Here is a 144,179-nt window from a genome sequence, read left to right on the forward strand (position 1 = left end):
CCCTTCCTACCCATCTCATTGTGGTTCTTTCTTTGTGTCTTTAGCCCTCTTTACTGTAGGGCTCATCAGAACCATTCAAAATCTAATGTGCACTATGATCCTTGCGGGTTTTGTGTTGGAAATAAGGATAACTATTGACCTAGAAATACTTTGTTCTGCTTTTCTATGTTAACAGCTCCCTCAACTGAGTTCCATGGAAAATTCTTTGGAAATGGTATTCTCTGACTTGGCTGTTCTTTCTTGTTCAAATACAAAATTTTGTGCATAATTTTTTCATCCCTTTTTTAAAGATCTTTTATTTGAAAAAAAATGTTTTTCACTGGTTCTACTTAAATAAGTCTTTAAGATATGCACAATTTGTTAATTCACCTATAAGTGCTCTTTCATATTGATGCATGTGTATTAATAATGATCTAGGGCATGGATAAACATGATAAAGTTATGTTATTTAACATAACCAGAACAAGCTAGGTGGAGGATGTGATATATATAATATATTAAGAGTATTGAATCTGACCAGTGTATCATACTGAAGCTTGTTTTTAAAACACTTTTAGGTGTTCATAATATTATACTTTTATGCATATAAGTAGTACATAAATTAAATTGGCATTTAATGTCTTATACCCTTGAAGGAAGGATATAATGCTTAGTTTGAACAGTTCTTTAAAATGCAGTAAGATACCCTTTTTGTATATCGAAAAGATCTACAATAACTACATAATTATTTTTTACCAATGAAAGACACATTAATGGTTAATCTTGCCACTTTTAGAATGTACTTAATTAATTTTACTGACTCTATTCTCATCCATATAGTGTATGATTTGACCTAAACGTTTTCTAAGTTCTCTTCTACTTCTAAATTCCTATGAATTTCTTCTAAATTAAATTTTAAAAATAATTTGCCTGCCACCATGTACCAAATTAAAGTGTATGATAATGTAAAAATTTGTTTCAAAGCAGATAGGGTCTGTTCTTTAAACTGTGTGTGATTTAAGAAGTTTGGCACTAACTTTATTTGGATAATGCATATAGTGAAATCATCTCTGATTCTGTGACTATTTTTGGCTCTTTATCTTATAGAAAAAGAAAAGAAAAATGACTTTTCCTCACTAAATATCACATTTTATATCTAACCACATAGGGTATTTGGTCCTGTTGCTGTGGAAGCATCTGGCATCTGCTTTGCTTGGATGATCTTGGGAACTGAAATTTTCAGCAGCCAAATGAGTTACCAAGAACTTCTAGGGCCTTGGTGGATAGGATTTTTAATGAAGATCAGTTTTCATTTTTATACATGGAATTTCATTTAAAAAATACTGAAGTTCTTTAAAACACCAATGTCTTAGGTTTTGTGGCAAACGTTACATGATGCCAAATCAGTCATTTAAAATAATAAAAATTATTATCACCATTAGTTTTAATTTTTATCACAGCCAGTAAGATTAGTTAAATGCATTTCATTATTTAGATGTATTCTGAGTGATTGGTTTTCAATAAATACTAAGCATTCAATTTTTACTTTGGCTTTTTCTTTTCTGCTTCATGTTATGGTGTACCATCAGTAGAGAAATGTTTTTGAAATGGATTTTCCTTAGTAATAATTTCGAGGTTTTTCTGTTCCCATCTTTTCATTTTTCCAAAATATTAATGTTTAGAAGATCCTAAAAAATCTTTTAGTAGATCAGTGAATAGCATATACTGACCTATACAGCATTATCTTTTAGATAACTAAATATATGTATTCTGTGGATAGTCATTCAGAAGTTATAAGTAATTGACTATTGTAATCATATTTTTGCTATTATTCTTGATACTCAAGTTCATATTTTATTGCTAGAGAATAATTTAGTCGAAAATATTTTTAAATATTGAACTCACATACCTGATTTACAATAAATTTATCATACAGTCACTGACTGATATAATGATTTTGACAATCTTACATGTAGTGAATTAAACTTCTCTTACTTTTCACTTGCTAATAATGTATTCCTTGAAATCTTTCTATTACATAGTTACATAAAATAAACATTTTATATCATTTTTCCTGTGAAGACTTTATTAATAGATGCAGACTGGGATTTCCCTAGTGGCCCAGGTGGGATAGGGAGGGTGGGAGGGAGACACAAGAGGGAGGAGATATGGGCATATATGTATACATATAGCTGATTCACTTTGTTATACAGCAGAAACTAACACAACATTGTAAAGCAATTATACTCCAATAAAAATGTTAAAAAAAAAAGATGTTTATAGATTAAAAAAAAAGAATCCGCCTGCCATTGCAGGAGACACAGGTTTGAGCCCTGGTCTGGGAAGATCCTACATGCCACGGAGCAACTAAGCCTGTGTGCCACAACTACTGAGCCTGTGCTCTAGAGCCCGTGAGCCACAACTACTGAAGCCCACGTGCCTAGAGCCTGTACTCTGCAACAAGAGAAGCTACCACAGTGAGAAGCCCGTGCAACAAGAGAAAGCCCGCATGCAACAACGAAGACTCAATGTAGCCAAAAATAAATAAACTTATACATAAAAAAAGATACAGACTATTGAATTGATACTAGCATGTTTATTTATTTGTTCTATACCTTTGGATTATGGATATTTACTTGAATTATAATTTCTAGATTTATTAAACTTTTGCCTATTTACAAGAATGTAAATTACTGAATTAATCTAAACTAAATTAAATCAACAGCTCTTCTAATACTATCTGAGAATTACACATAACAACCAAATTGTAAATGCTGGTTATCTTCTATGTCTTTACTTACACCTATACCTATACCTAAGTCTATCCAAATTATTGATATTTATATAGAACAGTAAAGTTACAAAAATGTGGTTAGAAATATTAATTTCAATTAAGAAACTAATTTATAATATTTTAATATCATAAATACCACGATAACACTAAATGAGATCACACTAGTGAAATAACTAAATGAATACTAATGATAAATGATACTAATGATAACTTTAATAAAGCATTGGAGTAACTCTATTATTTTCTCCCTCCCAAATATATTGGAAAAATATTACTTGATTTTTATGATTTATTTTTAGGACTTTTTGAATGCATAATTTCTATATTTAATGACATATTCACTGATTTTCTAAATGATGTTATTTTATTTCTATTCTTGAAATTTAAGTCCTCAGAACTTTCCCAAAATCAATCATGTTCTACCTGGTATGAGTATTGACATAGCTGTAGAAAAGCTAATATCATTCCACCTAGTGTTTATATTAATGCATGAAACATGAGTACACATATATATTACATATATAATAGAAATCATGTATATGTGTACATATACACTTAAACATAATGTGCATATATACACTTAAACATATATGTGTATATATACATGTATATATACATATATACACTTAAACATATATGTGTATATATACATGTATATATATATACATGTATAAATGTATACATGTATACATATGTATATATATATATATGATTTCTATTTGAGTCACTTGGCCACAGATCTTGTGAGTGTTTAAAAATTGATAGTTAAAAAAACATAAAATTAATTGTATTTTACTTATGTTTTCCTTTATATTAGATACTTTTGGATTTATGGGTCTTTATTGTTTTTTACTGTATAGACCAAATTAAAATTAATTTGTATGTCAAAAGACTGTAAATTACTATTATGTTATATATTTTCCATTGCATTTCAAATATTAAATAGGCATTTATATTTCCACTAATATATATATAGATAAACATGTACTCTCTCTATATATATATTTTAGTGGTAGACACTGGTATGTCTTGGGTTTCAATATTTTATTACAGTAATTATCTGATTTAAATATATAGTTATAATTTTAAATGTATTTCTATTTTTAAATGTTTTAATTTAAAAATGTATTAATTATAACTGTAGTTTAATATGTGATAGTGTAACATGATAGTGTTACTACCTCTTATTCAATATTTCCTCCCTCCTTCTCTCTCTTCTTTTTTTCTTCTACCTCCTTCCTTTCTTCCCCTACTTTCTCCTCTTACCTTATCTGTAGTTTCTTTGCTATTCTTCCAAATAAACATTACAATAACGTTGCCAAATGAGAAAAATTGATAAACCCATTAGAATATTGATATGGCAATTGTGCCACATTTATAAATTCATTTTGGGAAAATTCATGTCTTTACAGTATTGAGTCTTCTTGTCCAAAATAGTGACATGTCTCGAACACTTTTCAGTTATTTTCTTAAGTATGTTTATTCCCATAGAAGTATTAAGGCTTCAATAGGTAGGCTATTTTATTATAGCTTATATACTGGCTTTGTACTAAGAAGCAAAAGAAAAGAAAACATAGGTCAAGCAGTTTGATTGTGGCATTGGAGAAGAAGTAAAATGATAATTGCACATTGTACTACATAATGCCTTGTTTTTCATAGTCAGAAAAACAAGTAGGAGAGTGAAGGTATTAAAATTGTAGATGTCCATTTGGTTTATGGCTTTATCACACACCAGCACACATTGTGGAACCAATTTTTTAGGAACACTGGCCAAATCTTTAGCCTTTCATGTTCTTGTTATTATTATTATTAGCAATGCATTATTTATTACTTGTCATTAGTGTACACTTTACATTATATAATTTTTTCAGTATCTCTTCTAGGTTTTATATTTTTGCATTCTTAACCAAGATTAAAAAGTGGGAGGTAGAACTCAACCATAAGAAAAAGAATAAAATGTTGTCATTTGCAGTAACATGGATGGACTTGGAGGACATGTGCTAAGTGAAATAAGACAAACAAAGACAGATACTGTATTTGTCTTTATATCTCTATTTATATCCATATTTGCCAAGTTTTCTCTCATTGTTCCATTTCTCTATTTCTTTCCTTTTTATTTTACTTTTTTAACTTTTTGTTTTATTTTGGATTATAGTTGATTAACAATATTGTGATAGTTTCAGGTGTACAACAAAGTGATTCAGTTATGCATATACACATGTCCATTCTTTTTCAAATTCTTTTCCCATTTAGGTTGTTATATAAAATTGATCAGAGTTCTATTTCTTTCTGCAGCCTTGTTTTATTGCTTCCATTTAGACTTGGCAGTGTCTTTCAACAACTCACCCAAATATATTATTCCCATTTTACTCTGAGCATTTTATTTTGCCTTTTCCCCATCTTTTACTATTGCACAATCAGATTTGTAAAATTTTTATTATTTTATTTTATTATTCTATTGTAAATTTTATTATAAATGGTTTTGTACATGTCTTCAAGTTTAATAGTGGTTAATCTCAAAAGTAAGATTTTGTTTTCTTACTCAGTGCTTTGGTTTGATTGGTTTTTCATTGTAGTTAGAGACATCAACATATGCAAAGTATGAAAACACACACAAAGATACACTCTCCATGGTTCTTCTTACTACATGCTTAGTTTTTTGTTAGAATAGTTCTCTCATATTTGAAGTTGGAGCACGGACTAATACTCATAGTTAACTCCTACACAGTGATTTAGCTTATTCAAGAACTGGAATGAGGGTGGCTTTTCTGTGCGAAATCCCATTATCCCTTCATACATACTCATGAGTCTCTTTTGAGTAAACAAATTATGAATTATCACTCTATTTTTCATTAAGGCAACATCAGTCTAGGTGTCATGATTACTAAGAGGAATTTTAGTCCTCACTTTCCCCTCTGCTGTGATTATGAGTATAGTGTACAAACTTCCTAGCTGTATTCAACTGATCTGCTTGCACTCTTGCTGCATGGTTACCTTAATATATGATATTTGCTCCTGGATAAACTGAAGCAGTCAGTAGTTCATCCTTTATCAGTGATAGTGAATGGCTACCTTACTTCTCAACAGCACTGATCCCAAAGCTCTCCCTAATGTTTACTTCAAAGTGTGTATATACATATACATGTATTACATATATATATTACATGTATACGTGTATAAAATGTATAGACTTAGAAGAATATGTATATAATATATAGTGAATATATATAAAATATATAACATATATAAACCTTACTAGTATATATACAAAGTATATATTTTTGTGTGTCTATAAAGTATAGTTATATATTTTGTATGTATATTATATATTGTATGTATATATGGAATATATATGAAATTCCAAAAGAAGTAAAGTTTTATATATGTATAGTTTTTATATCATTTAAAAGAAAGATAAATGAAGCAATCTCATAGACTACTACATAAACTCATTCTTTAGATTTTTTTTCCCCCTCAACATTCACTTTTGTTTCCATTCTTCTCTTATTCATTTAGTATCACAATGTGGTTTCACATGTATTCCAAATTTATTGGAAGACATTGCATGAAATTCAACATTTCAGAAGGTGATTAAACCAGCAAATACAACATCAAACTTTAGACTGAAAAATCACAGTCATATGGGACAAGGAAAAAAGAATCTTTGTTTCTTTAATTTTTCATAATGTCTTAAGAAGTTATTTAGGATGAATTTCCACTTTTTCATCTGATATGCTAATCTGAGTGTTCATTACAAGATATTCTTTACGTACTTTGAAAACTACTTGGGAAGCATTATATAACAGTTGTCTCCTTAATACCCTTACAGAAATTAGTTGTTCTATTTTGGGAAACTATCCCAGTGATCCCAATACAACTCCATAAATAAATATGTAAATCTATTTCAAAATTATTCACACGCTGTATATTATAGATGTCTGTAATTCAAAGTACTTGCTTGGTAAAATATATAACTATACACAATGATAATATGCAAATGTTTTAACTTGATATAATAAAAGCAGTTAAAACTAATGATGCAATAAAAATAAAAGACAGGTAGATAGACATACATGCAAAACTTATTCACAGTAATAACCATTCTGCAATTAAATTTTCCTCAATAAAGTTAACACTTTCCGTTAAAGAACTCCCTGCAATTCACTAATTTTAATATTTATGTTATAAAATAAACGTCTGCTTGTAATAAAGTTCATTTTTACATTTTAACACTAGTTGACCAAGAAAATTCATTCCTGCAATGAGTGAAATCAAAATAGGGACAAAAATTAGGAATGCCAGAATTACCATCTTGAATAATTGTTGAGAAAGTTGTTATGTGTAAAATAATCAGTTGTATAAAGTATTACAATAAAGGCATGAATGCTCTGTGTAAATATAATTTTAAATTATTAAATAATATGATTTAACTTGTAAAACACTATTTGAAAATTTTCATTAATTGACCATTCTTATTAGATGGAGAAAGAAATAACCTCTAGATCTGTGCTTTTATGGTTTTCTGTTGCAATTATTAAGTATACAGAGCTCTAACACTCTGTAGAACAAATATTGTGTATATTAATAGATTCATATGTTGCTGTGAAGTGACTATATCAGTTTATACACATAAACAAATAACAGTGAAACTTTTGCCTCCTGGTTAAGGTACTTTGATGTGAAATCCAACATTCTGCAAAACTTATGAATACCATTTAAAAGTCAACATTAATATTGCTGTGTTTTCCCTTTAGTGAATTAAATTTTCCCGTAGTAGCAAAAATAATGCTGTTTAAATGAAATTATTCAAAACTCAATGTTGTGGTCCATTTTTCATTTTTTCTTATAATACAGTTTAGTGACATGAGTGTTTTAAAACAACATTTGGGGCGTTTAGGTGTAATTAATGTATAATAATTGTTAGGATATTAAGTCAATACAAACTGTCAGTCTTTTTAAGTGAATACACAATCTTATTATCAGTTATATTCAATAAACAAAATCCATAAGTGAAAAATGTGTTTATTTGAGAGAAAGAATGATTTAGAATTATATGTAATCATGACTTATGATAGCTTAATTCAGTTGTAAATACTATGTTAAATTGTCAATAATGAATTTCTACCAAAGTATTTTAGAAGTACAGGTGGTATAGTAGCACAAATATTCTCTGAAGCATTGTTTAAACTTTCAGGTAAAAAAAACTCAGCAGATTTTTAGTGTTATGTTAGAAAATAACTTTCCTATATCAATACTAGAAAGAAACAGTCCCCAAATTGTATATATACAAGGTATTAAATCATTTAGAAACTGGAGAGAGGATTTTGATGCATTTAAAGTAAATTGCAGGGTCAAATCAATCTTTGCAAATATAATTATTTCATTGGTCTTTAAAACCATTAAAGAACAAATAGAAGCCTTTGTGTTCATTCAAATATGCTATTGTAAAAATAAGAAGTATATTGTAATATAATTTATATTTTATTTAGTAAGGTCAATTGTCATATCAGTTAAATAGAAATTTATCCAAACTTCCACCAGAATTGGCCAATACAATTCAGAAAAAAAAGAGGAGAATTTTGTAATAAACACCCTAGATTATTATACACACATTTTACCTTTACCTTACATCTATTTCCATAGGAAGATGAAATAGTTCACATAAAATGTGTCCTAATGTATTCCTTATGGATGCTTTAATTAATTTGCATGATATATTTTTTTTCAAATTTGCAAAGTTTATATTCTAATGGGAGGAGGAAATATATAGTACATCATAAAATTATCATATACATACATTTTTGTACCCTGTTTATTGGTTAAGCTTTCTAATATCAATATAAGTTTCTTTAAGATGCTAACATTTTGTCAGATACCAATGTAGATAGTTTATTATTTTAGAAATTTTTCTCATTAACAATGTACTATATACATTTATTGAAGAGAATATCGAAAGCAGAGGAGTATGAATAAAATACTAGTAATAATAGCTCCACAAAATAACCACTGTAAATTTTCTTCTGTGTTTCCTTTCATGTTTTATTTTCACTGTTTTTATTCCATTCATTTTTATTAAAAATGGAATCTTAGTGTAACTTGCTCCTTTAAAAAATAAAGTGATATATTCCATTATTATCAAATATTTTATATTAACTTCTTAATGATTTCGTTATTAAGTGCTAGCCCTTTATTTCAAGATCTATTTGGTTTCTTTATTTCAAGGTTTGTTTTTTCAAGAACTTAGTCTTTATACTATGTAATTTGACACAAAATATTTTAGTAAGAGTAAAGAGTAAGAGTAAAAATCTTTTTGAGTCTTTCAAAGCTATACACTTTTTTATATAACTTCTTGCTAGATTACATACACAAAAATTCCTTTTTTATATTTGTTAAATAGAAAAAGATATACAGTATGAAACACATTTTATAAACTCTGATCTACTCCATTATTTCTTCGGCAAAGGGAATGCACAATACCTTAACGTAGAAAGTAAAGGAAAGGAAATCTCTTAATATCCACTATAGAGGTGTAATTAATTCAATGTCCTTCCTTGATCAGGTAGAATTTCCATAAAATACCATTTATATGTCATCTTGCATTTGCTATTTCCAAGAAAAACTTGTATTTTAGTCACAGAATCACAACCGCCTTTATCTTAGGCCTATTCAAAATTTAGGGAAACTGCTTAGATATCGCTATATTTCCTATGTTTGATAAGTTTTGGAATTTTGAATGGAACCTCAGATCATTTCATATTAAGTTTCAAGTTCTAGATAATTACATAAGGCAATTTGGGTAATCCACATTATAATAAGAATCTGACTTTTTTTTCCAGTAAAATGGTACGAATACTTCAGAGTTAAAATGCTAAAATGGTTTGCATTTATTCTGAATTAGGTGGCTTTTTTCTTCTGTCACTGTAAATGTAACTATAGAAAGCACTTACAACATCTTCATCTGCCAAACATAATTTATATGTACTAGATCAACACTTTCAAATTGTAATTTACGTATAAATCACCTAGAGATCTTGTTCAAATGCAGACTTTATAGGCCTAGGGTAGGGTCCAATATTCCACATTTCTAATAAGCTCCCAGGTAGTGTTGATGCTGGCTGGACACAGAAAACTTTGACTATCAATATACTCAGGAAATAATTCTTCAACTGCTAGTCCTGATAAGTTTATATATTTCATAAGAGATGCATCTGTAGCCATTCTATTTATTTCCTTAAAGGAACTTTAAAATTAGAATCCAAAGGCAATTTAAGTATTTGCATCCATCAATATTGTCATTTTGCTGTCTGTAGATAGTATGGTATCTTCCAGTTGGCTGTTACTCATTTCAACAGGTTGACAAATGCTATCTTCACTACAGAATCTGCCATTTCATTCATTCTACTACTATGTCCTTCAGCTAAATGTAAATAAAAATTGAGAGGAAGAAGATTTTAATATTCAAATGTCATTGTTTCCACATTTCACCTTTATGTTCGAATAAATATGTGAGTCCGTAATTGAATATTTTGTTCCCTTCCTCTGCTACATTAAGTACCTTTTCTAGATTTATTGCAATTAACATTTTCAGTTTCTTTTCATTGTATCTCTTCATTTATACATTTCAGATTTATTCAGTGAAGAATTTGTCAACATTATATTTACCCCAAATAAGTATTACTTCAGAAAGAGTATTTCATTTTAGGATATTTTATAGAATACACTATCTGGGAGAGTTGCTTATACATTTCTTTATTTATCTCAATTTACTGAGTTAGTTTAGCTCTCCTCTGTCTATATGCTTCATATCTCTACCACCTCTGATTCCTTTAAAAAGTGCCACTTCACTTTTTTAAATGAGGTAATAACACCTGCTTCCATAAATTTTGCCTCACTTCCAATCAGAGCCACATATATTTGAAGGCAAAGTCTATAATAGTACAACTAATGCAATATTTTTTTACGTGTCATTTTTTTGCACACGTGTATTTCATACCTACCTAAAATAGACATTATATATGTTTACCTTATATTCACATTTCCTTATCCTTAACTTAGAGCAGATATAATCAGAAAATATTTGAAAGGACATTATTTCATAGTAATATGAAACATATTATGGGGACAAAATCTTATTTTATGAGAGGCACATGAACAGACCTAAGTTAAATTGATAAATAAAGAAAATTTATTCCCAGGGTGGTCACATTTTCTCCATCTGCTGCACTATATTGTAAACCTGCTTAATTTGGTTTTCAAATGTTAGCTAACAGCTTGTCCAAAGGTTTTCATATTTTCTTTTCATGATCCAAAATTTGTATGTTGCCTCTTAAAATCCATTCTCTGTTTGAAATAATAAAAATAAAGCCATTCAGTGCTCATCTATATTATGAATTATATACTTTTGTAAATAGGTATTACATTTTATGGTTTTCCTAGACTAATATTATAAAAAGTAAACATTGTATTTTCATGCAAACTCTAAATAAAACCAGACCACAAAAACATACACAATTGCCATATCATGCATAATATTTTTTTAAAAAATTGCCACCATCAAAGTTAGCATTAATAATATTTCAAACTTTATAAAGAGTTTGCAAAGGCATTATTGTGTGAATTTGAAAACCGTTTCTAGGATTTTTTTCTTTAACGGTCAGACGTGAAAGAAAATAATTCAATGTTTTTGACTTTTTTAACCTCTGATCTTAAACACGAAGATTAAAAGTACTTTTGAGATTATATGTTTTCCATATTTATCATGCTTTATAGACATTTGTTAGTAATATCTTCCTTAGATTTTCTCACACATATAAAACAAATAATAATTTTTAAAATGTACTAGTTATTTGCAAATTGAGCAGATATTATCCTCCTAGGACCTTTCAAGGCTACATCAGTAGAGCACACAGCAATTCAATGCACCCAATATTAATAATTGTTATAAGAAAGTTATATAATATACTCATAATGTTTATAGCATTTATCACATTTCCTTGAAAATAGTAAGTTTGAATAAGCATTTGTAAATACAAGAGTGAACAATATAAATTTAACTTCTTGAAGTTCTAAAAGTGTGTGTGGTCTTGGAACCCAAAGTTGATGGAGACTTGATTTTGCATAATTCACTGTTAGAATCCCTAGCCTAGGAAATGAACCTTGGGTCCATACCATGTAAGGTAGTAGGCTGCTGCCCCAGCACTGAAGACATATTCATCTGGATTTTAGAGGGTTAAGGTGGAATATAGAAACTTTTTCCCTTTAGGACATGCTTAGATAAGTTTAAGCACAGTTTCTCTTTTTAGTTCTCATACAATATGGGTGTCTCTTTTTCATCCGACAGTTTCCAATGCCCTATATTATTCCTGACTCACAAGCTGAGTTGGGGTCATCCCTCTCTTTTAGCCTGCCACTATTACTAACTGAAGAATTTTCTATTTTTCAAAGCTATTACTTTACGTAGATGCCACAATTGAAATAAAATTGTTTTTCCACAATGCTTTCCATTTAATGACTTCTACCATTTACTTATCAATTCAAGAATAGATTTTCCCTATCCCGCCCTAGGGTACAATTTTAACCTGCACTGGGCATTTTAATCAAATGTTTCTCTGTGCTTAATATTTTCATTCTCCAGTTCTGGCATTTCAGAGAAGAAATTTAGCCTCAGTCAATATGCTTTAATAGTAGATATCCATAGGTTTTAAACTGACATAGGATTTTAACTCAACTGTCGTAGGATTCCTTTTTACTCAGTTGCTATGGTAGATAAAAGAAACAGCATTGGAAGACATGCTAAGAAACTGGGACCTGTGCAGAGCTGCTGTAAAAGTATTTAGGGCATGTAGATTATCGGTGTATCTGGATTTCAAGGAAGACACGATAGAGCTAGTGGCATACCTGGGGAAAGGAAAAAATAAAAATGTAGTAAGATTGGGCACTTAATAGGGAAAAGTGGTCATTTCTCACAGTCAAGGTAAAAGTTTAGAGTATTAAAAAATGAGATTTTAACTCTCCAAAGACACTGATTGATTTGCACTTGGACTTAGGTGAAGTTAATTATATCTACTCCAAATTTTACTTTCCTATTTAGGTAGATTATGGTCTCAACCTGAGTTTATAGGTGGGAGAAAGATGCCACAGATAATTTCCACAAGTGATATAAGATTCTGCAAAATTCTCATGTTTTCAAACAAACTTCCCTTATCCCAACAGATTGGGTTATGTTTGTTTATTATTTACTTGTGTAGCACACTGTTTATATTATTATTATTTTCTATTGCCTGGCATATTATATAGTCCATAGAGATCTTAATAAATATTTATTGAATAAATGCATGAATGAAGATACTTGTATCATTAACATAAAAAATGGGTAAGAGTGTGGTACGTTGCAAAAAAAAATCTCATTATTCGTCAAGTAGGAGGCTTTAGCTAATCTTAGTAAAATAATTTTAATGAAGTAAGGAAGACACAACCTAAATTTCAATGGGTTGAAAGTGAAGAAGAGGTGATAAGCTGGAGAAACGAGCACAGACTATTCTTTCCAGAATTTTAAATAGGAAGGGAAAAGAAAGGTAATAATAAGAGCAGGATACTAGATGGATCAAAGAAAAAAAGTCAGAGAAAGAGAAATACTATTGCAATAAGCATAATAGGAGATAAATTAATTTCTTATAGAATGAAGAGGGGATACGATACCAAATGCAGGTAGTGATTTAAATAGCTTTTGTCTTAGGTGAGATTCCCTAGAAGTAGAACATATGATACATATTTATGTGCAAGTGATTTATTAGGGAAACATATAAGGGAGGAAAAGAAGCAAGAGGGGAGAAGTCAAAGTTGTGATTTCAAGTGCAGTCCCAGCGCTATCCTAATTCTGCAGGAACTTCTAGAATAAAAAGGACAATAAGAATTTCTTCTTACTCCAGGAAGGAGAACTGGGCTTTTCATTCTCTTGTATCAATAAGTCATTGGCTAAGCATACCCTAAGGCTATATAAACTTGTGGGGAAAGCATTTCTCGTAGTCCAAGGGCTTTCAGAAGCCCTTGTTAGGAGCAAAGTGTGTGGAGGCTGGGACAAGAAAACATAAAGGTAAAGGGCTTCTGAAGGACCTTCTGTGTGGAAGACTGACGGTGACAGCTACACATTTGGATAGGAATTTGATATTTTTTCCTTTGATACAGGAGACAAAGGTAGAGTTTAGCATACATAAGTTTCCTGGTGGCGCAAGAGTTTAATGCAGTACGTTTCTGATGGCTTCTGTTTTTTCAAGGAAGTAGGGTATGATTTTAACCACGGGAGCAAGCGTAGCCAAGTGTTTTAAGAAGATCGTATGAAAGACTCAAACATTAGTGAAAAATAAAGGACGTACAGCTCTTTACATAAATCTAGTGATATTCTTTAGTAAAATCACAAAAATTCCAGGGCTGATGTCTTACAGTAGAAAATTCAAAAATAAGACTTTATCAATGTGATAAGGCAGGATTCTCTTCATAGTGATATCACACTGAATGGAATTAGGAGATTGATTCATAAAGGTACAGAATTCTAATCTGTTAATTTGCCATAAAAAATATGGGTTACATGAATAAGACATCTTTTTTTGTCAACATGTCTTTTGTTGCATTTTCTCTTTGCTTCCGTATATTTGAAGTCATCAAGTCATAATTAGAAGGGCTTAAAGTAGTCAGATGGCCTTACAGATGAGTTAGAATACTTACAGTTCTTGGTTGGATATTGCTAATGATTATTCTTGATAATCTCCTTTTACTCTTCCCCAGGGTTAACCAACCCTTTCTAAACTTCTGGTTTTCACCCCTTACTGATATTTATCAATACAATCAATTAGATTTCACTCAAATCCAACCCAGCAGGTGACATTCTGTCTCTTGGAGATTACTTTGAATCATTGCGTTATTACTTACTAATGTAGATTTGGAAGTTTAATTCTGACCACAATAATTAAAAGGAGAGACAGAATTAAAAGAAAGGAAAGCATTAGCAAAGTGAGAAAGGGTTGATATAAGTTTCTAGAGGTGACAATTGGAGAGAGAACACAAGATTGGATTGCTAATATTCTATTTACATTTGCAGGGTATTTCACAGGAATTTGACAGACATATGATGAACATCATTTTCACTGAGAAAATTGGAGGCAATGTCGTAGCAGAAATCAATGAAAGCTTGGAATTGTTTCTCTGAGGAATGTAAACAACTGGCACAAAAATGTGCAAGGATTATAAACTGAGTCAAGTTAAGGACTTTACTCAGGGATGTGCCTAGAGGCAGTAGGGAGCAGGCTTTGGATGCTGAGCAGGGCAGGAAAAACGAATGTGCCTGGAAAAAGTCATCTGAAGTGCGGAAAGCTAGTTGAATAGGCAAATTCATGACCCTAGGAGAATGAAAATTGCCATTGAACAAAATAAATTTTGTGAGACTAGAATTTGAAATACAAGTGAAGTTTCTATAAGAGAACAGTTGGGATAAAGTTAATGAATAGGGGAAAATGATGAGACAGAAGCACATTAAAACAAGATTTCAGAGTTGGTAAAAGTATGAAAAAGGCTGTGTATTAACAATGGTTGCTTGATTTGATTACAGAGGAAAATAATTGTTTTTTAAAAGTAGATGTCATAAAGACCATGGAATATTACTCAGCAATAAAAAGGAAAAGACTAGGGCTTCCCTGATGGCGCAGTGGTTGAGAGTCCACCTGCCGATGCGGGGGACGCGGGTTCGTGTCCCCGTCCGGGAGGATCCCGTGTGCCGCGGAGCGGCAGGGCCCATGAGCCGTGGCCACTGGGCCTGCGTGTCCGGAGCCTGTGCTCCGCGACGGGAGAGGCCACAGCAGTGAGAGGCCCGTGTACCGCAAAAAAAAAAAAAAAGGAAAAGACTACTGATATATACGACAAGCTGTATGAATCTTGTCATACAGCTACATTTTGTCATACTACAAAAATATACTAAGTGAAAACAGTCAACACTGTAAGGTTACATACATATTCCATTGAATTGACACAATTATAGAAACAGAGAATAAAATCCTTGTTGCCAGGGATTAAAGACAGGGGTAAAAGGTGAGGAAGCTTGGAAGAAAGTGGATCTGGCTAAAATAGGGAAACATGAAGGATCCCTGTAGTGGTGGAAATGTTCAGTATCCAGAATTTTTCAATGTTAATATCCAGTTTGTGATATTGGACTATAATTTTGCAAAATATTACTACTGGGGGGAAATTAGCAAGGGGTATATTGTGATTGTTGTCTATTATTCTTGCAACTGCATATTAACCTACAAATATCTCAAAAATAATAAAAAGGTTAATGTTAGACTTTTTAATTTTTCATCCACGTGAATAATAAATTAGTTAGTGAAAAGAATGTGAGTGTTAGGTAAGTAATTCTTTAATTAAACACAGGCTAGTGATCCAGATTTGGTAGACTAGTGTAATCAAGCAAATAGAGCATCATTACTTGAAGATATTTGAATATAGATGAAAAACAATCAGTTTTCAATGCCCATGGATAAGCTAGAAGCATACCAACCATTTTCTTGGTCTTATTACCTGGTATGAAAAATCACAGAAAAAGGAATATTGTTTACTCCTGAATACTTCAAGAAAATTTATATTATGCTAAGAGAGCTAGCAGTCAGTAAGGAAATCATTGGAGGCAATGCTCACAAACAAAATGAAGGAATAGCTTTATTGAAAGGATGTCCAAATGACAGAGCAGGAGAGTTTGAGAAATAAACCAATAATGGAAGTTTTGTTTCAGAGAACGAAGGTAAGACATAGTAAAAAGAGAAGGGATTGTATGAGGCTGACTGTAAAGAAAAGTATATGGGAATTTCATCAAAAACGTCTGATTACATCAATCCTAAACCCTACAGAAATTTTCAGCTTCTGCCAAACTTGCAATGATGAAGAAAACTGACTGATTGAGATAAGCCAGAATTATAGTAACAACAGTATTATAATCAGAGATTAGTAAAGTGTTTCTTATGATGTAAAACGAGTCATCAAAATGCAAGGGAATTAGAGGATTGGTATGTAGATTATAGGGCCATCTGCTGAAAAGTATAGATTTATTTTCTTTGTCATAGATGCATATGCTGCTTGAAATTTGCCATGGCAATACATCTGAAATTTTTATCTAACTGCATGAGCGTGGGCGCGCACACACACACACACATTTCCAGATAATGAAAATGCCTTTGCACTTAAAATGAAGTATCTTCCCCCTTAAAAATTAATGATTCATCAATTTGGTCCTCTGTCTCTATAATTTGAAACAGTTTCTGTAATTAAGATGACCAAGATGGAAAAGTTGATAAAAATAATTGTATAACATTAAAAGAACAAACATTTTAATAATGGGTATATTAAGCTGTAATTCACAATATAAAGATTACTGTGCATATTTGTATAGGCTAATATGCATTTTACACACACATTCAGTTTTCAAATTTGATCTATACACATGGGCATACAAGTTGTTATTTTTCACTTTTGGTCTTTGAAGCAGCCATTATCATGCCAAAATGAAAACAAAAGTTTTACCATTCAAGAAAATCAGGAAAATCAACTTTTCTGTCACAGATTTTTGTAACTCCTCTCACCATATGTACAATATTTACACAAAATGGTTTTCTGATTCAAAAAGACGGGTTCGGGCTTCCCTGGTGGCGCAGTGGTTGAGAGTCCACCTGCCAACGTAGGGGACGTGCGTTCGTGCCCCGGTCCGGGAAGATCCCACATGCCGCGGAGCAACTGGGCCCGTGAGCCATGGCCGCTGAGCCTGCGCGTCCGGAGCCTGTGCTCCGCAGTGGGAGAGGCCGCAACAGTGAGAGGCCCGCGTACCGCAAATACAAAACAAAACAAACAAACAAAAAGACGGGTTCTGTTTGCTTCCTTCTTGTTGCTGGAGTGGGGATTCAAGCATGGTGCCTTGAGGCTCGGCAACTCCTCTATTGCTAAAGAAAGTGATCATACAATATCATATACTGTTGCCTCAGGCAATCCCGGAAGTCTATGTAGATAGAGTGACCCAGAGAGTTTGAAGTTTTCCCCTGCTTCTGCCACTTCTGGTGTTTGAAACTTCTATTATTGCTCAATGCAGACACCTGCTCTGATGACAACTCTGGAACAAGTGATCCCTTGGCAAAATTCGTGTTTGAGGTTACAGCATTTTTGGTTCACATATATGACTTCCGGATATTTAAGTAAATTTTTATCAAGAAAGACAGTGAATTTTAAAAGGAGTGAATGAAAATCCATTTTCTATATTTAGAAGTGGTAAACTCTATTTTCTGCCAATGTGTTCCTTTGTGGTTAAACAAGTTTTTCTCAGAAGTGGTTAATGGTGTAAACCTGTTTATCCCATGACAGATACGCACCTGGTTATCTTGCTCAAAGGAGATAAACATCTGCTATACCCCAAAGTCATAAATATGTTGGAAAGTACCACAGTAATTGGGACTATATTAGTAAGGATCAATATCTAAACAACTGATATTGCTGTATTTAATAGAATATTTGTAATGATTGTGTAAATCTGTAAGTCAACAAGGTTTAATTGTTGTTGTTACTTATTTTTTCCTTAAAAATTATATCTAGTAGTTTTATACAATATATAATGTTGACCTAAGGTATGAAAAATTATAAGAACAGCAATTTGAAAATTGCAAGGAAAGCAACTTTTGAAATATATCATTTTGATGGAGTATATTTGTTTGTAGAAAGCAAAGCAGAAATGCAGATGTGTCTTTTCATGCCTGTCATTTCCATCCCATCTTACACTTCACCTATATTTTGCTATCCCTTTTACATTCAATCTCTAGAGAAGTATATTTAGTAAACAATAACTATTATTTTTATTCTTCCTTCATGTGTCCAACTTTGCCTGACCCTTTAAATTTTTTCAGCCTAATGTCTTAAGTTCTTTATAGATTATTCACAAATATTGTTCAATGAATATTTTGGATGAGGGTAATGTCCAAGGTGACCTTCAATTTCAAATGTAAAATTCAATTAGTAATTTTTTATAGAAAAGCTAAACATTTAGTTTAGATTCCATACTTGTTTTAAGAACCACCTATATTCAATTTACTGAAATTTCTTCAACTCTAAATCTTAACTTTTACATGGTAAAACTAAATTAAGAAATCTAAATCAATATTATATGATGCTTATACCTATTCAACCATGACATGATATCATTTACAACTGTAAGTCAAAAGTAAAATTTTCATTCTGAATTCTAGTACTATGTCTTAGAATATTAAGAGTGATCATTAAAGACTTGAACTCTGCATCCACAATAGCTAATAATAATCTCATGCTAATATGATGTTTTAGCATATTATTATATCACAGATTGTTTTTATTTCTTAAATTACTATGTACAATTTTTGTTCTGTTGCACAATATGCTCCTAAATGAGATAAAAATTCCATCTATAAGGACACTTCAAAATGTTTAAAAAGAACAGTAAGATGTATATAAAAGATATCCAATAATTATTAGTTGTCATTTTCTTGTATTTTTATTTATCCAATTGTCCACTCACCTTTCAGCCATGTAAATAAGATTTTAATCTCTACTTGCTGCATACCACTTAATTTAAGATAAATTGGGTACAAATGAAAAATCCATGAGCATCAATGCTGACCTAAAATTGTTTTTAGTGATATAATAAGAAATCCATAAAATTTAAAATAGTTTTTATTAATGTCCTTTAAATGGATGTGTTTCTAATCCTGAATCTGTGACAAATCAGCAGTAGGGTTTAGAGAAGTTACACAGTCTGCCTCAGATTATTGCCTCATTTGTAAAATAAGTATGGAGCACTATTGTAAAGACTTTTGCATAATTTATGTGAAAACCTTAGTAGAGTTCCTAGTATTTTTAAAAAATAATAAATGATATATATATATTTATAACTAACAAAATTATTTTATACATCATACATAAAATAAGAAACATTGTTAAACCATATTTTAAAATATTTAAATGTTGATGTTGATAGATATTTTATTGTAATTGAATATGTATATGAAATACTCATATTTAGAGGTCATATCAAATTGCCCAATGGTTAAGAGCATGGACCTGAAAAAAGACTGAATATTTTCAAAATTATGACCCTGGACAATTTACTTAACCTCTCTGCCTTAGTTTCTTGACTCATAAAAATGGGAATAGTAATTCTGCCTATGGTATTTGTTTCTGAGGGTTACCTTGAAGTAATCAATATATATAATTAATATTTTAGATATAGATATTTGGAATATGATTTTTATCCTCTATGTTATTTCTCAAGATTGGACTACTCTTCATCAATCAAAAGGATCTTTCTTAGAGAAATGGAAAGTGAAAATATGAGTTATTGCCTTTTTTAAACCTGAAGTAACTATCCTTGATCAATATCTAAGTCTTGAGAATAGACACCGAAATAGCAAATGGATATACTGCTGTTTTCACTACAAATGAATCATAGAAAAGAGTTTGCAGAAAGATCCTAGCAGATGAGATCCTAGCTAGTATATATAAATTCCCTTCAGCATTTCTGTTGTCAGTGTGAAGTCTGCTTAAGTGCACAATTTCATGGTTGACTAGTTGTTGTCCTTGGTTGAATTTATTTTCAGTGACGGTAAAACGATCATTGGTTTTCCAGTTCCTGCTCAGCAATCATAAATCTATATGGAAAATACTTATTCCAGTGAGGTCTTAAACTGTAGATTACATATGTATCTTTATGTCAAGAATTCAACAATCCTAAGTGCATCAATATTGCACAATTGAACTTGAAAATTATCTTCTCAATCAGTAACAAATCCACTGTTCAAATAATAGCTTTTTAAATAAACATTTGAAGCTGCACACCACAAATATAAGCATATGAAATGAAAAGTAACTTATTCACAATAAAGATATAAAATTTATCAGGCTAAGTTTGTTTTAAATGAAAGGTCTTAAATAATCTATAATTCTTTTTATTGCTTTCAGAGCTAACCTTTTGACAAAAGACAATAATATTCTCAGAGTGTTGTTACACATCTTGATTCTGATAAGGTACCAAGAGTGCAAAAACTTTCAAGGAATATTAATATTAGAGTAAATCAAACAAAGAAACCAAAATGCCCAGATCAATTATCTCTATGTCAGAGAAATCATATTTTTGATGCATAAATTGAGAACTGAGTTATCCATACCCTTTTGTGAACTGTATTTCCTCTTAAAATTTATGTGTGGTTAACTCCACTAAGAAAAGTTTACTTTTTATATATTTATACAAATAACTACTTTTTTTATTGTTTACCTCTGAAAAGTGTTTCAGACATTTATTTGATTAGAATTTTATCTTTCAGGTTTTTTTCTTTGTCAACAAATGAATCAGTCAGTAAGAGTTATGCATATTTCTCAACATGCAAGACAAATGATAAAGCATACATTACTTTAAAATATGCAAATAAATTGAAAAAATGTTCTTCAGATAATAGTCTTTTCCAGGACACAGGATAAAGCAGCTTGTTAATTGCTATTCCATTGGTGTTTGGAAAATCCAATTGAGACTCATGTCTGAGTTGGTATATTAATTATCTATTGTTGCATAACAAATTACGCTAAAACTTAGTGGCTGTAAACGACATATATTTATTATCTCATCGTTTCAGTGGGTCAGGAACTTGCAAGTGGCTTAGATGCATGGTTCTGGCTTAAGGTATTTTATAGGGATGTAGTTAAGATGTTGGCAGGAGCTACAGTTATATGAACATCAAAAGGTGACTCACTCACATGGCTCTTGGCAGGAGGCCACAGTTCCCTCCTGACTGCTGGCCATTGGCCTCCTCAAATCTTTGCTATGTAAGCTTCTCCGTAGCAACTTAAGTGTACTCATGACATGGTAGCTGTCTTCCTCCAGAGCAAATAATCTGAAGTAGAGAGCAAATAGAAAGCCACAGTGGTTTATACATCTTAGTCTGCTAAGTTACAGACCATCATTTCTGCTCTATACTATTCATTAGAAGCAAGTAACCACATAATTGCAGACTCAAGCAGAGGAGGATTAAGCTTTACCTCTTAATAACTGGAGTATCAAAGTATTGCTAGACATGTGAAACCAAGCAGTCTACCCTCTAGCCACAGATTATTTCTATTTCTCCCACATGCAAAATATATGCACCCCCCTCACAAAGCCTCTACCAGTGTTATCCTACTATACAATAATAATAATAATTATTATCCTATTACAGAATCAACTAGAACTAGAACCAGCTAGAATTAACTAGAACTTCAGAATCTTGCCAACAGCGGCAGATTGAGCTCATCACGTGTGGTTCCTTAAGTATCTCCTTGATTGCAGTTCCGCTTGATCCAAAGATCAATGAACTATGAGAGGATCATCATCCCCTCATAGCCCCAACATGCAATGGTGGGACAGACATAGCATAACTGGCACAGATAACTCTATTCACAAAGGGAAAAACAGGAGGCACACAGCAGTCACACCATATTGTGTGTGTTTGCATGTGTGAACACATACCTAAATGTTAAACCTAAAGGCATAAAACTTCTAGAAGAAAGCATGTATGAAAGTATTTGAAGTCTTGGTTAGATAAAATTTTCTTAGCCATGATGCCAAGAGCATGATCTATAAAGGAAAAAAAAGTTGATAAATGAACTTTATCAGTATTAACTTTTGTAAGCCCTTGATCAGGAGAAAATATTTGCAAACCACGCATCTGATAAAACACTTGTTTCCATAATGTACAAAGCCCTAATAATTAAGTAGGAAAACAAGCAACCTTATAGAAAAATGTGTGAAGATTTGAAGAGACATTTTACTGAAAGAAGTCATATGGATGGAAAGTAAAGCTGATGAAAAGCTCTTTGATATCATTATATATAATCATCTATTCAATTCACGATCAAAAGCAAAATGATATATTGTCACACCCCTATTAGAGTGGCTAAAATTCTTTTTAAGGTGTGGCAGCACTAAGTGCTTCTAGGATGTAGGGCAACTGAATCTTTCATTCATAACTGGTAAGAATGTAAAATGGTAGAGCCACAGGAAAAAAAAATGTAACACTTTATTTTAAAGTTAACATGCGCTATCACAAGATCGAGAAATCTGAACTAGATAGAATTTCTATAAGGGAAATAAAAAACTTTGGATCACACAAAAACCTGTGTTATGAATGTTTATATTGGGTTTACCCATAATTGCCCCAGGAAAGGACTCAATGTCTATTAACTGGTGAATGAATGAATACCTGTGATATGTCCATACAATGGAATACTGTTCAGCAATAGAAATGAACTAACTGGTATATACAAGATCAGGAGTCAAGCTCAAATGCATTATACTAAGTGAAAGAAACCAGACCCAAAATACCATATAGCTGTGATCAAATATATAAAACATTCCAGAAAAGGCAAACTCGGTAGGGACAAAAACATAAATCAGTGGTTGTAAAGGGCTGGAGTTAGGGAAGTTTTCTATAAAGTCACCCAAAGGGATTTTTTTGGAGTGATGGAAATTTTCTATATCTTGATTTTGGTTTTGCTTACATTAATTTATATTTTTGTCAAAACCCATAGAAATGTCTGTTACAATGAGTCCGTTTTATTATACATATTCATCAATAATTTAAAAAAAGAAATAATGAAAAAGGAAAAATTCCTGAATAAAAATGTTTTGTTTCGAAATTAGGTCACAATAAATAGGAGACTTCAGTTTATCTCCAGTTAATTAAAGAACTGCAAATGTGAAAGCTGCACTCCTCTGAGAAAGGGCCAATGAGATTTTATTTGAAATGTTAATAAGGATTACAATATTGCAGTTTTATCATCAATTTATCTTTATATAGAATTCCTAATTGTGCTTGTCCATAAGTCTGAATAGAGCTAAACTACTTTTGCAGTGGACAAATATGCATGCTTTTCTGGTCATCTATACTCTATGGTATTCTCATCCTTCTATTATTCTGGGCCAACCTTCCACTAACATTCCATCAACTATTCTTCTACCTCTTTCCATCTTCAGGGTGTCCCTTGAAAGTCCTATCCCATTTGAAATAAAACACCTCCTGTGTAAATTATACTTAGCTTTATCCTGAAGACATCTCAAAGTGGATAATTCTCTAATTTCACACCCCTCCTAAGAGTGAACAGCAGAAAGTTTGTCTTCTAACTCCTCATCTGTGGCTTCAGATATCCTCTTGTATGAAGCATTCATTTCAAAACCATACTGCTCCCCTGCTTTTCTGATGTTCATGTTCATGTGCTTATTTTGAAGCTACTATGAAGCTTTCTTGAAATAAAAGAGATATTGTCAAGAAGTTGAAGTCTGACATTAAGAATAAAAAGAAAAATATATTTTAAAAATAATAATTTCTCTACTCTTCTTTGGTCATAGACAAGTAACCACAGAAGAGATTTCATGTTCAACAATCACTTATAGTTTGGCTGTGACTCTAACTTTTGAAATTTAGTCAAATCAGTATTTGTTCTGCTCCAGTACTCACGCTGAATGTCAGCCAGTCCTTTAATTTTATCTTAAAAATCTGCCAAAAACCTCAATCTTTCTGAGTTCTGAAAGTCATTCAATTCCTTAACTCCTTAGTTTCAAGGGAGATTGTTTTCTATAGGTACTCTTCACTTAAGTAATACATTCGGATTTGTTTCATGCATGTAAATAACGATCTCTTCTTTCAGAATCAACTCACAGTGTTTGAAGATAATCTTCAGCAAATAACTAGCTCAAACTACAAAGTGAGTAGCTGAGGAATTACTACAAATCAACTAACCACTTGTAGCTCTAAGTTGAAACCATGGCATAGATGATGAATTTAGTACATCAAAGGAGAAAATAAGTAAAATGATTAAGTAGTGAGACCAGCCTGAAGAAGAAACTGTACAATAACTAAGTGGTCGAGGGGAACGTGTTTGGCCAGAAGACTATTATGGTCATTTAAGGGTGTTTTAATCATCTATATTTGAGTATTCTAATCCCCAGGCCAGGTCTGGGACCTCGTAAATCTTTTATGCACTTCAGTTGGTGGAAAGTATGAGTCAGGGCTTGATAACTCCAGGCAGAGACCAAAGCAAGTGTTCAGAGTCCATTAACACAATAAGGGTACCATCTGGTCATGTCCTGCGTGGCTCCTGGGCATATTCTCAAAATTATACTTGTACAATTTTGAGTTAAAAATTACCTTGCGTCATCTGGTTACACAGCACAAAACCCTGCTTTGTCACTGACCCATGTGCCACTGTCAGTCATTAACTCATTGAAGATGTTGACATCTTTTATAATTTTCTTCATGTTAATGAAACATTTTTTTCCCAATTTAAATGTTATTCAATCCTCAGATATTCTTTGTCTATTCCTATTTGTTCTTTTCCTTTTATGCATCTGGTAAAACTTCTTCAGTTGCCTTTATGGATTCCTCTTCACCTGTTTTACTAATACAGTATTTAATGCTTGAGGAGCATTTGCAGAAGGTATAGATTCCTTAATGCTTGAAATGGCTTCTTACGATATGACTTATATTTTCCCCAATTGTTAATTGTATGTGATTTATAAATCATTGTTTTCATAAACAATGAAAATCAATAAAGCAAAGCTTGTGAATTAAAAATATATCAGTCACTGCAAAATCATTCTATAATCCCCTTTAAACAGTAATAAAAATTACAAGTCTAATATCTGGGAGTTGGAAAACATGCTTTAAACACTCTACAGCAGGATGGCCCAACCCCCAGGCCACGGACCAGTATCGGTATCAGTCGGTGGCCAGTTAGGAACCTGTCGCACAGCAGGAGGTGAGCGGCAGGCGAGTGAGTGAAGCTTAATCTCTATGTACAACCGCTCCCCATCGCTCGCATTACCACCTGAGCTCCGCCTCCTGTCAGATCAGTGGCGGCATTAGATTCTCATAGGAGTGCAAACCCTACTGTGAACTGGGCATGCGAGGGATCTAGGTCGCATGCTCCTTATGAGACACTAATGCCTGATGATCTGAGGTGCAGGTGAGGTGGTGATGACAGTGCTGGGGAGCGGCTGCAAATACAGATTATCATTAGCAGAGAGGTTTGACTGCACAGAGACCATAATAAATCAATCACTTGCAGACTCATATCAAAACCCTATCAGTGGGCTTCCCTGGTGGCACAGTGGTTGGGAGTTTGCCTGCCGGTTCGGGAGATGCGGGTTCGTGCCCCGGTCCGGGAGGATCCCACGTGCCGCAGAGCGGCTGAGCCCGTGGGCCGTGGCTGCTGGGCCTGCGCGTCTGGAGCCTGTGCTCCGCGGCGGGAGAGGCCACAGCGGTGGGAGGCCCAAGTACCGCCCCAAAAAACAAAAACAAAAACAAACAAAAAAATCCTATCAGTGAGTGGCAAGTGAAAACAAGCTCAGGGCTCCCACTGATTCTTCATTATGGTGAATTGTATAATTATTTCATTATATATTACAATGTATTAATAATAGAAATAAAGCACACAATAAATGTAATGTGCTTGAATCATCCGAAACCATCGCTGCTGCCCGCCTGCCACTCCGATCCATGGAAAAATTGTCTTCCACGAAACTGGTCCCTGGTGCCAAAAAGGTTGGGGACCGCTACTCTATCGTATATATAAATATGCTATTATAAAAAGATATTTGGTCTTTGTCTCCAGTTCTTGGCACAGAGCTCTTTTAGAATTTCCTGAGTGATAAGGGTGATAGGAACTTCTTTTGTTCTAATGAAGCAACTCTTGGAAGGCCCCTAGATAGATAACGTTAGGATGGAGACTGTTGTCAGGAAGCTCAAGCTTTGATTAGAAGCTTGGACCTTTTAGCCCCCTCCCTCAAGCTCCGGGGAGGGGAGAGGGGCTAGAGATTGAGTTAATAATTGATTGAACATGGGTATGCAATGAAGTCTCTATAAATACCCTTAAAAAATGGGGATGCAGGGAGTTTCCAAGTTGGTGAGTGCATCCACATGCCAGGAGGGTGGCTAGTCCCAACTCCATGTGATAGAGCACAATTGTTTGGAGAATCAGAAAATTGGTTGGCGGTGTTGGAACACACCACAGAATAAAGTACACATAAACTGTCAAAATGATTACAGAGGTGGAATTACTGTTATAACTATTTTAAACGTGAAAATGCCAAGTGTTTAATTGTATTCCTTACTCTCTATTCCAATTTTGTTTTTAAACGTCAAAGAGTTTTCTATTCCTTACCTTTTTAAGGTTGCTATTGTCTTAACATGCCCTAGGCTAAAATGAGAAATAAAAAAAAAAAAAAGATTGTCAAGGGTTTCTATAGATTTAAGGTGTTGAACAATTGATTCTTGCTGAGCATGGGGACTAGTTTCACAGTCCGATGTATATAAATTTGATGCATTTCATTAAGAATATTTTATTATTAAATTTATCATGTGTTATGTCTTATAATTCTTGTTCCTGATTATTACGTAGATTGCAGTTTTTTGACGTTCAATATATTTTGCAGAACTGACCTGTTGATTTTTTTTATAGCTGACATTGCCTCACCAATATGTCATTTTGCACATTGACTTGGTACATAAGTATTATATGAAAGCTGATAAGCAGAAATGTACACAATATAAGAACTAAAATATGTATATATATATATATACATACACATATATCACATTTATTTTAAAATTTTCTTTATACACATCTTTAATTTTTACTACAGTTCCCTTTCTTTATATATCATATTATTTTCCCTTGGAAATTTCCAAGGGAAAAAAATCTCATTAATAAATGCCTTCTGGGCTTCCCTGGTGGTGCAGTGGTTGAGAGTCCGCCTGCCGATGCAGGGGACACGGGTTCATGCCCCGGTCCAGGAAGATCCCACATGCCACGGAGTGGCTGGGCCCCTGAGCCATGGCCGCTGAGCCTGCGCGTCCGGAGCCTGTGCTCCGCAACGGAAGAGGCCACAACAGTGAGAGGCCCGCGTACCGCAAAAAAAAAAAATAAATAAATAATAAATAAATAAATGCCTTCTTTTGGAAATATCAACAGTCTCAACTTGTTCCAATTAAAGATTATTATTAATATGGTTTAACTTTATGCTCTCCTGTGCCTAGCTGTTGTAGTTTCTCATCTTAAGAATTTTTTCAGAAATTTTATTGGGAAAAATCACAACGTCAAAAGATACATATTTTATTTAAATGGTTTTGCAGATTTGTAAGAACCATTTTAATTCAATGTAAACACGTATTTTTTTAATCTAGTTCTTTCTCACAGCTCCTTTTCTTTCTTTGTTTTTTAATTCACCAGAATTATTGTTTTTGTGTTGTTAACGTTTTGTTTTGTTTTTTTTTTTTTTGGTTGTGCCACTTGGCTTGTGGGATCTTAGTACCCCAACCAGAGATTGAACCTGGGCCCTCGTCAGTGAAAGCGAAGAGTCCTAACCACTGGACCTCTGGGGAATTCCCTGTTAACATATTTCTTCTATCATTTGAACAAGATCTAAAGAGGAAAAGTCTGAAAACATTGTGTATTTGGCTTAATACTTGGCACCAGCAAGTACAAAATCATTGTTTAAAAAAAAAGATAATGCATGCCTAGGCCTCCAAACAATTTTGGGGAAACTGTTCTGGAACTATGAAACATTTTAAAAATATGGGCTGTATAATTCATATACGTGTGATAAAAACCTTTGTACACATAATTTCTGGGGACATTTGTGTTACACATGATTTACCATTAAACAATTGATGGTGCCCTAAAATTGAATCTAATACTATCATAAAAGTTACCTTTTTCTGCAGGAATATTACTTTGTCTCTCTATACCTCCATTTCATATTTTGTAAATTGGAGATGATGTTGACATACTCTAAACTTAAGGAGAAATTCTGAGCATAAATAAGTTGCACATGTGTGATACTTTGTCTATGTTGGAAGAGGGTTTTTTGTGGTTAATGTAAATTCAGATTATTATAGTAAAATATGAACAACTGCCTTATCATATGTAAATTATGGTGTCAAGGATTGGGCAGATAAGCTACTACCAAGTTCAGCAACATAATTGTGAAAGTTCTGCATTTTTTAGAATGTGATTTAGTGGCAATAGCTTTATTTTTTATAAGGGATTTTTAAAAATATTCACATTTCTGTTCTTTGGATTGTCAGTCTGAACTTCCAAATCAAAAGAACTTCTGAAAGAAGGGTTTGATTGTCTGAAACCAAGTATTCTAAATTATGGAAATGCATCTCAAAAGACATGAGAGAGAAATCGTAATGAAGCTGCTTTCTCTTTTGAATATAGTCCCCTAAAATGTTGCAAAATAGAAGTTATTAATATATTAAAATATTCTTTTTTAAGTTGAAAAATTCTGCCACCCTAAATAATCAGAAAACTTTACATTAACTTTCCACATAGTAGCCTTTTCAATACAAATCTTTAAAGTTTATCTTGACCAAAGCTATAAAAAATAACAATATATTTCATAAACAGAGGTAATTTTATGGTTTTTTTCCTCAAAACAATTTAACCATACTTTGATGCTTATGGTAAATGTGTACAAGGTTGGCATTTTTGATGAAATGGATATTCGAGTATATAACTTATTCATAGAGTCCAGTGGTTAGAGGTTATATATTACCTGGTAGCAACTAACAACAACTCTTCTATTTTACCCCAATCATTTAAAATATGAAGATATAAAAATATAAAGAATATTGGAAATTAATGATAAGATATAGCCATTTACCAAAATCTCAAGTATATGGGGAGAATTTCTAATGATTACAGCAAAACTGAGGTTGATATTACTCCTGGACTTGTGCATTCTGTGCTGTTTATCTTGCAAATGTATAGATGGATATAAAAGGGTTGAGATAAAATTATTGCATACTTCCACATTCTTCCGTAGTTTGGAGACATGGAGGCTAAATTAAGGAGAAAACGGGATAGTCATTTTTCATGATATTATGGAAAATGAATTCTGACCATTGTAGAATTTCTCAACTTTCTTCCCTACCCATTTCCCAGCTACAGTAAACCTCAATCCATCCTAGTCTTTGCATTTGCCTTTGGAAACTAAAATTTCCATTGTTCAAGGCAAGCATGTTTAAAGATGATGATACCATGTGTCTGGGGATACATAATAATCTCAAGTGAATTATTTGATGGACCATAAAAAGCCAGTAGAATAGAAAATTGGTAATGTTACTAAATCATACTCTACTTATACAACCAACTACAGACAGCATATAACAGTATTTGGTATTTAAGATAATCTGAAAAATAGCTATCACCAAGGAAGTGATCACTAAGACTATTTGAATAATGTTCTAATATAATTAAAGGTTTTTCAAGTATTCCTAATTTAAGCCTTACCATGTGAAATGTAAAAGTGGTGAGTCAGTTATACATGGCTTGAGAAGGTAGGAAAAAAAAAAAAGTCTTAAAAGTAGGAAGCCTGGACTTCCCTCATGGCGCAGTGGTTGAGAGTCCACCTGCTGATACAGGGGACACGGGTTCGTGCCCTGGTCCGGGAAGATCCCACATGCCGCGGAGAGGCTGGGCCTGTGAGCCATGGCCGCTGAGCCTGCGCGTCTGGAGCCTGTGCTCCGCAACGGGAGAGGCCACAACAGTGAGAGGCCCGTGTACCGCAAAAAAGAAAAAAAAAAAAAAAAAAAAGTAGGAGGCCTGCCAACCAGTTATATTTTATTCCTACAAAGTAAAAGCTATTTTTAAGTACAAGTGTTAAAAAATATATTGTATATTACTTTGACAAAGGCTGTCATTCATCTGATATATTTTGGAAGAATCATACACACACAAAAGTACATGCACATTATATATGTTATATTCTAATGAATTAATAGAGGGGGAAACACATAAGTATCAGATGCTTCTTTGGGAGAGTTATGAAAGAAGTAGATGGAGAAGGAAAATCCTATTTTATTCATAAAAAAATTAAAATATTTATAAATGACTAATAGAATTGTCAATTGTGATTGCTATTTATTATGCTTCTTTTTTTACCTCAGCAACTTATTATGAAAATTATCAAGCATACAGTACGGTTGAAATAATTTTACATAAATACTCACATACTCATACATAAATCTACAGTTAATATATTATCATTTATCTTGCTGCGCTATGCATTTCAAAATAAATTGCAGATATCACGACACTTATCCCAGAATATTATAACTAAATGCAACTCATTATTATTGACAGATTTAATTTTCTTTTGAACTAAAACTTAAATATAATGAAATGCAAAAACTTAAGTGTTTCATTAGGTAAGTTCTCATAAATACAGATACCTGTATAACCGAAAACTCTATCAAGATATAGAAAACTGTCAACACCCCAGAAAATTTCTTCAGGCTTATTTCTCACCCCCAAACACAGAAGCAACCACTTTTTAAATTTTTCCATCATAAATTGCTTCTATTTTAGAACTTCATATAAATGGATTCATACATTATATCTCTGTGTGTTTATTAATTTAGCATTTTTTCAGACTTATCTATTTTGTTGTGTGAATCAGAAATTCATTCGTTTTTAATGATTAACAATATTCTATTGTGTAAATATGTGAGATTTTGCTTATCCTTTCTGTATACCCAGTTTTGGATGATATTAATAAACCTGGTATTAAACATTCTTGCACAATTTTTACAGCAGATGTTCCCATTTATATAGGGTGAATGTTAAAAGAGGAATTGTTGAGTCAAGGGTAGTTTTTGCTTTTTCTTTTTAAATAAACTACTTGAAGTTTGTTTGTTTGTTTTGTGGTATGCGGACCTCTCACTGTTGTGGCCTCTCCCGTTGCGGAGCACAGGCTCCGGACGCGCAGGCTTAGCGGCCGTGGCTCACGGGCCCAGCTGCTCCGTGGCATGGGGGATCTTCCTGGACCGGGGCACGAACCCGTGTCCCCTGCATCGGCAGATGGACTCTCAATCACTGCGCCACCAGGGAAACCCCTACTTGAGGTTTTTAATAGAAGTTGTGAGTAAACATTATATTGCTCCAGATTCTCACTAATATTTTGTATTGTCGGTCATCATAATTTTAATTTTTTTGATAAATATACACTGGTTTCTCATTATTACCTAATTTTCAATTCCAATATGATAAAGTGTTGAATATTTTTGTGTATGTATGCTTTGTTGTCCATTCAGATATTTTCTTTGTGAAGTGTCTTTTAAAGTCTCTTGCTTATTTTATTAGGCTGTTGAGATTTTTGTTATGTATATCTTAAACAACAATCCTTTGTCAGATATATGTTTTGAAAATATTTTTTAGTTTGCAGCTAACTTTTTAATTGTTTACACTACATTTGGATTGTTTTCTTTTGATTTGGTCTAACTTATTATTTTTAAACATCATTTGTGGATTAAAAGAAAACTTTTTTATGTGCAAGTTGCAAAGATCTATAGTTTTTAAAATTATAATTTTAGCTGATATACTTCAATTTAAGATCTATACCAAATTACTTTTTAAGTATGTTGTAAGGTAGTGTTCAAAGTTCATTTTTGTCCCATGTGGCTACCCAACTCTTCTAGCACCATTTTTTGATGACAGTTCTTCCCTCATTGGAGTGCTTGGGCAAAGTTAAAGGAGAAAATAAGTTATGTCACAAATCAAATAGTCATAGAAGCATGATCTATTTATGGCCTTTTTATTCCACTCTGTTCTTCTATTTGTCAATCTTTGTGTTGATATCACTCTCTCTAATTTTCTGTAGCTTTATATCAGGCTGGAAATCAATTAGTGTGACTTTCCCAAATTTGTTCTTTTACAAGATTACTTAGTATATCTTATATTCTTTGTATTTTCACATATATTTCAGAATCAGCTGGTCAGTGTCTACCCAAAAAGTCTGCTGAGACTAGTATTTGGGGTATAATAATCCGTACATTAAATTAGAAAACAATGACATAATACTGAACCTTCCATATGCAAACAAATTTCCCTCTCAATTTATTTGGCCTTATTTATTTTTTATCAGCAATATTTTATAGTTTTTAAGTATAAACATTTTACATATATTTTGTTAAATCATTCCTAGCTATTTTATGCTCTATCAAAAGAAAAAATGCCCCACCCTGCGACCACTTTCCATTATCTTACCCTGCCGAATCTTCTTTGCACCTTGCATCATTACCCGAAATTATGCTAAATATTTATTTCCTGTCTTCCTCCCTTTCAACAGCCATTGAAACTCTGCTCCTGGCACCCACAGCAGAACCTGACATTTAGAAAGCAATCAGTAGATATCTCTGAATAATAAATAAATTAGTGAAAGTTATAGTAGTAGTGACATGAACATGACCAAAACATATTTATGTTTGTATATTTGTATTTATCCATATATATACGTACACACTTATGTGTGTATGTGTTTGTCTTAAAAATAATTTGAATGCTTACTGAAATTCTTCATTGTGTAAAGTGTCCTATAAAAGCAGTAGCATAACTGAGGCAAATTATTTATAGTCTAAGACATATAAAGACGAAAACATTTAAGTCTAATATCTAGTTTTATTAGTCTGCAAATTGTCTAACATTGCAAGAAATTACTTTTATTGTATTAAATTTACATTGCAGTTCCAATATATAATTTTTTGTAATATAGAACATATAGAATATGTAAATATTCTTCATTAATATAAATATCCCTTTGTTCACTTCAATATTATTTTTGCTCACTCTTTTCTTTTAAGAGAAAATGCTGACATTGATTAAATATCTTAAGAGCAAACAAGTATATCTAAACCAATTAAATGTATGTGTGATTAGTGAAGACAGACTTTTCAATGAGGAAGCTGAGACTGATATCCAGAGACACATTATATCCTAGGAATTTCTCCAGGAACTATAATGTCTGTGATAGTTGACCACAACTAGGACACTCATTTGTACTGATTGTACTTCTGATTACCTAGTGGAACAAATCAGAAGTTTGTATTTGGGCTCTAGCCACCACTGATTTTTAATAATCTATGTTTTTCCTTTTTGAAGCATGGCAATGGAATATGCGTGAATAATCTTATTTCTTGAAGATAATGGCCACCAATGACCAATTTTCAAACGTTATAAATCTTGACTACCACTTTGTTCATGTTTCCAATCAGGTGCAAAACTCAGCTGTATCAATATCTTTTAATTGCTTGGCAAAAAGTTGCAAACATCTGCTCATACCCAAACTGCCTTTGAATTAGTAATTAAAACAAGTATTTCTCTGTATTTTCAGATGTTGCATGATTCAGTAGGTTGAATACATCTGTGCTGTATATCAAAAGACAGTCATTTCACTGGAAACTGACATAGTTCCAAAAAAAATTACTGACTCAATTCTTAAATAAAGAATACTTTAGAAAGCACACTCTAGCACTCTCTCTCTCTCTCTCTCTCTCTCTCTCTCTTTCTCTCTCTCTTACGCACGCGTGCACACTTCTACAGCATGTAAGTTTAGATGTCAAAAAGTTTTCTAGGAAAATTCTGAAAATACAACTTGCAAATCGTACATGTTGCTTTAGTTTGCTTAGCATTATAGATTTGTTCTATAGTAATTGAGTATGAAAATGGGCACACTTTAGTTAAATATATTTTTTATCAGCACGTTTTATTCATAATAAAGAATGTTCTTAAATTAAGTAATTTAGTTTTGCCATATAATACAGAAAGACTTATTAGAAAGTGATGCTGCATTCTTGTTAGGTTTTGCATGAAGAAAAAAGTGTGAATGGTGCTTTTACATGAAATCTAGCTTAATAACAAGAATTGATATCTTTGGTAAAGATGATATTAAAACTTTTTGCCTAAACTTTACTACAATTATGGATAAAGGTCTAATACTAAGATATTGTTGTGTACTGATCATGTTCTGATCAGAAGATAATATTCCAGCTAGAGATAGAAAATCATGGTTCTAACGTAAGAAACTACAAGAGAGGGTACATCCATTACCAGACATATTTTCAGAGCTATTCATCCAAAGCATACTTTTATTTTAGTTGAAACTCAGATTATTATTGGTTTATTTTGATCATGACAGCTTTGTTCTTTGTGGTAAGGGTCTCTTCAATTCAAATTATCTATTCTTGAATAAATGAAGGAAAATACTGCTTAATTAATTGTAAATTACATACATACTAATACGAAAGACAACATTTTGCACCTACTACATTAAGCAAACTGCAGTAACAGTCTTAATGTTAAAGAGTTAAAGGTACATTATGTATATCCTCAAGATGTTTTTTATGGAAAGTCACAAAGGAAAAGTATAAAAACCAAAATAATTTTTATCGTTTGAAATAACACAACATATATAGACATGTGGGTTTATATCATTCTTTTAGATAATATTGATTTTAAAAATTCAATTAAAAAAATTCAATCAATATCAGAGGCATGATTAAATTTTTCACTTCCTATTCCATATCCATTAAAATTAAAACTGCAAAATTTGTATAGGAAAATGAAAACAAACATAATACCAAAAAAGTGACAAACAGGATGTTCTTAACTAGCTTTACCTTGTCTTCTCTATCTTCAGGACCTAGGCCTTCACCTCCTGGACTCTTGCTTCTTTGAGGAAAATGGCTCTGTTTAGAATAGCTTTCATTTACTTATGGAAAAATGACCTTAATTGTGCTTGTTCTAAGTTAAACTCAACAATATCTAGAATATTAAGTAATTTTTGTTTTGTTTATTTCACTTTTGTTTGAATAAGTTTTCCTACTATAATATGGGAAATATATGACTTGTCATAGTGTAGATGCACTCCAAAATATCATAATAAATAGTTTTTGTGGTAAAATCTATCATCAAAGTGATGAATTTTTATAATCTGCATTGGACAATTTTTTGTGAATCCGAGTTCCCCTAAAACCAAATTCCTGTGCTCAGTTAATGATTAACCGCTCTATCTAAACTTTATTCCCTTTGCTGTCCTGCTCCTGTTCCCTTGAAGACTGAGGAGTGTCAGAGAAAAGAGGAAACTGGAACCAAGCAGAGCCATGTGGCCCTTCCCGGGCACAATCCCCTCCATGTCCCCCACTTCTTGTTTGACCTTCCCTGAATTCCAAAGGGCATTTAATGATTAAAATAGAGTCACAGGACTCCTAGTTCCTCCTGAAGAGATAAAGATGACAATTGGATGCATGTCTTCGAGTTGTTCTGCAGAAATTTAAACCCCCTGACCCAGTGGAGGATGTTGACTACATGCTCACCACAAACATGTAGACTCAAGACTGGTTGGAACCAGAAGTTGATGATTGAGATTCCTGAAACGTCACCCTGTTACGTCACCACCAACCAATCAGAAGAATATCCACAAGCTGGTCAGGCACACTGCAACCCTTATAATGTTGCCTTTAAAATTCTTTCCCTGAAAGCCCCCTACCCCCACCAATAATCCAGAATAAGCTCCTCTCAATATCTTTAATCACTTCTGTTGTCATATAAGGTAGTATTTATTCTTTTGCCATATTAGGGGATATTTTCAGATTCAGGGGATTAGAGCATAAAAAAGTCTTCTGGGCTAAAATTTAGCCTACTACAATGACCAACTTTATTTTTCAATATGGGTTTGGTGGGGGGGAGAGGGTCTATTATTCAGAATACTCCGTATCATAATCTACCTACTCTCATGCACAGATGAAATCAATTAAGTGTACAAAACCAGAATATTTACAAAAAAATTGAATGATTGGATTTATAGTTAACAAAATTTGTCTACAGTTACAAACACAAGAGTCACTATATTAATATGACTCCTTTCACTCCATAATGACAACATTCTGCAATGCCTTCTAATTCCACCCTCACTACATTCTGCACCATGGGAAGACATCTCCTTCTCAGTGGCCAAGTGCAGCATCTACAGAACACAGTGAGGAATGTATGAAGTTTCTGTGGCTATTGTAATAAATTATCACAACCTTGGAGGATTAAAACAACAGGGATTTATTTTCTCACAGTTCTGGAGGCCAGATGTTGGCAAAGGTCATTTCAAAATCAAGGTGTTGACAAGGCCATGTTTCCTCCAGAGGCTGTGGGGGATAATCTGTTTCCTGATGCTTCTATCTTCTGGTGCCCGCTTGTGTGCCTTAGGTAGCCTAGTCTGAGGTGTTTTCTTTCCAATCTCTGTCTCCATGGTCGCATCGCCTCCTCCTCTTCCGTGTGCATAAAATATCCTTCTGCTTCTCTCTTATAATGACATTTGTGATTGGATATAGGAGTCACCACGACAATCCAGGATAATCTCCTCATATCAAAATCTTTAATTTAGTCACATCTGTAAAAATTTCAGCAAGTAACATAAAACTCACAGTTTCCAGGTATGAGGCTATATTTGGAAGTCATTGTCACATCACAATGTATATCAGAAAACATGCTGACAAGCATTAGGCAGTAAATGAGGTGACTACTGTTTAAATACCTCTTCTGAACCTAATCTACCATATTGCTGCTCACTAGCCAAACCATCCTTGAAGATTCACAACATGTTTTTACTTCAGATTCATTGCTGGTCTTCGATTTTACCACTTTTTCAGTTCGGCCTCGAACTCCTCAGATAGTTGAGTTTCAACTTTACCAGACATGTCTTGAATCAGCTCACTCTTCCAAGCGTCAGTTTACATTGCATCTAATGTAGCAATTTCTACAAATATAGTCCTGGTTCTTTATAACCCATTGATATAAGACACTTAGCCAATATTCTGGGTTTTGGTGCATGCCTAATGTCAGGGGACGAGGGAAAAGTTAGAGATTTTCACATTATTAAATAGTTTTAAAATACAAACAACACTGAGGAGATCATACATAAGCTAAAAAACGCTTGCATTTGTGAGGGATAATGATTGAGTCAGCAATTCTATAATTATACGGTAGATTGAGACATCCTGGCTGAAATCTTGCTGTTTGACTTTGAACAAATAATTTTACTATTATAAGGATTACTTTCATCATCTGTATAATGCATTGAAATCTATTATACCCACAGAAAACGGGTTATTATGAGGATTTGTTGAATGAACAAAGGCAACTGATGAGAAACTACACATACTAGACCTACCAGATCAGTGTTTATTGGAAAAGAACAGTAGCCCATTGCAACCTAAGGCTGCAAAAAGGGATGCAGCAGAACCAGGCACTAGGATACCAGGGGAATCCCAGATATATTTTTTTAAATAGTAAAATAAGTATTCATACCATAATATTTCATAGTATATATTTCTTCATATATATGTGTGTATATGGACATATATATGCATATTCAAACCATACGTAGTAAATGAAATAGTGTAAAATTAGGCATGATTTTTAAAGATTTTTAAAACCAAAGATAAATTTACAATTCAGTAAATTTTTATTATGAGTACAAAATTAAATCTACCCATTTAATTATGCATTTTATTGGCTTAAGGAACATGAAAAAAGGTTTCATGCAGCCACAACAAATAAACCTAGATCTGCTTGACTTAAAGCTCTTCCGTGCCAGTTTTTATGGTATTCCGAATTTCAGTCAAATGATTTAGTGTGTCTGTTTCTAACTATGTTCTGTGCCAAGTCATTCTTTGACTCCAAAATAATTCCGTACCTTCCTGTTTCTTCTTTGAAATAATTGAGTTATTATGGTATCTACCATATTATTAATAACTTTATATGCTGTTGGTAGGCCAAGTTGAATTTAATTTGAATATATATCATAATAGGAGGAAATGTGGCTCAAGACCTTTCCAAAGCAGGAGATACAGTTCAGTTTTAGAGAAATGGCCAGGAACCTCATAGAAGACATTTGGTAGTATAGAAAAGGCAGATAGAGTATTCCTTGAAATAGATTTATAACATAATGAGATTGAATTTAATATCTTTGCAAAATTAGGAGAAATATACACCTACCTGGGGGAAAAGGCAAATGGTTTAATGTTAAGAAGGAGTCCTTAAATGGCCTATCTTCCATGCCAAAGCCATAAAATGCATTCTAAAATCTGGCACCATGTTTTTCTTCACAGAATTCGTGATTGACTCCATGGGTTGTTGTAGAATTGCTGTACAAAAAAGAAACCTGAATCAGTATGAACTGTCAATTAAAAACCAAAAATCTGGTGTTAATCTCTAAGCTATCTAAAGAATATACTGGTTTTCCAGTAGGTTTGAGTCTATTTATTGAAGTTTGTATGTATACGAAGAGAGAAAAAAAATTATTTCCCCTCATATTTTTAAAACTGAGTAAAATTACACAGCTATTCAGTGATCATGTTTCTACAGACAGAAAAAATATATATACTTGATCTTTTATTTGGGTTACCTCAACTCATTTTACTAACAAAGAATGATTCTGCATAACTTTAAGGAGAATGACAGAGAAGAGGATTAACAGCTATTCAAATTTTGGTGTTCTCTCCCAGCTGCTTGAAAATTCTTTTAATTAATTCAATGGTTTTTTTTTTTTTTTTTTTGGTTAGAATGCTTATAAAGCTAAGGGCACTGACATTCAAAGAAAAAATTTACTCTTTTTTTAACTCACAAATCTTATGCACAAATCTGTCTTCCAAATTTTTAAATTTTATATATCTTAAAATTATAATATAGATTTTTTTTTTCTATCAGATTTCATTTACATGTCATCAGTGCCCTCCAGTTCACTTCACTGTGGTTTTTGCTGGCTTCTTCCACAGCAAAGTGGCTATTTTTGTAATTAATAGGCTTTTTGAAATAGACAATTTGCGATAATGCAAATATTTTGACTCTTCAAATTTTTGTCCTGCAACAATTTTGACAGTGGTGTTCTACTTTTCCTTATTTATTTTATTTATTCTTCTCACAGTAAATGAATGGTTTCTTCCATAAGAAAGAGCTTCTCCTCTGTAAATTTATTTATTTATTGGTAACAGTATGATTTTATGATTGTATGTATATTTATCTGATGGGTTATAATCCAATACTACTGCTATTTATTTTGCTGTTCAAATTATTTGACCACTGGGGGCTCTTTCAGTTTGGTTCTTTTGCACTTAGGACATACCTTGTTTTGTTTTGAGTGCTTCCTTTCTTTTTGCTGTTGTACGATTTCCCAGACTCATCTTGTATTTTCCTGGACTGAAATTAATCCCTTCTCCAAGGACTCCTATGAACGATATATTTCTATGACCTCTGCATTTAGTAAACATGCCAAGATACATATAGACATGTGACTTCTTTACGTTTTTCCTCTTCCTATGAGGGAATATATGTCTTCAATATTGAAGATTTAAGAAATTCTTTAGCACAGGGAATTGTTTTTGTCCCTGTCCTATTTATTTCCTTTCCCTCTCTCTGTAACTCCTATTGGATTGTTGAATCAATTATTCATGTGCCTTACTTTTTCCATTTTTAAAATCTATTTGACTTTCTGCAATAACTTTTGAAAATTTGCCACTGTTAAATTTTCTGCCTCAAAAAATGTATTCTTTAGAATGTACAGTTTTTGTTTTAAAAAATCTGTTCAACACTTCTGATAACAGCCTAATTTTGGTTTTACATGAGATGCTATTGTCAGTTACTTTGAGGGTATTAATTTTTATTTATATAAAATTCTGCTACTTTCTCAGCATTCTTTGTTTTTTTTTCCTTGAAAGAAAAACCTTGAAAGGTTATTTTTATTTTCCTTTCATACTATTGACTTCCCCCAACTATCAAATAATTTTATCTGCAATTATTTGCTAATACTTACAAATAGGGGCTTTCTCTATTTTGTATGTATGTTTTCCTTGCATTTATTTCCTTAGTGTAAGTAATACTTTTTGCTCCTTTGGCAATAATTAAAGGATCTCTGCTAATAGTGAGTTGGTGGCATGCAAGGTTGTTTTTAAGGAAATGTGGAAAAAGCCATTTCTAGTGGGCAGGGCACCCGGGGTTTCTGCTTAGGTCTCAGGATCTACTCTGGGTGTCTTCAGAGGTGTATTTCTCCAATTTAGATTGCTGTGCACAAAGTTTTATATGGAAGGAAAATGAAGAGAAAAGCTGTTTAGTAAGGGTGACAGGCACAGCTGTTCCACAGCCTTTAAACATTTACCCTGTCAAGAACCCCAGGGCCACTTCCAAAATTAAATAAATAAAACAAAACAACAAGAAACAAAAACAACAAAAAATCCTACTGATTCCTTACCTCTCATCTTTTAAGTATGATTCAAAGGTGGAAATATTCGCTTTTTTTGAGTCTGGGCAGGGGAAGGAGAGACTTTTTTTGCTTGTTCAGAATAGCAGGCTTCTGTTCCATTGAATTTAGCTATTTCTATAATCATCATATACATTATATTTCAAGAAATACCTGTTCATGTACTTAGGATGTATGCTTTATGATTTTTTAAGAATGGCATTTGTGCTGATTTTTAAAAATACTTATTATGTGATTTCATTGGGATTCTGGCAGGAGAAGTGATAATCATCTATGTTCAGTCAACCGTCTTTGAACTAGGAATGACCACTGAATTTTAAAGGAAGTCAGAATCAGAAAAAAACAGTTTTTCATAAAGATAAAGAAAATTACTGATTATCACTTTTCAGAAGTTGTCTGAATAAATCTTTTTAGCTTTTAATGAGGTTTTGTAATGCAAAATTATTTTCAGTTTTACTGTACTGTTTTCTCAATTGTTTATGTTTTGTTTAAAGTAAAAACAGCTGCTTTTCATTGCTTAGGATTTCTGATACTTCTGATTTTATTGCTTGTATGAACAAGTAGGGAAATAATGGTTTTTAATTTAATTTCTTAGCAATTTGTTTCATTATATAAAGTCAGAATGATAAAAAAAGAAAAAACAAACAGCCCATGGGGCATTTTTAGCCTGCAGATATGCTTGTTTTGCTCATAAATTGTTTACTTTAATTATTTTCCATATCTTAAAATTTGAAGTTTCATTTCCTCTCTAGATTTCCAGCTTCTTAAAAAAATAAATTCAACAGATCTGGCCATAGTGGATGAAATTCAGCTATCACATGGAAAAATTATCTGAAGATAATAAATATTATACTTCGAAATGGTGTCTGCTTTCCAAATTGCCACTTTTCTAGTCCCTATTGAAGGTCCAACAATATGTATTTATATGGCAATATATAACCCATTTGTATTCTTTATATTGCGTATATGACTTTATTAGGAATTTGACTTTTCAACACTTTCTATAATGAAACAAAATGAAGGAAATAACTGTAACACCATCAATATTTTGTTATGGGGAAGAGAGAAAGGAAGACAAGACCTATAAGTAGAAAAAATACAGGTATTCCCTGCTTTTCAAATGTTCTAGTTATGCCCCTTTACTTTTAGAAAGACTTACATTCGTACCTGTTTTCCCTAACTGAAAGAAATCTGAAGCAGACTTTCATTTTTAAGAAAAAAGTCAGAAAAGCAAACATAGCATTCAATGTTTGTTTTGAAGAAAGAAATCATAGAGGCAGCATATGCACCTTGAGCAGTGACAGTGGCATCTCCTGAACCACAATCAGGATCTCAGCATGCAGATGTCATAGCTTTGAACTGTGTCTGAGCATCGTGCTTCATCTCAACTTATTTTGTGCATTCCTTAGCAAGAAGTGTCCTAAGGTAACTGCTTCCTCACTTTTTGCCATTTTGCCTTTTGTCTTCCTATGACAGGTTTCATAGGAAGGCTCTACTTTCTGATAACAGGGGAAACCTGTACTTTGTTTTAGAGCACTAGTGTTAAATTACATTGCATTCAAATATTGCTATATAGAGCAGCAATAAAATTAGAAAAGTAACATTGTTTTCTGTCTGCTATTTTTTAGTATTACTGAAAATTACTTTTCTTGCAGCATTGACTGCCAATTAGTAACCAGCAGACGGTAGCCATCTTCTTAGTTTTCAATTTTTACTAGAAATAATTCTCATATAGTGCTGCTCCTTTAACAAGCACCTTTTCCATGCGAGAGGCATGTAAAAGTAATTAAATTTAATAGTCTCATTGCTTTTAAGCAAAGCCATATGGCATATGTAGATTGCAAATTCTAATTGAAGTCAATGAGATTTTACGTAGAAAATATGTACATTTTGAAAATGTAGCTATGTAATCAAATATATATTCAACGCACCACTTTTATCTTGACAGCAGCATCATTCGATACCTTTTTTTATTGTCTTTTTCATGCACACTCAAGAGCATTATAGTTGAACCCTATCTTGCTATAAAAAAAGAAAACTTTAAAATTAATAATAATTGCTTGTGCATGTGCAGTGCATCTTTTTCATTACCCCTCTATCTAAATTTTAAATATTGCAGTAATCCCTGGAACAATGTCTTGGATTATAAGAGCAGTATGTAACTGAGACATGGCCCAATCCATTCACATTTATTTGTTCAGTTATACACTATGAAATAAAAGCTCCATTAAAAAAGCTGTAAATGCAAAAAAACAAAATCAGAAAGAAACAAAACATGGAAATAACCATAGCCTTATTGGTTTTCCTTATTTAGAATAAATGTCATAGAGTTTTGTGTTCTCAGTGTAGATAAAGAGAGGGAGAGAGTGTAATTCACCAAGGAATATAAATTAGTGGGACTACAGAAGGAGGAAAATAATTTATCTTACCAACCTCTGGACTCTGGTCATACTCATATTCAATTTGGAAAATACTGGGCTTGGGTGATGTGTATGAACTGCCTCTGGTGAAGGGTAACTATTGCAAGGCCAGAAAATATTTCAAGGTAGAGGAGGAGTGATGAAAAGAGCAGAAAGGTAGTATCTATTCATAGAAAGCTCACAAAACCCTCTGCGTGTTGAGATTCTGGTGTTTAGAAATCACTAAGCATGTCTCATGGGACTGAAATCATAGACCATTATTACTGAGTTCTGTACTATGCTAAAAGATGTAATAATTAATGATAAGCTCCCAAAGATGAGGGAAATAATTGCAGCAACCCAGAAGGATTGGTTCCCCAATTTTACTTGCTAGATGGCCCAAGGACAATCTCATGTGCTGAATGCCTTTGCTAAAGAGAATTTAAAATAAATAAATTCCTCATTACACATAAATAATAGGTTACTTCCAAAAAATAAATGATATTGTATTTGCTAAGATGAAAATTTGCATTTATTTATTTCTCATAAAAATATCATTGCATTAAAAAGGAAATAAAGTTATAAAACTTTGTATTATAGCAATAGTAAAACTGATTTCCCAAATACATTTGGCAATTGCATTAATTCATATGAAGCTATGGTGTTACAGCCACACATACATACACATCTAAAGCACCTTGGTTATTAAAATACATTATTTAATATATTTTATATATAAACTTGGTAATTATTGCAAAAAAGTTTCAGATATTAAATAGATATTGAAATGCTAAATGGCTGCATAATTTTCCACCAAGTGGATGTTGATTGATTTATTGAATCTCTACATCTGTTTGTGCTTTTATAAGTGTTTTAAAATAAACTTTTAATTTTATAATAGTTTTAGATTTAGAAAAATTGCAAATATAATACAGATCCCATATAGCCCACACTCAATTTCTTTATTGTTAATAACTTATGCTGTGTGATATATTTGTTACAACTAATGAAAAAATAGTCATACATTATTATTAACTAAACTTCTTTTATACTTTATTTGTATTTCTTTGTTTTACTTAATGTCTTTTTTCTGTCCTATGATGATACCATATAGGATACCATATTACATTTAGTCATCCATGTCTCTCTTAAGCCTCTTTGGCTGTGACAGTTTTTCAGGATTTTGTTTTGTTTTGTTTTAATGACCTTGACTATTTTAAGGAATACTGGTTAGGTATTTTGTAGAATACCATGCAACTGGGATATGTCCTGATGTTTTCTCTTGTTAATAGATATGTTCTGTTTTTTGAGAGGAAGATCACAGGCACAAAGTGCCTTTCTTATCACATCATATCAAGGATATATGCAATCAACATGACTCATCACTGTTGTTAATCTTGATCACCTGACTGAGGTAATATTTGTTGGGTTTCTTCACCGTAAAGTAACTTTCTTTCCCTTTTCTGCATTTTTTGGAAGGAAATCACTATATGCAATTTTTGCTTAAGGAATAGAGAGTTATTCTCCACCTCTCTGAGAACAAAGTTTCTATATAAATTATTTGGAATTCTTCTGCACAAGAGATTGTCTATTTTCTCACATTTATTCATTTATTTAATTATTTATGTCAGTGTGGCATGTAAGTATTTTACTCTTTTGGTTATAATCTAATACACCTTTATTTATTTTGCTGCTCAAATTGTTCCAGCTTTGGCCTTTGGAAGCTCATTCTGTTGGTTCCTTTGGCATAACTCTATCATTGTGTGTGAGGGTGTATATTTTTTGAGAAGTTCTTTAATTTATAGGCCTATGAGATGGTCCAGGCTTATCTTGCATATTCCCTGTCCCAACTCTAGAATCAGCCATTTCTCCAAGGAGTACTATATTAGTTCCCTCAAATAGTGAAGAAATGTATTAGAAACCAAGAACTGGGTGCTGAATGTTCTCATTGTTATCTGGATGTCTCTGCTTCTAGGCCCACTCAGCTGACAGAAAAAGGAATATATGTGTCTATACTAACCCTATACAGCCTCATATTTGTATATACATATCTATAAGTACTTCTATATGTAACTATCTGTATCTATAGTAAGCTGTGTGTGGTTATACTGACGTGTCTGCCCTAATCCACGACCACCTCTATTATTCCAGCCTTCTCTCCATGCTTATCTGTAACCTTTCCCTCCAGTATTGAGAAACCTGACTGCCACCAGTTGTATCTATTTACTTAATTGTTCATGTCTAGTATACATGTATAGTGCTTTAAGAAACGTTAACCATATACCTGATTATGTGTATTTATAAAAATTTACTACATCAAAGTATTTTTGTAATATGCTTTGAAATGCTTGGGAAACCATATAATAATAAACAAAATACATACATATTCACTACATTTTATCCAACAAATTGTGTGAGATTGTATATAAGATGGAACTATCTTACAGCTCAGTGCTTATCTCCAGACATGCCTGAAAGTCTGGTAGTTTCTTTTGTCCAAATAAGAAAGATGTGGGCAAGATTGTTATTTATAACATGCTAGTAAAGTTTTAAATTCTCCTGGCAACACCCAGAGTCAGTTATGTTATATTATTTAGGTCTGTGTAGATTGATGGCTTATGTTTGCTTTAAAGGGTTATACAGCCTGGCTTGGCTTTGTAACCAATGAGACACTAAAAACACATTGCTGGAGACTTTTGCTTAAACTCCTCTGAAACTAATATTTCTTGCACATATCTTGATAGTTACAGTCTGGATAAGTGCATCCTGGGGAGCAGTGCCTGGAAGTCCCTTAGTCCCCACTGCTTATCTGTGCTTGTTTTTTCTCCTGCTAGCCTACATTCTTTGCCTTTAGGAAAGCCCCGTAATGAGTATACTCTGTTGAGTCTTGATTTTCAATCATATGACCCTGTGACAAAGACTCATTGGGCTGAGTAGGGATTTATTGAAACTCTAGTCTCATACAAAATTCAGACATCATTCTATAACTGGGACCCAAGAGAAAATGGAACTAAGTGTGATGACCGTAAGGACTTCCTACCCCTCTGTAGACTCTCTTCTTAATTGTGCATCTAATTTATCTTACTCTTTTTATAGTTTGTCATTTTCTAATTCCTTAAGACTTTGTGAGAAAGAAAAAAAAAAACTTTGTCTTAGCTTGTTGGTAAGTTTCTCTGAGACAAATTCTTATTCAGGTCCATTAACCCTTCTTTAACATGCATCACCTCTCAATAAAACACTGTGTCCAATTACACAAGGAGTAGGAAATGGATTGTCATTGGCCTAAGTGGGGTCAAGGGTTCAAAAGCAATCAACTCTGCCCAAGATCAGAATTGAATTATTTTCACTGGGAGTTTCCCACTGCCACTCTGTGACTAGAACAGATTAAATTTCTAGAAAGGAGGAAAGGCTCAAATAAGCCCAAGTGTTTATGCTACCTTATTTCAGTGGCATGGGCAATAAATTTTATTATGCTTTTTACTTATAATTTCTATAAAATTTAAGTTATTTTTCGTATGGTTTGGGCCCACCTTGAATTTCTTTTTTAATTAGCATATTTCCCAATTAAAAATACAAATTAGATTAAAATATTGGCTATAAGATCAACTGAATCAATAAATGTGAGATCTCTATTTATATCATAATTAAAATAAAATAGTAATTTGAGTAATAATTTTTAGTTTGATAATTAGAAAGTTGAATTCATTTTTTTTCTCTTTTATTTGTAAACATTGTTTAAAGTGTTTAAGAATACTGTATATGTGTTTTTTAAATCTCTGAATTATGATTTTTATTTTTGCAACAACCTGATGCTAAAGACAGAGTTGACACAGAACACTCCATTCTTGTTCAGTCTTTTTATTACCCAGGGAAAACTTTCTACCAGTCTTAAATGTCTTGGCTTCTTAGTAAATAGAGAAGTGCTACAGTAAATATAGCACAAAACCTAGGTGAAAGACCTGAAGTTTCCTTGGTTGAGGTGGATGTGGTTGAGATGTGTGGCTTTTGAATTATGGAAACAGATGGAAGGAAGATGTTATAGACATAATTCTGTGTGCTCCCCAAATTCATGTGTTGATGCCCTAACCTCCAAAATGCTGGTACTTGGAGGTTGCATTTGGGAGGTAATTAGGTTTAGACGAAGTCATGAGGGTGGAATCCTCATGATGGGAACCATGCTATATAAGTAGAGATCAGAGATCTTGCACTCTCTCTTTCTCTCTCTTTCCATCTCTCTTTCCATTATGTGAAGACACAGCAGGAAGATGGCCATCTGCAAGCGAGGAAGAGGGCCCTTATCTAGAACCCAACCATACTGGCATCCTAATCTCAGACTTCCAGCCTCTGTATCTGTGAGCAATAGATGTCTGTTGTTTAAGCAATAGATGTCTGTACATGGCATTTTGTTATAGTAGGCTGAGCCCAAACAGGCTTTGGTACCACAAGTGGGATGCTGCTATAACAAATAACTAAAAATGTGGAAGTGGCTTTGAAACCAGGTAATGGGTAGAGGCTGGAAGTGCATGCCAGAAAAAGCTGAAATTGCCATGTAGGGACTGTTAAAAGTTGTTCTGATGAAGGCTCAGAGAAAGCTTCCATCTTCATAGAAAATAGATAAATAATCATGAAAAGAATGTTGGTAGAAATATGGACAGTAAAGGCCATTCTGGTGAGGTTTCAGATGGACATGAAGAATATGTTATTGGAAACTGGAAGAAAGGTGTTTTTTGTTGTAAGTGGCAAAGAACTTGGTTGCACTGCATTTTAGTTTTTGTGTAAGGTAAAATTTGCAAGTGATGAACTTGGATAATTAACTGAAGAGATTTCTAAGCAAGTGTTGAAGGAGCAACTTGATTTCTACTGAGTGCTTACAGTAAAATGTGACTGGAGAGATATAAATTAAATCCAAAAGAACCAGCCTATTCATATTGCAAAATGTGAGAAAGCTTGTTCTGAAGAGTATGGCTAGATATTCATTTCATAAAGAGATTGTGGATGTCGCTCATAAACTTAATCAGCCATTTTAACAGAGGTTTGGAATAGAGATGGGATTATACCAGCACTGACACTTCCAGTTTGAACTAAAAGGGACAGATCAAGTGGGACTGAATGATGGAAGGCTGTCAGACTTTTTAGATTCTACAAGACAGGACACAGAGCTATTCTATGGTGAACAGCCGCTATTCCTCAAGAAAAGGAAGAATGATGCCAAAGGTAATTCAAAGATCATCAGGGCTACCACTTCCACCACAGGCCCAGGAGGCATGACTAGTTCCTCCTGAGTTTCAAAGGGTGGAGCTGCCTCTTTCTGGTTTTCTTGGGCCAGTTGCTGCCTCAGTGGATTTGGAGGGAAGATCATGGAACCAAGGGAGATTATTCTCATGCCTTAAGATCTAATGGGATTTTCCTTGCTAAGTTTTGAACTGGCTTAGGACCCATCACCTCTTCTTTCTTTCTTATTAGTCCCTTTTGGAAAAGGAATATTTATTCTATGCCTGTCCCATCATTGTATTTTGGAAGCATATAACTTTTCTGGTTTTACAGGTTTGCAGTGGGAGAGAAATTTTGCCTCAAGATGAAATGTACCTTGAGTCTTACCTGTGTCTGATTTGGATGATATTTAGAAGAGACTTTGGACTTTAGAGTTGATGATACATTGAGTTAAGACTGTGGGGCTGCTGAAATGGAATATATATATGTTTTGCATTCAAGAAGAACATGAATTTGTGGGGGGTGGTCAGGGGTGGAATGCTATGTACTGAACTGCATCCCTCCAAAATTTATATGTTGAAGCTCTAACCTCCAATGTAATGCTATTTGAAGATGGGGCCTTTGGGAGATAATTAGGGTTGGATGAGGTTATAAGGGTGGGGCCTAATGGTGATGGGATCAGTGCCCTTGTAATAAGAGGCCAGAGCTCACCCTTGCTCTCTCTCTCTCTGTCTCTCTCTCTGCCTTGTGAGAATACAGAAAGAAAGCAGCCTTCTACAAGCCAAGAAGAGGTTCTCACCAGAACCCCAACCCCACCATGCTGGCATCCTGATCTTGGACTTCCTAACCTCCAGGACTGTGAGAAGTAAATGTCTCTTGTTTAAGTCACTCAGTCTGTGGCATTTTTCTGTAGAAGCCTGAGCAAACTAATACAAAAGGGTATTATCATGCTATGGATGAAATTTTGTAGCATCAGGGAGAATTGATGACTGTGGTTCACTTTCTTGTTCCTTCTTTGCTCTGATTTAAAATACAAATCCGATGTTTGTCGTGCCTGTTTTCTCCATCTATGAAAAGGAATCTACTCATATGCCTATTAATGAGAACAAATACCATGAAGTCTTCTTGTGCAGTGCTAGGCATTGTCGTCATTATCTTCAATCCACTACAAGTTTTGTTCAATCTCATTTAAGCAGATAATAACTTTGATAACTTGATGTACTAAGCTTTTGTTTCTGCCACCCTTACCCTCACCCTTACCCTAAGATGTTTTCTTAGGCCTATTGCTCTATCTGGTTTCTTTCAAAATGTTTTACTAACTTCTCTTCAATACTTATGGCCTCTCTTTTTCAGTCACTATGTAAGTTCTTGTATCCTGGAGATGCTCTCATACTTGGGATGCTTCGTCAGATACATTTATTAAGAAAATCGCATAAATTTGGGAGAAGAACACATTGCCATCTTCTAGGATGGTACAGATTTTAAAACAGGGACATGAAAAAAAGATGAAGTGTTTGTATTCTGTATTTTCCTCTGAGTCACTACATTTAGTTGGATGGAAGGTTTGATTTTGAACTCATGTTTTTTGGTAGCCCAAAACATAGTGAACTAATGAAAAATCACACATGACCTCATTTTCCATGTTGTTATTTGCTGCCTACAAAGAAATTTACACATTACAGAAAGTACTGTGCTAAGGTAAAAGATGAATATCTTTGTTGCATGGAAAATTTTTATCTAAACATCTGTTTCCAACCAGTGATATCTCTATTTCTTTAACCAGAAGAAAATAAAAGAGTAAAACCCAAAACTCAAAAATACTCACACAAGATAATTTTACGGTTTAAAAATATTCTATGTGATTATGCTTATCCATTACAGTGAAATTATATGTTTGTTAATAATAATCACAGCTATTTGACTGTATAATTTTATATTGTAACAATACATGTATCTAATATGTATATTATACACTTTATATGCTATCAAGGAACACTGTAGGGCTAGAGCAAGACTCAGGAACGATCCATCTACAAAAGTTCACCTTAATTTAAAGTATTTGTAGAGATAATTAGAATACTAGATCTGTTCATTAACATTTCAAATCTCATTTAAATGTAAATTGTAATGTTCTCTTTTTCTGCAACACTAGGTCATTAGTGTCTTTCATGAGTAATAAGTAATTTGTTCCCCATTAGCTACAAAAATGGATAAAGAGATAAATCAAAATCTGATAAGAATCACAGTTAAAATGGTAACCTGTGTGGAAGGGAGTTTATACAAAACATTGTTTTCACTATTATTTCATTATTAAAAATACAACCAATTCACATTTCAACAGCTCTGATATTAATTGGTCTCTATGTGGTATCTGTAATAAATGCATGTAACTATGAAAATATATTTGTAAAATCATATGGAAAATGAGACTTATTTTGCAATATCTTTTTCATAGAAAATTTAGATTAAAAAATCAAAAATAGGTTTTCCCTGGTGGCACAGTGGTTAAGAATCCACCTGCCAGCTCAGGGGACATGGGTTCAAGCCCTGGTTCAGGAAGACCCCACATGCCATGGAGCAAATAAGCCCGTGCACCACAACTACTGAGCTTGTGCCCTAGAGCCCGCGAGCCACAACTACTGAAGCCCACGTGCCACAACTACTGAAGCCCGCATGCCTAGAGCCCGTGCTCCACAAAGAGAAGCCACTGCAGTGAGAAGCCCGCGCACCGCAACAAAGAGTAGCCCCACTCACTGCAACTAAAGAAAGCCCATGCACAGCAATGAAGACCCAGTGCAGCCAAAAATAAATAAATTAATTAATTGAAAAAAAATTAAAAATCTAAAATGCAGCCTTTTGCTTAGAAATAGATTGTAAGAAAAGGAAAAAAATCATTAAAAATCTAAGTAATATAAAACACATACAAAATGTTCTCATAAAGATATCATACCATAATAGAAATAGATTTTTGGAATTTATACAGATAAGAAACTTGTTAATGTCCAGTGAACTGGCCTCTGTTCGTTATCCTTATCTCACTCCTACTTACTCCTCCATTTTGTCAAGTAACTAGTAGGTGTTTTGTTTTTTTTTTTTTGCAATGCTCTTTTAAAAATAATGTTTTCTTAATTAAGAGAATATATTTGCCAATTCTTCATAAAATTATTTTCTATGTACATTCTATGTTAGAACATGTTAGAACATGTGTGGGAAAGTGTGTGTTTAATATGGCATGAAGCTAATTGTAAAAATCAGTATTTTGTCAATAGTTTACTAGTCATAAAAATACTATCATTGTCTCTAACATCTAATTCTCAATTGATGATCACTGCTCCACCTTGCCATGTCAAGAGGGTGAGCTCTCAGGACTTAGACTATGTTCAAATCTTAGCTAAGTGTGTTTGTTCATGTTACTTATCTTCTCTGTACTCTTGTTCTCTCATCAGGAAAGGGGGAATACTGATCTATCTTCCTTATACAGTTGTTGCAATGATTAGTTGAATACATGTAAATTACTTAGAACATGTTGTGTGTGCAATACACGTTATCACATGATGTTTTAATAACTTAATATTATTTAAAATATGTAAACTCACGTGTGTGTAAATATTCTCTCTAGTTTTTTCTCCCCATGGGTAGGTTATCCCCATGTGACATTTGTAAATTATTACTTTAGTCAGAGGTCTAGATCTTGAAATGGGCTGATTATCAACTTCGAATCAACTTCATGCTGTGATCCTTTCTAGTCTTGACTCAGCTTTCAAAAATAGAGGCTCCAGGGCTTCCCTGGTGGTGCAGTGGTTGAGAGTCCGCCTGCCGATGCAGGGGACATGGGTTCGTGCCCTGGTCCGGGAGGATCCCACATGCCGTGGAGCGGCTGGACCCGTGAGCCACGGCCGCTGAGCCTGCGCGTCCGGAGCCTGTGCTCTGCAACGGGAGAGGCCACAACAGTGAGAGGCCCACGTACCGCAAAAAAAAAAAAAAGATTCTGGAGATATAATGTACAGCATGATGATTATAGTCACCAGTACTGCATTATATACTTCAAAGTTTCTAAGAGACTAGATCTTAAATGTTCTTAGCACATACACGTACACACAAATAATAATTATGTGACATGATCAAGGTGTTAGGTAACAGTAAGCTGATAATCATGTTGCCATATATAAATGTATCAAATCAACACATTGCACACTTTAAGTTTACACAATGTTGTACATCAATTATATCTCAATTAAAAAATACTGTGATGGGGTGAGATTTTTCACTATCAAGTTGGGAAAAATTTAATGATAATATGCAGTGTTGTTGAAGACATGGGGAAATAAGCACTCTCTAACACCACACATGGGTATAATTTGATATAATTTTTCTGGAAGGCAATTTAGTAATATGTCTTCTGGTTGTCAGTAGATATTGATGAAAAGTCTGCAAGAACTGCAAAACAGAATCAATATGGGTTCCTCTTGGTGATGGATGGTGACAGTGTCTATGGTTGGGGGAATCAGCTTTCATGTGGTCTCTAATGCTGCCTTCAGGTGTGCCAGCATCTCCCAACCCCCTTCTAATGTATCTTTTTTTATTCCAAAGGTTGAAAAATCCAAAGAAAAATCACAGCATTTCCCAGACTCCCTTGTGGCTTAGTAACCTCAGTAACATTTAAAATACTGCTATGGACTAAATAGTGTCTCCCCAAAATTTATATGTTGAAGCCCAAACCCCAAATGCTATGGCATTGAAAGATGGGGTTTATGGGAGGTAATCAGGATTAGATGAGGTCATGAGGATGACAATATTAGTGCCCTTTTAAGTAGAGACACCAGACAACTTGCTCTGGAGTTCTCTCTACCATGTGAGGACACAGTGATAAGGTGATCTTCTGCAAGCCAGAAAGGGAGCTCTCATTGGTAACTGAGTCAGCCAGCTCCTTGATATTGAACTTCCAAGACTACAAAGATGTGAGAAATAAATATTTGTTATTTAAGCCAAAACAACAAAAAAGCAAAAACAAACAGTTGTTCCTCCTGATCAGTGCTGTTTGTAATTAGCATCTACATCAGCCTAGGGCTAAAACAAAGCTAGCAAAACACACTATGAAAAATTATCATGTTATCCCCTTACCCAAAGCTCAACCCTTATCATGGTGACTAAATTGGCTGAATCCAAAGATAACACCATTGGTACTTTAGCTATATCCTGCTTCCCCTTCTAAAGTTGAAGTGTTATCTGGAGAATCCATTAGCTTAAAATAGGTGACTATCATTTCATTGTTCTATTTGTTATATTTTATGTACTATATTTGAAGGATTTCAATTGTGCCAATGCTTTTATGGCATGTCTGTATTTCTTACTTCTTATAATGTGCTTTGATAAAAGGAATCTAAGTCCTATAAACAAGAATAAACAAATATAAACTGTATAATCGTATCAGTATTGAAAAAGTAATTTTGAAAATTTACATTTTCATATTTTCCCACTTAATTTAGCAACATGATAGGCTAGTGGTAGAGAGACAATAAATATATATTGATCTTTTTGATATAACTTGTTATTTCTATTAGTTCCCACTCCTACCTACTAGAGACATTTTCATTTGAAAAAAAAATTACAGATGATAGAGCATTTTGTTTTGTGTTTCATGATCACTATTACATTAAATTTTATTTGTCTTTGTTCTTGTTCCCTATTCCATTTTAGAATAGTACATGGAGATGATATCATGACCATTGATTTACCGTCTTATAAAATTGCTCTGCAAAATATATAAATTAATATAAAGATGGAACATTCAGATTGTACTTGGTTACTGGAATTGATTATTCTGAACTTTCTAATTGATGATGTGAAGGTGCACTAGGAAAAATATACATTGATATGTACTCAGAGAGACTATATAATAAGCACAATAAAAAAGATGGGTGATGATTTGAAGGTATAGCTTCTGTAAGTTGAAATTGTCTCCATCTTCTTCAGCTCATCTCTTTCAATCAAATGTTAGTCATGTCATTGAGGAGCCTGGAAGCTGAACTTGAAATACTGTTCAAACTCTGTTACCTGCCGTGTAAACTTTCATGTCAAATGTCTTTTAGATATTTATGTGAATTCCAAACATAGAACTAAATAATTTTGAGTTAGTGACTATGAAACACACAAGTTGGTAATGGTGGTGATATCTAATGCAAAGACACCTCCCGATAAATATGAAAAAAAGGTTTATTGGATTTAAAATAGGATAAATAGGAAGGTACTTACAATATCTTTGTGCTGGGATGGTTGCCAACTCATCCAAAGTTTTGAAGTAATGAAAATGTTGTGGCATATGACACAAATTGTTCATATAGTCCTTTTGCAAATGGCTAAATTAGTAGAAAAATGAGCCAAAGTGACAGGAAAATGACAAATGATACTATTCCATTGCTGCTATAGAAAGCACTCGCAAAAGTGAAACCAACAACCAGGGAGAAGGGAGGCCCTAATCATGTTACTTTAAGATTAGTATTGAAAACAAGAACTGGCTCACATTGCCATCCCCATGCTCCTATGATTCTTGGAAAATATCATATTCATAGTGTTATCCCATGAGACAGTTAATAACAAAATTTACAGCTCTCCAAGCTCAGCGTAAAAGTAAAGAATTAGCTACTGAGACTAAGGACTGCGGTGTAAAATAATTCGGACGTATACAGAAAAATAGCAGAAGATGCCTGAAGAATCTTTACCATTTTGAATTCTCAGATTGAGTGATAAGGAGTCTAATTACTTCATATGGGATATACCATTATCCAAGGTTTATTGGATCAGTACTAACTGATCGGTAATTGGATGTGATAGTCAACATTTATTAAACATTAGTTATATTTAAGATCTATATTGCATAACAAATTACCATAGTCTTAGTGCTTAAAATACAATGTGTTTTTTATGTCACCCTACCTATAGGTCAGGAATCTGGCAATGGCTTCACTGGGCCCTCTACTTTAGGGTCTCTCACAGGGGCTCATCTGAACGCTCAACTTGGGAAGGATCTGCTTCCAAGCTTTTATGGCTCTTGGCGGAATTCAGTCATCAGGGGCTGCGGGACAGAATCCCTCGGTGCTTTGCTGGTTTTTAGCTGGAGACCACTCTCAGGGTTTTTCTGTTGTTGTTTTTGCTTTGTTTTTGTTTGTTTGTTGTGGTTTTTTTGGCCACATGAGCCTCTCCAGCCCATCAAGCTTCATCAAAGTGTATGAGTAGAGAAGGCAATAGAGATAGTCTGCTAGCAAGACAACAGTCACAATTTCCTATAACTTAATCACGTTAGTGATCTTTTTGCTGTTATTTTAGTTGGAATTAAGCCACTAGGCCCAGCTCACACTCCAAGAGAAGGGATTAAAAGGAGTGTGAAGGTGATGGGGCTCATGAGGAGTCATTTTAGAGGCAGCTACCCCAAGTCAGAACCTAAATATAGTAGCTGTGCCCCTCTTCAAGTAACTCAAATTCCCAGTTAGACAAGTCAATACAGAAAATGGAAACTGTGCCTCTCCCTCTATCATAAAAGAACATGCTTGCTAAACTGGTTAGAAATGCTGTAAACATCAGCTATGTTGGATTTGTTACACAGTCATCAGTATTGACACTTCTCAAGTCATGTGTCCTTTACTGAAAACAGAGTGAATTCTTCAGTCCAGGGTCCGTTCAGACTGATTCTTCTTGTGTGGCTTTCTTTCTGGGAAGGGTGAGCAAAAGAACATACCAGTAACGGTGGGCGATATAATTTCTCAATCACCTCACATTGGATATGTGAATGGGAAAACAGTTTGAAAACTTCTGGAAAAAGAACAAATAAGAAATTAAGAAAATCTTTGACTTTTGTGTAATGGTGGGGAAGCAAGGCTAAACTGAATAGATTTTTCTGTCCCTGGAGGGGGCTTGAGCACAAGCACAGGAAGTTCAGGTTTAGGCATGTGGCGCCCACACACTAAGTCACGACATGGGGTCCTGAGAGCCTGTGAGAGTCTGCACTCACCTCGAGAGTATAAGGGCCAACGCAGTGCGACATTAAGCAGCACATAGAGAACACTATGACAGATCAAGAGGGAGAGGTGAAGAGAGATTGAAATGCTTTCCTACTTTTTTTTTTCTTTTCTTTTTTTGAGGTACGCGGGCCTCTCACTGTTGTGGCCTCTCCCGTTGCGGAGGACAGGCTCCAGACGCGCAGGCCCAGTGGCCATGGCTCACGGGCCCAGCCGCTCCGCGGCATGTGGGATCTTCCTGGACCGGGGCACGAGCCCGTGTCCCCTGCATCGGCAGGTGGACTCCCAACCACTGCGCCACCAGGGAAGCCCGCTTTCCTACTTTTGGGAAAAAAAAATAGGCCCCAGAATTTTATTTTATGCTGGACACCACAATTTACATAGCTTGCCTTAAATAGGAGGTTTGCCAAGAAGAGTTATTCACATAACATACGGAGGTTGACCGACACATCCTGGAACCAGCTAAATTTAGAGGCTAGTTATCACTATGAAGTTTTAGGAAATTATTGTGTGATGCTCCCAAGCACTGAAAGACAAATCACTGTGTTTGAAGGATGCCACAAATCAGAAGGAAGCACAACATTTAGTGGGCTTATTTGTGTACTGATGGGTACACACTTTTCATCTGAGATATATACATATATATGTGAGTATATATATATATATATATATATATATATATATATATATATATATATATATATATAAACTTCCATAAAGTGAAAAGAGACAGAATCCACTGGAGACTTGAAAAGCATCAGGAATTGTGAGACTTTACTCAAGACTATTATTCAGAGAGGGCAATTGACCCATTTAATCACAACGTACCCTTGATATTAGAAGTATCTGCCATGCTGTATTACAGAATCTTCTCTGCATCTTTGTATACACCACAAGTAAATGTGGTTGCATCTCAATAAAGGGCATGGAATGGCTCTAAAGATAATAAGGAGAATTAACATAGGGATGATATGGTGTTGTCTCTACACTGGATTTCTAAAAGGGCTGATTGGGGGAACCCTTATGATAAACACGGAACTGATATGGTTTTAGTAGTAAAATAAGCATGACTTTTATGACGTCACCCAACTGCAGTAAAATAGGAAATGTGATGGTATATATGGGAAGGGAGTCAGGAGAGGAAGGTTTTGCACTTGACCAGTGATTTTCTTCACACTCTTAAGTTTAACAGATTTGTTTTTGTTTATAGAAATGCATAATATCAACTAGTCAGCAGATGATTATATTTTTGTCATTCATATATTTATAACTTGATAATAACCAGGACCAAGCTTTGTTTATAATAGGTAACATATATTTTACAGTTTATCATGTATTCAGTAATAGGTATCCTATGGATATTCTTTTTATAGTAACAGTGTTTCTCAGAGTAACCATGTAATTAATGGAATTTTTTCCTAACTCACATTTTTGGAAACGATCTTTTGTGTTTATGTAAATTAGTGTAAGTTAGAATTTTTTAAAGGTATTTAGTTCCTAAAGCAGAATATGTACTATGGAAGATATATGCATTTTAAAGACATATCAATTTTGGAAAATGTCACCTAAATTATTTGCAGTGGAATAGCATAGATGGAATCCTTAACTGTGACAGGATTCCTTATACTTTTTTAAGCTTTATTGAGATATAATTGTCAAACAAACCTTGTACATATTTAAAGTACATAACTTGATATTTTGATCTACATTGTGAGATCACAATCAAGCTAATTAACATATCCATCACCTCAAAGAGTTACCATTCTTCCTTCTTTTTATATGTGGTGGAAACACTTAAGATCTACCTTAGAAAATTTCAAGTGTATAATACAGTTTTGCTAACCATAATCGCCATACTGTACATTAGATTTTCAGAACTTATTCATCTTGCATAACTGAAACTTTATATTCTTTGACCAGCATCACTCATTACCGCTTCCTCCCAGCTCCTGTAAACCATCCTTCTACACTCTGTTTCTGTGAGTTTGATTATTTTAGATCCCACATATAAGGGAGATCATGCAGTATTTGTCTTTATGTGTCTGGCTTATTTCATTTAGCCTAATGTCCTCCAGGTTTATTCATGTTGTTGCAAATGCCAGGATTTCATTCTTTTTAAGACTGAATAGTATCCCATTGTATGTATTTACCACATTTTCTTCATTCATCTCTTGATAGACATTTAAGATGTTTCCATATCCTGGCTATTGTGAATAAAGCTGCAATAAACATGAGAGTGCAGATAACTCTTCAAGATCCTGATATCAATTCCTTTGGATATATTTCCAGAAGTGGGATTGCTGGATCACGTAGTTGTTCTATTTTTAACTTTTTCACTAATCATCAGGGAAATGCAAATTAAAACCACAGTGACAGCTTCCCCTTCCCCTTCCCCATATCCTCAAGTCCATTCTCTAGTAGGTCTGTGTGTTTATTCCTATCTTACCCCTAGGTTCTTCATGACATTTTTTTTTCTTAGATTCCATATATATATGTTAGCATACGGTATTTGTCTTTCTCTTTCTGACTTACTTCACTCTGTATGACAGACTCTATGTCCATCCACCTCACTACAAATAACTCAATTTCATTTCTTTTTATGGCTGTGACAAAGTGAGAGAGTGGCATGGACATATATACACTACCAAATGTAAAATAGATAGCTAGTGGGAAGCAGCCGCATAGCACAGGGAGATCAACTTGGTGATTTGTGACCACCTAGAGGAGTGGGATAGGGAGGGTGGGAGGGAGGGAGACGCAAGAGGGGAGAGATATGGGAACATATGTATATGTATAACTGATTCACTTTGTTATAAAGCAGAAACTAACACACCATTGTAAAGCAATTATACTCCAATAAAGATGTAAAAAAAAAAAACAAAAACACAGTGAGATAGCACTTCACATCTGTTATAATGGCTAGTGTCAAAAAGACAAAAAGTAAGTGTTAATGGGGATGTGGAGGAAGGGGAACATTTACCCATTTTTGGTGAGACTGTAAATTGGTGAAGCCACTGTGGAAAACAGGATGTTTATACTCAGTGATGTTCTGTTGTTAATTAGCAGTGTGCCCTTTCACGTGTCACTTAAACTCTGAGCCTCGGTTTTCACATTTATAGAATAAAGCTGATGGAATGGGTTGTCTTCATTGTCTTTGTAAAATATTTATGCCTGTATAAATAGCCCAGATATAAAACTTGACATGTTGATTGAAATAAAATTGGGGGATTTCAAAGGGGATTGAAAAATCCCCTTTGACTTCAAGTATATACCTACATAAACACTAAAACTGCTAACAATGTTTTACCAAAAAATCGCACTACCATTTTAACTGGATAATTTAAACTCAAATGTTTATGCATGAAGAGAGGTTTGCCAGTTTGTATTTCTTTCAAAAATTCACTCTTACACTTTTAAAAACCTAGCGTGTAGCCATAGGAGAATAGCATTATCTGTTCCACCACCTGTTAGGGAGTAGACTGCAAGTGTAACATTGGTTATTACTGGAAACAACAGTGCACAAACATACCTGTGAGTTTGTAATGTGCAATAATCATTAAAGTATACTGATTCTTCAATTTTTCATTTTCAGAAGTTATCACATAAAATGCTTGTTTCGCCTTCGGATACTAATTTCCACACCTATGCTCACTTTAATATTATTTCTTTTTAGAAATGCTCAAGAAATTAAGAAAATGTCCCAACAAATCAAGGGTTATTACATATCAGTATAATAAATAACCAAGCTATCTTTATAAGTTTGCTGTTGCAAATCTGGCATGGTTACATTACCAAATATAAAATTTAGCCTTTTGAGGAATAACCATTTTGTAGTTACTATTCAATATCTGTGAAAGCATAATGGGCACATGCTATGTTGCCAAGGGGAAAAGAGTTTTATACATTTGCCCATGAAACAATCTGTAAATTGAGCATAGAAGGATCTCTGAACTGACACTTTTCATATAAGGGAAGATTTTTTTTTCACTTTATTGAATAAACTCACTGGTGAAAGATATTAATTTTCTGGCAAAAGATTGTTTTCATAAGTGAGTCTTTCTAGATCAGTAGTTTTGGTTGAACTCTACAAACTAGTACACTACTTTTTGGATTTTGTATCCATTAAAAGTCCACATTTGTTCCAAGTGTCAATATAGTCTAGCCACTTCAGTGAACTTTGCTCTCACTGCTTGCCAGGAATTTTATTCTAAACTGTCCAAAAACCTTGTGAGCCATCAAATTCATTGACTTTGGATTTGCTCTTACCATAATAACTTTTGAATTAAAAAAGGGACCATCTATTCTTTAGAAATATCACACAAAAAGTGACTGATTCCACCACACCTTTTCAATCCCATCTTGGTGTTTATGTTAGTTTTCAGATTTTGTACTTTCTAAACTAAAACTTTCATATGATGCTATTGCTTTTTCTATTCATGTTTCGTTGACAGTTATAGTTAAACATCTGCTTCTTGCTTGGCAAAATGCCATTAGTTGCTAAATTTCTTCCCCCCAAATGGCACTTTTTTCTTTGCCTGATTCTCTTGTGCTTTAGTAGTCTTTTGGTAGCCACTTCTGCCTATCAGTAATAGTGTCAAATAAAAGTAATATATGCCAATGGAAGAAAATTCCAAGATTATTTTGAGGTTATTTGAGATGTTAGTTGACTTCATATGGGCATATTAATATGGAACTAATTATTTTTATTAGTTATTTATTGATATATTTTATTCTTAATATCTGTATCCATAACATGAACCAATAGAATATGTTAATTTTAGAAGAGTTTAACAAATAGCCTAATTATGATTGTATGAACAGGATAGTTTCCCGGAACTATTAACACTGAGGAACTTTAACCTCCAGAGATCCGAAGGAGCAAGGGGAAGGAAGGGAGATGTGTTACCAGAACCCAGAGAGAGAACAGCACAGAGATGCCTTATGTAAGCAATGACTTTTGAGAAGAAGATACCACCAGAATGCAATAAACCCTCACAAGGGAGCTGAGGCAATAAATCTTCCAGCCTCACTCACCTTCTTACCTTTATTGTCTTGCTGATACCTTTCCTTGGTCATCAGCCAGCAGAGAACAAAGAGCAAGGGGCCTTTTGACTTAGTCAAGATAAGTTAGTGTTTGTGAAAGAAAAGTGAGGTTGGTTTAATGGAAATTATCCTGCACATTACACCCCTTTTGCACCACAACATTCATTATTTCCCTTTTTTCGGTTCAAAAATTGTGTAACAGAAAACACAAAAATGCCAATCAACTCTCAAATCATCCTGATATAAAGGCAGTTGTGTGAAACTTAAAATGTTAGCTACCGTCATGCTCTTCATATAAAACAGCAGGGAGATAAAGGGCATTATAATTAACATCACAGACAGCTTCTACTGTCTCATTTCTGCAATGGCTCTTGAGCCTAAGGTGGTAACCATTGTTGTTTCCTTCTATCAGCCTTTTCATATTCTCTTTTTTTTTTTTTTTTTTCCTTTTGCGGTACGCGGGCCCCTCATTGCTGTGGCCTCTCCCGTTGCGGAGCACAGGCTCCGGACGCGCAGGCTCAGCGGTCATGGCTCACGGGCCCAGCCACTCCGCGGCATGTGGGATCTTCCCGGACCGGGGCACGAACCCGCGTGCCCTGCATCGGCAGGCGGACTCTCTACCACTGCGCCACCAGGGAAGCCCCATATTCTCTTTATTTTCTACCAGCACCTCACCTAACAGGGCTCTTTAATCTTATAGGAGTTGAGTTGCCTTAGATCTGACCAAGATCTAACTGCAAGAAAGTACTAGAAGGCACTCAGTGAATCCTTTAGATTTCAGATACAATCCTCCATTCCTGCAATGTCGACCAGCAATCCACTTTACTTCTGGTAATTAGGACTCCCTGGCTAGTATCACCCATATCTGCTTATTCAGTAGGAAACCAATAGCCCCAGGACACACAGCCCCAGAATTACCATGTTCCCTATGGCAAGCAGTCCTTTAGGCTACTGGTGCCTCCAAACTAACTGTGCTTAAAGTTATGGTGCAGGAAGAAAAAAAAAATCGCCAAGGGTTATTTTAATAATCGTGATGGGTAGGTACATCGTATACTGGTAGGTACATCCTTTGCTTCCTTCCTATAACATAGTTGGCACCATCCTCTGGCTTCTGGTTTAAGGCATGTCTGAAACTATCCTACCAGGTGTGGTAGTTGGATATTCAGCAAGCTATTGTATTTCACTGTCCTATCAAATTAGCTGATTCCAGGATCAATGATTTCTTTAGATATGAATCCATAATCGTAGTGTAAAATGGACTGTCTAGATGGAAGAAATCTTGTTTGGGATTAATGTGGAATGGATAAACTAATCTGCAAATCCATGAATATTAGTGCTAGCAGTAACTCTGCAGCGAAAGAATGCAAATCTGTTCCCTGAATATGTATCTATCCCAATGCTGGGAAAGTACCAAACATCCATCGTAAAAAGCGTCCAGTGTAATTCTTCTGCTACCAGAGTGGTCTGATTGCTATTCATTCAAGAATGTCCATGGATTGGTACCACATATGGAGTTGTGTGTTAACCTCTGCAGTGGTGAGCACTTGGCAGTGGTGGTAACAGATGGGACTTGGTGAGCGGAAGTTCTTACTGCTGAGCCCGGCATTGCCCTTGATCCTTGTCATCATGACCATTCTGTACACAGGCCCATTGAACAGAGGAAGGGGCTGACTGACATTGACAAGATGGGCCTTAACATTTGCATTATCATTTAGATCTTCTTCCACAAATATATACATTCTGGTGGGCATTAAAGAAGGAAACACCATCTTCACACTCTGTTGCCATTTTTATTAACTTTATTTTTCTATGTCTGTATACAGCGAGACGGAATATTGGCCTTTGCCCATGAAATACTGCATATTTATAAGCAGCATACCATGACGATTGATCAGGAAATCAGGCTGTGTTTATTTCTCCTCCCCTTCAATAGTAATAGGCACCATTCCATGAGACTATAGAATGAGTTTAAGATGTGAAGACAAAACAGTAGTGTTATGGGATGAATTGTGTCCCCTAAGATTCATGTGTTGAAGCCCTAATGCCCAGTACCTCAGAATGTGACTGTGTTTTGAAATAGGACTTTTAAAGAGGTGATTAATCCCAAATGAGGCCTTAGGGTGGATCTGAATCCAGTCTGACTGGTGTCCTTATAAGAAGAGGAAATTTGGAAACACAAAGAAATACCAGAGATGTGCACACACCGGAAAAGACCATGTGAGGACACAATAAAGAGACAGTCATCTGGAAGCCAAGGAAAGGGGCCTCAGAAGAAAATAAATCTGCTGATACATTGATCTTGGGTGTCTAGCTTCCAGAACTTTGATAAAATAAGTTTCTGTTATTTTAGCCACCCAGTCTGTGTTATTTTATTATGGTAGTCCTAGCAATCTAATACATGTTGGAACAGGTATAATAGAAGTCTGAATCTACTCAGACCATTTGATCTTTTTCATACTGGTCACCTATTTAATATTTCCTTTACAGAAGTAAATTTTTCAGTGCACATCTTATTTTATGGGTCAATGAAACAACTAACCCTCAGTTCAAAATAGGTTGTTCAGGTTATATATTAATTTGGTGCAACTATAGTTATAGTTAGGTGATCAACCTCAATTCAAATGCCAAACCTTTTTCAAATAGAATAAAATGGCAGGGCCCTGTAGTTTACAATGTGTATTTTTGTTATTGGATTCATTTTTTAATACCGTGTTTGTGAGTTTCATCCACGTTGTTGTGTGCACCTACAGTTTGTTTATCTATATTAGTATATAATACTCCATTATATTAATAAACCATAGTGTATTTAGCAATAGATCAGCATAGGTTGTTTTCAGTTTCAGGCTACCATGAAAATGTTATTATGAATGTTCTCTATATCTTCTGGTTTACTTGTGCATGCTTTCAAGTTGGGTACATACCCCAATGTGGAATGGCTAAGTCACAGAACACAATAATTTTAACTCTAGTAAATAAGATAACAGCTTTCTCAAAGCAAATACATCACTTTGAAAATCCTACCAGCACACTGAGATTGTTCTGATGGTTTCCTAACTCCAACTCCCCTCTACACTTGTAACTGGCAGTTTTCTAATTTTAGACATTCTGAGAGTTTATATTAGTTTCTTCTTGTGATTTTAATTTGCACTTTTCTAATGAACTTGAACATCTTTTCATATGATTATTTGGCCACATGGGTAGCTTCTTGTGTGAAATAGCTGTTCATTTCTCTTGTCAATCCTATGTGGAATTAACTTTAATTTTTTATACTTGTTAAGTTATATGAGTCACAAATATCTTCTTTATTTTGAAATTTCTCTATTTAGTCTCTCAATTTTAATGCATCTGCATTTATTAGTAAGAGCATAATTGAATAAAAATGGCAGAAAAGCCAAATTATTCCAAAGAGAATGTTAGAGCACACTGTTAGGGAAAACAGAGGCGGAGTTGAATGGATGAGGGCAATTAAAAGCCACTAGAATATATAAAATTATTTAAAAATTAATATGTTGCAATCTCTCCTTCCAGAAAGAAAAAGAGAGAGAGAGAGATTCATGGAGTCGTGGGGGGTGGGGGGAAGGGAAGAAAGAAAGGGAGGAGAAAAAGAATAAAGAGGGGAAGGAAACAGGGCAGGAGAGGAAGAGGGAGGGAAAGGAAAATAGAGAGGAAAAGGGGGGAAAGGGAAGGGGAAGGGGAAGAAAGGAAAGGAAAGGAAAAGAAGGAAGGAAGGAAGGAAGGAAGCTTAGCCATCATAATGGCTCTTTAATCCTCCCAGTTACTCAAGCCCATCAAGCCCATTTCTTCTCTTTCCTTTCTCTTTCACTTGCAGTCATATGCAATCCCCACTTCCACATTAATCCACATATAATGGCTCTACCTCCAAAACATCAGAGAAGAGGCCAGGGTGGCTAAGAGTAGTAAGGACAGAATGGTATTATAAGAGTTCACAGAAACTGACTTGTCCAATCTTACTGGCTATCATTTATCACGGTACAAGTTTAGAATGTATCCTAATTGGAAAAAAAATATGATGGTATATAAGTGCACTTTAGATCTTACAGACAGGAAACCTCAGTTCAAATGTCATTTTCTCTGAGAGGTCATTCATGACCAAAGAACTAAAGTGCTCCAAATCAACCCAGCTTTCACTTTCTGTCATCATTGTCTTATTGTCTACACAGAACTCATAACTACATGATATTATTTTGTTTGACTATATGTGTTCATTTCTATGAAGCTCCATGTGAACAGAGATTTCCATGCTTTTTTTTCCACCTGCATTTCCCGTACCAGAGGGTCACTGACATAAAGTGGGAACTCAAAACAAAATTGTAGAATTGGTATTTGAATGTCTAATTCAATTGTCTGTCTAGAATTAGAAAAAAGAGGGAGGAGTTAAATAATGACACCTATTTCTCTTAATTTTCATCAATTACAAAAATTGGAAGTTGAGACACTTTATTACTTTTCATCTCTACTAAACTACATATGTTTCAGCAACCTGATTAGCAGGAATAGATATATACAAAAACACTTGAGTAATTCCAGCTGTCCTGAAAATTAATTGAAAATATGTAGGATAATATTCAATGTTGAAAACATAAGATACAATCTTCTATAATGTAAAAATGTTTAAACAATAAACTTTTTGAGTGGCTAATTGTGTACGGTAAAGTTTTAAATCAAAAAAATGTAATATTACTAACGGCTGGACATTAAGCATACGGCCGTATTCATAGTTATCACGTTATCTAAGTAATCTATAAAACATTAGTTCCATGAGAGTGAACTGTTACCTTAATTTTGATCAACATCTGTGATTTTTGCACTAGAGAATAACCTGTTATAAAAATAAGAGTGGTGCATACGAGGGATGCTGGCTTTCTTACAGCATATTTAAAATAAAGCAAGATGATTGAACTTTTATTAATGCAACAGACTGACAATGGAATGTTCATGGTTTTCATCTTTGGTTATGTTATTTCCAAGTACCCAATTATCTTTTACTATATGTGGAATTGAAAGGTACCATTTGTATTTAGAAGGGGAGAAACGAGACACGTTAACAGTGAATAAAGAATTCATCTAATGAATGTTAATTCTTCCTTCCAGTCTTCAAATGTTTATAAAGGGATGTGTTCCAAGAACAGATATTCACACCTCAGAGTAATCAGATTGTCATTTCATGGGGATAGAGGTAGATAAACGCAACTCACAGAGAATTGGAAGTGATGTCACAAACTCATCTAATGATTCATCATAATTGTTTCTTTCTTATTTCCTAGAATGGGCTGGACCTCCTTGTTAAATTATCCCTCAAATTCTTTTAGGCCACCAACACTTGTTAGCTTTCCATGCTATGCTACTTATTACACATAAGAAGAATAAAATTATTTCTTAAGCTGAGTTTCTGTAAAATTCCATACAAACTTTTATCACCACACTTATACCAACTTATACCATAGTATTAAGTATTTTATATGCTCATCTTTCCTTATACTATGAAGTCTTTGATAGTAGAAATTATATTTATTCATATTCAAGAAAATAGACTTTCATCTTTTAGAACAAAGATTCTGGAGCCAATGGTCTTGAGTTGAGCTTTCAAAATATTAGCTACGTGACCTTGAACAAATTAGCTTCTGTCTTTCTCTTCTGTCTCCTATTTGTAAAAGAGGGTATTAATAGCCCTAAATTATTGAATTGTAGTGACAATGAAATTAGTTAAATCCTATCTCTTTTTATTTATATCCCAAGTTGTCCATAGAGTATCTGATTAGTTAGATTAAATGGTTACATGTTACTTTATCACTGAACTCCCATGGCGAGCTTCAACCTTGTAAAACTCTGCTGCCTGGCACAAGTAGATGCTTAGTAATGATTTCCTCATTTAATGAAGGCATCAATAAATAAACAGTGAAAGAATAGTATACTCTCTTTATCAAAGAGAGCTAGACTAAGACATATAAATTCATAGTGCAATTTTCTAAATTAAAAAAGGAGCTAATATCAACAAATCCTCCAACACATAGTTCACACCATTTTTCATATAAAACTTCACTTTGATAATAAAGGCATCTCTTGGATATCTCAACTCTATTTGGTGAGCAGTGACTCAATGAATCTAAATTGAGTTTATCTAAATGAAATCCATATTGAACTTTGTAGATCATGGAGAATTCCTTTTTGAGTATTCATCTTATACCTGTGGAAAACATAATACATTGAGGAAGAGTCACTTTAACTGACTCAAAGGGTACTACAGATGCTTGAAAAATTTAAATCCTTACTCTAAGGAGCTGTGATTCTTCTAAGACTCTTTCTTTTTCTTGGTACCTCGCATACTCAGATGGTCAGTGAGCTCTGTGACTTGGCCCCTACTTGTGAAAAGTAGGTCTCTATAATAAAGAGAACAATGTGAAGACCAGATAGGATAGAATTAGGACAAGTCAAAGTAAGAGTGAATTTACTGGAAAGGACTAATAAGTGTGAAGGTAATCCAAGCATCTAAAATCATTGATAAAGGGACACATAATTACTCATACATTTAGTAAATATTTATCAAACTCCATTTATGTACCATTTTGTACTGTGGACAGAATGTACAACAAACATATATATGGGATATCAAGTGCAAGGAGAGGAGATAAGGAGTTCTGGAAGTACCTCACTGAAAATCAACATCTGAAGAGATATAAAGGAAGTTAGGTATAGTCAGGGGAAAGATTAGCATCTGGGCATTAGGAGAAAAGAGTTTTTTGAAAAGTGGCATGTGGTGAACACAAGGTGGCAGGGTGCCAGGGTGAAGGATGAAGAGTGAGGAGCCTTGTGTGGCTGGAGTGGAGATAATGAACAGAAAGCACTTGGACGTGAACTCAGAAAGACAGTGAGAGGCAAATCCTAAAGGGCCTTTCAAGACATTGTTAGGATTTTGAATTTTATTTTGAGTAAATTAAGAATAAGTTAAACAGTTCTGAGCAGTGAAATGACATGAACTGACTCAAGTTTTAGCATAGTAATTTTTTCTGCCCTGTAGAGAATAGATAGTAAGGACAGGAAAGGAGTGATACCAGTAACAATGAACAGGCCTGGAGAAAGAGAATTAGGACAAGTCAAATGACCAAAATGACATCATTGAGGATTTGGAGGGTCTTATCACACTGCAGAAGGCCTCAGTGAGACACCCTGTGAGAAACACTTTAGCAAATGCAGGGAAGTGCACAGAACACAGAAACCTTACCAGTATATTGTGTCCATGCTGACAAATGAGATTGACATGTAGTTTTATTTTCTTTTTACTCTTTTTATCAAATTCTTTGTAAGGATTATACTATTAGATAAAAAGAAAAGGAAGGAATTGTTCCTTATTTGTATCCTTCTGTTATGACAATATAAGAGAGTGTTTACATACATGGGCGCTGTTGTCAGGTAATGTTTAAGGAACTGCAGGAGCATCAGTGTGTCTGGAATGGAGTGGAAGGCACAGTAGATAAGTTTTGACAGGTAAGGGGGATTCCAAGTGGATAAATCACAAAGGTCTTTTTGGTCATGGTAATGACTAATATAAAACTCCAATACAAAATGATCAAATATTTTATGAGGATCACTTTGGCTGCTGTATTAAGACTAGGCTACAGGGAGACATAGGCAGACAAGAAAAAACGAAAACCCTTGTAATAATCTTAATGAGAGTTGATGGAGTTTGGATCAAGTAATAGCTATGCGAGAGGTGAAAAATATATATACATATATCATTATTAGATTTTTTGAACTGTCACTTTGTTTGTTGTTTTATACTTTCTTCTCTCACATTTTGCTATTATAGCCTTTTTTGTATTCTCCCTCTTGTTATTTCAATGATTAACATACAATAATGAAATAGCACACAAGGATTCTTTAATTTAGAATGCTGCAAATTTCACTTATAGTTTTCTCTCATCTACTTCTCCTTCTGTCTTTGTTTTGCTACATTTGGTTAGCAACTGTTCTCTCTGTCTCTCTTCTGTGTGTGTAATATATATATATACATATAAAACAGCTTATAAGTTTGATGGTTTGTATCTTTTCTTTTATGAAGAATATTTACCCTTTCTTTTATAACCATATATCTTATAATTAACTAATGTTTTGTTCATTTTTTTCACAGTTTATTATCTGGCCCTTTAAATCACAGCTTCTCTATTTTTTGAATGATTTATTTTTACTTGTGTGTCTGTTGCCTGGAGTTCTGTAATTTTATTTTTCTAAGGCCTTTTACGTAATTGGTAACTGATTCCTTGAATTGTGACTCTGAGTGGAGAGAAGCATCAAGGAGGATTGGAGTTTACTTGGTAGGTGGCATCAGCTGGACTCTGACACCCCATAGAACTTCCTAGACCCTGCCAGATATGGCTTCCTCTGGATAGAGTGGTCCAGGCAGCACCACCTCTGCCTCTGGCCCAATTCTGCCATCCTCTGAGCCACCCCTGAAAATCAGCACATCACAGCCCATCCTCCCCCTGCCCTCCATCAGGCTCTGCTGATCAGCCTCCCCCACAGACCGCAAGCCACAGAGCACATCCTGTGGGCTCTGATTATACCGCACTCTTTGTCTCCTGGGTAACCCCACACTCCTCTCTCTCCCCCCTGAAAAAAAACCAATATGATTTTAATAATTTCACAAGTGAATGTCTACTGAAATAAGTAGATCATTCTTGAGTAAAAATATTTGATTTATTTAATTTTTTTCTCCCTCCCATTTTTTATTTTTATTTTTTTTTGCATTCTATTCAGTTTCTAGTATACAGTATTGGGTATGTGTTTTCATGCTGTCTTTATCTTGGACATCTCAATTGCTAAATGATGAATTATATTCTGTATAGCTATAGCGTGTTTTCTGTGACAAAAGTGGAAACAATTATTTTGAATTGTAGGTCAGTATATCTCAACATTTAAAAATATGCATGTCTTCTCAAAAAAAATGCAAAGGGGAAATTATTTGGACAGATGCTCTAGAGTCGTATGTGTATGTATTTGAATCACGGGGAGAGTAAGGAAGCTTAATTAAGCCAAAGTTACCCCATAGTGTGGAGGAAGGTATATATTAGAAGAATCATGAATTCATATATCTCTACTAAACAGTATTTTACTCAGGTAGGACCATAAGTTAATAGAATGGACTGGTTGGTACGTGATATACCCATCGGGTTACTTTTGTAAACCTGGAGTCATTTAAGGATTTATTTGCATAACTGAGTTCATTTTTCCTATAGATATCTAGTATGTAACTCCTGCTAAAGAAGTAAGATACGTACAAAATGCATTAAGTAGAGGTGAGATGCCTATTTTTCAGATGTCGTAATGTCAGACTTCTCTTGAGTGAGGCTGTCCTCAGTGTGCATAGTTATATATAAAAACAGAGAAAGATAGGATATTTTTCTGTAAAGCTCTGCAAACTTCCTCAGTAGAATGCACAAGGTTCACAATGCTGCCATGTGCAAAATGTTCACATTCAGTGAAAAAAAATCAATAGTGTCAACTGAGCAAAGTCATTAATGTGAACCCAGATTGAAAGTGGAACCTCAAAAGATTCCACTTTGAGGTTTTTTTCTTTTCAATGAGTTGTGCTTTTTTTTTTTGTATTTTGATATTAATTTAATTAAAACATGCAATTTACAGCATTGGAACTACTGCAGGATGCAAAACACAGTTCTATCCCGTTCTGTACTACTCCTTGGGTAAGGACTAACTTCAGCCCCAGCCCTGGACAACTGTTTGATACCTCCACTTCACAGACAACTTCACAGTAACACACAAAGCCTAAGCACATTTTGGTTCACTTGTACTCTGAGAAATATGCTTCCAGATAAAAATGTGGTTTTCCTCTTACTATCTACCCACCAAAGCACACTGGTCCCATCTGGAGGAGCAAGACACTTTACTGGGAAGGGAGTCTTCTTTCTTGCAAAACCTAAACCACCTGTCAGTCATCTGGATTCTCTCCTGTTGTCAGTGAACTACACACCAAAAGCATCTGGTTCAGGGAGAGCAGTATCTTGGAGGAAGTGCCTTCCTTTTTGGTAACTCTGACCTTGTAGTAACACTGGCTAGACTGTTTACAAACACATGGGAAAAACATAAAACTACAAAGTTATTATTGCAAATGTCTTTTAATTATAGATATTTTAGGGATCTATCCAGAAAAAATAGATTAAATAAAGCTTCCATATTAATAACTTGTTAAACAATGTATTTTTATTATGCTCATAATTCATGTATTTATAGTTTTGAATATACTGTTCTTAGCTATTTCCAAATTTTTAGTGAGCAAAATTAGCCATTCTTTGGTCTTCTTGTGAAAACATTTCTCTCAATTTATCATTTAAACTTCAATTTTCTTATAGGATTTTGTGTTTTATATATATATATATGTGTGTGTGTGTGTGTATGTATATATATATATATACATACATACATACATATACTTTCTCTTTGAGCTCAACAGTCTTTTTTAGGTACATAAGATAAATACAACAGTTTATAGTTTCAAAAATATAACTGCTTTTATGATACATGCAAATAACTATTATATCTTGCTGGATATGACAAAAAGCCTAAAAACCTTAAAATGTTGTGAGTTCAACTAACAGGTCAATCTTAGCCAATGTTCCTGGTGGGAAATATAATAATATTGACCTTTCAACTGAGTCCTTGAAAAAGGATAGGACTTGGAAATTGGAGATACAGGTATGGTATTTAGAGAGGAAGGGACTGCTAAAACAAAGTGAAAACTGCTGTATGTCTCAACCTTGACTAGAGCTTACAGAGTGGTTAGGAAAATTGTGACAGATATGTTCATGAAGGGAAAACAGACGGAATCCATGAAATCTAGAAGAGAGGTAACAAGAAATAGTTCTCCTACAAGAGTGGCAGGGAGAATGAAAAAGAGAAGATAGATGCTGACACATTGCAAACATGGGAGGGAGATGATGAAGTGGATGTGCCTAGGTCTGTACCTGGGAGGCAGAGGAAATGTTTATAGACTAACAATTCCAGGCAGCCAGAAAAAAAATAAAGTAAAATAATTTGGCATTTTCAATAATAAAAAATTTTAGATAAATCTCACATTACACATGTTCATTTCCAAAAACAAAGTTTCATAGAAATGGTGAAGGGGAAGTGTTACTCAGGGAGACTATTTATTTATCTAATTTTCTATCTGTTATCTTGCATGAGCGCGTGTGTGTCTCTGAAATGGTGATAATACTGGGTAGAGGGCTGTATTATCAGCCCTCTGTGTATGGGCTGCATAAGGGATGGCGTAGGGGATCCATTTAACATAGGTCACAAAGGAGACCCACTCTGAAAAAGTGAAATTTGAGCAGAGATCTGAAGGTGGTGAGGAAATAGGACATGAATATCAGGAAGAAACATATACCAGATGGAATGAGCAAGAATTAAGGCTCTGGTATGGGAATGAATATGCTTGATGAGTCTGACTAGTAGCAATGAGGCCAGAGTGGCTGGGCCAGAATGAATAAAAGATAGAGTGCTTAAAAAAAGGGAGAGAGAGAGAGAGAGAGAGAGAGATCAGAGGGGAAATCTGGAAGCTGACCTTTTAAGGCTTTGACACGTTTATAGGTATTTCTCTCCTAAGATTGAAAACTATGGCAAAAGCTTAGCAGAACACTTAATATATTACTTATTTTTTAGCATAATAACTCTGCTTCTGTTTAGAGAATTGACACTAGAGAAGCAAAGAGATCAGCTAGGAGAAAGGTCAGGAGATGATATTGTAGTTGCCTAGGTGAGAAATCGTGGCATTCTGGATCTGCATAGTTGCTTATATGAGAAAGTGAGAATAATCAGAATCAGGATATAATTTAAGGGTAGAGGAGGGAGGAGTTTCAGAGAGGAGCCCTACAATTTGGAAGAATGGTTTTTGCAATTTCCTCACATGGAAAAGATGGAGAGGAATGTGTTTGTAGAAGAAAATCAAGAGTGTAGTTTAAAACATAGCAAATGTGAGATGACTACTAAATAAGCAAATGAAAATAGAAAACACATTTGGATATGAGTCTGGAGTTCAGGAGAAATTTTAGGGATGTTGACATAAATCAGTGAGCATGCCAAGAGTCAGAGGTATTTAACTTAATAGGATCTTAATGCGGCTTAGTTTCGAATGTATATTTTAGTTAGTCTTCTTTCGCCATAACTCACCTCTCCTCTTATTCCCTTTTGGGTGGACCCAGGCTCTTCCTATTTAATAATATTTTCTGTGGTATCCCAAAGCCCTCTCATGCTCATAATAATGCACCCACAAATACATAATCACATATACCAAAAAATTGCTCTCACTCATTTTAAGGGGATTTTATTATGTAAAAATTTCTCAGTTTATAACATATGATAGACAACTTCCCATGGACCCCAGCTATATAATATCTGCATGATATTCTCTGATATTCTATATTAATCATTTGTTAATTTACTCAGTCACTTATAACATTGATTGATATGAATGATATTTCTACTATAAACTGCTACACATATCTGTGTATATAAAAATGCATATACTGGGCTTCCCTGGTGGCACAGTGGTTGAGAGTCCGCCTGCCGATGCAGGGGACATGGGTTCGTGCCCCGGTCCGGGAAGATCCCACATGCCGCAGAGCGGCTGGGCCCGTGAGCCATGCCGCTGAGCCTGCACGTCCGGAGCCTGTGCTCCACAACGGGAGAGGCCACAGCAGTGAGAGGCCCGCGTACCGAAAAAAAAAAAAAATGTATACACATGCAAACTTGTAATTACATATGTATACATTTTCATATTACATGTTTTTTCAGATTGTTGTATGAAAAGTTATAACAGTTCACATTTCTACTAATGATGCATGAGATTGTGCTTCTCTTATCGTCTTCATCCCTGCTAGCAGTAGGCCTTGTTGGTTTTTCATTTTTTCCTGATTACTCTCATGATTGTATAGTTATAGCCCATTGTTGCTCTAATTATGCATTTCCTTGATTACTAGGGAGAGTTTTCTCTTTCTTTGAATTGTTCCAATATCTAGGGAAATTTCTCACATATATTATGTATTTTTTTAATATATTTGTAGACTGATTGTTTCACATGAATTTCTGTCTTTTGATCTTTTAAATCTCTCAGTGTGTTTTTCTCAGGCTCTACCTTGCTGAAATGTTCAGTTTTCCAGTGGTGGTCCCCTATTAGTTGGAACCTGTGAAAATTCAAAATTTGCTACAAATATGTCCTTCAACAATTGATTAATACAGAGGCTTCATTTCTTCAAACTATCCTCTGCAATTGCATTTTTTGCTTATTTTGTGAACCTCAAGAAGGCTGGGGATTATCCTTGGAGCTACTGTTCTACACTGAGCATTGTCTTACATCATAAGAGCTACTTGTTCTTTTTTTTTTCCAGATGGGGAAGAGGGAGCTATTACACTAATGATTTTCTAATTTTTGTAGCTATTACGTATTACTATCTCGGTAACACCTTCCTGGACACAGTAGTTCAGGTGATTACTCTGAACACATATGCACTTTGCACCACAAGGCAACACAGATTAATGATACAATCTTGGACTCTGCACAAGCAGAGACATAGTTTGGTTCCAGGCTTTGTGCAACCTGATGGAATGCATAGAACACTTTCTGGCTTATGGTAAAAGCAAAATACATAACAGTAATAATACTAATAACATCAACAACAATAATAATAACAAGTTAACTACAGCAGCACAGATGGAGAGAGCAAAATGATAACAGCCGACTACCCCCAAATAATCAGAACACAGTCAGAAATAGCAGGATCAAACATTCCTGTGTTATATGACATTAAATATTATAGACAACTTCATGATTTCCTCAGCCAAGAGGTGAAACTTATATGTATATTAAGAAAATTTCTTCATGAATGATGATGCCTCGGGGTGCTTTCATATATTTCTTATGTAGCCCATTAAAATGTGACTCCAGTGAAATGTTGCAGTCATTTTCATCATTTAAATTACTAAAATTTCAGCTATAACATTCTCTAAATTCTGGCTAGCAGCTGCAATAGTTGCTTGCTCTTTTATAGATGAGAAAATGACCCAACGATGTCCTATGTCAAATGGTCACAAATCTGTCAAGAATTCAAGGCCTAACTCATAAATACAATGCCTTGCAATGCTTGGAAAATATTTGTTTTTTATTGGTGACATGTAAAATATCATCGCCAGTGGTAAAGACTTTTATATTCCTGTAAAACCCTATGGGGGAAAAAAAAAACTTTAGTTTTCTAAATTATGCTGTTGGTACTTTGCCTTTGAAGCCATTTGTATAGCACATAATATGTTTGTGCTATAACCAACACTTCTGAAAGTTATGTTTAATTTTATGTTAAATCAAATAATGCCATAATTTTGAATATTTTATATTAGAGCTAGTTTCTCTACCAAAAATTTTCTTGAAACATTTACACATTTAATAATGTATTGACTTTTGTATTTACCTCAAACCCATAAAGATTGCAAAATAATCATCTCCTGACATAGTGTGGAATTCTAAAAAGCAAAATGATCATCCTAATATTGATCATTCATATAATTGACAAAAGTTATGAATGACATATGTGGACAATGGGTGTCCACCTATTGTAGGTGTAGGTTGGGTTTGAAACACACAAATATAAATGATTTACTGGATGGAGACTAAAGACTCCAATTGCCAGGGAAGGTAAGAATCCTGTCCAACCATCTGAGGTAAACATGCATCCTCTGTATAAAATTTCTGATTTTTATACATTTACATTATATTATAGCTTAATTTGGGAAAAAAATAACAATAAAGACCAAAGGAATTGTCAGAATACATATAAAGATCAATTCTAAAATTCAGATAGCCGAGATGATTATTCTTTATTTCGTAAATTGTTCCATGTTATCATGTATGCTGTTATTTAGAACAGAATATGTAAAAATGACTTCTCTTTGCCTATTTGTTTTCTTAGTTTTAATTTTCTTCCTTGCATGGTTTTTCTCTCTTTTTACTTGCATATATTCCTTCTAGGATGGCAGACCAGAGTTCATTAATTTTATTTATAATTTCTGGGTTCTAGTTTCTATTTAAATAAATATCTATGCTAAGTTTTGATTGGCAGTTTGCCCTCATTCTCTACTTGTGTTACATAAAGTTCAGTCCTGAAAATTGATAGCTTAAGCTTTCTAGATTCTGATTCTTCACTTTTTGAGGTGGGGGCAGTCTTCTAGGTACTGTAAGTAGTGTCCTGATTTTCAGTTTTTATAATTCGTGTCATTCTTGAACTGCAAATCCCTGACCATGTACTATAGATTCCATTATTGTGAGGATGAGGCTGCTCTCTCCCTCTGAAGCCTCTGCTTGAACCAGGCATCCCCAGATGATAGCCCTGTGATGCCTGCCCTTTTGACCTTTATTACATCAGTGCATTTGCATCTTGCACTAACTGTTTCATCTGCCTTATATCATCTCAAGGTTGGCTCCTTGTGAATAAATGTTAAGTCCTCAGGAATTAACTGCCTTCCCTAAATAACTAATATCAGAGGTTCTCTCCCCTTATCTCTAGTCATTCTTTATCACATTATCCTTTTTTATTTTGTCATCTCCAATAGTACATTTCATATTATTATATGAAATTTTCTTATTATGTATATTCTCCTTTACTGTATATTTCTTTCAACTTAAAAAAATAGCATTCTTATGAACAAAGACTTTGCCTAAATTTTTGGTTCCCAACAAAACAGTTCTGGGTTCTCAAGTATACTTATTGAATGAATGAGGTAATGAATTAATGCAAAAACTATCACTAAGTCAGTTGAGTCCTTCTAATCTTTTCAAGCAAATTAAACAATATTATTAAATAGCATTTGAGCCCTAGAAAACTCGACATAATTCCTCATCATACAAATGTTTGCCAATCATATGTAATTACTTAGGATAGTTCTTTCTTAATGTAATTGTAATTTCAAATCTATAGCTGAAAATCAGGATTATCTTGATTTTATCATAAGTGATCAGTGCATTTAATAAACAATGAAAAATGTAAAATTTCTAAATCTAAGACCATTTATATATGATAGTATCATGCATTAGTTGTTTTTTTGTTGTTGTTGTTTTGTTTTTTGCTGTACGTGGGCCTCGCGCTGTTGTGGCCTCTCCCGTTGCGGAGCACAGGCTACGGACGCGCAGGCTCAGCGGCCATAGCTCACGGGCCCAGCTGCTCCGCAGCATGTGGGATCTTCCCGGACCGAGGCACGAACTCGTGTCCCCTGCATCGGCAGGCGGACTCTCAACCACTGCGCCACCAGGGAAGCCCCAATGCATTAGTTTTGCACTAACAAAATGCATTTGGTGCTTAATTACTGCACTGGTCATCTAAATTATATTACTAACTGTTTAAGAATGGCTGTTGAACCTGGATTCGCATCTTAGTTTGACTACAAAATGTTGGAATATATTTTCAAAAACACAACACCATGTCTTATTGAGAAAAAATATTCATTTCATTCAGGCAAATTATTCAGTCCCTATGAGTTGAAGTTTTATAGTCTGAGTGAAAATCTCATCCTTTAGCACCCTTGTGCTGAAAGATTTTTTGGCTGTGTTTGGTCTTCATTTCTGTGCGAGGGCTTTCTCTAGTTGAGGCAAGCGGGGGCCACTCTTCATCGCGGTGCGCGGGCCTCTCACTGTCGCGGCCTCTCTTGTTGCGGAGCACACGCTCCAGACGCGCAGGCTCAGTAGTTGTGGCTCACGGGCCTAGTTGCTCTGCGGCATGTGGGATCTTCCCAGACCAAGGCTCAAACCCGTGTTCCCTGCATTGGCAGGCAGATTCTCAACCACTGTGCCACCAGGGAAGCCCCTGTGCTGAAAGATTTAAATTAAAATGATAGTTTCTTTCTAGGGAAATCATTAATACGGAAGAGATGTACAATTTTAGCATGAGGGAAATCTAGTTTTAAACTAGAATTGGTCTTAATCCAATTGTTTTAGGAATATTCCTTTCCTCGCTCTAAGTGTATTTGCTGACAGTCCTGATTTCTCCCTTATACTGTTAAGGTTTCCATGAAAGCTAGCTGGAGACTTTAATGCAGACAAATGTTACAATTTAATTTTATGTTTAAAAACAAAATGGACTAGGCCCCAAAATTTCAATATTATTTTCTTCAGAAACTTTCTTTTGGAGCTGGACGTATAAACTCCTAGAAGTTTTATCTTGAAAGCTAGTTTTCCTGGATCCCTTTATATCAGAACAAATAATGAAACCAATTAAATATTTTTTGGTTGGTGAAAAATACATATAGATTAGAAATTCTACGGTGCTGATTTTAGCATGTTGTTTTGTCTCAAATGTAAGCTGTGTAAGAACAGCAAGCACTGTTTCTGTCCCAAAACAGCAGCAATTACCATTGCTCACAATCCTCTTTTATCAAATATGTCGTCTTGGTTTATAAAATTAAAGTGCTGGATTTTAATCCACCTCTTCAGTGTGTGTTCTTGTTCTGTTTTCTCTGAAAACAATTTTTCTTTTTCTCTTGTAATTTTAGTTTGGTTTGCTTTTAATACACATAGTTATCCTTTTAGGGATATTATCTATTCTCTTGGCTTACACATTAATTTTGTGCTAATGTTTTATGCACTTATCAGTCCTGCTCTTTTACCAAAGAATAAACCCCATATATACATGCAATATTTGTGATAGTATCCTAACTGGGTCCGTGATTTTAATAGCTTCTTCCCAGGCAAAGGAGCTGTACCAAAAACACCCTGTAGAGAGTGAAAAGCCCCACCATGTAGAGAATTGTGGCTTCCCATCAATGAACACTGTCCACTCCTTAACCAAACTTCTGTTTTCAACCACCTAGGCGTGATCTTGAGAGTACAGATTGTATGGAGTCACAAGACTTAGCATAAAATTATGTGATACAGTTGTGTTTCTGCAATGTTTTGATAATCTTCCAAGTCATAATGAACAACATTTTGAACTACTTCTTAGACTGGCACCCCTTTTTGAGAGTTTACATTTTGACATAAAACATAGCTGGTTCTCTCAAATGCCCTTATTTTAGTAGCCATGGGCCATTTGCTGGAGCATCACTTCCTGTAAAACTCTGAAATATATGTGCTTCCAAAATATAGTGTCTAATGCATACTTTATTCAGTAAAGAAATCTGCATAATGACAGGCAACTTGTATGCTGTTACCTACTCATGATTCATTCCTTCTTTATCTCTTTGCAGCTCCAAAAGTAATCTTTTTCAAGAAGTAGAAGGAGATTATCTGATCCTCAGAGACTGATATATTTTCTTGCTGTGAAAGACTTTATTTACCTAAATCTTCACGTGACTCTTTCTGTCTATTCTTGCAACATACTAAAAGTTGTGTGTTGCATCCTGGGCTTTAGTAGCTTTTCCCATAGTTTGTGATTAATAGTAGCCTCCTGACAAAGTAAGAGAGAGAGAGAAAAAGCAAACATTTTGGACAAAAGAATGATAAGGTCAGTGCCCTAATGCATTCTGGGGTAAGTCTGAGATCTTATAGGCTAAGTAGAAATAGATTGTGCAAGGTTTATCAGGCATAATTAAGAGATTAGATTGCATTCTTATGCAGGGAGAAGGTTGTGAGGGTTTTGATTAAGGAAATTATATGATCTGATTTGTGCTAAAAAAAATTTAGCTCTAGGATATGGTGAAGAATGGATCATAGGGCAGCAAGAATGAGAGCAGGAAGAGCAGTAATGAGCTATTTTATTTTATTATTATTATTTTTTTCAGTACGCGGGCCTCTCACTCTTGTGGCCTCTCCCACTGCGGAGCACAGGCTCCGGACGCGCAGGCTCAGCGGCCATGGCTCACGGGCCCAGCCGCTCCGCGGCATGTGGGATCTTCCTGGACCGGGGCACGAACCCATGTCCCCTGCATCGGCAGGCGGACTCTCAACCACTGCACCAACAGGGAAACCCCAGAGCTATTTTATTTTGAGAGTGCAGGCAAATCAGGATGGTGAACAGACTATGGCTATAATAAAATTGAAGAGAATTAGATAGATACAGGCATTTACTGAGGGATTGGAAGTGGACTATGAAGGGCAGTGGGAAATTATGGATAATCTCTGAAATGTTGATGAAGCAGATGGATGTCTGGTGATGACATTTAATAAAGTGGAGGAAGACTGGGCATGAGCTATATCGTGTACTAGAAAAAAGACAAAGATTTGTGTTTGTAACTTGTTAGGTTTCAAATGCTATTAGAAATGCAAATGGGGGATTATGCATGCAAATGGATATAAGAAATTGGAGAGTAAGGTAGAGGATAAATCTGGGAATTGCAAGCATATAATACGATAATATCACCGGGAAAAGATATGTAGAGAAGAGAGAGGGAATGAGGCCTGGATTTCATCATCAATAGTAAGCCTGTGTAACAGAATAAGAAGGTTCCAGTGATCTAGGAACAAAACTAAAGGACACGTGTCAGAAAATCCAAGAGAGGAAAGTGCCATCTACATTAAATGCTGCTAATAGATAATGCACAATGAGGATGGGGGTGGGGTATACTTTTGGGGGCAACAGTGAGTGAATGGATGACTTTTATAAGAGTGAGTTGAGTGATGCAAAAAAAAGTCATTTTGAAATAGGTGGAATATTATCGGAAGAAGAAAACTCTTCCTCACTGGTTTTTAAATGTACCTTCCTTTATATTATAGTTATTTATGTTAAGATATTTCTTTATCATTGTAAGCCAAAAATTTAGATTGGTGGTTGCCAGAGGCAGGGGGTGAAGGAGTAGGTGAAATGGGTGAGGTGTCAAAAGGTACAAACTTCCAGTTCAAAAATAAATAAGTCCTGGGGATGTAATATACATCATGGTGACTCTAGTTAATAATACTGTATCATGTATTTGAAAGTTGCTAAGATAGTAGATCTTAAAAGTTCTCATCAAGAGAAAAAACCTGTAACTGTGTGTGGTGATGGATGTTAACTAGACTGATTGTAGTGATCTTTTTGCAATATATACATGCATCGAATCATTATGTTGTAAAACTAATATAATAGCATATGACAATTATATCTCAATACAAAAAGAAAATTCCTTTGTTTTCAAATATTAGTCACGCAATCCTTAGTATCTATTTTAGTACATCATTAGGATCTGAAGAATTATAATCATTGGAAACTGAAGAACCAAATTTGACATATCAAAATTGGCCAACCCAGGTCATGTATCTTTTCCCAAACCAATGGTTTTACAAAAGGGGATATAATGCCCATATTGGCTCAGGTAGGCTTGGTTTCCTAACTCATCCACTAAGAGGAGTATGCAATTACAGTGATTAGCTAAGACTGATTGTATACCATCCTGGAGTAAATTCCCCAAGCCATATTACTCCAGAACCATATGGGAGAGATAACATGCATATTAGGAACTTATTCAAAATACCCACTACACAACGCTATGAGAGATCCATAATGGAGATCCAAGGCGAAGGTAATAAACAAATGAATGTGTTATACTTCGTAATTTCAAATGGTAGACTAACACAAGCTGAATGAAAATATAGGTTTTTGGGAGGAGCCACAATCAATAGTTGTGAGCAATTAACATTGTGTAACTGAAGGGCTAAAGAAAACTAGTTTAACTCAGGAAAAACTAGGATAGAATTACATGAGGGAAAAGCAACAATAATTACATTATACTCTGTTGTGTTCTTTAACAAATCAGAACAGATGCTCCTCCCATGTAAAGTTAAAAAGGATTAAATATTTCAGGTTTAATTATGAAAGTAATAAACTTTTGACATTACTATCAATATTTTGGCATGTTTTTTCATATCCTTGGGAATTGAATATACCATTCAAGATAGAGAGAATACATTATCATAATGCCATTTGTCATCCTTTACTGAGATGCCTCCAACTTCCTCCCACAGACACACTTTGCTCTGCTGTTTACAGCAACTAATAAGGCAGTCAATAAGATCAGGATTAATTCTGGGAATTAAAGTTGGGGAGTAATATAAGGGATTTTGCGGCTGCCACTGTGTAGTCTTTTGTATAATTATAACTTTAATTTTGTTCTGTATTTCAGAACAAGGACTTTACTTTTTTTTCTAAATTATAAGAACTAAAAACAAGTCCAGTTTTGACAAGTCATGTTATTATATTCTTACAGACTCTTTCTAAAATCTATTCTTTAGCATTAGGGAGAATTGAGTACACTAGTCCTCTGGGAAGCCTTTTTATGATTCTTTTGTGTCTAAAAGAAATTATGAGTAGCATTTTCCTCATTTCTTTCATTTTAAACTATATTTCATAAGGCTGGATAAGCATAATTTTTTTTTTCCAGCTGTTTCTATGGCTGCTTATTTTTTTGAGCACAGTCTTTGCAGCACTGATTTCTAATTCATAGAACATTCAGTGCACATTGTTCTTACTCAGTATGCATATTACTAAAGAATCTAAATTCGTTTTAGAAAGTTTAGGTACTTAAAACTATGATGATGTATGTAAGCTTGCAGTAATCATTAAAATAAAGGGAAATACAATTTTGCAAATGTTTTCTTTTAATTTTCTGGATTAATCCCCCTTTTAAAAATGTTATGGGTAAGGATATTTAGTTTACCTATTTTCTTGAAAAAGCAAGTACTAAATACTCTTAAATTGTACAGAATAGATTTGCACTGTGGTAACAATAAGAAGAAAGTTTAAAAAGTATAATGTTATGTAAAAGTTAAACATTCTTGAAGAAAACATTATTAGCATAATAGTGATTATGATGATCTTTGTGATGCTATTGATACAAACTTCCAATTCCATTAAGTCAGTTCAAAATCTATTTCTATTATTAAACAGTGAAAAATTTAGGTCATTTTTATTTTACTTTTCTCAAGAAAGTATTATACACAATATACAAGGGGACCTTTATGAAATCACTAATAATTTAATTGAAGGCTTAACAATTTTCCCCCCATATGCCACTCCTACCATCCCACATTGGTTTGACTTCTTATTCTTTTCTGATGTTCCCATATCCTCATATATTCTCCATATTTTCTCTCATCACTTTCCATTAAACATGAATTATATTTGAGGATATGATAAACATATTTTATCATGAGGATGGAATGAGATAATCCATACACAGAATTGGTATAATAGCAGCATATAATAAATAGTATATCAAATTTTGCTAATATTATCTTGAATTTTTCATTTTGCCTTATAGCTCTAATAATAATTCTCTGTGCTGGTCCACTATCTATATTCCAATAACAAGATGAGACTGTCTAGGAGATCATGTGGGATAAAATAATCAGTTGAACAATATATTTCTAGATTATCAAATACTTGGAGACCTTGACTAAGAAGATTCCCACAGTTATCCTTGTATGGTCTTTGTTGTTGAAACGTTATACAGATGTCATAACCTCAATTAGTTCCTGTGTGCCTTCCTACTTTTGTTAAAAAAAAATTTTTAAGTGAGAAAGATCTAGTAGAGTGGAAGAGTTTGAATATATACATAATATTTAAGAGAAAGTTAAAAAATTAGTGATGGAATCTAAAATATCTGGTAGATATTTGAATAGAAATAGGGCTATCTTTGTTCTAACAATTGGAAAAGAATATAGTTCTGCATACTTTGCATCTGTGAAATGAGTATATTTCAATCGGATTACTTCTATTTTCTATGTACATAGCAGAGATGAAAGGGGATTTAAAGAGTTATGGATTATTACAAGATTGTATTCACCAGAAAAAAATTAATGGGATTATTGAGATTGGTTTATTGCCAATATAGTATATATGAATCACTATGTCCACATTCTCTGTTATGTGACTTCCTCTATCAGTGCCAGGCAGCTCTGGTTCAGAAATGGAAAGAAGAGAAAGATGAATTCATCTAGGATTTGAGATTTGTTCAGGTTGTGAAACAAAGTGACAAAGTAGTTAGAGTTTGGATTAATGGAAAGCTATTTTTCAAGTGATGGACCAAGAAATCTGAGATTAATAATGAGAGACATAAAATGAATGAATGTAGTGAAACAGAAAACTCTGAACAAGCTTGAAGAAGTTGAGTGAAAAAACATGGAAGGATAAGAGTTTGTAAGTGGAGAGTGGGATTGTTTGAGAAATTTTGAAGATGGAAACAAGACAACTGATAAAGTCCAAGTTATGATGTTTGCTGCATTTTATTACTGGACACAATTTCTTACATGGAAAATTTGAATCACTATAAGACCACAAGATTAATATTTATCCCATGGACGCTGGAATTACCAGGAGGGTTATAAAAAAATATGGAAAAGAGAGGAACACTTTAAGTCAAGTGACAATGCTTCTCTCTCTCTCTCCTCTCTTTCTTTTCTTTTTTCTTTCTTTTTTCTTCTTCCTTTTGTTTCTATTCTTTACTTGTCTATTACTGTTATTACTTTACTTGTCTATTACTGTTATTCAGTAAGTGAGAAGTGCTCCGTATATTGGTGGAGAATTGATTAAAAGAGAGTGACAGCATGCTGGCCCCTTATGCTAAATGGCAGAAACCTCAACATATCAGAGGTTCTTAGGAAGCAATAGAGGCTAAAATCTGTTTGGATCAATAAGGATCAAATAGTATATCTATCCCACCTCCTGTACTGAAAGTAATAAGGGTATGAGAAAATAAACAGCCATGGTATGAAAGCCCTCAGTGGAACTGGTGCCCTCAATGTTGAGGATGAGTATGCAAGTAAAAGAAGGGAAGGTATAGAGTATGCTTGAGCAGATGGAAAACCAAGAACGTTCCTCATCTATGGTAAGGTTTTAGAGGAAAAGAGACTTGAAGAGATCAATAGTGGGGCAATGCTAGAACTTTGAGTTTTAGGCTGATGAAAATGGGGTGATTATGAGAGAACCCCTTTGTCCTAAGGATCACAGAACAATGTCTCTGAACCCATGGAAAGGCTCCATTGACTAGAGTCATGGCACATTTATGGATTGGATCCACAAACACAACAGAATATGAGTCTGGTGATCCATTTCTGTTACTTCCCCACTAACCAGGATACAGCTTGAAGTAGAGAAAAGAACATAGGGTTTGGCATTCTATTAACCTTGATTACAATTTCAGTTCTTGCACATATCATGTGTGTGTGAGCTTAAAGTTTACTGGGAGGCTTAGAAACAGTGTAAACAGTGCTTGGTTCTTGGAGATGTTGTCATTCTGCTCTTTTTCCTTGATCATGAGAAAACTATCACCTGTGGGATCTGGAAACCAGATGCCTGGTGTTATACCAGCTTCGCAACCTGAACTCCTTGGCATTGATGAGCCAGTGGAAATGCTAGCCTGTAACTTCTCTAATATCCAAAGCTCTGTACCTATTTCCTTTTCTCAGTTACAGCAGCCTTGTCCAGCTCTGTCTCCAGAAGCTCTAGAATAATCTCACTGTCCTTCATCCAGAGCTGGAGTAACCTATCTTTCTTTTGAATCATTTCTCTAATTTGCCCTGAACCTATGAAGATTGGCATATTTTGCTTCTGTAGAGTTGCGAAAGCTATTATTATTTATTTATTTTTTTTTGCGGTACGCGGGCCTCTCACTGTTGTGGCCTCTCCCGTTGCAGAGCACAGGCTCCAGACGCGCAGGCTCAGCAGCCATTTCTCACGGGCGCAGCCGCTCCGCGGCATGTGGGATCTTTCTGGACCGGGGCACGAACCCGTGTCCCCTGCATCGGCAGGCGGACTCTCAACCACTGCGCCACCAGGGAAGCCCGCAAAAGCTATTTCTGAAGCACTTTAAAGACTACTGAAATCATAACAGTGATTTTGTATTATCTAAGAAGCATATTTAAGAAATTAGTTTTGCACTTATCTGCCAAACCCAGAAAGTTTTTTTTTTTTTTTTGGTAATTTCCTTTAATCTTGTGGCCCCTAAACTTTAATGCTGACTGAACTCCTGAGGTGGTTCTTTGTAATACGAATATCAGGATAAAATTCCAGAGATTCAGATGAAGGAAACTGAAGTTTGGGGTCTAGAATCTTCCACTTTTACAACATCACAGGTGATTATGATTCAGTCTATTCAATTGAACATATTTGGAGGAATTGAGTCCTCAACCTACTGTGGTTCTTAAGACAAATTTTGAAGGCCACATTTCCCTTAGTTTTTGGAGAAACAAATTTAACTGAGTCAACAATTTTTCTTAAATTTAAAAAAAAAAAAAAAGGTAACTAGGGAATTCTCTGGCAGTCCAGTGGTTAGGAGTCTGCACTTCCACTGAAGAGGGCACAGGTTCAATCCCTGGTCAGGGAACTAAGATCCCACATGCTGTGGGGCATGGCCAAAGTAAATAAAAAAAAAAAAAACACAAAAAAAGTAACTATATGAAGAGATGATATATAATTAGCTTGACTATAGAAATCATTTCACTATGTATATGTTAGCAAAGTATCATGTTGTACACCTGAAATATATGAAATTTTTATTAAAAATAAGATTTAAAGAACTATATCACTGAGCTCAAATTCTGAAAGAGCTGTATATTTCCTAACTTCTGAAAAATTCCTTTAGTTTTCAATATGTCGTATATGTGTATAGGTCCCTGATCATGGGAAGCAGAATTCATAAAAATGGATAAGAATGTTGTGTTAACCTACAACAAATTACACATTCTCAAGAAAAATCACCAAGAGCTATAATATGAAGAACAATATTTTAGTCCAAAGAAGTTAAAAAAAGACAACCAAGGAAAAACTGATACTATGCTAAATGTGTCAGGATAAGAGCAGTTTCACAACACCCATTCAATTATGTAGAGATTGTTCATTTCAATCTAAAGTCTCTCAAATTATCAGCTGCAAGCTTATTCATCAGGAAACTAAAATTTACACAAAGGTAGCCATCTTGTGTACAAAAGTACCTGGAAATTAACTCTTACATTAGAGAGTACATGACTAGGACCACAGAGAATAATAAGTTCTGGTGTTTATAGAGAAATGATCATATAGAAATATATGCTTGCCAGTGAGATTGAGGATGCCATGTTATTACCATTCTGATGGTATTGTAATGACTGATCCTGAAGGATGTGTATAGGAAGCATATATTCCTTTCTTATAGGAAGCACACTTGGTAGACACACTGCTTGAGCTCCAAATCCAGTTCCACCTTTCTCTGTAATAGAGCTTTGATCAAGGTGCTTGTCTCTTAAGTCTGCAAAAAAATGGTGTATCCCATGAACTAACCTTCAGTAATGCAGTGGTCTTACAGAGTCATACAGTTTTTCTGCAATTGTGATATGTGGGATTAAAAATGGGAATTTAAAGAGAAGTAATTTTTGCTCTGTATTCATTCACTTTTAACTTACGCGATAGGAACAGGATTTCATTATGATGTGTCACCTGATGGCCAGGAACAAATTGCTTAGTGACCCAGGATGGAACTAACAATGGTGAAGAACATAGAAAATAGAGTAATAACTGCTAAAATACTGAACGAGGACTGGGAACAAAAGCTCCTCTTTTGAAGTGTACCAGGGCAGTTGTTTTCAAACATACTTGAGCATTAGACTACCCTTGTTAAAACTGATGTGCTTGTTAAAACTGAAATTCCTGGACCTTAGATCAACCAAAGGAGCATTTTGACAGAGATTCCCAGGAATTAGAATTTTGACGAGCAATCAAGTTATTGTTAGGCACATATACAATTGACAGCTGGGAAATTATATGATTTCTTAATAGTTTTTCTATGGAAAAGTTTTTCTCTTTTTGAGCAGAAAACAAATACATATGTTTAAAAAATAAATATATAAATTAATAAAAGTCATAATATTTACCAATAGTGGTGCTTTTTTGGTCTTAGAAAACCTAACATTTTCATAATTAGAACTATCGTTTTTGTCCTCAAAATATAAGGAATACACTTACCTTAATGTAGGTTTTAAAATAAATGCTGGAATACTTCTAACTTTAAAAATTTACTCAATTCAATTATATGCATTACAGAAGTGAGACAATTAACGTATAACAATTAAGTGATTCCATTATTGTTATCAAACTGAAAAGTGTGGACACAATTACTCTTTCTTGAATAGACTAGTTCTCAAGAGATTGATGGCAAAGGTTAGCTGAGCAGGATTGGTTTAATAGAAAAGCTTGCCTTCACATCCCGCCTTCTGCCCCTGCCCCCTCCTCAACTTTCAGTTGCCCCAACAGCTATATGATATTTTGTATCTTATCTCTCCAGTTTGAGAACTCTTGATTTAATATAGAAATGATACTTTACAGATGCGCTCTGTCAACATGTTGTCCAGTGAGTAAGCTGCACGCTTACCACGGAAAGAGCCTGAGGTAAAATCCCAACTTGTACTTACAAGTGGTCTTGAATAATATGTTTATCTCTAAGCATGTTTTATCAGATAACAAAAGTGGTGATAATATAATTTACCTTGAAAGAAATCAAATAGATCAACATTTGTGAAAAAATATACATATGTGTGTGCAATGCTCTGTGTATGTGTGTATATATACATGTATACATACAAAATACATATATGCATATACATATAAATCATATATACACTCATATAAATAAGTACATAAAATTTTGAGAAAAAAAAATTACATTGTAAATCACAAGCAATCAATGGATGTTATTAGCTCTTTCTTACCCTTTGAAAAAGACCAAAAAATCTCATAGGCCAACATGCTGTAGCATGAAGTGGTAAAATTATCAATACTTAGATATGTTGACATGTTTTGGGGACAAAGATAGTAATGCAAATCTATCAACTAACCAGGATTTTTCCAAACTGTCAATGTCATGAAAGACAAATGATATGGAAGGTAGACACAACCAAAGGAGACTCAAGTCACATGATAACTATGTGCAACCCTTGACCTTTTATTGGGCCCTGGATTGAATAGACCAATAAACAAACAAAAAATAAAACAGCTATAAAATATACATTGGGGAAAGTTTGAAAAGGGATTGTATGTTAGATAATATTGTTATCAGTATTATATCTCTGGTACAATAATTGCATTATGATTATATGCTATGTTCTTCAGTGATACATGCTAAAGTACATAAAGTGTCGGGATGTCTACAAATTTCAAGTGGTTAATAAAGGGGAAAGAGGGAGCAAGAAGGAAAGTGAGAAACTGAGAAATTAAAACTATACAAGATGTTAAAAAATTAGTGAACATAAATACAGGATATGTAGACTTTTCAAATTTTTTAAAAATGGCAAATAATTTAAAAATTAAAAATTCTTAGACACACATACAGGGGGTGATTTAGGAAATAGTATATTTTAGGTTATAAAATTTAATTTTCTTGAGGTATGATCATTTTTATTAAATGATTTTTGTTGCTTTCCTGTCATATGTAATATTTTCCCCAATTTTACAGTTCTATTAAGATTTTCAATTAAACATTATTAACTTAAATAAAGTATAAGGTATGACCTCATATTACTACTCAGAGAGAAACCTAGCAGAATGCTAAACGAGGAAAGCAGTTTAGTCAAGAGTAGAATTAGGTTGATTTAAATATTAAAGAATTTATCTTAAAGATGAAAGTAACTACTTATGTAAATTGAAAGAATTGCAAACATAAGAGCTAGTTTTTAGTACTTTAATTTGACTTTCTAAACTAAAACCTACAAAAGGAATAGTAAAAAATAAATGTCTGCTATTTTCAATTACTATTTTTAAAATTTACTTACAAAAAGAGTTGACATCATTTTAAGTTACGAAAATACAGAATGTGTCACTGATTGCCAGTTGTTGTTCAGATCCAGTCTTAGTCACATTTATTTGAAGAGAGAGATTATGATTTTATCAGAGTTGGATGCCTTTCCAAGCACTTTTTTTCACTAATTATTTTTGGAATTTTGGGGAGTCAGTAGCAGTTGAATTGATTTACAAAGGGATTAAGAATGAGATAGAAACATCTGCTCCTGTCAACATTGTTATTTTTCATAAGCATCAATTTTATAAAGAGCATTTTCTGTTTTTATTTCAAAAAAATTTGTGCTGCAGCAAATTAAAATACTCTCATTAATAATTTACAGATATGCTGTCAATGTGGCAGTAACTAATTATATGATGATGTAAAAGTCTAGAACAGTGGTAAGAAAGCAACTCTTTTTCCAAAAAGACTTGACCAAAAAAAAAAAAAATAGGTCTAATCATACCAGATGACTGTGTTTCCCTTTTAAAATGAAAGCTGCATCTAAGTACAAAATCTCCTTACTTTTTTTTAAATTTAATTTAATTTTATTTTTTTAATATTTTATTAGTCATCCATTTTATACACATCAGTGTATACATGTCAATCCCAATCTCCCAGTTCACCCCACCCCCCCCACCCCCACCACTTTCTCCACTTGGTGTCCATACGTTTGTTCTCTACATCTGTGTCTCTATTTCTGCCTTGCAGACCAGTTCACATGTACCATTTTTCTAGACTTCACATATATGCGTTAATATATATTTGTTTTTCTTTTTCTGATTTACTTCACTCTGTGTGACAGTCTCTAGGTCCATCCACGTCTCTACAAATGACCCAGTTTCGTTCCTTTTTATTGGTGAGTAATATTCCATTGTATATATATACCACATAATCTTTATCCATTCTTCTGTCAATTGGCATTTAGGTTGCTTCCATGACCTGGCTATTGTAAATAGTGCTGCAATGAACATTGGGGTGCATGTGTCTTTTTAAATTATGGTTTTCTCTGGGTACATGCCCAGTAGTGGGATTGCTGGATCATGTGGTAATTCTATTTTTCATTTTTAAAGGACCCTCCATACTGTTCTCCATAGTGGCTGTATCAATTTACATTCCCACAACAGTGCAAGAGGGTTCTCTTTTTTCCACACCCTCTCCAGCATTTGTTGTTTGTAGATTTTCTGATGATGCCCATTCTAACCAGTATGACGTGATACCTCATTGTAGTTTTGATTTTCATTTCTCTAATAATTAGTGATGTTGAGCAGCTTTTCATGTGCTTCTTGGCCATCTGTATGTCATCTTTGGAGAAATGTCTATTTAGGTCTTCTGTCCATTTTTTTATTGGGTTGTTTGTTTTTTTAATGTTGAGCTGCATGAGCTGTTTATATATTTTGGAGATGAATTCTTTATTGATTCATTTGCAAAGATTTTCTCCCATTCTCAGGGTTGTTTTTTTTGTCTTGTTTATAGTTTCCTTTGCTGTGCAAAAGCTTCTAAGTTTCATTAGGTCCTCTTTAAAATCTCCTCACTTTTCTTGAAACAAAGCTTACAGAACGTTTCTGAGACACTCAATTCATAATTAGCTTCCATTTTTATGTGGACGTTTATTAGGGATGTTTAAAATTATTTGTTTTCCCTGAAGTCGGCCTGTTCTCAGTTGAGCTGTAAGATATTCTGCACCTTAGTTTTTGTTTGTGCTTGGGGGCAAATGTAAGTCTAGGTACATGTGGGGAGGAGAAAAGCCTGACTAAATTTTGGTCAAACCTAGATAATGGGCAATTAAGAGGACTTATGAACTATCTCTCCTCTGCTGGCCAATAATCAAAAGGTCCCCACTTCAAAATAAAAGGTATGAGATACTGAACAATTATTGTTCATTATAGATTCAAGAGGAAAATAAAGAGAACCAAGTTCATCACAGAGGAGACAGAGAATCAGAGATAAAGTTTTGTCAAATAGTAAAGATTACTTATTTGGATCTAAGTCCTCAAGGGCAATATATCTTCAGAAATGGGTGCAGGAAGTTAAGAAATGCCAAGATAATACCTCTAATAATATATATTATTATATAATAATGTATATTTTCATTGCAGTTGGTACTGTAATTTGCTAATAAAAGTTATTTTTTCTAAGACTACTTATATATTAGAATAAGAAAATGAACAGTAATGCTTGAACATGACAGCTAAAGTTATTTTTCCCAAAAAGATCAATTATTTAAATTTATGGAGATTTCTCTTTTTGATTGGTGTTAATATAGCAAATATATTTAGTGTTTGCCAGTACATTTAACTTTTAACATATCCAACATTTCTTTCAGATAAACAAGAATCTTGTATATTGTATTTTAACAGATATGGCTTATATATTAGTTATGTGAATTTGATTGTAACAAACATGTAATCATATATACACACATAAATAAACTTTAGAATTTGTAAGTACTTAATATATGTTATAAAAGGCATTATAACTAATGAGAAAGCAAGAATCATTTACTCAGTGATGCTGTGGAAATCTCCTAACTCTTTGGCAAGAATAAAAATTAAAAATTAGTGTGAATAAACACATGCTGATTCATGCAAAAACGAGATTTGCTTGAATCCAAAATGTTAACACTTTTACAGCTGAGTTGGGGAATTAAGGCTAATTTCTTTCATCTTTTACATGGTTTTTCAAAAAATTTTTCTTTTATTATAAAAAGAAACAAAAAAGTATAATTCATTAATTTTGTCAGCAAGCCATTAATCACCTCTAATTAAATGAAATTCTGATATTTCCTTCTTTCAGTCAGTCATATCAACATTAGGAGGTTTATGGTTAGAAAACTTAGATAGATAGATAGATAGATAGATGATAAAGATACATACAGAGAAAGAGGTTTCTGTGTTACCCAGAAATCATATCACAAATATTTTATATTATGTCCTCAGTGTACATTTTTTTCTCATTCAATTGTTATAATAATCCTATGAAATAGGCATAATTTCCCCCATGTTATGGACAAAGAGATTTAGTGCCATGTACATATTCAAATATCTAGTAAGAAGAATTTCACCCAGAACTTTCTGATAACTGAACCTTATAGTTTTACCCACCTGTTTTTATTTTTAGTTCTGAACTGGGATAAAATGATTATAAAAATCATTTGGGGCACTTATTTAAAATGCATATTCCTGGTCTCCACTCCATCTACTCTGAATCAAGCGCTCTGGAAAGGGTCCTAGAAAATCACTGAATCTTTTACCTCAGTTAATGTATTAATCAGGGTTCTCCAGAAAAACAGAATCAATAGGCTCTCTCTCTCTCTCTCTCTCTCTCTCTCTCTATATATATATATATATATATATATATATATATATATATCTCCAAAGGCCTGAGAACCAGGGCAGCCAATCAGGTAAACCCCCTTCTGAAGGCAGGAGAAGACTGACATCCTAGTTTGACCAGTCAGGAAGAAGAAAGGGCAAAGTCTCCCTTCCTCCTCCACATTTTGTTCCATTCAGGCCCTCAGTGGACTGGATGGTGCCTACCCACATTAGTAAAGGTAATCTTCTTTACTGAGTTCACCAGTTCAAATTCAAATCTTATCCAGAAACACTTCACAGACAAAACCAGAAATAATGTTTAGCCAGATATCTCTGTATTCTGTATGTAACGTGCTCAAGTTGATACATAAAATTAACAATCACAAGTCTACTTCTTATCAACTTGGCACCCACACACATCTTCTTAAACCATACTTAATTTCTAAATGAAGGCAATAACAAGGTTATAATTCTGTCTAACATGGTATAACTCTCCTAAGTACAACTGAAAATGCACTAATCCTTTCCCCAGAAGAAAAGGTAAAGCCCTTGAGTGAGGTTCACTCTTTTCCTTGATCCCATAACTTAAATACTATGATGTAAAATTAAAAAATATTAAATAATTTGATATAAAGTCAATACCTCTTATGTTATATGGTAAGGGAATATGAAGGGAAAGAAAACAAAGATATTTTCATTACACACACACACACACACACACACACATCATATCACACAAATGTATTCATAACAAACTAAGGAGGAAAAATTCATAATTACAGTTCTTGTTTTTATAACTGGTCACATGGTCACAGCTGGTATTTATAACTACTTTCTTCCACTGCCCACTCTGTATTTGCTTTGCCCTCAGCAAGGACTTCAGTTGGTTGTGGTTAATTTTATGGAGTTACCCAAACCTGATCATTCCTGAAAAGTATGAGCCATTAGCAGTCTGTCTGGATTGGGTCTATGTAGTTTTCCATTTACCTTAAGCAAAAGACGTCATAATAATAAGAAACACTCTTAGGGATATCCTGTATCCCAGACATATACTTCCTGACCTCCAATGTGCAGTAGTAGTCCAATTTCCTCTTGGTAGTCAGCACCAGTCACCCCAACCAGCACAGTAACTCCCTTCTTTGCCTGTTGATTCAGTGGCATGAGGAAGCCAAAGTGACCAAGTGGTAGTCTTAAATTCCAGTTCAGTGGAATCATTGCCTTGTCATCTGGTGGAAGAATTTTTCCCTCTGGAATAAAACCTCTTGGCCAGCAAAGCATAAAGTCAGGGGAACAAGAAGAAAAAAATTTGCTATGGGGTCACTAGAGATAATATTGAGTGGTGCCACCTCCACTTCCACCCCTTGAATCCTGGACCCGTGAATTCTGCCTGTAGGAGAAATAGAATATATCGACTCACTGATTCATAGCATATACAGCCTCCTAGATAGCCTTGTCCCAGCCTTACAAGGTATTGCCATCTAACTGTTACTGTTAACTGTCTTCAAAAGGCCATTCCATTGTTCTGTCAAGCCAGCTACTTAGCATGATATAGAACATGGTAATACCAGTGAATTTCATGAACATGGGTCCCTTCTTGCACTTCTTCTGCTGTGAAATAAGTTCCTTCATCAGAAGCAATGCTGTGTGGAATACTATGACAGTGGATAAGGCATCCTGTAAGGCCACTGATGATAATTTTGGTAGGAGCGTGTGTACATGGGAAGGCAAATCCATTTCCAGAGTAATTGTCTATTCCTATAAGAACAAAATACTGCTCCTTCCTTGATGGAACTTGCCACCAGGGGAATGGAAGGCCGGTGTTGGTCTCTGTTCCTGGAAGATTAGGCACTTAGCAGTGGCTTTAGCTAGGTCATCCTTGATGAATGGAAGTCCATGTTGCTTCATCCATGCATAACCTCCTTTCCTGCCACCATGGACACTTTGTTCTTGAGCCTGTTGGACAGTGACAGAGGAGGCTGGGGAAAGTGGGTGACTGGTATCCACAGAAGAGGTCATCTTATCTGCTTGATTATTAATGCCTATTCTGCTGAGGTAAACCTTAGGTGAGCATTCATATGGGACACAAATATCCTCACATTTTTGCCCATTCAGAGTATGTCTATTCAAGCATGCATTCTGGAACTAGGGGAAAAAAAACACAGGATAGGTCTTGGGAATCCCTGGGCCCACTGTGAGATGGACTTGAGCTAAAACTCTATTGATCATCTTCTTAAGCCCCTACATTGATCGATACACCACAGTGATGTGTTGGGTCCTTGGAATTAATGTCAGTTCAAAGCCAGTGTTCAGTAGTTCCTGAAAGTTCTGATCATTTTCTTTTCCCCAAATCAAGGTTACCCTGGCAAAAGGATGTCAGTCCCCTTGGTGAAGGATATGAAAATGAGTAACAATATAAACTACGTTTACAGAGGTCTTTCCTCAAGGGGACCCAGCTTCCCCTTCATTTAAGCTGTTCTGGATCTGTCAACTGGCTCAAATCTGGGAATTGACCAACGGGCTTTGACTCTCTATTTTTATGATTCAGATTAGGGTTTTATTCACTTGACTTAGAAAATTTTGCTTATATAGATCAAGTAATAAAGGAGTAGACTTTCTATCTATTTCACTTCCTGAGACACTGTTATCAACTACTAAATGCCATAAGTCTGTGAGAGCCGACTATTTTTCCATTATGGCAAACCACACCCACCTTGCCTTTGGCAGTTGAATGCCACTGCTTGGCCCCTGCCTCCTAGGGATCCAGTTACTCCCACTGCATTTAGATTTCCCAATTCAGTGACTGCAGATGTCACTGTGAGGTCTGAGTTGCAGAGAAGTGTGATCACAGAGATCTGTCAAGGATGCTGGCTTTTGCTGTCTTTATACTATTATTTCTTATAGTACATGTTTTCTGGACACACCCAGTGTGGCTGAGTAGGTCTTAAATGACAAATCCACTCTAACATTCCAATCCCCTAAGCCTTTTCTACATTAAAGCAAGGCATGTCTGGAAGTTCCAGTTTGCTCACTGTGGGCTGACTTTTGTCCATGTTTCAGCCAACCAATCCCAAAATTGTTAGAGGTCTTCTAACTCCCAGAGCTGCAACTTTAAATGCAAAATTTCTGCTAAGGGAGCCCATATCAGTAAATACAGACCGATCCAACGTTATGTTCCTTCCAGCATTATTCCATACCATTAGTATCCATTCCCACTTATGTTCCCTGGATTTCCATACCTCTATATAAGAAAATTCAGTAGTTATTTTAGACAGTGGTGCTACTCCTCGTGAGTCACACTTTGCACCTCCCCTTTAGGGGCCTGCTGGGACTTGGGTCTAGTTATTGGTCTAAAAACAAAGTGGGGTAATGGTGGTGGGTCCTGAGAAGCATCTACATAGCCTTCCCATGGTAACTGCCTCAGGGAGGCCACTGCACTTTCTGAAGCAGCGCAGGGAGTGTAGAGAGGTTGATACAACTCGGGGTGAGGAAACTGTGGCTGATGGGGCTGGGGAGGTCTCTTCCACTGAGAGTGCCATTTGCACTGACAATGAAAACTCATTAGAATTTAGGAGCTCGATGTGTCTGGTCTCATAAGGGTTTCTCCACAAGTCACCATCCCAAATTATAAGATCCCATTCTTTCCCAATCAAAGTCCTCACTTTAACAGTAGACATCCTGTGAAGCTAGAATTTCACCTTGCATTGTAATTTAGCCATTCTCAGGGTCGGATACTGCATTTGATTTTCAGCAGTTTTAGCCCTGCAACTATAGGAGATAAAGGTCTTCTTCAAGGCACTCATGGAAGCTCTTAGGTTATTTATGTGGTGCTTGACCTGAATATTTAAATCTCTGAGATCATCTTTTTTTAATACCACTTCGTCCAGTGATATTAGGAGCAAGAGCCAACCCCACTATATTCGTTAGTTTTCCAAAAATATTTAAAAGTACTATATACATACTCATCCAGCTCCTTTCTTCTTTTAAGTTGTTGATTAGGAGATCTAGGGAAGATATTTTGCTAGATCATGGCATGGGCTATCAGTGCTCTCTTTACTACTAGAAATAGTGTCATGACCATCTGTAAATCTAATCAGATTAGAGAGTCAATTCCAGAACCCCTGGAACCGATTTGAAAAAGTCATCCTTAACATTCTGTTCCTTTAGAACTCCTCTTAACACCTCTTGGTGCGAAAATCTGTATTAGTCAGGGTTATCCAGAAAAACAGAACCAATAGAATATATTCAGAGAAAGAGATTATTATAAAGAGTTGGCTCAAGTGCTTATGGAGGCTGAGAATCCCGCAATCTGATATCTACAAGCAGGAAACAGAAGAAGATCAGTGGTGAGATTCAGTCTGAAAGCCTGAGAACCAGAGAGGCTGATGGCTTAAACCCAGTATTAGGGCAGGAGAAGACTGATGTCCCAGCTTAACAATCAGGCGGAAGAAGAGTTGAACTCTCCCTTCCTCCACATTGTGTTCTATTCAGGCCCACGAATGATTGAATGCTGCCCACTCACACAGGGGAGGATAATCTGCTTTACTGACTTCACGACTGAATTGTAAATCTCATTGGGAAACGCCTTCAGAAACACACCCAGATATAATATTTAGCCAAATATCAGAACAACTCATGGCCTAGTCAAATTGACACATAAAATTAATGATCACAGGTAATATTTATAATTTTCAGTGAACTAATGTACAAAATGATCTCTAAACCAGTTTTCATAATTATCCTTCAAAACTTTTATGGGAATTAAATTGAAATGGAATTTTCACTCTTTTCCTAACAATTAATTTTAGAAATGGTATCTATTTAGAATTCATTTTGTACTAAACATTGTGCTAAGCTAAGTGCTTCTTAAATTGTATCTATTTTCACCTTCACAGCCATACTCTAAGAGGTTAATCTAGTATGACTCATTTTAAATGTGATTTTAAATGTGATTATAATGTTAAGGAGGTTTAGATGGATCAAGTTACTTAATGTAAGACATGTAGTCATTGAACAACAAAGACAGTATTCACACCCAGGTTTTATTGTAATTTCCATTTCATAGTATAAAATTTTTCCTGTTAGCTATGAAAATCTACCTTGACCATAAAGAAATATTTTCTTTCTAAAGTCAACAGCAATTTACTCTATACACCAAGGGTTTAATTCAGTGTGATGTCCATAAAGAACACCATACATTCAGAACCAAAAGACTCAGGATATCTTTATTTCTATAAAATTGGACAGAGCTCACAATTTTAACTTTTTTATAAATAAAGGATACATTTGATGATTTCAAAATTTTCATCTAGTACTTTAGTTTCCTCCAGCTTGTTTTCCAAACTCTTTTGTCTAGGATCATCAAAATTAGCAAAATCTTTTATTCTCCATTCTTTAATTCTAAATCTTTAATTCTAATTCTAATCATCAAAATTAGCAAAATCTTTAATTGACTAATGAGACCTTAAGAATGTGAAAATGGAAAAACTATAACAAAAATCAGTATCCATAGACCCTTTTTAACACAATCTCAGGCTTGTTGCTCTGATTTATTATAATAGTCTAAATCCTCAAATATTTATAAAGACAGGGATAATGTTAAATATCTATATCGTTATAGATATAGATAAATATGAAGTATACATACATACACACATATATATACATACATGTTTATGTAGATAAATGATAGATGACTAGCTAGATAGATAAATAATTTTATAACAATTTTGATGTGTTTCCCCCTTGGATTCTGTGTACTTTTACTTTTATAGTCAACGAGAGTTACTGGAAAAATTCTAGTGACTTTTAATCATTTTGCATTAGTATATTATATTCAAAATAGTCTCACCAATTCCCTGAGTTTAGAATGACCAATGATATGTTTTGTTTACAATTTCTGGTTTCTTTGCTACTTGTTTTGTTTTTACTCAATAATTTTCACTCATAGTGAAAATTATGACACAAAGATTGCAATTGATAATGTCAAGATTACCACAATTAAATACAGGAAGCATTTTATACTCAGTGTTTTCTAACAAGCCAGCATTTCTAAGATCATGTTCCATGGAATTCAGTATTTGTACAAGGTTAATCACTATTGAGTGAAAAAGCATTCCATAGTTAAATAACTTTGAGAAATATTGGATTAAACAATGCTAAACAAATTTTGTTACTGTAAAGCTCCTCAGAGCTGTTCATATAATAATTTGTGGATCTGATATTCAAAAGAGGAACATAATACGTAACATTTTAGTAGATTTATGTACCATGGATCATACTTTGCAAAATCTTGTATTTTATTCCAATATCATTTCTGAATAATGAAAATCCTATAGCTCACTCAAACTAAGGGCCGTAACTATAGAAAATGAGACTTTCCTTATACTAACTGAATTTGTGGCATAGTCCCATCAACTACATTTTTATACAAACACATTGTTCAGTTTGCCACAAGGAATGAAATCCCTATGAATGAGAATATTTTAAGCCCCATAAGCTTCAGAGAAAAAAAATATTATTACTTAATTTCTGTGACAGATATTTTTGACTCATAAAGTATAAGAATGTTTCTGTTGTCAGAGTACTTTTCTTACATAGAAAAATGGACCAAAAAAGAGTATTTATAGTAATAAACATAAATTCAGTCTTGAAATTTTCCCTTACAAAACAGTTATAATGTTACTGAAAATGAACTTGAAAATGAATACTTGAAAATTACTAAGATGCATTTTTTCAATTCTTCAGAGGTTGTCTATGTAGATCCCTGTTTCCTAAATAAAGAACCTAAAAGTGTATTGACTAATAGTTTACTTAATGATAAATGTGATGCAAACATATTATTTTTTAAAAATCCTTATGATTAAATAAATTTGTTTCTTTTTTGGTAATTAATTTTTAAACTTTAGAATAGTTTAGATTTACAGAAAAACTGCAAATGTAAAAGAATTCCTTCCCAAACACCCTTCATCCAGTTCCATAATTATTAAAATCTTGCATTACTATGGTTCATTTATTTAGTTCATTAATTAGTGAAGCAATATTGATAGATCATTGTTAACTAAAAATCAAACCTTTTGACATACCCCCATTAAGACTGCTTGTCTGTTTGTTTTTCATTTTGAGTATGTTTTAATTTCTGGAACTACGAGTTGTTCCAGGTTCATGTGGTATATTTCCTGCCCCAGTCTTCCATTTGTTTTCGAAATCATATTCATTTGCATTATTCTAAAAAAATGTTGTCAGGGCTCAAAGAAAAAAGAGTTTTTATTCAGTTTGAATTTGTTCCTGAGAGTATTCCTTGTCTCCTCTTTATCTTTGCTTTAGAAGGATGTGAACCCAAGTCATCTGATAACATTCATATTAATGGGAATAGGTGTTGTGGTTTTTACCTATTTCAGTCCACTGCTAAATGGAAAACATATCTGTCAGGAACTCGAGAGGGAGATTTGGGTTTTTTCTGAGAAAACTAACCACGCTGACAGCTTTACTCCTATAATATCTACAGAGGTTTGAAGCATATCTGAATTTGAAGGGAAAAAAAATACCAGAATGTTAAGCTATATTTGCAAAATGTGATTCCTACAGATGTCAAAATACTGCCTCTCTAATTTTACCTTCATTATGAAATGCCTTCAGACTCAGACTGTGTAACTTTTCTGTGAAACACTTAATCTCTACTCAGGCCCCTTAGGAAGATGTAATAGCAATCAGTAAATAACAGTGCAGAGGCTGTTGATTACTATTGAATAAACTAAAATGCTTTCCATACATTGCAAACTAAAAATGGATCACTCTCATCACTTATCTTTTTTTTTTTAATGACATTTTAAAGTCTAAGGGCCTTATTAATCAATGCTTTATATGATGTTTTCCAAAGATGTGCATGTACCTTGCTTAGAAAACAGAAGAGAGGCAGATATACTGAGACTCTTCTGAGGAAATTAAATTAAATCAGTATTCATAAATGTTAGATACTTGATAGAGAATAAGAAAAAAGAAGATACTAAAAAAGTAAGAGATAATGGAAAAAAGAAAGCGTGGAAGAAAAGGAAAATATTATTTGGCAACAATGACAAACCCTTTGATAGCTAGTTTCTCAAAGTATTTTTAATAGGTATTTTGCCTTTTTACATTAAAAAAATGAGAATTTTGAAAAAAATCACTTGTTCAGGTCCTCAGAAGGAGTATGGTTAAAGCCAAATGTTGAAACCATGCCTGTTTGGCTCCAGAATTTGTGCTTCATTCACTCTACAGAAAAACCCTAACATATTGGCAATTTGATAACATTTTAAATGTAACGATGGTATTTAGCTGTTATTTGCAAAGGGGAAAGATTAGATTTTTACTTTTAGTTTATATTCCATATGGCTTTATCAAAATGATCAGTGTATCTATAGAAAAGTTTGAAAGGCAATTTTAATATACTGGATAAAAATTGAAAATTAATATTTATTGAAATATTATATTTACAATGTTTACATTTTAAAACTTTTATGGAGGAATAGACAAATATTAAATGACACATATTTATATTGTACAATTCGAAGAGTTTTGAAATTTTGTTACACTCCTGAAACCATTATCACAATCAAGATACTGAGCACATCTACTGACGTTACTCTCATCTGTACCACCATTCAGGTTAGAGAGGAGATTCATCCAGTTTTCTTCGCTCCTCCTTAGCTTTAACCTTCATCAAATAGCCAACTTATTTAATCAAAGTACATTTTAAAAAGCTTTATGTGATTGAAAAAGGTGTTATTTGGTGGGATTTTATTTAGAACAGATCATTTCTAAGGAGAAAATGCTCTTTATTTCAAGAAACCTTTCCTTTATGCTTATGTACGCATTTATACTTTTTAAGCCTTATGCTTACTTAATACTTTTACTGATTATTCAATTTCAAAAATCATTCTATTCAGAACTTTGAAGGTATTCCAATGGTTTTCTAGCAACCTCTGATGCTACTGAAAAATGTGCATGCGACCTTCCTTTTATAACCTTTTTAATTTTGGAAAAATCTTTTCTTAAAAAAATATGAATTGAATTTTTAGCTCTGGTAAAGTATCATATATATTGTTGTTTGTGTTGTCTGTTGCTTGAGATTCTGTGAGTCAGGTATTGGATATGAAGTGATTATTTTCTGTGCCTCTTTACTTACTTTTCCTATCTTTGTTTTAGGCTCAAGGACTACCTACGTAATCCTTTAGTTATGACCACTCCATTTAGCATGTCTATTGAAACTTTTATCCCTGTTTTGTGTGATTTTAGTATTCTCAAATATATCAAACAATACCATTTTATCTTATATTTCACTTCTTCTGAGGTAGTTGATATGTTTGTTCATTTCTGTACTTTTTCATAATAGTGTGGTGCACAGTATTTGGAAAGTGTCATTTAATACAATATTTGATTTTTGTTAGTAGTACACAGTTAAAGACAAAATCTTGAACTTAAAAAAAACACATCTCAGCCACCATTGCATCTCCTTAAGGTGACTGAATAAATTTCCAGTGGCAATAAGATGCATATGTATATAACATTTGAAATACAGTTTATAAATAGTAACATTTGAAGCACACATATAAAACATTTTTTTAAATAAGGACATTTTAATTGAGACACATTGAAAACTGAATTAAAATTTGCAAATCATGCTTGTGTGTTACCTTTAGAAATTTTAGAGCATAGAGGTTTCTCACAATAACCTGAAGAACTACTTGTAACTTGGATCCTCAAGAAGGAAAGAGCTACAAAGTTTCATTTTCTGAGGCTAGTGTGTTTAATCCTACTTACGATTAATTTTTTTAGCAATTTTTGTGACACTCACTTAAAATTATAATGGAGGTTTTATTCTTTTCTTATGAAAATTTGAATAATCAGTGTTTCTCTAAGGCTTTTGTTTCTGACATAAACTAAACCAGTCATCAACCAACCACTTGAAAAGAATCAATGAAAATGCTAGAAGGTGGTTTTTTGTTTTGTTTTGTTTTTTCTATATTATAAATGTCTCTTTTCTAATTTAATGATATTCTATTTTAGGAAGCATATATTGCTAGTTTATATAAAACTAATATTTACAAATGGGTAAACACAAGCATGTGTGTGTCTGTGTATTCTTGCATTCTGTGTCATCTTCTCTAAGTTACTTGAAAGATAGGCTTCGTTAAAAAAATTCAAACAAAATAGAAGCTAATACATCTAGAATCTGGTTTTTATTGGTGCCTAATATATGATTATCAAATAAAAAGCTTTCAAAGGTATTTGTAATGCATCGTGGTGCTCTAAAATAAGTGTCCTATGAATTGTTGTTTTGAGTACAGTACAAAAGATTGTTCCCTATCCTCTTAGGGGGTAGAGCTTCAGCAAAGTTAAAAAGGAAGAAGGTATTGTTTACTCAAATATTGTCTGTTCTTATGTAATCTTATCTCCAACCTCCATGACTTGCTTCTGATACCAAATAACATCCAGCTTTCAATCTCAGAGTTCTTTGCCTCATGAAGACCCATAAAGAGTCTATCACATCACCCTCTTCTCACTTGATATCACTAGACTGTGTGTTTTATCCCCTGCACAAATTAAAAAAAAAGACTTTATAGGTGGAGATAATTTTGAGTAACAGACTCAGTTTGGCAGGAACTATAAAACTGAATCAGACGATTGGAGTTTGGGTTCAGAGGTTCATATGCCTCGTGACCATCAAATCACCAGTTATATTAGTATTCCATTGCAGCCTTAAAAAATTACCACACATTTAGTGGATTCGAATAACACAAATATATTCTCACAAGTCTGTAGTTCAAAAGGCTAGGTTGACTCAGCTGGTTATTATGCTTTAAGTTTCACAGTGCCAAAACCAAGGTGTCACCTAGCTGAGCTATTATTAGCCAATTCTGAGAAGAATTCAATCTTAAATTCGCTCAGGTTGTCAGCAAAATACAGTTGCTTTTGGGACTAGGGCTGAGATGTGCCTTTCCTTGCTGGCTGTCAGTGGGTGGCCACCTTACCACCTAGAGGGTTCTTTCTCAGGTCCTTTCATACAGGATCCTACAGCACAGAGCCAGGAGCAGTGTGTTGGATCCTTCTCATGTTTATAATCTCTCTGACCTCTTCTTCTATTACATATACCTGAATGACTCTTCTGTTTTCTCTTCCGCTTTAAAGACTCGTAATTACATTGGGCCCACCTGCATAATCTAGAATGATCCCTCCCTTTTAAGATCAGTTTATTCGTAGCCTTAATTACACTTGCAAATTCCTTTATGGTAGTACATGGATTAGTGTTAGATGGAATAATAAAAGGACTATTATCTTAGGGACATATCTTTAGAATTATTCCTACCACACCAGCCTGTGAATGTTTTGCTTTGTCTGCATTTTACAGGGCCACAGTCCTGGATCCAAATATTAATATGCGGAAATCACGAGAAGTGGGCAGTGAACTCTAGGACTGTGAAAGTCTCCTGAATGTGACTGAAGTGGAATTACCTCTAATTAAAATATTTGGGGGTGGGGGGGGTTAAGAGCTATCAGTTGTGATTTTCTTTTTTTTTTTTTTGCGGTACGCGGGCCTCCCACCGCTGCTGCCCCTCCTGCTGCGGAGCACAGGCTCCGGATGCAAAGGCCCAGCGACCACGGCTCAGGGGCCCAGCCGCTCCGCGGCACCTGGGATCCTCCCAGACCGGGGCATGAACCCGCGTCCCCTGCATCGGCAGGTGGACCACCAAACCACTGCGCCACCAGGGAAGCCCATCAATTGTGATTTTTAAGAAAGCTAATATTTAATTAACCTTATTTTGTAAATTATATGTATCTATATTGATATTATCTGTTCAATGAACCCACCACGCCCTGGCAGAGTAGATCATATATGAAATTACATTATTTACCTCTGTACACTGACTGTAACCACCCCCAAAACCTTACAAACAGTCTTACAATCATCTGTTGCTATGGTTAGCTGCTATTTGGAATTTAGTCCAAACACCAAAATCTGATGTCAAATGACTTAGCAATTCTTAATTATTTCTCCACTAACTTCTCTGATTTTCATAGAACAAGGCATTATTCTGTTGTTTTTGGTGTGAGCTCTGGGTATTCATATGAATTTCAAGTTATGGAAACTATATGCTGACCCCAATTATAAGATTAATACATTACTTACCTTCCACTTATTTCAGTGCAAAAATATGTACAAGACGTTAGTTGGATAATTTTGCATTTAAGGAAACACTTCCTAAACATCAAATTAGTGGAGGAATTAACATATTTAAAAATCACATTTTCTTCTTTTCCAGTTTGTATTCCTTTTATTTATTTTTCTTCTCTGATTGCCATGGCTAGGACTTCCAAAACTATGTTGAATAATATTGGCGAGAGTGGACATCCTTGTCTTGTTCCTGATCTTAGAGGAAATGCTTTCAGTTTTTCACCATTGAGAATGATGTTTGCTGTGGGTTTTTCATATATGGCCTTTATTATGTTGAGAAGAAGTAAAGCTGTCACTGTTTGCAGATAACATGATACTATACATAAAAGATCCTAGAGATGCCACCAGAAAACTACTAGAGCTAATCAATGAATTTGGTAAAGTTTCAGGATACAAAATTAATGCACAGAAATCTCTTACATTCTTATACACTAATGATGAAAAACCTGAAGGAGAAATTAAGGAAACACTTCCACTTACCATTGCAACAAAAAGAATATAATATCTAGGAATAAACCTACATAGGGAGACAAAAGACCTGTATGCAGAAAACTATGACACTGGTGAAAGAAATGAAAGACGATAAAAACACATGGAGAGATACACCATGTTCTTGGACTGAAAGAATCAACATTGTGAAAATGACTATACTACCCAGAGCAATCTACAGATTCAATGCAATCCCTATCAAACTACCAATGGCATTATTCACAGAACTAGAACAATAAATTTCACAATTTGTATGGAAACACAAAAGACCCCAAATAGCCAAAGCAATCTTGAGAAAGAAAAAGCTGGAGGAATCAGGCTCCTTGACTTCAGACTATACGACAAAGCTACAGTAATCAAGACAGTATGGTACTGGCACAAAAACTGAAATATAGATCCATGGAACAGGATAGAAAGCCCAGAGGTAAATCCATGCACATATGGTCAATTAATCTATGACAAAGGAGGCAAGGATATACAATGGAGAAAACACAGTCTCTTCAATAAGTGGTGCTGGGAAATCCGGCCAGCTACATATAAAAGAATGAAATTAAAGCACTCCCTATCACTATACACAAAAATAAACTCAAAATGGATTAGAGACCTAAATGTAAGACCAGACACTATAAAACTTTTAGAGGAAAACATAGGAAGAACACTCTGTGACATAAATCACAGCAAGATCTTTTTTGATCCACCTCCTAGAGTAATGGAAATAAAAACAAAAATAAACAAATGGGATCTAATGAAACTTAAAAGCTATTGCAAAACAAAGGAAACTACAAAGAAGACAAAAAGACAACCCTCAGAATGGGAGAAAATATTTGCAAATGAATCAATGGACAAAGGATTAATCTCCAAAATATATAAACAGCTCATGCAGCTCAGTATTAAAAAAACAAACAACCCAATCAAAAAATGGGCAGAAGTCCTAAATAGACATTTCTCCAAAGAAGACATACAGATGGCCATGAAGTACATGAAAAGCTGCTCAATATCACTACTTATTAGAGAAATGAAAATCAAAACTACAATGAGATATCACCTCACACCAGTTAGAATGGACATCCTGAGAAAATCTACAAACAACAAATGCTGCAGAGGGTGTGGAGAAAAGGGAACTCTCTTGCACTGTTGGTGGGAATGTAAATTGATACAGCCACTATGGAGAACAGTATAGTGGGTCCTTAAAAAACTAAAAATAGAATTATCATATGACCCAGCAATCTCACTGCTGAGCATATACCCAGAGAAAACCATAATTCAAACCCACACATGCATCCTAATGTTCATTGCAGCACTATTTACAATAGCCAGGTCATGGAAACAACCTAAATGCCCATCGACAGACGAATGGATAAAGATTATGTGGTACATATATACAATGGAATATTACTCAGCAATAAAATGGAACGAAATTGGGTCATTTGTAGAGACGTGGATGGATCTAGAGACTGTCATACAGAGTAAAGTAAGTCAGAAAGAGAAAAACAAATTTTGTATATTAACATATATGTGGAATCTAGAAAAATGGTACAGATGATCTGGTTTGCAGGGCAGAAATAAAGACAGATGCAGAGAACAAACGTATGGACACCAAGAGGAGAAAGTGGTGGGGGAGTGTGGTGGTGGGATGAATTGGGAGATTGAGATTTACATATATACACTAATATGTATAAAATGGATAACCAATAAGAACCTGCTGTATAAAAAAATAAATAAAATACAAAAAAAAATCACGTTCTGACCATCATAAAATGTATTTTAAGTTAAAAGGAATCAAAACTAAGAGAGGAACTACATTTATTTACAACAATGGGTTAATAATAAAATATTAATATCTTAATAAAATGAGTCAATAGTATTTGAAGAATGTTTACAGAAGAAGATGAACACACAACTTTGCATTAGCCCCAAATTAGGTACTTTTTAAGTTTATTGTAATTGTTGCACAATTCATGATAGGTAAATTATTTTAGACATTTTTGTTGGTGAAAAATGTTTCCAAGCTATTTCTTTAAAATGGAGAAAGGGTAGTGGTGTGCCTTCAATTCCTCGTGACCAAGAGAAAAGTATATGTATTTCCATTTTCAACGTCTAATCACAAAATATATCCAAACCAGATCAATAGGATACCTGAGACAAGTATAATTTCCTGAGTTAGATAGCCATAGGGAATGTATTATTTATCTATTCCTTTTTTTTGGCTTATTTTTTTTGAATTTTATTTTATTTATTTTTTTATACAGCAGGTTCTTATTAGTTATCCATTTTACACATATTAGTGTATATATGTTAATCCCAATCTCCCAATTCATCACACCTATATAACAAATTATTCCAAAACTTAGTGTTTTAAACGACACCTAGAAAGGGTAAAAAAGGAGATAAATCAAAAGAATTTAGTTAAATTTATAATAATTCAAAACTTATTAATCCCTTTGAAGTAATGTCTCATAATTATAACTGGGAAATCAATTGTTATAGATAATTTTATAATAGGGAATTAATGAATATGCTGATTCATGTCTTGATTAAGAAATTAACAATGGTTGAGCACACTAATTTTTGCTTGAAATTTCTCATACAGGAATATAATTTTAATTCAATATATGTTTTAAAAAGCATAATAGAAGTAATTTTATAAAGCATTTATAATAAATAAGTACATTTAAGAAAGACTCAGTCTATTACCTAAGTTCAAGGATATGTCATTATATTTTAAATTATGAGAATATTTAGCTTAGAATAATAACTGAGTTTCCAGATAAAACCCCCATTTTTTTCTTTTAAAGATATATACATCTGCTATAACTTATTCTATGAGGCCAGCATTACCCTGATACCAAAACCAGACATAGATGTTACAAAAAAAGAAGAACAACCGACAAATACCTCTCATATTCTCCACCGATGAATGAATGAAGAAAATGTGGTGTATATATTATACAATGGATTGTTATTCAGCCATAACAAATATGGAAATCTTGCCATCTGAGACAACATGGATGGACCTGAAGGACATTATGCTATGTGAAATGAGACATACAGGGAAGGACAAATGTCATATGATTTGGAATCTAAATACAATAACAGAAACAAAAACTAACTCATAAATACAGATAACAGACTGATGATCTTTGGAGGTAGGGGGTGGAAAGTGAGTGAAATGGGTGAAGGGGGTCAAAAGGTACAAACTTCTAGTTATAAAATAGATAAGTCCTGGGGCTGCAATATACAACATGGTGAATAACACTATATTATGTATTTAAAAGTTGCTAAGAAAGTAAACTTTTTTTCATTTTTACTTTATATTGGAGCATAGTTGATTAACAATGTTGTGTTAGTTTCACGTGTACAGCAAAGTGGTTCAGTTATACATATACCTGTATCTATTATTTTTCAAGGTTTTTTTCCATTTAGGTTATTATAGAATATTGAGGAGTGTTCCCAGTGCTATACAGTAGGTCCTTGTTGGTTATCTATTTTAAATATAGCAATGTGTAAATCTTAAAATTTCTCATCACAAGAAAAAAACACGTGTAACTATGTGTGGTGATACATGTTAACTAGACTTATTGTGGTAATTGTTTTCCAATATAAACAAATATGGAATAATTATGTTGTACATCTGAAACTAATATAATGTTATATTTGTTACTTTAAGTAACAAACCTAATAATCTGTAAAATTTTCATTTGAAAACACTTCCCAACCCTTCCAGCTATAGAAGAATGAATACAGTTCATAACTGGGAATTCTAACAGTCCTATTAGAAAAAATACAAAAGAATGGCAACTTTTATTTCCTTTGGATTCAAGAAAAGATTGTAGAATATCATTGTTTCAGCAAGATTATCTCCATATGACAATGTCAAGTATGGAAGGAATGAGAAAGTATACTTTCAACCTTTACTGAAAGAAAAGGAAAACTTCATGAAATGAAGAAAAAAGACAGGCATACATTATTACTGTTTTCATATATGTTTCTTCACCTCATATAATCTAATGTTACTGTTTACACTTAATTTGAAAGCCCTTCTATTCTATCCAAGTTTGAAGTTTAACTTCCTCCACACTTTATGCAAAGAAAATCTGCTGATTTCATTTGGCTCCCATAGACAATATGCAATCATCCAGAAGTCATCAGCAAATTCTAAGCAAAGGCATTTTTTCTCAGAAGCAAGTGTCCATAATTCTATACAGGAAGGATTTATGGGCACTTATCCAGTTGCAATGGAACATAGACATGGAGTCCTCAAACAATTTTGTTTGAGCATACGATTAAAGAACACTTAAATACTATAAATCTCCTCCAACATTTAAAACTCTAAATATAAAACTTTTCTCCCCCATAAGTTTGAATTAGCAGCAAATGATACAATTCCAATATATTGTATGTTTTGCAAAAAAAATCCTCAACAAAATATTAGCATATTGAATCCAATATTTTTTAAAAACAATCATATACCATAACCAAATGGGATTTATCACAAGCATGCAAGGCTGGTTTAACATTAAAAAATTATCCCAACAGACTAAGTAAGAAAAATCATATGACCATATCAGTAGATGCAGGGAAAGCATGCAACAAAATTCAAAACCCATTTATGATAAAAATTCTAAGTAAACTAGGAATAGAGAACTTCTTCTACTTGATAAAGAACATCTACCCAAAATGCTATAGCTGACGTCATACTTAATGGTGAGAAACTCAATGCTTTCTTGTTAAGACCAAGCACAACACAAGGATGTCCACTCAAACTACTGCTATTCAACTTTGTACTGGAACTCTTAGTTAATGCAATTAGACAAGGCACAACAAGAAAATATGTGAAAACTGGCAAAGAAGAAATAAAATTATCTTTTCAGATAATTGTTTATGTAGAAAATCCTTAAGAATTAACAACAAAAATCTCCTAGAAAGAAAAAGTGATTATAGCAAGGTTTCATGAATTAATGAAAAATTCAATTTCTCATATACCAACAATAAACAATTGGAATTTGAAATTAAGAACACAATAGCATTTATATTAACACCCCAAATTTGAAATACTTATATACAAATCTAATAAAATATGTACAAGACCCATAAGAAGAAAACTGTAAAACTCTGATGAAAGAAAGCAAAGATCTCCATAAAGGGACTTGACCATGGATAGGAATCCTCAATATTGTCAAGATGTCAGTAGTTTCCAATTTTTTCTATAGGTTCAATGCAATCACAACCAAAATCTCAACAAGTTATTTTATGGATGTTGACAAATTAATTCTAAAGTTTATATGTAAATGCAAAAGACCCCAAATAGCCAACACATTATTGAAGAAGAACAAAGTCAGAGGCCTAAAACTACTACACTACAAAACTTTCTATACAGATACGGTAATAAAGATGGTGTAGTACTGGCAAAAGAATAGCCAAATCGGTCAGTGGAACAGAACGGAAATCACAGAAATAGATTCAAACAAATTTAATCAACTGATCTTGGACAACAGGGAAAAGTCAATTCAATAAAAAGTGAATATTCTTTTAGTAACTGGTGTGGGAACAACTGGACATCCACATGCAGAAACATGAATCTAGTTACTGCCCTTACACCTTCCACTAAAGTTACCTCAAAATAGATCATAAATCCATTAAATAATTAAATGTAAAATGCAAACCTATAAAATATCAGGAAGGGAACCTAGGAGAAATCTAGGTGATTTTGGGTTTGGTGATGACTTTTTGGAAACAACCCCAAAAGTACAATCCATGAAAGAAAAAAAATTGATAACTTGGACCTCATTAAAGTTAAAAACTTCTGCTTTGTGAAAGACACTGTTCAGAAAATGAAAAGGCAAGCTACAAGACTCACAGATCTAGAGAACATTTTCAGTGGGGAGAAGGAAGGGGGGAGGGGCAATATAGAGAGAAAAAGGGTTTTTATGGGATTATATGAAATAATGTGTGTGTGAAACTTTTAAAAATTTTAAAGCACTATGAATTTAAAGAATCTTTCAATAAAAAAAGACAAGCTACAGACTGGAAGATAATCTTTGCAATACACATATCTGATAAAGGACTGGCATCTACAATATACAAAGAAGAGTTAAAACTCAAGAAAAAGAAAACAGCCCAATTTTAAAAATAAACAAAAGATTGGAACAGACATCCCACCAAAGAAGATATAAAGATAGCAAATAACCATATAAAAGATGCTCAACATCATATTTTATTAAGGAACTTCAAAGAACAATGAGATACTACTACACACCTATTAAAATGGCCAAAATACTAAACATTGACAGCACAAAGTGCTAACAAGGATGTGAAGCTACAGGAATTCTTTTTGTTGATGGTGGGAATGCAAAATGGTACTGCCAGTTTAGAAGACAGTTTGGCGATCTTTTATAAAACTAAGTTTACTCCTACCATATGATCTGTCAATTGCATTCCCTGATGTTCATCCAAATGAGTTGAAAACTCATTTCTACACAAAATCCTGCATGCAAATATTTATAACATGTTTTTTAAATCAATATTTTATGTTTTCAATGTACAAGTATTTTACTTCCTTTGTTAAGCTGATGCCTAAGTACATGTATATAAAGAGGATTTAAAATAATTATAATGATAATCTTATATTTGGTGATAAGAAATTGAGTATAAATCTCAAGACACAATTTATTCTTAAACTGCAAGTACATGCAAAGCAAACCTTCCAAATTAGTTCTTAATATGACTATATTTAGTTTACTTTGCAGTCATTTCATTTAATCATAATGAATTACAATAAAATCTAAATTTATAAGTAATAAATGGTATTAAGTCTCCATTTGTAATGTAAGAAACTTGGGAGAGGGCTTCGCTGGTGGCGAAGTGGTTGAGAGTCCACCTGCCGATGCAGGGGACACAGGTTCGTGCCCCGGTCCGGGAAGATCCCACATGCCGCGGAGCGGCTGGGCCCGTGGGCCATGGCCGCTGAGCCTGCGCGTCCGGAGCCTGTGCTCCGTGGCGGGAGAGGCCACAGCGGTGAGAGGCCCGCGTAGGGCAAAAAAAAGAAAAAAGAAAAAAGAAACTTGGGAGAGCTAGAATAATGCGAAAATCTACTCAGAATGAAGTCAGGAACAGTTTGTACACATAGTTTATCCACATTGCTAGATAAGATGGCTAAGGTGACTTAAAGAATTTTGACAATCTCAATTTCCCTAAAATCCCTTATTCCACTGTCCCTTTCATAGTTTCATAATCATTCCGTTATTCATGTCTATGAATTAATTTAACCTCAAATCAATAAAGTTAATTTACGTGAGAAGTAAAGAGAATACACGGTGATCAACGCTTGGACTCGGCTCCAAGTATTGGAGCCACAGTTCCCTAGAGCAAAGCTACAGGCAGAACCCAGTCAGGGAGAAGACATTCTATTAAATTGTCAGGGGCTTAAGCTATTGTCTGAAAAACATCCAGAATGGGAGAAGAACAAGAAGAAACCGTTGCTACAAGATGGATAGAGCGGTGCTATGTATAAACTTCAATGGTTTAAATAATTTCGTTCACGGTTTATTGAGCAAAAATATAAAATGGTTTATCATCCTCATGCGTGTATTACCAAGGAAAATGGTCAGTTTTAAAGGAATAGTAATTGACTTTTGTAGTGTTTTCCCATAAAAAGACAAAACATCCTCCGGGTTTCCCGTATCTTATGGCCTTTTTGATAATCTATTTCCGAATAGTTTCTTATGTTTTGCTGTGTGTATGCCACTACGTCTATAATTGCACTAGTATTATAACATAGGACAATTCAATTAAAGTGTTTGTTCAAGCTAGACTTAATTTATGAGCCTCAATACGTCACCTGCTTTATTTACTGAGCAATATATAACATAAACCAAAGCTCTTATAATCCATTATACAGACAGAAATAAATCACAACTGTCCTACCAAAATTCTGTCAATGAATCATAAGAAAAAGACAGAAGTAGAGAATTTGATTTTATTCCATCTCTTCTCTCTACATTTTCTTCTTTCTTATTGACTTAGGACATCATATTTATCGGAGAAAGAGCTATTAGAGATGTAGCAAGATCAACTCTTGCACCTGCCATTTTACAAAATCATAATAAAGGTACCTCTATAGCTTTTAAATAAGAAACATACAGTCAATCATCATGACAAAATTTATTACTTGTGATTTAAGTATTTGATTTAAATTCGTGCTATTTGCCTCTGGAAAGTAAATCATCTTCGAATATTTACTTTAAAAGTAGTAGGATTTTGGTCTCAACAGCAATGTGCCTTAAGAAACCAGGCTGCTTTCCAGCTTCTCAGCATTTTCACTCTAGCTCTTAGCCCCTGACTTCATCTCCCATCTTCAACCATGAAGGAAGAGGCTTTCTTCCATTCAAAAGGCTTCTTAGGGCTTCCCTGGTGACGCAGTCATTGAGAGTCCGCCTGCCGATGCAGGGGACACGGGTTCGTGTCCTGGTCCGGGAAGATCCCACATGCCACGGAGCAGCTGGGCCCGTGAGCCATGGCCGCTGGGCCTGTGCGTCCGGAGCCTGTGCTCTGCAACGGGAGAGGCCACAAAACAACTTGCCTTAAAAGGCTTCTTAGCAGTAATGCTGTCATGACTGAGATTATAATAGCCTCAGTCAACTGAGTCAAGCTGCTGATCTAGATGCAAGTAAAGGAATTACAAAACATACAGTAGAAATTCACAGTGGACTGTGAAGCCCTCATTCTAAAGAAAAGGTACTATCTGGAAAATGCCATTAGATAATTCCCTCTAGCTTATCTTTAAGGACAAGTAGAAGCAAATACTATTAGAAGGCATGGATAAACACACAGCTCTAGAGATATTTTGCTAGTAATCTGGCCTCTGGTCATGAAGCAGGAGCCACTTTGCTTTATTTGTCCTTTGGAATTTGACAAAACTCATTTTGTGCTGATGTTGGAAATTTGGCATTGAAATATAACTCAAAGAACTAGAAGACTGTTTTGTAAAAATGATCAAATCAGATTGGATTTGAGGCTGGAGTGAATGATTCAACATGTATAAGGCATGTTTTCAGAACACAAGACCATGCTTAACCAAGCAAGAAGATGGAGTACACCCACGGTGCCTGCTGTGGTGGGTAGGTAGGTATGAGCAATTGTCTTTCAGTAGTGAGAAGATACGTCTGGGCTATAAAAATGCGAGATTTCTAAATGATCCCCAAAGTGTATATTTCAAAATTCTCAGAGATGTAGTTGGGTCTTTGTTCTTTTTCTGCATGTCCTCAAGTCTAACTAGAAATGCAAACCCAAAGTATAAACCATGTACAATGTCTGTCAAGCTTGACATTTTGACAATTAACCTTTGAGAAACTTTTTATCCTAAGGTCAGGTTTATAGAGTAGTTTGTGAAAGGCTTAATATAGGAAACTTTATAATTATTTTACAGTACTGTGATTCCACACGAGAGGGAGCTCAGTAGAAGCAAATTTGAAACCATCAAGGGAAATGCTTCTTTGGGGATCTAGACTTGCGTCTAAGTATTTTTTCTAGAAACATAAATTCTATTTCTTTCAACAATGCTGTGCATTCTGCTTGATAAAAAATGTTAAAACATTAAATACGGTCTAACTAATAAAAAAGATGGCTAATTTTGCCAATACTAAACTGTTCCCTAGAATCCTCAATCACATATCTTGAAGTCAGATATATGATCAGTCTTGCATGGTTACAGAGTCATGTAAAGATTTGTCAACCCGGGACTTCCCTGGTGGCACAGTGGTTAGGAATCTGCCTGCCAATACAGGGGACGGGGGTTTGAGTCCTGGTCCGGGAAGATCCCACAAGCCGCGGAGCTGTTGAGCCCATGAGCCACAACTACTGAGGCTGCGTGCCTAGGGCCTATTCTCCGCAACAAACAGAGGCCGCCACAGTGCGAGGCCTGTGCACTGCAGCGAGGAGTGGCCCCCGCTCACTGCAGTTAGAGAGTCCGTGCACAGCAAAGAAAGATCCAGCGGAGCCAAAAATAAATACATAAATTAATTTATTAAAAAAAAAAAGAATTGTCAACTCATAGAAATAGCGTCACACAGTTAATGTGCCTAGAACAGAAATAGTCCTTCAGAAATAGAATTTGTAGAAATTTACAAAGCTTAAATAAAGTGTAAATCATGAGCATTCCAAGTTTTGTTATCAAAAACACTTTGATTTTATTTCATTCCAAATCAAAATATATTTACATATCAATAATCCATTATCCTTATGTTTTTTCTGGTTTTGGTTTTATGCTCTATCAAAAATAAGGTAATAATTTTTTAAATTATATTTTTATCCAAAGTCAGAAGATATCACTCCACCGAATTAAAGGATTACTTTCGGGCATTATCAATAATTGTGTAGCTGATTAATTGGCAGAATATATAATGGTCCATACACAGTTGACTTTCTTAGGTAATCTATTTCTCAGTGCAGCTATACATGTTCATATAGTGAAATATTAGTGAAAATAAATAGTATCAGCTAAACTCTTCAGAAGACTGGACATGTAGCTAAATTTTTTTTGGCATGCCCTACCATTTCTTGCTTTCATTATCATTCCATTTATTAAGTTCTTAATAAAATAGATTTAAAAAGAGGTAAATTTATCAACACATAGAATAAGAAAAATGTGGGAAAAATGAAAGTCAGGAAACACTCTCCCAAAATACTGTTTTTAAATAATATTTAAAAATTGATGATTTACACAGGTGCTTCTGTAAAGCTTGCTTAACAGCTTTATTGAGATATTATTCATGTACCTTACAACTTACCAATTTAAATTGCACAACACAATGTATTTTAGTATATTAACAGTTACATGCAACCATCACAACAATCATTGTCAAAAAAAATAACTTTCATCATCTCAAAAGGAAACGTTGTGCCATTTAGTTATCACTCCTTATTCCCCCAAGTCTCTGCAGTCCTAAGCAACCACTAATCTCTTTTCTGTCTTTATATAGATATGTCTCTTCTGGACATTTCATGAAGATGGAATCTTATGTAGTCTTTCATGACTAGCTACTTTCACTTTGCATAATGTTTCCAAGGTTCATTTGTGCTGCAAAATGTTATCAGTACTTCATTCTTTTTTAATATTTGAATTATATTTCAATGTATGGACATGCCACATTTACATATCCATTCATCATTAATGCGTTTGGAATTATTTCCATCTTTGACTATTATGGATACAGTTACTATGAATATTTGTGTGCAAGCTTTCTGTGGATTGCTGGGTGATGTATTAATGATATGTTTAGCCCAACTGAGTAACTGCCAGATGATTTTATAAAGTGGCTGCACCATTTTAAATTCTCACCAGCTGTGTATGAAGGTTCCATATCCTTTCCAACACTTTTTATTATGTTCTTTGTTGTTATTGTTTATAGTGAATGTGAAGTTGTATCTTATTGTGGTTTTTGCATTTCCCTTATAACTAATGCTGTTAGGCATATTTTCATGTGCTTATTGGCCATTTATATAACTTTTGGGGGAAATATCAATTCAGATCTTTAACCCATTTTTAAGTTGCACTATTTGTCTTATTTTAATTGAGTTCTAAGAGCTCTTCATATATTCTAGATACAAGGTTCTTAACAAATATATGATTGCTAATATTTTTCCAGTTCTATATGTTTCTTTTCACTTTCTTAATGGTATCCCTTGAAGCACAAATGTTTTCAGTTTTGATCAAGTCCAATTTATGCATATTTATTGTCATTGCTCATGGCTTTTGGTATCATATCTAAGAATCCTTTGCCAAATCTGAGATGATGAAGATTTAACTCTATGTTTTTTTTGAGAGTTCTGTAGTTTTTGTTCTTACACTTAGAACTTTGATCTCTTTTGAGTTAATTTTGTATACAGTATGAGTTAAAGTTAAATTTCATTCTTGTGTATATCAAGTTGTCCCAGCACTGTTTGTTAAAAAGGCAATTATATTCCCATTGAATGGTTTTAAATCTTTGTCTAAATCAGTTCCCCACAGATACGTGAGTTTGTTTTTAGACTCTCAATTCTATTGCATTGATCTATGTCTATTCTTATACTAATACAACAATGTTTTAATTACTGTTACTTTGTAGTAAGTTTGGAAATCAGGAAAACTGTGTTCTCCAACTTCTTTTCTTTCTCACTGTTGTTTTATTGTTTTGCCTATTTAGGGTCCCTCGAAATTTCATATGAAATTTAAGATAAACTTATCGATTTCTACAGACAGATGTGATTCTGATGGGAGATTGCATTGAATCTGCAGAACAATTTTTATTGCACTTTTTCACTATATCAAGTCTTGTGATCCATGATCTCCAGATAGTTTTTCATTTATTTTGAACTTCTTTATTTCAGCAATGTTTTATCATATTTGGAATATAAGGTACAAGTTTTTTTATGCAATTTTTCCCAAGTATTTTGCTCTCTTTGATGCTATTTTAAATCAAATTTTCTTCTTAATTTCTTTGTTTCTTTCCTTTTTGCAGACACTTTATATTAATTGTAAGTATTCCTTTTTAAATAACAGTACTATTGAGACAGAATTCACATACCATACAGTTCACCCATTTAAAGTACAATGCAATGGATTTTAGTATATTCACAGAGCTGTTTTTGAATTTTTATTTGCATGTTTATAGAAATACAATTGACTTTTGTATATTGGTATTTTATCCTGCCATCTTCTTATGTATATTTATTCGATCTAATCATTTTAGTAGATTCCTTAGGATTTACTAGGTACAAAATAATGTCGTTTTGAATTAAGATAGTTTGACGTCTTTTCCAGGATGGATGCCTTGTATTTCTTTTTCTTCCCTAATTGCCCTAACTAGAACCTCCAGTACCATGTTGAATAGTAGTGTCAAGAGTGGACATCATTGTTTTTACTTTCTTGATCTTAGAGGGAAAGTATCTGGTCTTTGAACATTAAAAAAAATTATTTATTTATTTACTTTCTTATTTTTTTTTGGTCACACCCCGTGGCATGTGGGATCTTAGTTCTCCTGAACATTAATATAATTTTAGCTATGAGTTTCCCATAGATATCCTTTATCTGGTTGAGGAAGCTCTCCTCCACTCTTAGTTATTGAGAGTTTTTTATCATGAAAGGAAGTTATATTTTTTTGTGTGTATTTATTAAGCTGGATTTTTCTTCTCTCCAGGATTTGGCCCTTCAAGACCTTTCTTCTCAAGCAACTTGCCAATGCCTTCACTAGGGTATTTATAATACATTCCTCAAATTTCCTAGTTATTCTCGGCAGGAAGGTTGATTTGAATCAAGTAAATTTGCCACTGCAAGCAAAATATCTCACAAATCAGAGTGTGTGTGTGTGTATGTTTTAAATTTCACATGTGGGAATATTTAATCCATGTTTTTGTTATTAATTTATGTTTTATTATAATTATGATCTGGTAATTATAATTTATACTTTTGAGGTTTTCTTTATGTTCTAGTACATGGTAATTTTGAGGGAAATATTTTATATGTGCTTCTAGAGAATGTTGAATATTAGTTGAAGCTTCTTACCCCTTTATATATCCTATAGCCCTTCCATTTGAGGGGAAGATATGTCAAATTATCTTAAGAATAGATTTTTTGTCATCCATTCTGTGGTGATCTACTTTATTTTCAGGTGGGCTCTGCAGAATCTTTTTTGTACAATTATAGCTAGATGGCCTTCAGAGGTGATGAAATGACTCAGAGACAGAGAGAGAGAAACAAACACAGAAAGAGGGGAGAGAGAGAGAAAGAGAGAATTGACCTTTTAGTAATAGCTCTAGGAATATTTCTAGGGATCACTATGACACTATGATCACGCTCATTTGTTCCAAATGCTTCTATATAAGTCTATCTCTGTGTCAAGGGAAGTTGGTTGTTCTAATTCACTTGACTTGTTTTACCTTCCCAGAGAATTGAGAAGAGAGTGGGGACAGATAATTGTTGAGGGGGAGAGTTTTCCATAGATATTCTAGACAGATACTCTATGTTTACACATTTGTTGTTTTTAAATATCCATATAAATGTGGAAATAATTTATTTCTTTAATAAGTATTAGATATTTGGACTCATGCACAGGGTTGCTGAAATAAGAATACATTCAGCAAATTAAAGTATATGGGAAGTAGACTATCTCTACTTCCCATATACTTGAGAAGAAAGGTCTTGAAGGGCCAAATCCTGGAGAGAAGAAAAATATGGAATATTTTTCACTTTTCTAATTAAATGGTGCCATGAATAAAGTTCCTGTCACATTGCTTCTCCATGGGAGATGTACTATTATTCCATTTTTAAGTGCTATGTAAAGAGATGTTTCTTCCTGTTAGCTCTGAAGTTTAGGCAGCATTTTTTTTTTCAACTTGAAACTAAAAGAGAAAAGTACACTCAATATGTCTTCTTTTTATTTCCAATTTGTTCATGAAATTTCCTTTTATAACAGCATTGATATCTCTCATTTTTGTACCCTGAGAACCCTGATCAAGAAATTCATCTTTTCATCAATGACTTACATCTTCCTTTCTTCACGTCTGTATCTTTTGCGTTTTTCACCTCAACAGTACTGTCTTTGTCACCTTCCTAACTTTTCAATAGTTCTTTATAAGTAAATTAGAGTTGCATTTGAAAATTTAAGCAGAGATCAACTTTATTTCATGGCTTATTAATATGAAAGTATTTGAAACAGACCTTTGTACTGAAAAGCTTTAAACACTATTAAGTCAATTCAGTTTATTTAAATCAAAACAAACTGAAGAATTTACAACTACACATTCTCACATTTTGTTTATATTAAACTTCCCATTTTCTGATAAATCTTTCCTATTCAAATTTACACTCTTAACCCATTTCTTCTTCCAATTACACTTTTATATTTACATTTTTACCAGTTTCTGTAAGCAATAGCCTTAACAGCTGTTTTTTAATGCTTTCTTCCACTCTGTCTTAAACTGATGTTTGTCAGGTTTTCACACTGTTAACGGACCCCCAGCAGTTAAGCCTCCATGCTGTTACCATCACTTGCTAGTCCTAATCTTCACCTCTTGGTAGCATTTGACATGTTTCATTATTCCTTCCTGCTTGATACACAGTTTTCATTTGGGTTCCATGTGATCACACTCTCCCTTTGTTCTCCCTCATTTCTTACTATTTCAGTCTCCTTTTTTTCTTCTTCTTCTTCTTTTTTTTGACTTTTTGATATAGAAATGCCCCAGGATCCATCTTTGTTCTTCTTATATGTTCTGTCTTTTCTGTCTTCTTTGTGATCTCATCCAGTCTAATGGCTTTAAAATACCATCTTTAGGCCAAGGACTTTGAAATTCACATCTTTAGCCCCCAACTCTCACAAATTTCACACACATGTCTACTCTTTACTGCTACTTGAATATCTAATGGACATCTCAAATGAAACATGAACAAAACTGCTGATTCTCTGTCCAAAACATACTCCACTTACATTTTTCCTTATGTCAGTTCATAGAAACTCCATACTTCCAGTGTCAGGTCAAATAGCTTGAACTCATTTTGACTCCTGTCTTTCCTCCTATGGTATAACCAAATCCAGGAAATACTGTTTCAAAATTTATGCAGAAATGGTCCCTTCCCATACCTTCACAGCTTCCATCTTTATCCAAGCCACAACAATTTATTTCCTGGATGATGGCAATAGATTCTTAATTGTTCTCCCTACTTCTATCCTTAACTTGTAAAGTCTATCCTCAACAAAATAGGACTGTCATGATCCTTTTAAAACACAAGTCAGGGGGCTTCCCTGGTGGTGCAGTTGTTGAGAGTCCACCTGCCAATGCAGGGGACACGGGTTTGTGCCCTGGTCCGGGAAGATCCCACATGCCGCGGAGCGGCTAGGCCCGTAAGCCATGGCTGCTGAGCCTGTGCGTCCAGAGCCTGTGCTCCACAACGAGAGAGGTCACAACAGTGAGAGACCCACGTACCGACAAAAAAAAAACAACAAAAAAAACACAAGTCAGTTTGTGACTCAGAGCTTACCAGTGGCTTACATTTCATTCAGCATAAAAGCCACAGTTCTCAAATTGGCTTGTAAGACCCTACATAATCCTGGCCGTCTATTGCCTTCCTATTTCCCACTGTTCACTCTCTTACTTTCCCTACTCCAATCACATTGGTATCTTTATTGTTTCCTGAATATACTAGTTATGCTGCCTTCTTACCTCTCTTGTTCTAGTCATTCTTATGACTAAAATAGTCTTCTCCCAGATATTTCCATAGGTAGCGCAATTACCTCTTTCAAATTTTTATCCAAATTGTATTTTTCTTGTTTTGAAAACTCGATCAATTTTTCCAGTTTTATTAAGAAATAATTGCCATATATCACTGTATAAGTTTAAGATGGACAGCATGATGGTTTGATTTACATATACAGTTGACACTTGAACAACGTGGGTTTGAACTGAGCAGGTCCACTTATATGCAGATTTTCTCCAATAAATATAGTACCTGTATTTTCATTTTATATATCTTTAAATTAACTGTAGTGGGGAAAAGTTTGTGGAATCCATAGAACTAGGATTTGAGTCCTGATTCTATCCAAATGGTTTCCACTACCTGCCCTTAGGTGAGTCATTTATCAGTTCCTTTGTTTTTGAGGCAGAGATAGCAGTATGGAATTTTCAATTGTGCAGTGTTTGGTGGCCTTAGCCCCCTTGTTGCTCAAGAGCCATCTGTATTGTGAAATGATTACTACTGTAGGTTCAGTTATCATTCATTATCTCATATAGAGATCGCAAACAATAAAATACTTAGGATACTTCAGAATAAGTTTAACCAAGTAGGTGAAAAATCTCTGCTCTGAAAACTACAAGACTTTTTTTTTTTTTGGCCCTGTCACGCAGCATGTGGGATCTTAATTCCCTGACCAGGGATCAAATGCACACCCCCTGGAGCAGAAGCGAGGAGTCTTAAGAACTGGACCGCCAGGAATGTACCTGAAAACTACAAGACATTGATGAAAGAAATCGAGGGAGACATAAATAAATGGAAATGTATCCCATATTTATGAATTGAAAGAATTAATGTTGTTAAAATTTCAATACTACCAAAAGCTATCTATAGATTCAGTGCAATTCCTATCATGATTCCAATGGAATCTTTTACAAAAGTAGAAAAAACACTCTTAAAATTTTTATGAAACTGCAAAAGACCCCTTATAGCCAAAGAAAATGTGAGAAAGAAGAACAAAGCAGGAGGCATCAGACTTAATGATTTCAAGCTATAGTGTAAACTATAGTCATTAAAGCAGTATGGTACTGGTACAAAAGGAAACATAATTGAATGATCATTAATTTTGTTATCCTTTTGTTTACTACAGATATTACCAATACCAACATAAAAATAAATTTAATAAATATACTATATTTTATTCAATGATATAATAAGGAATAAAGTTGTTGACAAATAATGCAGTGATTTTTACATCATAGGATTTGGGTTCCATTTTAGTCTGGCAATATTCATGAAATATGAACAAATATATTAAAGTCACAGTTGCAAAAAGAATATTTACTGGTCTACATGAGTTTTAGAATTTCTGCATTGCATTCAAGTATGGTGATAAGATTTCAAAAGACACAGCTGTGGAATAAAAATATACTTCACAAACAAGTGAAAAAGTGCATGCATGTGCATTGATTGTGAGTTTGTCTGGGGACTCATGAATAACTATAAGGCAGTGGTTGAGTAAGGCTCTGGAATCAGAATATATGGGTGTCAAACTTCTGCTTCCCAAATGAAGTGCCCTGTGGTACTGAATCTTTTAAATCTTCAATTCCCTTATCTGTAAAATAGGGTCTGAATAATGCCTATCCCATGGATTTGCTGATAGAATTAAATAAGATAAAGCACTTAGAGCACATAGGAACCTGTTTCTCACATAGTAAGCATTCAATAAATGTTTTTTTATTATACAGTATAGAGAGAAATTTTGGGTACATTTATACACAGTATGTTGAAGTTTCATGTTTGAACATTCTTTGGAGTATACAGGGTAACAGGATTTATCACACTATAAGAATTAACATTCAATCAAAATACACTAACGAATTGAAAAATAAAGACAGTAGATACAAATCAGATAAACATTTAATTTATATACAGTCAACTGTACTAGTCCAACATTAACTGAGAATGTATTAAGATATAAGTTTTATACATCATTAGCCTTAAATGTGAGATAACTATTTAATCTGATTCCTAGTAAAGGCTGTCTTTCATCACACATGAAAAACTCACTGTGTTAAACTTAACCATATTTATTTTGTTGCTTTTGAGTGTTTGAAGCCATTTTCCAAAATAATGTTGACTATACATGAGTTTACTTCATGTGCTCGCTCTACAATATAACTCAATATTTCATGCTCAGAAACTTATTTTGTGATGAACCAGATGTATCTATAAACAGATGTTAAAATAAAATATTAGAGTTAAAATAGAGATAAAGAACAGGGAACCACCATTCTATAATTTTACAGAATGGAGGAGGTTTTCTCTGAAAATAGTACAATGGTAAGATGATTAGAATGGCACTAAGAAATATTATATAAAATACAATCAAGATAAAACCAACCAAATGTAATAAATTATGTAAACTGGAAATAATGGAAAGAAACAAGTTAAAAATAAAGTCTCAGATCAGATAATAAGTGCATATTTCACAGACTAAAATCGATACCTCAAACATGTTAATTTAAAGAATGTTCAACATATTAATGATTGCACAATTTTCACATGTTGTATCTCATTTTCTTCTTTTTTAAATCACAATGTAACTTTCAATGGCAATCTATGACTTTAATTCTATATAAAATCTTTGCTTGGGCTGCTTGGGGAAAGTGAAGCTTCACAGTTTTATTTTTAAAACCCAGAAGCCAAATTTATTTACTCAAAGATCATTTATTATATAATTTTCTTTCAGGAAAAGCCTTACATTTTGAGAGAAGAGTATCCATTAATGACTACCATGTATAATGCTAGAGTAAATCCCAGAATTACAATTTTAAAAATGTTCTGCATACCAATAAAATTCAATATCTCCTACGCTTTTCCTTTTCTATGAGGAATATAAAATTTAAAGATTATTTTTTAAGCTAAGTGGACGTGAATAATTTTCAATCACTTGAGTCTTAGAACTTATTTGAATTTATAACATACTTCTCTTTAAAATGTTATTGTCATTCTACTCCATATACTTTTCAACATTTTAAACGACCTAACAATAGATATTCAATCTATTAAATTATTTCAATGCTTTAAAAATAATCTTTATAACATAGTTCTAACTTTATCTTAAAAATCATTCTGCATGCTGTGGTAGCTAATACTATAACTACTTGGGCAAAAAAACAAGGGCAAATTAGAAAATATAAAACTATTTGTAACTTATATAAACTAAGTCAAACAAAGAGCAATACACTTTAAAATAATTGTAATCTTCATCATTCATAGAAATAAAATTAATTTACAAAACTAGCACATATATATGTCCTTTTTTGAATAAACAAGGAATTTTGTGGATGATGTTTCTTCTAATATTACTGGAAAACTTGTTAGAATAGAGTAAAATTTATTATATGGAACATCATAACAATGAAGCTATTAAATGAGAAAATGGTTGCCAAATATATCACCGTAAAACATCTCTGATCTGTACTTAAATTTAAATAAATGATAAAAATTTGTATTTTCAATTAGTATATGGATGTTTACATACATATAATATATCTGAGCTTCAACCATAATTCATTATGTTGTAGAATCAGCAGAAGTATAAGTTTTGTTTGCCTTTTTTGAGCAATGATGCATAGTAAGAGATGACTTTAACTGTAAAAAGAGGCTTCACGAATGTTCTTTATACAGTAATATGCTTAATGTGTTCTTTCCTCTGCAAAACATTTTAAAAAGCAACAAAATGAAATTGAAAGAAAATGTAACTCTGCAGTTGTACAATCATATGCAATTTTTAAGTCTGCATAAAGCTAACGTTCAATATGAGATATTTTTATAAATTTACCATGTTTTAAGCATCAAAGATCTAATTTCCAAATGCCACTGATACTCAAATAAGTGAACAAGTAAATTATATATCCTCCTCTTTAGAAGTACTCTGTGTGTGTGTGTGTGTGTGTGTGTGTGTGTGTGTGTAAATATTATCTCTCACTCTCTCTCGTGGGGGCTATACGTGAATCATCACATGCAATGTTCAGTTGGTGTGGGACTCACAGAAGCAGAATTTCAGCTCCAGTTTCAGATGCAAATTCCAATGATATAAAAAATAAACCTCACTATCAGAATTTTGAGTCAATGGTGAGATGTTTTAGGTGATAGTGATAACTAATCCTTGACAGACTGATTTTCAAACCTTTGTTTATCCTGAATATATATCAGTAAGATTAAGGAAACAAAAGATCCTTGCCAGGTTGTCCAATAAATAATGGAAACATGATGGAAATTTCAATCTTTTCACTTAGATATTTTAGAGCATTGCTTTTCTTTGGCTTTATCAGGATTCCTGAATCTAAAATAGTTAATATCAAATATAAACATCTTCCATCTCTCTAGTTAATACCATCTCACCCAGCCTTTAGTTTAATAGGTAGAGTTGAATCAGCCACTAATAAACTGACACATACTAGTGACATGTCAAAAATACTCTATAATGTATAATAAATACTGATATATCAGTAATAACATATAGTGTTCTAGTGTCATTCATTCATTCAAAAAAGTCTATTGAGGAGTTGTTATATATCGAAACACTCTATTAGCCTGCAGAGCTGGAAAGAAGCGTCACAGTCTTCAGTTCATTGTTCAATTACTTAAGCAGGAATCATCCTACTGAACTCATATCATTAAGGTATTTTCTTTTTAGTTTTATTTAATTTATATGTTTTAGTAGTGGCCCACATGTCCTCTGTTCACACCCCAAATCTAGATCTGGTAACAGTTTTAAACAATACTTTGTTTCAGTCTGTCAAAATAAAATGAAGACCAGACTTAAAGATCCCTGGAGCAGACAAAACCCAGTTAAACCAGTAAGCAAGACAATTTAATTATTTCATGAAATTTAACTTATGTTATTTCTTTTAAATGCCTCCAATAATCATAAGCAAAACTTAAATCATCTTTCTAAAATGGTATAAGATAATCACTTTTAGCCAATCCCTTTGTTTTCTGGAAACCCCCATTTAATAGCCAGTCATTATAAAGGTTAAACAACTTCCTCATTTTCACTTTATAAGCCATCCTATAATGTCATGCTTGGGACTTTCATACTAGTTTGGAGTTTGAAGTTTCCTGGCTTGAGAACAGTTTGTTTTTGTTCAATAAAATATTCCCATCAAGTAAAGCTCTCTGAATTTTCCTTTGACAAGTTGCATAGTCATTAATCTTATGACTGTGTAATACATGTTAGATTACTACTTGAAATAAGTTAGAAAAAACAGATCAGCTCTACTCCAGAGCAGCATATACATATCAGCCAAGCAATACAACCAAGATGAAATTAAGGCAATAATCTCTTTCATTAAATCATTTGTTAAAGAAATATTTGAGAGATTTGTATTTGTATACCTAAAGCAAATTTTTTCTACTCAACTTCACTGTATGACTTAATTTCTTAACATCACTTTCCTCATTTTAAAAGGAGAAACATTGTAATATCCCTCTCTCAGGATTGTTATGAGAATCATATGAAACAACTTCATAACTTGGAAAATTTTACAAATTAGTATTTATACAAAAGAGATTGTTCAGTTTTGATCTCTTAATTTGCATACCCAAAAACATTCCTTAAGGAGTAAGAACAATTTGAAATTCTTTGAATATTTGCTGGCTAATTAATTGAAAAGAAATATTTAATCAATAGATAACAATTTATTGCTAAAAGCAAAGATATTCTTTATTTTCTATTCTTCAAGGGTACTTTCTGAATATATGTCATACTAACAGATAAAATCTTAAGAAAGCTGATGTAGTTCAAAGACACTTAACTATTAAATTCTGACAAAACATGCTCAAATATCAACTATTTTGCATTTTCTCTTATTCTACATTAATGTTTTCACACATTTCTAATTTAAAAGCTCTGCATGAATATGACATAACTTCATGAGTGTTTTAAGTTGCTTGAAAGATTTTATTATAGAAATAAATAATTCAGAGTAAAAGGGTTATTTCTTTTTTTCTTTCATATGGAAGAAAACAGATAAGTGTAATGATATTTTAGCAACACATTAGTGAAAAATGGGTGAATTAGAGGATAGTTTCATAATTTTGTGACAGTCACAGAATTACTCACACTACAGGCTGTTGAATGAAAAAAGAATTTCTTGTTTCCATCTACAGCTTTTGGTTTTTCCTTATTAACTCCCACTAGATACAGGTGGAGGGGAAATATATACATGTAAGATATTTTTACATTTTTTACTTAGGAATATAGGTTTAATTTTATGAAATGATCTTTGGCAACCATTAAGGTGCCCATATGTTGATGTTCATTTTCCAATTTAGTTCATATATTTGACATTTCTGTATTATAATTTGTAATATTTATCCATATTTTTATTCCTTAGGTAACACCTACCTACGAACTTTCAGTTTTTAACACATAGTATCTGGATTATTCCCACTGATTATTCATAACTTTCACATCAATAATGGCTATACAGTTGCATTTTGTAGTTTCTTTTTTTCCAGAGTTAATTTAGCTGTATAAATGAATTTAGGAAATCTTCCATCTTTTTCTATGTTTTGAACCATTAACTAGTTCAGAAAATATACATTTATTGAATGGCTGATAGAATCCACATGAAGGGAAATCTAGGCCATGGATTCTAATTCATAATGTTTTTTTTAAATTTTCTTTTCATGTCTAGTATTAATCTATTTTGGTTTGCTAATACATACTTTTAAAAATCTAGTAAAAAAAGATTTTTTGCTTGATAATTTTAAAACATACATAAAAGAATCAGTATTTACTTCTGGTGAAGGAGTGACTTTATGGATATCATAAAATCAATTTTATATTTATCTGTGATATTTAAGTGCTTTCTTTACCTGAACACTTAATTTCTTGTTTTCTGACAGATTTATTAAGAACTAAAATTTCCCTCTAAATAGTACGTCACCTGTATCTTGCCAGTTTTATCATATGTTGAAATTTTTCAATACATTTTAAATTATGTAATCTCATGATTTTTTTACAAAAATTTTCTCTTTTTTCCTAGATCTTTAGGTGGTGTTTAGCAAGATTTCTGCTACTGTTTAATCAGACATATTTAACAATATTCATTCATTAAAATGTACTCAGATTTTGTTGGCTGTTAAGCTGTCAATTGTACCAATAGTCCATATCTGCCTGAAACTAATTTTTGTTCCTGTTAATTACCATAACATTTTTCTTTTAAATGCATGTAATTTAGGTTTATTTTCACATGATACAAGTATATAATCCTATATACAGTTTTCTTTAAACTGGCTCTTTTACCCAGAGTTCTTTTAAAGAGGGCTACATATATATAAAGCCTAATAATTCTAATCTTTTATAAATGTTCTTATATTTTTCTACATTAATATAACAAAGACTATTATAAAATATCAAATTATAATTATTAACATATCTACATCACTGTATACTATTGATTAAATATATGACTATAATATTTTCTTGAGATGTTAATCTATTTACATAAATAAATATTCTCTAATGGTTTTTCCTTAAATTTTACAACACCTCATATAATATGCCCCCCAAGTGTGTTTTTTAAGTATGCATATTTCTCACGTATTTATTTCCAAAACTATTCAATACTTTTGATTGCAATGTATCTTTGTCAATATATTGACAAACTAGCTTATTAAGACTTAAACTCAATTTTCCTCTCATGTTGAAATTTACCAACATCTGTATCTTTCCTAGAACAGGAAAGTTGTCAACCCCTCTGGTCTCTCATGCTATTCCTGCCCTTCTTACATTAGTCCAATATTGGTTTCACCTGGAATAAGATATGTTGATTTCAACATTTATACTTTTATTATTTGATCATTTAAAGAAATTCAGCCATTGGTAGATTTTTATTAAGATTTTATTTATCTAATTTTTCATGTCTTATTGCTTCCAACTGGATTATTTACTCCTCCTGCTGTGAATATCCCCAAAGTTATTTCAAAGACTGTCTTTTTGTGGCACTATTCCTGAGATTATGTATGCCTGAGAACATCTGTAATTCACTCTGGTATTTAAATGATAGCTTAGATCAGAGGTCAATAAATGTTTTTCTGTAAAATGTGAGATAGTAAATATTTGAGGCCTTGCAGACTATGTAGTTTTTCTCTCAAGTATCAACTCTGTCATTGTAGCTGGAGAACATCCATAGACAAAATATAAATGAATGGGCAAGGCTGTGTTCCAATAATACAACTGTATGTACAAAACAGGTAGCAGGCTGGATTTGCCCTGAAGGCCATAGTTTATGACTTTTGCCTTGGATTTATACAAAGTGCTGGGTTTACTTTTCTTGTTGTTCTAAATGCATGTTACTACATTGTCTTTCTTCACCTGGTGATGTATTTGAGAAATAAATTTTATTTTATCTATCGTTTTTCTGTAAGTGGTATCCTCTTTTCTCCAAGAAATCTTAGATTTTTCTCCTTTTAAAAAAATCATCTCAAATTTCACAGTGTGTGTCTCAAATTCTTGATATGGCTCTTCCAGTTTGTGTTTATTGTTAGTCTATCCTATCTTGTTCAGAGCTTTATGAGCCCTTTCAATCTGTTTTTAATAATTCTAAGAAGTTATTGCTTGTTATTTGTATGGATATTAATCCCCTTCTATTTATATCATTCTTATCTTCTAGGTTCCTTAATGGTTGTTGGTAATTCTAATATGTTTTTCTCATTTTCTCCCTCATCTTATCCATCTTCTTTATACCTCCTGGGTGAAATTTTTTTTTTTTTGGGGGGGTACGCAGGCCTCTCACTGTTGCGACCTCTCCCGTTGTGGAGGCTCCGGACGCGCAGGCTCAGCGGCCATGGCTCACAGGCCCAGCCGCTCCGCGGCATGTGGGATCCTCCCAGACAGGGGCACGAACCCGTGTCCCCTGCATCGGCAGGCGGACTCTCAACCACTGCGCCACCAGAGAAGCCCCCTGGGTGAACTTTTTGATCCTGATTTCCAGCACACTCACAATCTTGCTGCTATATTATTCTGTCATTCACTTCTAACACTGGATTCTTTAGCTCAACAATTATATTTTATATATTTCTAATATCTTTTTATCAGTCTGAAGATATTGTTTAAATTTGAGCACTTTTTTCCCATTAATTCTGCTTATCCATGAATTTGTTTGTATCTGATTTTTTTTTTTTTCCATAGTCCTTCATCTTTACGGGTGTCTCACTAGTTTTCCTTGTCATTTATTCTCTTTTTTCCTTTTCAGGGCTGTCTGCTGCCAAAGCCAGTTACATTTACCTAACTCTACTCTGTGCTTTTTCAGAAGAGTCAATCTCAATTCATATGCTACTCACTTTCTTTCCACCCCAATAGTGGCCACCCTTGAATCTTTCATTCATGTCAAAATCTGTTCCCCTAGCCATCTTCACATCTGTGGGTCTTGAGCTTTTGTCATTACCACAGCAGGAAAAGAGAGGAACCTCCAGGATTCCAGCCTGCCTTATTGCTTTTGGAAAACAACCTTGGCTACACATTGGAGGGATTTCCAAATGAAAATAACATAGTAATTTATTGAGATTTAACATTGATTAGCACTATGCTACGATTTACGAGATATATGAATTATGATTTTAATTATACAAATCTGGTAATTAAGTAAAAAAGAAGTTGAGATGCATACAAGGAAATGTAGAGGTGGTTGGTAGGAGAGCTTTATTTCAAATCTATGAATGCTCTTGTGGGAAGGCTATGCTTTTCTCTGGTATGTCTTTGTCACCTACTTGAGAATTTGGTTTCCTCAGGAAGTGGACTGAATTAAAGTGTCTGACCCTGTTGCTTATTTTTAAAAAGTTCTATTATTCTATGAAGCATAGATTTTACAAATAAAATGGAAAGAAATCATGTTTTCCTCAAAACAAGAGGCTCCATCTTTTTAAAATTAGCTAGTACATGAAATGCATAAATGAGAATTATCAGGTGACAGGGGCCACATGCCTTAGTGGTCACTTTTGTCTTTAGGTTTTGGGGAGTAAAATACAGAAAAAGAGTTTGGATTTGAATTAACTTAAGGTTAAAAGCTGCCTAGTCAGATCTTATAGTCAGAAATTATCTGCATTCTCTTGAATGTAGGCGTCTTTTAACACATTCACCTTGTCATAAATTCCTTTATTAAACTATTTAAATAGATTTAATTGAATGAATTAAATTTATGTAAAAAGGTGGTAAGACAAAATAAAGTTATTTCCCTTGCTACTATCTATTCCTATCTCACTTCCAAAAAGTTCTCAAACTTTATTTGATCTTTTTAAAAAAATTATATATAAATATTTCAAATACTTCAAAGACCCTGAATTTCCTCTGAGGTTAGTTATTTTTCCTGCCTCAATTCAACTGCCTGGAGAATACCATTTTAAAATGTTATAAAATTATTTAATGCTGTCAGTATATATGAACTCACTGAAAGCATATTTATGAAAGCATAAGTTACAGTAATTTGAATTAATTTAAATTTGAAAGAATCAAATTTTTTCACTGAAATTCTTTTTTTCTTATATCCCATAATATAATTAATCTAATAATCCTTGAACCTCTATGATTTTGAAAGACCTGATGCAAAATCTAAGGATGGACTTGTATTATATTACTTTTGACTTGAGAAGATGTATAATATTGTAAATTATTCAATTTTGTGTAGAATTTTCAGAACGTTGAAAATTGTATTTACATTGGATTTTAAATACTGTTTTGAGAATTTATAGTAAAATATATTACAGTAACATTAAACTCCTAGTGGTATTCAATATTTGATCATCTTCAACTAGTTATCAGGAGTGAAATATCATTGCAATTTATCTTCTATGTAATTGCCTCATCAAATTTTGATATGGTAATATTTTTTTCTTAGACTTTTTGTTGAAGCTTAGTCATGTTGTCTTGCTTAAATACTTATTAACCAAAAAACATTACTGTGTGTTTTTTTTATACTGATGGCTAAGTAATTTATGCAGATAATTAAAGAAGTGCTTCAATTTTCATTACATCCTTAAGCATACTTTCTTTTTGATCTAGATTAAGCTTAATGGAGTCATTTGCATGCACTTTTCACTGATTTGGAGTTTGTTTGCAAACAAATTGTTATTGTAAAACTTATTGACTTAGTTTCAGCTTATTTCTTCAATATTGATATATTGAAATACTTTCAGTGCTATAACAAGCTTTCTTAAAGAAATCTTCATTAGAATCAAAGGTTTCCTTCTCTCTTGTTTATATATTGGTAAATAAAATTCTTTGTAAAGACTGGTGAATATAGATATTTTTACCCAAGGCCCTAAAGTAAAAATAAAATAAAGGTACAGAAATGAAAATTGTCTGTACTGCTTTCCTGTCACTTGATAGATTAAATAATCTTTATAACATACATATTATCCTATTCAGAATATGAATAATCCTGTCATTATATATAAGGAAATATTAAAGATGATTTACTTATATTGAAATGATACCATTTTGTTTATTTATTTAGGTTTTTTTGCATTCTTCATGTGGATTTGGTAATTTTCTTAGATAATATTTTCCTTCTAGGGTCCATTTTAGGATACTATTTTTCCTTCTAGCATACATGTAAAGAAATAGATAATAAAGCAATTAATTTTTAAATATAGCAGAAATAGTATGGTGACCTAAATTGAAATTGCCAAAAACAATTTACTACTCTACTTAAGCTATATTATAGAGTATAGCTCCCATAAATCACAAGAGTCACAATATATAATAACATTCTCTAGGAATTTCCTGGATAGAAGGCTCTTGGAAACATAGACTGAAAGTTGGTTTAGAGGTGATCTACAACAGTCCTTTAAGTTATTTGGAAAGATGTTTTATGTTCTGTTTTGTATAGTCTTCTGCTCCTTTCTTGTTATACCCTATGATCTTCACCATCTCATGTGCTTTTGATTTCCCTGCTTGTTTGACAATCTGCTAATCTGATAACGTAACAATTTGTGGGTACTCACTCCTTTGCTTCTTCATCCCCATGAACAATAGGCTTTACAAAGGAAAGGGTCATCAATGTGGTTTCCTACTTAATATATCAGACAATTTTTCCTAAATAGATTCTTTGTTGAATAAGTGGAGATAATAGCTCTATTAATTTCTTTAATTATTACAAATATGTGAAAATATTTGTGTCAGGTGACTATATTCATTACGAATTGAGATACAAATCCTGCTCTCATATAAGTTTACATCAATTTCCAAGAATTAGCACAGTCTTCTGAGTGTCAATCACTTGAAGTTTGTCTTGTTTAAATTATACTTTAAAAGTATCTGTCTTATAAAATATCATAGAATGAGAGAATCTTCACAAATTACTTTTGAATCAGTTTTCAAATTCATCTAGTTGTGATTACACATATGATATAGGCAATGGTAATTGTTCTCCTGGATTTAATTTAGTTTACATTATTTCTACAAATGTATGGCCACTTTTGGAAAAGTAAGGGAGTCCAATTGATTTGCTACTCTTAGGTATGTAAAACCCTTAGAGAGCTTATAAAATTCCAAAATCTGATATAATACAAATTAAATACAAACATTGAGGTGAACATGTCACTACAAAAATTTGCTAAGCATCTGAAAAACAGAAATTTCCTAAACATGCTATTTTTACTAGATCTTAATACTAAGCTTTTCAAGTTTATCCAAATTTAAGTATTAAGCCAAGTTGACTACTAAAATTTATTAAATCTTTTATTCTTTTTTTAGTAAACTTTCTTGGTATTATTAATAAAACCACTATTTAGAAAACATTTCATATTATGTTTGTAAAGGTAAAATTAAGTCATGACACACTTATCCATTACATCACTTATAGTATTATTGACACATTCATTTGACTTTTATGCAAGTACATAATGCTCTTTTTTGAGAGGCAATGATTTAGAATGAGATCATAAAAGGGATGAAATGAGATAATCAGAAAGTTAATATCAAATAGTTTTTGAGGTTAAACTTAATGACTGTGATCCTTTAAAACTAATTTACTTTGTAATTTCACACTACTCTTTGATACAACGTTTGATTTATTCTAACTTTATTTGATTGGCCCAGACACAAAAATAAGGTGACAATTGTGACCTTGAAACCACATCCTATGGAGATGTAGAGGTATAGAATTACCCCACTCTCTGAACACTTTTATACAGAGAAATGGTTAACACTGCATAAGAGATACTGTCTTTCTTGATTGGTCGAGGCTTTGTTTTCCAAATATCCAGAATGTGATCCTGATCTTGATTTACACTAATCGCTTTGACCTATGAACAACTATTGATCAAGGTCCCTCAATTCATTAGTGACAGGGACCATTCTATGATCCTATGATTCCTGAATTCCAGTCAAGGAGTCATTCTATTGTATCATCACTTCATCTCATCTTATTTTTCAAGGCACATGTCAGCTAATGGATATCCTTTTAAAAGGAAGAAAAGTTCAGAAGAATCTATGCATCCTCTATGTAACAAAAGCATGTTACTAAAAAGTTGGCTTTTACAACAGCATATGTGGTTAAAATTGTAGGATTTGAGTGTTCATTTCTTACCCCGGCCCTTTGTCAGTCCTTAATGATACTTGACAAGTTTTCATACTATCCCTGATGGAAGAACTCCCAAGCAAGTATATTTATACTAGACAAAGATTGCATTTCCTTTATTCCTCCTCCTAGATATTAAAAAAATTCTTTTGATTTTAGATAGTTGAGATTTTGCTGCATTCCAGTGGCTACAATTTTGCCTTGCTTTCTTCTCATACTGTTATAGATGTTATGAATAAGAATCATGGGGACAGTGACAGCAGCTCACTTAAGTGAGGTATTGTCATTCATCTGGAACTATCACTTATTGCTCCTTGAAGGTTGGACATTATTTTTTATAAGGCTGACACAAAGACATATTTTCACCAGCACCTGGGAATGCAGACTCATCTCCTGCCTGCTTTATTTTTCCCCTTCCTGACCAGTAAAGAGCTATGCTAAGCCACTATAAATTAATGGATAAAGGAAAACTATGACAAAATTTTATAGATAAACCTAATTCATGCCACTCTTTATATTCTTCTCTTCATAGCTCACTAAGTAACAGCTTGGCATAAGAACAAAGGGATGGGAAAGAAAGTCACTGGTGAAAGCACATAGTATTTGATCTTTGTCATAGGAAAAGAAAATATATTTAAATGGTATTTTAAAAATAAAACATGCTTGGGGTAAAAAACGAAAAAAGGCTTTTATCAGGGCTTCACATGTGCTTATTTTAGTAGTACATCTTTTCCAAATCTATAAAAAGAAATAAAATCCTATTTTATTTAATTGTTGTATGTGTTTTGTTTTTCCTTTTTATTTTATCTTATTTCAGTAAGAACATGTAACATGAGTTCTACACTATAACACATTTTAAAGTGTGCAGTACATTATTATTGACTATAGGCACAAGAGAAGATAATTTAAATATTAAACTGTCATTTTATCATAGGCCAATAACATGATATAACAATGTGAATTGTGTGTGTGCATAGTTGGAAAGAGAGTAAGAGAAATGGAAAGAGTACTTTAAAATAAATAAAATGAATCTCTGAAGGTAATTCTATGTTCAAATATTCTGGAGAGTTATATTTTTCTGTTTGACAGCTTTTAGAAAATCAAACTATATTAGATGTATAATGAGAAATAACATGATGATATAGTGCTATCATGGAGTAATAAAGTAATATTTGTCATTATATGAACTTTTAATTATGAACATCATGTTTTATGATGAGTTGGCATTAACTATTATTTTGGGGATATTTAATATTGCAAACATTACATTCTTTGTCCATCTTCAAACTATCATGCAGACAAATCCTTTTGATTTGATATAAAATAATAATTATTTAAATAAAACTAAATAATGTTTCTAAATATAACAATTTAAACATGCTTCATACTCTTCAAGTACTCAAAAGATGTGATGGTTTCTGACAGATCTTTCAACATAGTGGGCAAGTATTAAAATTATTTTATTAAAATGACACAGTCCAAAATCTGACTCTAAGCATTTATCTTACACACAATTTTTATTAGAGGCATATATTTCTCCTTAATTGTCTTGAAATTTTCTTTAACTGACCTCAAGCCAAGAAAATGAAATGACTGATTTGTGTTACTGATTTATTCTACCTTTTGAAATTTAATAATTTAATGATAAACATAGCATATTTTAATTATTATAGGAGTAGTAAACTAATATGTCTGTTATTTTGTAAGAGCAGTCTATTTTATAGACTATTGCATATTATTCTATCTGAAAAAGAAAGATTTCTACTAGTCAAAATGCACACCTAAGAAATTACTAAAGTGAGGATAGACCATTTTTTCACTATGATGTCCTCTTTATGTAAAAATCATCTATAATTTATTCTAAGTTAAAATGTAACTTTTTCAAAGTGTGCCTTCTTTCTAAGAATAGAGTTAATATGTGAAAAGAGCTTAATAAGAACTCTACATATTTGTGTCTTTTCATTATCCATGTTTTGTTTCATAAGTTTTCTGACAGGATATTACCAAAATAGTATAATATATAGATAATATAATATGGTAATTATGATCTGAATGTTTGTCTTCCCCAAATTTTTACACTGAAACTTAAATATCCAATGTGATGGTATTTGGAAGTAGGGCTTTGGGGAGATAATTCAGTCAGTTGTGTGGAGCCCTCATAAATGGGATTGGTGTCCTTTTTAGGCAATGAAGGGACCAGGGTGCTCTCTCTTTCCACCTTGTAAGGATAAAGTGAAAAGTAGGCAGTCTGCAACCTTAGAAGAGGGTCCTCACCAGAACCGGACTGTGTTGCACCTCATCTCCAACTTCCAGCCTCCAGCACTGTGAGAAATAAATATTTGTTGTTTAAGCCACCCTGTTTATGGTACTTTGCTGAGCTGACTAAGACAGTAATAAAATGTTCCCAAAATAAAATATTATATTGAGTATATGAAGTGTTTCATGTATCATAAATAAAAAGTATAGATGGATGTCATCTATACATGCAGCTGTGACTTAATTCTGTGAAGTCTAATATAACTATCTGAAAAATTCTCATACCCTAATTTCCTATATAGATTCCATAATTACTGGGCTTAAATTTAAGCAGTGTATTTCTGCTCACCAAGTGCTCAGAATTGCCTGTTACTTGTCTTGACCAAGAGTTAGTCAGGCTTCTCTCCTCTCCAAAGGTCCCTGAACTGTGCCTCAATCCTTAAGCTTAATCAAGAAAACATCTTCCTTTAATAGCTCATTCTGACTGTAGAAATAAATATTTCCTGTTAAACTGTCTTGATCATGTCTGCTCAATTCCACCACTCACCAAATAAAAGTTCCTGCTAGCCATGCTGATCTCTCTCTCTATTAAAAAAATGCCTTTTTTTTCCTGTTTGATTTGTCTTTATTTGGTACTGCCATTTACCTTCACTCACTATCTTAACATTCTAGGTAGAAAGAATTTGCCACATGTGGTTAAGAATTAAAGACCGAAGTTTTAAAACTTTGAGCAGGTATTATTTTGTTAAAAAATAAATATGTTGAAATGCAATGAGACATATGGCAGAATGAATCAGACAATTTTTTTGCTTGTACTCAACAAAGAGTAAACTCTGACTAAGGCATTATGGAAAATTCCGTGCTCTCAAATTGAAGAGAAATGCAATTCGGATGATAGAGCTGTAATTAAAACACTGGAAATCCAAATGAAGTAAGTAAGGTGAAAGGAAATGACTTAACACCCTTTGGGGGCACAAATACATTACGGAACATGATAGCAAGACAGTGAAGAAGTGCTCTTCATTTACTGTAAGGAAAGATAAGAGGAAATAATAGATCTATGGTCACACAGAATGAAGTTACAAAGATATAAATACTATTTACATATCCAAATGGAATACAGTGAAACATAGCAAATATCTTGGTTAGGAGAATTGGTTAGGTAAGAACAGAATTTTTTTTCTGATATCTCAATGTTGATATCAGAATGTTGCTTTTAGATTAAGAATAACACAATTTAACAGCTTTTTCAAAACCATGATTCTAAAACTTTTGAAATGTGATATTGCTTTTTGAGTGGAATTCTTTTCTTTGCTTGCATCTTTAAGATGGTAATGGAGAAACTCCTGTTAGTAAGGAAACATATGTAATTATTATTAAGGAGGTTATTAAGTTTCATTTTAGTTTTAATAGGGTAGTTATATCTGAATGAAATATACCACCACTATTTTTATTCTTTAGACAGAGCTAGTATTCATTTTCTTTGATTTATTGCCCTTCTATTGCTTATTCACCTTAAATTACATTTCATTGTTTCCATCTTGAACAGTAATAGTGTCATCATCATGAATGAGTTTCTCGCATCAGAAAGTGTGTACCTGCTGTTTTCCATCTGCTTTTCTTGCTCTTTCACCTTGCTGGGACATCTAAGAAGATATATAATAAATCAGGGAAAACCTCCTAGTATAAGAATCCTCTCGTTACAGGATTCTGAAAGAAATCAAGTTAATTTGCAAAATGGGAAGAAGTTTATGCTTTTCATATTCAGCTAACATTTTCTTTTATCATTTACATTGCAGCATAACACATAAAAATTCAAGTGTACATCATGAAGAATTTTTACAAATTGTATGAATTTCATAATCTATTCCAATAAAAAATGATTTATGAATTATAAGTTTGCAAGCCTAAAAAGCATAGTAAAAGATCTGTCTTCTAAAATTTCAGACACTGAGTTTACTTATGCTTTTCTACTAAAAATTCTGTTAGATATATTGCACTTCATTTCAAATTTCCCCAAAGCTTAATCAAAGGTATGCCTGTCTTCACAAGTGCTCTGTTTTTTAAGATATGATGCAAAAAATAAAAGAAAATTGTAAATGATTCTTCATTTGATTTGGATGGACCATTTATCCTTCTGGATTTTATTGCCTTGGAAATGAAAGTGAAGAACTAAACAGAATATATGCAGACTTTCAAAGTATTTTATTAATGCAACCATGAAATACTATATCATTTTTTGCTTTTAAAGGTAGATAGAAGTGAGCAGTGATAACGTAACAAAATTTGCATAGGCAGTTCAACCAGGCCATTCCTGCCCCCTAGATTGTTCAGTCAGGCACTTTGAATCTCACGAAGATATATTGTATCTATAAAAATAAACATATGTATATGAGTATATGTATATAATTTATATCAACACACTGTATATTCTAAATTACAGCATTTGAAAAGACATTTCTTTTCTAATATATAGATAATTTCTGATCAGGTTTAAGTTTCACCTGCCAAACGAAAGTGTATTTTTTCAATTTACTAACCTTGTCCCACATTTGTCAAAGCAAACTTCTGATATCAGAGTCCTAATTGGCCTCCTTGCCTCTATTTTTCTCCCAGAAAAGCATTCAAAATGTCAAATGTTGGCTACCCAGAACAATCTGTTGACAAAGCAAAGTGCAGTTTATTCTTTACCACAATAGTGGAGGTCCTTTCTTGACAGAATTTTAGAAGCTTCTCAGAAGGGGATGGGCATAGGTGAAATATATTAGAGGTTTGTTGGGGAGTCTGATTTAAGACGAGTCTTTCAATATGAAGTCTTGATTAGACTGGGAAAAAATTCATGATGTAATAATTTAGGATTGGTGGACACAGAGGATTAAGAGTCAAGGACAGGGCTTAGAGGCAACTTTTGTAGAGTAATTAAGCCTATTTGAGCTATTCATTTTTAGTAGCTGAATACTTTCCAAAAGTTTTTGAAACAAGTAATAAATATTATGTACACATTCATCTTCCTGAACAAATGTTTTCTGGAATAATAAGATCATGTTAATTAATGTGAATAATTGCATAGTAAGTTGTGTTAATAAAGACATCAAGGTGTGTGGGTGTACATAGATTTGATTCTCAGTATTGCCTTTAATTGTCATTGTTCAGCTTAAGCTAAAGAATAGAACATTTAGCATCTGGAGAAGTGGCAATCCATTTCTTCATTTCTTGTGAAGTGTTATAATCATATATTAGGTATTAGAGGGTGTTTGTTTCAAACTCCATGGAAGTCAGATTTCCCTGTTCTTTTACTTGGAGGGTCACTTGCTGGATCATTTGACAGGACAGCAGCTGCACAGGAACATTTAAATTCTGGAGATCACACACTTGAACATTGCAACACAGAAAATACTAAGAGAAGGATTGAGGTCAGAGCCTGTGAATCAGTTTTTAAGCCAAGGCTCAGAAGTGCCTACGTTAAGTCAAAGAACAGAATCTTAACTCCAACTGGAAAAGCCCGACACATACAGCATTACTATCTAAAATATCTACATTTATGATACTTGCGTGCTTCTTAGATTTTTTTTTTTAGAATATTGTTTATAAGAAGAGCTTCTCAAGTCTGTGGGAAATGCTCAAGGTTTTGAGGGGGGTGGATTAAGTGCCCCTGCCCCAGGTAGTTGTTCCTTGAACACGTCCTGCTTGCACCTTTGCATTTGCCTAACAGACTTTCCAGAGAAGGTGGCATAAGCATGGATATTGCCCCTGGAGCACAGCCTTCATCCTTGCACAAGTTCAGAGCTCCGAACCCACTCTCAGGTGGTGTTCCTGCATTTTCCACCACAAATTACCACCAGGTTGATGTGTATACTAATTACATTTCAGGAGGACTTATTCTATTTATGTTGTGATTCCGTAGGCACAGCCCTTATTCAATATTTTACACACTTTAAAAAATTTCATACATACTAAATACCTTCTTGAGAAGCCAATATTATCTATGGAGGCTTATTCCAAACTCACTGATGTTCAATTTAATGAACCTCTTGGGCAAGGAGTTCTGTAGCCTTGGCAGCTTTACCTACTTTTCTTGCTATTCTCTGTACTCTGGCAAGGAGTATTCTCCCTACTGTGCAGGCCTCTTCTAATGCAACATTTCAAGAAGCTTGAGGGAAAAAATTTAGAATTCACCTTAAATTATTAGCATTTAAGATTCCTGGATGTCTGGCACACTACGGTGTTTGCCATGGAAAAAATCACTTAGTGGTTGAGCAGTTTTCAAATTATACAGGAAATCAACTGATTGTTAAAAGAATATAGTAACAAGGGAAGCTTGGTGACTCCGAAAGCAAAAGGTGCCCAAATCAAACAAGTGAGTTTCACAATTCACTTGGGCCAAATCATGAAAAAATTGCAAGCAGTTATTGACTTGTGCCAGGAAATGAATAAGAAGGCAGAATGCAATTTTTTAAATGTGTGACTTATAGGTAATAGATGTCTATTAATTGTCCAAAATTTTAAACCACTAAAAAGAAAAGAAAGTAGCTAAGAAAAAAGTGTGCTTGCATATTTAAGCCTGTCAACATGTGGCTCTCCCTATCTGGATCTTATGTGGAACCTATCTACGTCCTGAAAACTATTTGCTCTAGAAGATTTCTAAGAGACTTCAGTTTGCCAGTCTTCAAGTGATTTGAGAATTACTGTGTCTCTACAAGGCAAACACTGACACAAGAATGAAATTTTTCCTCTTCACTGATGTGATAGTTGTTAACAGTATCTAATAAGGTCCTTTCTATCAGGGTTCAAATTATGTCTTTCTCTGATGTTGCTTCAGAGACCAGTTCTGTAGATTCTGTTCATGCAGAGATTGTTTAGGAGGATGTAGAGGAAAGGTTGTCCACACCTGCTGGAAAAACATGAGTCCCATGTGATACGTGTTCATGTTTGTTTGACAGAATATGAAAATTAGAAATGGAGGTGCTATTTTCAGAAATATAGGACATCCTTCTAGTAATTTTTAAAGGGAGCAATTAACCCAGAAGGTGTCAACCTCACTGTCATTAAAGGCAGTAACAATACCTTAGGTCATAAGAGTCTCTGAAAAGTTTGCTGATTTTAGTTCCAGAATTCCATTTCCATTTCTACCTTTTCCAAAGATTGGAGATGATAGGGGCAGTTAGATGTCTTTTTAATTGCTAAATTGCTAAGGCAATTAATATCTTTACAAAGATATTTATAATAGTCCCTGTGTTTCTGTCATTAGAGTTATTTTGGAATTTCCCAGGTTGAGAAGACAAAATCCAGTAGTTTATTACTGTTAGAGCCATAGTGCTCCAGCAAAGAAAAACTCCAGCTCATCCCAAGAATAAGCACACAATGAGAGGAACATATTTAAAAGATAAATTTATGGTTACCAAAGAAGAAAGGGGCAGGGAAGGATAAATAAAGAGCTGGGATTAGCAAATACAAACTATTTTATATAAAATAGATAAACAACAAGGTCCTATTGTACAGCACAGGGAACTGTATTCAATATCTTGTAATAAAACATAACGGAAAAGAGTAAATAAATAAAATATATTGCAAGTTAGCTGCATGAAATGCAGTAGAAGATGTTCAAAGGGACCCCAATGTTTGGTTCTTGACAATGTCTTGTTTTTACAGTTTTATCAGAATTACGAAAGTGACAGATAAAATCTATACTTCCTAAAATTTCAGTAACATTTCCACATAAATATTAATTGAAAATAGTGGCCAGTTTGTATTTATTGTGGTAAAAAAACTAAATGACTCTGGCTAATAAATTATGTTCATGACCA

This window comes from Pseudorca crassidens, chromosome 3 (assembly GCF_039906515.1).
Source record: "Pseudorca crassidens isolate mPseCra1 chromosome 3, mPseCra1.hap1, whole genome shotgun sequence".
NCBI classification, from domain to species: Eukaryota; Metazoa; Chordata; class Mammalia; order Artiodactyla; family Delphinidae; genus Pseudorca; species Pseudorca crassidens.